The 144,179-nt window shown below is 37.9% G+C and overlaps 4 protein-coding genes across 13 annotated transcripts in view; 1 reads left to right on the top strand and 3 right to left on the bottom strand.

The window, feature by feature from the left end:
* Positions 1-9,082: 9,082 nt before the first annotated feature.
* LOC100758051 (RING-box protein 2) lies at positions 9,083-11,057 on the bottom strand. The gene is given in 4 exon segments (XM_027420501.2): positions 9,083-9,193; positions 9,196-9,292; positions 9,294-9,423; positions 10,934-11,057. Coding segments are annotated over 4 exon segments (429 nt in total). The 3' UTR covers positions 9,083-9,115.
* A 22,813-nt stretch (positions 11,058-33,870) lies between these two features.
* Positions 33,871-54,212, bottom strand: Arl6ip6 (ADP ribosylation factor like GTPase 6 interacting protein 6). Of its 2 annotated transcripts, XR_003486327.2 has the most exons (5): positions 53,387-54,212; positions 51,735-51,788; positions 48,983-49,107; positions 45,869-46,001; positions 33,871-37,723 (listed from the first exon to the last, which is right to left on the bottom strand). XR_003486327.2 is itself a non-coding variant. In XM_027420430.2 (4 exons), the coding sequence occupies exons 1-4, from the start codon at positions 53,790-53,792 to the stop codon at positions 37,630-37,632; spliced, it is 687 nt and encodes a 228-aa protein (XP_027276231.1). In that variant the 5' UTR covers positions 53,793-54,200; the 3' UTR covers positions 33,871-37,629. The 2 variants fall into 2 exon arrangements, 1 of the variants encoding a protein (XP_027276231.1); XM_027420430.2 differs by lacking the exon at positions 48,983-49,107 and having other exon boundaries at positions 53,387-54,200.
* Positions 54,213-54,348: 136 nt separating this feature from the next.
* On the top strand, positions 54,349-95,749 carry Prpf40a (pre-mRNA processing factor 40 homolog A). Of its 9 annotated transcripts, none has more exons than XM_027420422.2 (26): positions 54,354-54,914; positions 55,919-56,050; positions 67,536-67,616; positions 68,513-68,543; positions 70,240-70,256; positions 75,563-75,673; positions 76,728-76,848; positions 77,101-77,154; positions 78,706-78,730; positions 79,831-80,193; positions 82,062-82,170; positions 82,627-82,691; positions 83,043-83,207; positions 83,661-83,769; positions 84,300-84,450; positions 85,268-85,401; positions 86,620-86,734; positions 86,907-86,998; positions 87,089-87,205; positions 87,454-87,591; positions 87,989-88,084; positions 90,473-90,559; positions 90,641-90,737; positions 90,824-90,885; positions 92,152-92,283; positions 93,709-93,801. In XM_027420422.2, the coding sequence occupies exons 1-26, from the start codon at positions 54,513-54,515 to the stop codon at positions 93,799-93,801; spliced, it is 3,099 nt and encodes a 1,032-aa protein (XP_027276223.1). In that variant the 5' UTR covers positions 54,354-54,512. The 9 variants fall into 9 exon arrangements, with proteins under 9 accessions (XP_027276224.1, XP_027276225.1, XP_027276228.1 ...); XM_027420425.2 differs by having other exon boundaries at positions 54,355-54,788; positions 86,895-86,998; XM_027420426.2 differs by having other exon boundaries at positions 54,358-54,788.
* Positions 95,750-101,155: 5,406 nt separating this feature from the next.
* Positions 101,156-144,179, bottom strand: part of Fmnl2 (formin like 2) — a gene marked incomplete at its 5' end in the record, with an annotated part of 268,668 nt that continues 225,644 nt past the window's right edge. The window contains 17 exon segments of the mRNA XM_027420415.2: positions 101,156-101,265; positions 106,459-106,582; positions 107,398-107,496; positions 109,591-109,692; positions 110,585-110,748; positions 112,719-112,848; positions 114,092-114,172; positions 114,281-114,349; positions 115,231-115,465; positions 117,085-117,287; positions 117,915-118,039; positions 123,949-124,152; positions 124,622-124,934; positions 126,642-126,743; positions 128,657-128,806; positions 130,727-130,837; positions 134,880-134,954. Coding sequence (XP_027276216.1) covers positions 101,156-101,265; positions 106,459-106,582; positions 107,398-107,496; positions 109,591-109,692; positions 110,585-110,748; positions 112,719-112,848; positions 114,092-114,172; positions 114,281-114,349; positions 115,231-115,465; positions 117,085-117,287; positions 117,915-118,039; positions 123,949-124,152; positions 124,622-124,934; positions 126,642-126,743; positions 128,657-128,806; positions 130,727-130,837; positions 134,880-134,954 — 2,397 coding nt within the window.

A 144,179-nucleotide genomic window follows, 5' to 3' on the forward strand; every position in this document is an offset into this window, starting at 1 on the left:
ACAGAAATATGGCCATTCCAGAATTGTTGGAATGCTGTTTGAATCCCAAGCCAAAATTCTTTTATTTCTTTTTAATGAATGGAAGTCAACAACTCAAATGGCTGTTGGTCTGTTTTTTAAATCAAACATCCCAACACAACAAAATCCAAAGATAGATTAATTCAGTATTTAATTGTTGAGAAATGACACTAGGAAAGTAAAACTTAAGTCTTTATTTTCCACAATTAAGCCAACATCTCTGGAGCAGTAGAAAGTGTATACAGTAAAAACTCTGCAATTTGTAATATACAACATAGTCCTAAATTTGAGCCAAGAGGTGTGCTGTGCATTCAGGGCAGAAGTTGTGAAATTGCTTGATGCAACATGAGGGAGATCCAGAAGATCCTTAGACTTGTCACACATCTTATTTTAATTAATTTGGGATTGTTAGGTGTTCAGAAACTTGTTCCCAGATTTTTTGTGACCCCTGCAGTTTACTTATGGGGCAGTGACCTATAGTTTGAGATGTTTTGTTTTATGTCACTTCTTTATGATGCATCCAAAGAAGTGGAATTAGAAGGTCAACACACTGGCATTCCATTAGAGACTTACTGAAGTGGCATCCGCTGGCCCAGATGCTGGGCCAAGAAACTCCATAGTCTAAACTCTAATCTTAAAACTTGTGGTGCTTTAGTTTGACAACAGTAATGCCAAATTACTATAGATTTTTTTCTTTTCATTTATTACCAGAAATTTTTTCTTTTCTTTTTATTTTTTTATTTTCCTGACAGAATCTCACTATGTAGCTTAGGCTGTGCTAGGTTGCACTATGTAGATCAGTGTGATAGCTATTTTTGGTTGTCAACTTGACCATATCTGGAATAAACTATAATCCAGAAATGGAGGACACACTTGTGATCTAGATCTTGAGTCAAGAAGACAACATGCCTTTGGTCTAGATCTTGAGGCTGGGTGACACAAGCGTTTAATCCAGACCTTCAGTTGGGCACACACATCTTTGCTCTGGGCCATACCTTCCGCTGAAAGGACAATGGAAGAAGGAAGGGGGTATGTTCATCCTTTACCTGCTTGCCCTCACCTTTTCGGCACATCCATTTCCTCACTGGCATTAGAGCCTACTTCTTCAGGATTCCAGTACATACAGAAGACCAGCTGAGACACCCAGCCTCGAGTGACTGAGCAACTATTGGATTCTTGAACTTTCTATTCACAGTTAACCATTGTTGGTGTCTTAGTTAGGGTTTCTATTGCTATGACAAAACACCTTGATGAAAAAGCAAGTTAGGGAGGAAGAGGTTTATTAGGCTTACACTTCAGCATTACTGTTGGTCACTGAAGGAAGTCAAGACAGGAGTTCAAACAGGGCAAGATCCCAGAGGCAGGAGCAGATGCAGAGGCCTTGGATGGGAGTTGTTTACTGGCTTGCTTCCTGTGGCTTGCTCAATCTATGTTCTCATAGAACCCAGGACCACCAGCCCAGGGATGGCACCACCCACCATGGGCTGGGCCCTGCCCCATTGATCACTAAATGAGAAAATGCTTTATAGCTGGATCTCATGGAGGCATTTCCTCAGCTGAGGCTCCTTCCTCCAATGATTCTGTAGCTTGTGTCAAGTTGACACACAAAACCACCCAGTACAGTTGGACTGCAGCCTGTAAGTCATTCTAGTAAATCCATTATATATGGAGAGAGAGGGAGGGGGGAAGAGAGATTCACTCTATAAGTTCTGTGACTCCAGAGAACCCTGACTAATACAACCAGGTTGGCTGTGAACTCAGAGATCTACCTGCCTCTGAGTGCCAGTATTAAGCTGTGGCAGTGGTGACTCAAGCCTATAATCCCAGTATTTGGGAGGCAGAGGCAGGCAGAACTCTGAGTTCAGATTGGCTTAGTCTACAAAGCAAGTTCCAGGACAGCCAGTTTTTCCTGACAGAAAAACTCTGTCTCAAAACAAACAAACAAACAAACAAGCAAGCAAACTTGTATCACTACACCTGGGCTCAGAGAATTTTTCTTCAGACAGGTCTATAGGCCTAGCTCCCTGCCACTGCCCTTGGTCGCAGGGGCGTGCTTGGTACCTGCCTGTAATCAGGATAACCTTACTTCAGCTTGTAGGTGACTACTGGATTCATAGACTTGTTCCTTTGGGTTTTGTCATTGGATGCTATTCAGACAGGAGGGATAATGAACAGCTAACTGCCCTCTGGAATAAGACTATATCTTTCAAAGGGAACTGAGGCCCAAGAAAGAAGTTACTTGCAAGTAAAGAATGTTGACATGTAAAAAGTTATTGGAAAATAAAATCATGTTTATTTTTTTAAAAGACAGAACTATATAAATAAACACAACAATTATAGCAAAACTTTGTTATAATTACTTTTAAATTGCCCTTTTGTTTTTCTGCTCTTATTCTGTTGGGAGAATATTATAAGGTAAATTAATGTGTATCATTAGTATAACATTATGGAAATGATAAGTTAACATATAAACTTATTCTATTAATTCATTACATATTATAAGAGTTATAAAGGAGTACAACTTGCCTACAAAGTGAATATATGTATGTGTATGTAGATTTAAATGCATATAAAATGGAAATCCAGTTCTTCCTGGCAAACAGATAAATAGGAACTATTTATTATTTTGATTTACAAAATGCACTTCCAAAGCTGACTTTCAGTCCTTTGCCATGACATGGAATATAAAACTTTGTTTCTCAATAAAAGTTTAAAAAAAAAAAAACTGCTTTTAAAAAACCTTTCTGACATTCACCCTAGATCCTTGAATTTAAAGAAATTTCTTGTATCAATTATATAAAATGTTTCTCTCTCTTTTTTTTTCTGGTTTTTCGAGACAGCCTATCCTGGCACTCGCTCTAGAGACCAGGCTGGCCTTGAACTCACAGAGATCCACCTGCCTCTGCCTCCTGAGTGCTGGGATTAAAGGCGTGTGCCACCAACACCTGGCTAAAATGTTTCTTATTGTTTGCCTTTATGATGCTTAAAAGAAAAGCCCTCACTTTGTCTCTACCAACTTGAATACAAATGGAAATTTGCTTGACTGAAAGAACAATTTCATATAAAATTGATGGAGAATAAATGCCATGCTCTATATATTTTATATCAATATGAAACTTATAAAATCCAACAATTCAGGCATTAGCTATATTTAATGCAAAATGGAAAATGATACTGTCATTACAGTTTTAAATTCTGAATATTGACTTTCACCTTAGGCAGATTTATTCAGCAATAAGAATTACCATGGGCTATAGCTTGCCAAAAGGCAGCAATTACTTTCTCAGTATCTAACTAATACAAGTATGTAGTTTTGGTTGTGAGCCTACCCTTTAAAGGCTGAGCTATCTCTCCAGCCCTAACACAAGTATATAAAGTCCTACATTTTTACAGTATAAGTTGTGCTGGCAGATTTTTAATGTCGTAGGTTTTTTTTTTGTTAGTCTGTTTGTTTGTTTGTTTTTTGAGACAGGGTTTCTCTGTGGCTTTGGAGGCTGTCCTGGAACTAGCTCTTGCAGATCAGGCTGGTCTCAAACTATAGAGATCTGCCTGCCTCTGCCTCCCAAGTTCTGGGATTAAAGGCGTGTGTCATCACCCCCAGGCTAATGTTGTAGTTTTTAAGAGGTTAAAATTCTATCAGCAAAGACAACACCTACAAAAGACTCCAGTTAGTCAGAATCTTGTTTTTTTTTTTTATTAAATTATTAATATTTTCACATATACTTTCCCTCTCCCTCTCCCTCCCCCACCCCCATTCCTTCTCCCCCACCTCCAACCTACCCCCCACCCCATCCACCCGCCACTCCCCAGGCAGGGTAGGGCCCCCAACCAGGGTTCCACCAAGTCCACCAAATCTTCCTGTGCTGGGCCTAGGCCCCTCCCCATGTGTTCAGAGACAGAGCGAATCCCTTCAAGTGGGATGGGCTCTCGAAGTCCCTCCCACCCACCAGGGCAAAACGCCAGTCCACCTCCCTCTGGAGTCATTCATGATTTCTAGTTTCCTTGGGGTAGAGGATTATAGGCTGGTAAACCTTTGCTCTATGTCTAAAAATCCCAGGAGTGCAGGGGCCTCCCCATTGGCATCCATGATCAGGGGGCTGGATTAGTCCTGTACTGTCCTCCCAAAGAGCATCTGGGGTCGATATGCTTTCCCTTTTTCAGGCCAACTGTTTCTGTGGGTTTCTCCAACCAGGTACAGACCCCTTCGTTCTTCATTCCTCCCTCTCTTCAACTGAGTTCCAGATTTCAGCTCAGTGTATTTCTGTGGATGTCTGTCTCTGCTCTCATCAGCCACTGGATGAGGACTCTGGTCTGCGGTGAGTCCACGGAAAGGGCCAGAATCTTGTTTTTAATTTCAAAGTATTTTTAGAAATTCCCCTCTTTCTACTGAGAGCATGATAAATATGGTTGATAACAATATGCTATATTTTAAATGTTGTGAGATAGTATACTTTAAGTGTTCTCAAAACAAAAATGATGAATATGTGTGATATAACATGTTAATTGGTTTAATTTAGCCATGCCATTGTGAACATACTGTATTGTGTATCATAATTGTGCATGACTTTATTTATGAGCTAAATAAATGAATGGAAGAAAAAAAAAAGAAATTCCCCTCTTCTCCAGATATTACAGGAGATTGACTATCAGGTCTTCTTTGAAGCTCACCCCAAGCCACCAACTTCTGGGTTTGAGTCTACAGTGGGACCCTCTCAACACTTACATTTACATTAACAAGTATAAAACAAAGATGCTTTCCAGAACCGGGGCTAAAGGAGTGCTGTGCTGGCAGAGGTGCCAAGGAAACAGTGTTATTAAATTTCTTTGGAAAGAAAAAGCTGCCAGGGAAAAACACTAAAAGATAAATAGTTCATCGAGTTCCATACTCCTTTACCAGTAATGCAAAACAAATCTTCATTACTTTCCACAGTTCTGTCTTCCTGGGATTAATGATCTCTGAAGAATCACCCCATAAGACTACAGCATCTGTCTGGTGATACAAATGTTCATCAATGCTGTAGACTTTTTAATACATAGTAGCTTCAGGTAGAAGCCCTATCTCATAAATTTGCAACATACTGAGAAAGTTTTTAAAGTCTAAGCCCACCACTTAACTAAAGGAGCCTTTATTATTCTTATGATGGACACTTACACAAGGCATTTTAATCATTTCCTTTGCTACTTTTTAAACCAATAATGACTACCCTTCCCATATCTGATGCATACTCTTTTCGATATAATATTTTTATTACTTCCCTGAGGACTTCACACTCTATGCTCTCCCTTAAATTTTCAAACCAAGAACTTGTACTCAATACAAGTCTAACTTTCCAGCATGAGTTGGAAATGTTTCTTTTTTTTTCGAAGGAGTAGCCAGGTGGTTCATATATATTTATGAACATATATACAGAAGTACATTCCCCATTATCTCCTCTTTTCTGTCTAAATAAAAAGAAGGATTTTAACTTTAACATAGTAAAATTATATACAACAAAACAGTTATCAAGTAAGAACTATAGTTAACAATATTTAACCCTTAAACATTTGGCAAAATTTAAAGAAAATATTCTATCTTCTAACCTATCTTTATGAATCTAAAGTTTTATATGTAACTTATCTTTTATCATAACTAAGAAAGCCATAACCATAACTATTTGTCTTTAACTCCATCAAAGACCTCAGAAGGATAGTATATAAACTCTAGAATTGGCAGAGACATCTCACTGCCTGAACAGTCACCTGAAGTTCTTCTATAATGTTGGGGCATCCATATTCAGCCTACAGGCCTAGTGTATCTGGCAGACTTCTTAGTGAACCAAGAAATTTGAAACTGTCCCACCTGTATTGTTTGTCAGTTTGTCAGTCATTTTTCTCTGTGTCCTGCAGAATGTCTAGCAGACTTTTCCATGAAGCAGGAACCCTGTAGGATTGTTCCATTTTGTTTTCCAAGTTCAGCAGTAACTTTCCTGTGGGTCCTGTATGTCCAGTTTATACAGCATACAGCCAATCCAGGCAAGAGCAGTTTCTTGCCCAAATGGCTAGTCTTGACATATTGAAAGCAACTCCATATCATGTTTCTTTGATGCCCATCCTCCTTTTTGATGTAATTGGTGTTGCTAGGAGCAGTTGTGTCTCTTTGCCATGAAAAACCCTAACCATATTAAATGTCATATTCTGAAGGTCTTTCAAAGGTTTGAAGACTCTCTATCCATCTCAAATATATCTCTGTATATCTAGAAAACCTAACTAACATAAGTTTTGACTATTTTAGGTGATTATATGTAATCTGCATTTAATTATATATTACATTTTAAAATAAGCTGCATAAACACAATATCTAAATAAGAGAAGAAATATACATACAACAAAATTGAACTTAAATTTGTATCAATAAACCAAAACCCATACCAACACAAAGTATTCATTTCTATATCATATTCTCCTTTTTTTCTTTTAAAAAGAGATTGACTGTGATCATTAACCATTTATAACCATCCTAATTTAAATGAAAACAAACATTTATAAACAATATTTGGGAATTTGGGCATTGTTCTCTCCAAACTGCTTCCTGCTGTTTGGGGGTGCTGTCAATACCATGGGGATCCTTAGAAAACACAGAAATATGTCCAAATTCTGGCTGTAGTAGTCTGTGGCTGTGTCCTCTCAGCTGCTTTAGATGTTGGATCACCTAGGCCACTGCTTCAGGTGGGCTTACTTAATCAAACACATTAGTCTGGAAGGAATCCACAGCTTTTCATTTTCTGTGGAAACACAAACAAAATCTCTTTTCCAAAGTAACATGTCCTTAGACTTAAATTTAGAATTCAAGGCATTTTAAAAATATATAAGTTGGATTAATCCAGCAGCATTTATAATCAAATGTCTTTTAGCAGTTGTTGCTCCTTCCTCAGCAATCAAATAATTCAAAGACAATGCAATAACATACAGTATCCAGACTCTCTGTGTATTTTCCATCTTTATGTGGCTTCTTTATTATTCTATTTCTTTTACTTTTATTTTTCTATTTTTGAGACATGCTTTGCCTGTCATGGAATTCACTCTGTAGACTAGACTGGTCTTGAAATCACAGAGATCTGCTGGCCTCTGCCTCCCAAGTGCTGGGATTAAAGGTGTGTGCCACCACACCCAGATGACTAGGGCTTCTTATTAGCTAGTTCTTTCTTAATTATTAACCCATAACTACTAGTCTATGTATTTCTACATGGCCTTATCTTACCAGAGAATGTGTGGCACATCCTATCTTCCTGACCCCCACATGGCGACTCCTTCCGGCATTCTCTGCCTACCTTTCCCAGAATTCTCCTCATCTCCTAGTCCTGCCTATATTCCTGTCTCACTGGCCAAACAGTGTTTTACTCATCAACCAATAAGAGAAACGTATATACAGAAGGTCATCCCCCATCATATTCACATATATTGAGTAAATAAAATTTTAAAAACTAAGGTGGATAATGATTGAGAAAAACACCCAACATTAAATTTTGATTTCCATACATGTATACACCTGTACATACATGAGCATACACAAATACACACAAATACAAAAGACACAAAAAAACGTGAAAAAGTACTGTTGGAGGGTTAACACAAAATGAACATTTTGTTATTGATTTTAAACGTTAAAATCTAGTTTTGTATGCTCTCCTCCAACATCCATGATTTCACTAGGCTCATGTATGTACAGATATATACATGTATGAAGATCAAAATTTAATGTTACCTTGTCTCTCTGGGTCTGTGGAGTGTTGCATAGTTATCCTTTATTTTATAGCTTATGTCCACCTATAAGTGAGTACATATCATGTTGGTCTTTCTCGGTCTTTGTTACCTCACTCAGGACATCTTTTGTTTGTTTGTTTTTTGTTTGTTTGTTTAGTTTTATCCATTTGCCTGATAATTTTCTGGTGTCTTTGTTTTTAACAGTTGAGTAATACTCCATTGTGTAAAGGTATCACATTTTTTTTTTTTACCCATTCCTCAATTGAGAGGCATCTAGGTTGTTTCCAGGCTCTATTACAAATAAAGCTGCTATAAACATAGTTGAGCAAGTGTCTTTGTGGTAATAATTGAGCTACAAGATTGGGATAGCTGGGTCACGTGGTAGGTTGATTCCCAATTTTCTGAGAAACAGCCACACTGACTTCCAAAGTAGCTGTACGAGTTTGCACTCCCACCAGCAATGGTTAATTCCCCTTGCTCTACATCCTTTCCAGCATGAGCTGTGGCTTGTGTTTTTTATCTTAGCCATTCTGACAGATGTAAGATGGAATCTCAGAGTCATTTGATTTGCATTTCCATGATGACTAAGGGTGTTGAACATTCCCTTAAGTGTTGTTCAGCCATTTGAGATTCTTCTGCTGAAAATCGTGCTTTTAAAATTGGATGGATTATTTGGTTTGTTGATATCTAGTTTCTTGAGTTCTTTATATAGTTTAGAAATCAATCCTCTGTTGGAGATGGGGTTGTTGAAGATCTATTCCCATTCTGTAGGCTGCCCTTTTGTCCTTTTTTTTCTGAAAGTTACATTTTATTTATATTCTTCACTGATCTAAATCAAAATCGCCACTTACAGCAAATAAAGATACCATGGGCTGCCCCTCTCCCAACAAAAAGTATTAGAAGCAGAAGGTAGGAGTTGGATTTTCGAAACACATTTTATTTGTTACTATAACAAAACCAATCAGGCATAAACACAGAAATTCTCTTCTGTAAGGTAAATGCAATGCTCTCTCTCACAGACCTTTTTGGCATTCTCTCTTACAGCTCTTCTAAGCAGTATGTATGACACACACCACAGAGGTAGGAAAGGCCATTTTTAATAAATTATCTTTCTTGTAGACAACTTCTCAAAATTAAACTGACAAAATGCTAAGCCATGCCCTGGATGAGTCTCAAAAGACTTCACCCTTTCTATCTGAAGAACTGATCCGCTGGAGTGTTCTAGCCTTCGTCCAGTAACTTGGCAGCAAGATCATCCAGGGTCACAACCACACCAGGAAAGCCTTCTACTACCCTCATTTGCCGATTCTTTGGACTTCCCAGTCCTGCTGGCAGAGAGGACAGCAATTGTTCTGTTTCACCCACAAAGACATGCTGCAGTTGTGAAAGGAATGATTACATTCTCCCGAGACCACAACACGGTCCTGTTGTTTGACATCTGAGGCAGGCATCCATCACCTGGACCCTGCAAAGGGCGCAGGTATCACACTCAACATCCCAGCGCCACATGGCCAACACGTTCCACTTCTTGAGAGAACATCTTGTCGTCCCCCGACTTGGAGCATGCAGTCCCAGTGTGTGAGGACAAGACACAGGTTTCCTCGCCCTCCTCCACTTCGGCCACGGTGGCGAGGATGTGGGGAGCCGAGGCAGGAGGTATGGCGGCTCAGTAGGGCCCAAATGCCCCTTTTGTCCTTTTGACAGTGGTATCTTTTGCTTTACAGAAACTTTTCAATTTCATGAGATCCCATTTATTAACTATCAATCTTAGTGCCTGGTCATTGGTGTTTAGTTCAGGAAGTGTTCTCCTGTAGCAATGCATTCCAGATTATTCCCCACTTTCTCTTCTATCATCTTCAGTGTACCTGAATTTATGTTGAGGTCTTTCATCAACTTGGATTTGAATTTTGTGCTGGGTGATAGATATGGATCTATTTGCATTCTTTTACATGCTGACATCCAATTAGACCAGCAACATTTGTTAAAGATACTTTCTTTTATTCCTTTGTATTAATTTTGGCTTCTTTGTCAAAAAATCAGGTGTACACAGGTGTGTGAGTTTACAAACATTTTGAAACTGTCTATACAACACTAGGTTACAATTTGACTTAATTTACCCAATATCTTTTATAAGGTTTCTGAACTCTGAGCCAGCATTCTAAAATGTGGGATTTTTTTTTGATTTTTTTTTTTTTTAACCCAGCAGGTTACAAAAATCTTTATTTCTAAGGTGTTTGTATCTCTTCTCACATAAAGTCGTAATGTTTGAGTATTGAATACAGTAGGAGACTATACTGTGGAAGCAATTCCTTTTTGTTCATATTGATTCTGACTCCCAGTGTATTGAAATAATTTGTTTCCTCATCTATGGGTCATCACTGAACCAATCAACACTATAATATCAAGTGTTCCTGCTTGCCCAGCAGAACTCAGAATTTGAAATAGCCACAGAAGTCTGAGCTGCCAAACAAGCAAGAGCACTGTTGAATAACTTGAGTAGTGTTTATGCTCTCCCTTCTGGAAGCAAGCAAGCTAAAGGCCCTTGTAAATGCATCTTTGTGTTGATTTTTTGATAAAAGCATATATATTCACTTATTGTGAAAACTTTTAATCTGTAAAATAAAATTATCCTTAGGTGAGAACCACTGTGACAGACACATCCTTTCATTTCCGTTATCCAGAAGTATCTTGAATCAGTCCAGGAGTAAGGAGTATGTGACACAAGTACATTCCCATGCTTTCTTCTATGTCGTGGCCCAGCTTGTCTCAGCTTTAACCCACAACAGCCATGAGGTCCGGCCTGGTTGGGGGTTGTGGACCTGGAAGCTCCCAGCGACCCAACGTCAATAAAGATCAAACACAGGCATCTTGTCATCTTTAGAGAGCTCTCAGTTCCATGTTGTGGAACTAGAGTCATTTCTTTATTAGCCATCTTTTCTGGTGTTTCTTAACCACCCTGCCAACACCACGAGGCAACCATTTCTCTCTTTGTTTTCACAATGCTCTGGCAGTGAGTCTCTTAACTCCTCACTTTCTGTCCTCCCAAGTTACTCATACCTTTCTCCTCTGCCCAGGTGAGGGCCTATTCAAGGCTTAAGCTACAGAGATGCAAATTAGGAGGCATATCACCTTAGGCCAAGGTAAACAGTAACAGCCTAGTGTTAATTAACAATACAATGGTGACCCAGCGCTTCCTGGTACCGCCACTGCTGTTTATGGCAGCCAGAGCCTGGGACCCGAAATATTCCATAACAGAGATATTCGGTCCCCCACACTTCTGCTACCCTGACTTTCTTCATTCAGTACAAATTCAATGTGAATAATAGGTTGATGCTGGAAAACAGTTCAATCTTGCTTTATGAATGGCTGTGTGTAACATGCTAATAACTAGTCAAGACTAGGGGCATTTTGCATCCTGTTTAAATAAGACATCAAAGATCAGAGAAGGAAAATCTTAGGTAAACAAGAGAGCCTAACTGTCAAGCCAGAGCTTACTGGGAACATAAGAGCACCAGGACAGAAGGGGAGAGTGTTCATATGCAACTGGGATTTTAGAGCTGCATATGGCCACTGCTACCACCCAGTTCTCATGTCTGTGCTCCTCTGTGCACACACTCCCTAATAACCCAAATGGAGGGTTATTAGGGTATACATTGGAGGGTATCTTTGGTGAGCAGCCTGACAGACTAATTACTGCATTAGGAAGTTAGCACTGCCACAGTTCTGTCCTCACTAATAGATTATTATGACCTTAGATTTGTTTTCTTTGTCCCTGGCAACGCCAATATCTGCAGATTTGTTGAAAAACCTGAATGTTGTTGTGGATTCCCATAACACTATCCTAGCCAAGCAACTTACTACCCAGAAGAGGAGGCAAGACAATTAACTTAATCCCTATATTGATGATATTCTTCTTAATAGGCACCTTATCATAGTCTATTTATAAACGCTGTAACAATCTACCAAAGACTAAGTTCTAAAACTAACTAAGAGACACTGAAAGCTGGGGTCATGCTGGGCGACATACATATATTTTTCCTTAATCAAAACAATAATATTTGATGCTTTCTCTCATGCATATATCACATAGTCAAGAATCAAGAAGACAATGCTTCTCACTGTTGCATTCAATGACCACTCATGAAGTTTTTATCATGTTCTTTTCCTGACTCTGGTCTATGACAGTTTAAAGATTTTAGCATGCTCGGAAGGAATTAAAAATAAAACTGGTTTGAAAGATTTTTAATTTTTAGATTCAATTAGTTTGAATTTTAGGATTCTACATGGTAATATTAGATTCTTATACCATGTGTAATCAGGCAAAAACATGTTACTGTTTAGTTGGGGTTTTTTGACTTGTATTAGTCCTGTAGTAGACCAAAACTTTTAACAACTCTGGGATATGTTCAAGGGACCAGTCAATGAAAGTAAGGAATCATACAGAGGGGGACCTGAAAATAAGGTGGAGAATGGTCGTATACTACCATATACAATGGCAAAAAATGAACAAGCAAGAGCTCGAAAACTATCAGAAACATTCTGGTCAATAAATCAGTTAATAAGTCTAGCTGACGACTAAAATGGTAGCCAAAGCAAACAGAATTGCTAAATAGTAATGAAGGTCTTATGGCTGGGTACTTAAATTAGAAACTTCTTCCTGAATTTTTTTTGCTGTCATATATAACATGTATTTTAAGTTTCTCATCTTTGCAATCATTTAAGTATTAAAATGGCCATTGAATGTAATTTGTAGTGTTTCAATGAGACAGTGTGTCAAAATAGAACAATAAGTATAATTGGAATGTGAATGTAAATATAGTGGTTTCTCTGTTTATACAGAGTGTTATTGTGCTTAAGTATTAAAGAAGGTTATAATCAAGGAAACTAGTCAACCAAGAGTAAATAAACTAGATATTTAGCATTTTCGATTGATTAACCGTATTTAAAAAGAGTCAGAAATGTGTCATGGTAGCTTGAAATTGAGATTCTCAATGGGGACTCCAGGGATTGTTGCCTGAGAAAACACCACTGATTCCCCTGCCTGGAGAAGCTACTCAATAATTCAGGGAGTGTGCTACAGAATTTGACAGAGTTTCTTGAAGGGTTCACCTGGAAAGAGACCTTCCTGGGGCAAGGAACTATATTATTCTTATATCTGTACTGGGACATAAATGAAGTACATTTGTGTTATACTGAAAGTTAATGCCAGGACTAATATTAAATCATTGTATTTGTCATTACAGAGTTAGTTGACCCCCCTAACTAACACTGGAGAAAATAATCCAAACTGAGACATCATGAAGACTCACAAAAAATAAAACAAAGTAATTTTTAAATTGGAAAAAATGTAAAAATGGGCACATCCATCACAACAGATGTTTGAAATGTGACAGAGAAAAATACATGAGGCAACAAGCCATCCACAACACTTCTACAAGTTCACAACTCCTTAATATAGCAAGCAAATGATAATTAAATAGCTGAAATGCCAGAAAAATATTTCAGAAAAATTCTATTTTTATTTTTATTTTTTATTAATAATATTTTTATTAATTCAAGTAGCGCTTGTTTCACATGTAAGTCCCTTCTCCCTCTCCCTCCCCTCTTCCCCATCCCTCCTCCCCCACCCCCACCCCATCGGCCCACCACTCCCCAGGCAGCATAGGGCCCTCAACAGGGCCTCTGCAAAGTCCACCAAATCTTCCTGTGCTGGGCCTGGGTCCTTTCCCATGTGTCCAGAGCCAGAGTGTATCCCTTCACGTGGGATGGGCTCTCAAAGTCCCTTCTTACACCAGGGAAAAATGCTAATCCACTTCCAGAGGCTCCCTGGAGTGCAGAGGCCTCCTTATTGGCATCCATGTTCAGGGGGCTGGATCAGTCTTGTACTGGCCTCCCAGATAGCATCTGGGGTCGATGTGCTCTCCCTTGTTCAGGCCAACTGTTTCTGTGGGTTTCTCCAACCTGGTACAGACCCCTTTGATCTTCATTCCTCCCTCTCTTCAACTAGATTCCAGATTTCAGCTCAGTGTATTTCTATGGATGTCTGTCTCTACAATCCTATTTTTAAAAGCAGTGTCCAACATGAAGGGCTCAACCTGAAATGAAATAAAGAAACCAATTCAGGACCCAGAAAAGAAACTTAACCAAACTAAATAAAACCTCAGGAACTTGGAAAAGAAAGTAAAAACTTGACCGAAAAATTCAACAAGCAAATTGAGACTCTGAGAAAGAACAAACAGAAATGGCAGAACTGTAAAGGTTAAGCCAACAAAAAGAAAACAATGGAGTGGAGGGAACAGATAAGTGGTGTAATTGGTAAAGTCCCTGCCACACAATCATATGGACTTGAGTTCAGATACCCACCATCTGGGTGTAAAGAAGCATGGTTGCCCACATCTACAATCCTAGGGCTACATGAAGACACTGCCCAAATGTTATGGATTCTATTTCTGTTACAATGCCATCTGCTGCCAAACATGTGTGTATAGCCACATGAGATGTGCACTGTGAAAGGCTAACTGAGAAAGAGAAGACTAAGGCCTAGCTTGCCCATGGTTCTGCTCATCATACAGGCACCATCCAAAATCAGATAGCTGCAGCATTTCAAACCCTTTCTGGGACAAGCCTGAAGGACATTGCTGAAAGGAAATCTTCACAGTGGGCAGAACTTGGGACAGTACACATAGTAATACAATTTGTTTAGAAGGAGAGATTACCAGTGATTCATGGGTTGTAGCAAATGAATTGGCTGGATGGTCAGGGACTTGGAAAGATCATGATTGGAAAAATGGTGAGGAAAAACATCTGAAAAAGAACTATGTGGGTAGATATCCCCAAAACGGGCAAAGGATATGAAAATATGTATGTCTAATGTAAATGCTCATCAAAAGGTTACCTCAACTGAGGAGAAGTTCAATAATCAAATAGATTGGGTGGCACATTCTGTGGATAGTAGTCTCTTTCCCCAGCCATTCCTGTCATTTCCAAATGGGCCCATGAACAAACTGGCCATGGTGACAGAGATGGGGGCTATGCATGGACTTGACAACATGGATTGCCACTCACCTGGTTACAGATAAATGACAGATATGCCAATAGAAGAGACCAATAGAGCCTAGATATGGCACCATTCCCCAGGGGTGATGAGCCAGTGACTTGGTGACAGGTAACTACACTGGACCACTTCCTGTTTTTTGTCTGAAGCACAGTGGCTGCACCTGAATCTACCACTACCTCAGCTGCTGAGGCTGAGGACCAAAGGAGACATACCCCACCACTGCTGCCTCTGCTGCTGCCTCAGCTACCTCCACATAGGGAGGCAACTGTTGCTTTTTGACTAAGTCTCTATCTTTTTATTTTACCAATAAAGAGTAGGGAGTCAGATGCTGGGGTGAAAAAATGCTAGCTCAGAGAGGCAGAAAAAAGCAGATGGCTGACCTTCCTCCTCTGCCAATGTCTCAAAAAGAGACTTTTCTCTTACACTGTCTGACACAAAACTCCTCTGAGTGGATGTCCTCTCTTCTACTTTCTGTGCCCCCCCCTTCTCTCTGACATCCTGGCTTCCCCTCACTCTCTATGGTTACTTCCATTCAACTGGTTGCTTGCTCCACCTCTTGACCTATGGTTGATTTTATTTAAATAATGCAATCTCAGTGTTCACCTTGTGATCAAATATCCCACAGCAACTTCCTTCAGGGAATGGACAACACTTTGTTCTTACTGAAGTAGATACTTATTCTGGTTGTGGATTTGCCTTTCCTGCATGTAATGTTTTGGCCAAAAACACTATACATGGATGTACAGAATGTCTTATCCACAGCATTGATATCCTACACAGTATTGCTTCTAACAAAGGAACTCAATTTGTCACACACTTTGAGGTGTGACAGTGGGTCCAAGATCATGGAACCCAGCGGTTTTACCATGTTTCCCACCTTCCTGAAGCATCTTGCCTACTAGAAAGATAGAATGGCCTTTTGAAGACAAAGTTACAGTGCCAATTAGGTGGCAGCAGTCTGGAGGGCAAGGTTCTCCAGGAAGTTGTATATGCTTTGAGTCAGTATCCATTATATGGTATGGTTTCTCTCATAACCAGGATCCATAGGTACAGGACTCAAGAGTTGGGAACTGGAATAGTTCTACTCACAATCAACACCAGTGATCGACTAAAAAAAAAAAAAAAAAAAAAAAAAAAAAAAAAATTACCTGATGATGACCTTAAGTTCTGGAAGTTTTGGTTCCAGAGGGGGAAGCATTCCTGCCAGGAGATATAAGAAACATTCCATTGAACTAGAAGCTCAGACTTCCCCTGGTCACTCTGGACATCTGATGGCCCTTAAGCCAACAGGCTGAGAAAGGAATAACAGTATTAGGAGGGGCATTGATCCAGATTATCAAGAGGAAATTGGATTGCTTCTCCATAGTGGAGATAAGAAAGATTATGTCTCATTCCGCCGCCCACCAACCCAGGAACTAGATGAGTGAGTCTTTGCCCGCTCACGACTCCAGCCCAAAACATCATACACCCCGACCACCCCCAATCCCCCCACCCCCGCCTGCACCTGCGGGCTTGGGCTAGACACGCCCAGGCAGGGAGGAGCTCCCTGCACCCCGAATCTGCTAGCACCCCACTCTTCCATTCTGCCGACTTATGGGACACCCTGAAAGCAGTGCTAAGAGGGAAGTTCATAGCACTAAGTGCTCACATGAAGAAACTGGAGGAAAGTCACATTAGAGAATTGACAGAACAACTGAAAGCTTTAGAGAAAAAAGAAGCAAACACACCAAGGAGGAGTAGACGCCAGGAAATAATCAACCTGAGAGCCGAAATCAACAAAGTAGAAACTAGGAAAACATTGATTGATTACAAAGAATCAATGAAACAAAGAGTTGGTTCTTTGAGAAGATCAATAAGATAGACAAAACTCTAGCCAAACTAACCAAAAGGCAGAGAGAGAGCATGCTAATTAACAAAATCAGAAATGAAAAGGGGGATATAACAACGGACACTGAGGAAATCCAGAGAATCTTCAGGTCATACTTTGAAAACCTGTATTCCACAAAATTGGAAAATCTAAAGGAAATGGACAGCTTTCTGGATAAATATCACTTACCAAAATTAAATCAAGATCAGATAATCACTTTAAATCGACCTATAAACCTTAATGAGATAGAAGCAGTAATCAAAAGCCTCCCAACCAAAAAAAAGCCCAGGGCCAGATGGCTTCACTGCAGAATTCTACCAGAAATTCAAACAAGAGCTAATTCCAGTACTCCTCAAACTGTTCCGCACAATAGAAGCAGATGGGATATTGCCAAACTCTTTCTACTAGGCTACAATCACTTTTATACCCAAGCCACACAAAGATAGGACTAAGAAAGAGAACTACAGACCAATATCCCTCATGAACATCGATGCTAAAATACTCAATAAAATATTGGCCAACCGAATCCAAGAACATATTGGAAAAATCATCCACCATGATCAAGTAGGCTTCATCCCAAGGATGCAAGGATGGTTTAACATACGAAAATCCATCAATGTAATCCACCATATAAACAAACTGAAAAAGAAAAACCACATGATCATCTCTGAGATTCTGAAAAAGACTTTGACAAAATCCAACATCCCTTCATGATAAAGATCTTGGAGAGAACAGGAATAACAGGAACATATCTAAACATGATAAACGCAATATACACCAAACCAATAGCCAACATCAAAGTAAATGGAGAGAAACTCAAAGTGTTTCCTCTAAAATCAGGAACAAGACAAGGCTGTCCACTCTCTCCATATCTCTTCAATATTGTACTTGAAGTTCTGGCTATAGCAATAAGACAAGAAAAGGGGATCAAAGGGATACAAATTGGAAAGGATGAAGTAAAACTTTCACTATTTGCAGACGACATGATAGTCTACATTAGTGACCTGAAAAACTCTACCAGGGAACTCCTACGGCTGATAAACACCTTCAGCAAGGTAGCAGGATACAAAATTAACTCAAAAAAATCAGTAGCCCTACTATATACAGATGATAAATCCAATGAGAAAGAAATCAGGGAAACATCACCTTTCACAATATCCACAAGCAACATAAAATATCTTGGGGTAACACTAACCAAAAAAGTGAAAGATCTGTACAATAAGAACTTTGAGACTTTAAAGAAAGAAATTAAAGAAGATATCAGAAAATGGAAAGATCTCCCATGCTCTTGGATAGGTAGAATTAACATAATAAAAATGGCTATCCTAACAAAAGCAATCTACAGATTCAATGCAATCCCCATCAAAATCCCAACAGTTTTTCACAGACATTGAAAGAACAATACTCAACTTTATATGGAAAAATAAAAAGCCCAGGATAGCCAAAACAACTCTTTACAATAAAGGATCTTCTGGAGGCATCACCATCCCCGACTTCAAGCTCTACTATAGAGCCATAGTTCTGAAAACAGCTTGGTATTGGCACAAAAATAGACTGATAGACCAATAGAATCTAATTGAAAACCCTGATATTGACCCACGCACCTAAAGATACCTTATTGTTGACAAAGGTGCTAAATCTATACAATGGAAAAAAGATAGCATCTTCAACAAATGGTGCTGGTACAATTGGATTCGAATATGCAGAAAATTTCAGATAGATCCATACCTGTCACCATGCACAAAACTTAAGTGCAAATGGATCAAAGATCTCAGCATAAATCCAGCCACACTGAATCTTCTAGAAGAGAAAGTGGGAATTACCCTTGAACAAATTGGCACAGGAGACCACTTCCTGAACATTACGCCAGTAGCACAGACACTGAGGTCTGCAATTAATAAATGGGATCTCCTGAAACTGAGAAGCTTCTGCAAGGCAAAGGAAACAGTCAGTAGGACAAAACGACCACCCACAGAATGGGAAAAGATCTTCACCGATCCCACATCTGACAGAGGACTGATTTCCAAAATATGCAAGGATCTCAAGAAGCTAGCCACCAAAACACCAAACAATGAAATTAAAAAGTGGGGTGCAGAACTAAATAGAGAATTCTCAACAGAGGAATCTGAAATGGCTGAAAGACACTTAAGAAAGTGCTCAAAATCCTTGGCCATCAGAGAAATGCAACTCAAAACAACTCTGAGATACCACCTCACTCCTGTCAGAATGGCTAAAATCAAAAATACCAATGACAACCTATGCTGGAGAGGATGTGGAGAAAAAGGAACACTCCTCCATTGCTGGTGGGAGTGCGAACTTGTAAGACCACTCTGGAAATCAGTATGGCAGTTGCTTAATCCATCTTTTTTGATGTAGGAAAATCCACCTTAAATCTGACCACACCTTCTCCTGGCAGCCTATATAAAGGACATGGCAAAAGGTTTGATGCTGGTTTGATGTTGTGGGGATATTTGTATACTGTGTGAAAATGTACTGCTGTGATTGGTGTAATAAAAAGCTGAATGGTGGGCTAGAGAGATGGCTCAGAGGTTGAGAACACTGGCTGTTCTTTCAGAGGTCCTGAGTTCAATTCCCAGCAACCACATGGTGGCTCACAGCCATCAGTCATGAGATCTGGTGCCCTATTCTTGGCATGCAGGCATATATGGAGGCAGAATGTTTAATGCATAATAAATAAATACATCTTTTAAAAAAAGCTGAATGGCCTACAGTTAAGTGGGACTAAATTAAGTGGGATTTCAGGGCAGAGTGAGAATTCTGGGAAGAAGGTAGAGTTGCCAGACAGACTAGGCAGAAGCATCATGAGCAGTACAGAGAGATGAGGTAATGAGCCACAAGACAAAATTAAAATAAATGGGTTAGCTGGGTGGTGGTGGCACACGCCTTTGATCCCAGCACTTGGTGGATCTCTGAGTATGAGACCAGCCTGGTCTCCTCCAGGACAGCCTTCCAGGTCAGCCTCCAAAGCCACAGAAAAACCCTGTCTTGGAAAAAAAAATGGTAAAATAAACGGGTTAATTTAAGTTCTAAAAACCAGTAGGACAAGTCCAAGATAAGGCTGTGTTTTCACAATTAATAAGTCTCTGTGTCATTTGGGAGCTGGATAGAGGGACAGAGAAAGATTCACTGTAGCTTGCTATTGCCCTTGCTAGCGAGTCCATTCCTTCACTGGCATTAGAGCCTACTTCTTTAGAAAACCAGTGTGTACTGAAGACCAGCTTGTGTACTGCGTAACTACTAGATTCTTGGAATTTCCATTCATAGGCAGCCATTGTTGATTTAACTGGACCATAGCCTGTAAGTCATTCTAATAAATCTCTTCTATATATATAGATTCATTCTCCAAGTTCTACTACTCAAACAATCCTGAACAATATACACATATAAGAGAAAACATATAATATTTGTCTTTTGGGGTGTGCCAATGTCTTCAAGTCTAGTTCCAACTTTCTCTTCTATCAGATTCAGGGTATCTGGTCTTCTGTTGAGGTTCTTGGTCCTTTGGGGTGCAGGGTTATATATATGGATCTATTTTCATTCTTCAACATGTACCTCTACAGTTTGACCAGAACCAATTTTTGGAGATGCTATTTTTTTCTCAAGTGTGTATTTGATTTTGTTTTGTTTTTTTTTAACTTTTTGCTTCTTGGTCCATAGTGTGGACTTATGTCTAGGTCTTTGACTCCCAAAGTGCCTGTTTTTATGCCAGTTCCATTTTGTTTTTCTTACTATAGCTCTATAGTACAACTTGAAATCTGTGGTAGTGATACCTCCAGCAATTTTCTTATTATTCAAGATTATTTTAGCTCTCCTTGTTTTCTGTTGTTTGTTTACATATGAAGTTGAAGACTGTTTATTTTTTCAAAAGTTGTAAATAGAAATTTTGATCGGTATTGCATTGAATCCATAGATTGCCTTTGGTAGGATGGCCATTTTCATAATTTTGATCCTACTGATACATGAACCCAGGAAATCTTTCCATCTTTAACTTATTTCTTCAATGTCTTAAAGTATACTTTATATGCCTTTTACCTATTTGGTTAGAGTTATCCCAAGATAATTTATATTATTTCATTTGAGGCTATGATAAAGATATTTTTTCCCTGACTTGTTTCTCAATATTTGTCATTGGGATATAGTAAGGCTATTGATTTTTGTATATTAATTTTGTGCTCTCCTTTGCTCAAAATATGAGCTAATGCAAGTTCCCTAGTGGAATTTTAAGGTATTATGTATAAAATCATATTGTCTACACATGTATTTTGACTTCGTCCTTTTCTGCTTATATTCCCTTGATCTCTTGCAGTTCTTTTCGTTTTTTTGAGACAGGGTTTCTCTGTGGCTTTGGAGGCTGCCCTGGAACTAGCTATTGTAGACCAGGCTGGTCTTGATCTCACAGAGATCCACCTGCCTCTGCCTCCCAAGTGCTGGGATTAAAGGTGTGTGCCACCAACGCCCTGCTTTCTCTTGCAGTTCTTATATTCTAGCTATTGAACAGGTCTGGAGAGACTGGACATCCTTGATTTGTTTCTGATTTTAGGGGTAATGCTTTCAATTTCTCTGTATTTAAGTTGATGTTGGCTGTGGGCTTGATCTAAAGTGCCTTTATTATGTTGAGGAATGTCTCTTTTATCCCTAGTTTCTTTAGGACTTTTATCATAGAAGTGTGTTGTATTTTGTCAAAGGCATTTTCTTCAAGTAAGATCACCATGTGTTTTTTGTCTTTCAGTCTATGTGGTGGATTATATTTATTGATTTATGTATGTTGAAGCATTCTTGCATCATAGGATGAAGCCAAGTTGTTTGTGTTGCACACAGACTGACTGTGAAGCTTTCATCAAGGTCAAACCTAAATTCAGGGACTATCTGTAACCCAATTGTCCCCCTTGGTGCTCATATGCCTCTGTGAATGCTGCAGGGCAACCTGATAGCCAGAGGGAAAATTCCTTTAGGTGTGTTTTGGGGGAAGTATATTCAGGAGGTAGCTTTGAGCTCTTATGACCTCTAAAGGTCTAGATAAGGCCTGACACTCCCAGTAACACACACTCTTCCTTTAAATATACCAAACTGTAAAATAAAGTTGCTTATTTTGTTTTTTTCAAGACAGGGTTTCTCTATGTAACAGCCTTAACTGTCCTGGAACTAGTACTGTAGACCAGACTGGCCTCAAACTCACAGAGATCCACTTGCCTTTGCCTCCCGAGTACTGGGATTAAAGATTGTTTGCCAACACCACCACCTGACATAAAGTTGTTTGTTTGGTTTTTTTTCTCCATAAACCCAAGAGAGTCCATGTGAATATTCATGGGTCATTGTTCTTCTCTTTCAGGAACTCCAAGTGTTACCTTTTTCTGTGTTGGACACAGTAATCATGATAATCTTTTTGAAGTGTTCTTGGATTCAGGGTGCAAGTAACTAACTGAGAAATTTCATATCTATGTTCTCAAGGGATATTTATTGAAATTTTCTTTTTTGTTGGGTCTTTGTGTAGTTTTGCAATTAAGGTAATAATGGCTTCATTAAATGAATTAGGAAATGTTCCTAGAGTTTCTATTTTGTGGAATAATTTGAGGAACATTGACATAAATTCTTGTTAAAGGTATAGTGGAATTCTGCACTAAATCAATCTGGCCCTGCAGGTTTTACTTATTTTTTTTTATGCAAACTGCACGAGGCTTTATTAAAGTTGTTTAACGAGCTAACCCCATGTTAGCTCCGGTCTTTCATCCATCCACCAAGGCTAGGAAAGACCCGGGTTTTATTTTTGTATGGAGTTTTGTTGTTTCTATTTGTTTGTTTGTTTTGGTTGGGAAGGTTGGGAAATACTGCTTCTATTTCACTTGGGGTTATCAAGGAAATCATCCATTTCTTTTAGGTTTTCCAGTTTGGTGGAGTATACATTATTTAAAATTAATTTTATTTTCATCACGTTTCCCCTCCCTCCTCTCCCATCCCCCCACTACCTTCTATTTCCACCCTTCCAATCAATTCCTCCATTTCTATTTAAGAAAGGGCAGTTCTACCATGAATATCAACAAAACATAGCGGTAAGACTAGTCACCTTCCCATGTATTAAGGCTGGGCAAGGCAACCCAACATGAAGAGCAGGGTCCTAAAAGCCTGTAAAAGAGTCAGAGACAGCCCCTGTTCTCACTGTTAGGAGTCCCTTGAGAACACCAAGCATACAACGGTATATGCACAGAGTGCCCAGGTCAGTACCATGCAGGCTTACTGGTTGTCAGTTCAGTCTCTGTGAACCCCTACGACCAGGCTAGTTGATTCTGTGAGTTTTCTTGTGATGTCCTTTGTCACCAGTGCCAGTGCCAGCGACTGAAGAACCAGACCAAGCGAGAGTCTGCGGATTAAGAAGGACACAACTTGGGTCATTCGGCAGAAGCAAATGCCATCGGTTTATTGCAGCCAGCAGTTTACATAACAAGAAGAGATGGAAAAACACCAACTGCTAGCAGAACACATTCCCACACCCTATCATAAACAAGGAAACCACAACCCCCATCCACGGCCAATGAAGCAAGAAGGGGATGGGGGCAAGGCATAATGTTTCAAAACAAGAAAGGTTCATAACAGGATGTTGATGCTAGTGGGCGAGGCCAGGAAAACAGGAGGTACTTGTGGCTATGCTGGAAAACAACTCACAGAGACCCCATGGGGGCTGGGTCCCAACAGTCCTTGACCCCTAAGGCTCTTACTATCCTTTTCCCCTCTCTTCTGCAGGATTTCCTGAGCCCCACCTAATGTCTGGCTGAGGGTCTGCATCTGTTTTCAACAGTTTCTGGATGAAGACCCTCGGATGACAATTGGACTAGGCACCAGTCTGTGAGTATAGCAGAATACAGTTAGGCATGATTACATTGACATTTTTTTCCTCCAGTGTGTTTGCTTCAATCCTAGGTCTCTGGGCCGTCCAGCCTGTGGGTCCTGGTATTCCAGAAAGTGTCAGGGGTGGGCTTTAGTCTAGCATGGGTTTTAGTCTAGCAGGCCATTAGTTGACCACTCTCTCAATCTCTAGACCACCCTTACCCCCAGTACATCCCATAGACAGTACAGACTGTAGGTCGAAGGATATGTTGCTGTATTGGTTTCCCACTCCCTCCACTTGAAGTCTTGCCTGGTCACAGTAGATGCCCAGTTCAGACTATGTAGCAGTTACTGCTATGAGGCTTAGCTGGGATCATCCTTGCACATTCCTGGAAGATTTCCTTGCACCAGATTTTTGCCTGTCCCCAAAATGGCCCTCCTTTCCAGTAGTCTCTTTCAGTACTCTCCCCCTTAATATCCCTCACAACCTGACTGCTCATGTTCCCATTCCCACCAGCCCATGGTTGACCCACAAAATCTCTTCTATTTTCCCTTTTCCAGGAGATCTGAGTTTCCTCCCTTGAGAGCTGGGTCTGTGGAGTGTAGCATAGTTATCCGTTATTTCACAACTAATGTCCACCTAAGAGTGGGTACATATCCTGTTTGTCTTTCTTGGCCTGGGTTATCTCACTCAGGATGATTTTTTTTTTCTGGTTCCATCCATTTGCCTGCAAATTGCCTGGTATCCTTGTTTTTGATAGCTGAGTAATACTCTATTACAACGTTTTCTTTATACATTCCTCAGCTGAGGGACATCTAAGTTGTTTCCAGGTTCTGACTATTATAAATAAAGCTTCTATGAACATAGTCGAGCAAGTGTCCTTTTGGTATGATTATTGATAAGATATATATCCAAGAATGGTATAGCTAGGTCTTGCTAACAAGGAATGGAATCAACACACAAGATAAAGAAGTATGATGCATTAACAAAGCTGAAAAGAGTTGGAGATGTAGAGAGTGTTTTGACATCAGACATGGAGATGTAGATTTGGAGCTTTCCTGGCTGGTTTTTTGGTCTTGCTTTGGTCCAGGATTTCCTTACTATGCTCCCTTTCCTGAATTTTAGAATGGTAATGTAAATCTTGTGCCATTATATGTTGGAAGTATGTGATCTTCTATTTGATTTGAGTTTTACAGGTGATTACACTTAAGAGATTGCCATGCACCTCAAAAGAGACTTTGGACTTTGAGATAAGTTTGAGAATGTTATAGACTAAGAGGACTTCTAAAGTTGAAGTGAATGCATTTTTGCATTATGATATGGCTATAAACATTTGGGGGCCAGGGAGTAGAAAGTGGTGATTTGAGAGAAAATTGCCCCAAAGGGAGTGGCACTATTAGGAGATAAGGCCTTGTTGGAGGAAGTGTGTCACTGAGGGTTAGGCTTTGAGGTCCATTTTGTTCAAGCTTCCCACAATGTGACTGTCAGTTGACTTCCTGTTGCCTGCAATATGTCACACTCTCAGCTCCAACACCATGCCTGACTGCATGCTGCCATGCTCCCCATCCTGATGATAATGGACTGAACCTCTGAAACTATAAGCTAGCCACCCCAATTAAATGTATTCTTTATAAGAGTTGCTCTTCTCATGGTGTCTTTTCACAGAAATAAAAACCTTAACTAACTAAGACACATTTATTTCCTTTAGTTGTATTTTGCTCTAGCTAGAACTTCAAGTACTATATTGGATAGGTATGGAGAGAGTGGGCAGCTCTTATTACTAATTTTAGTGGAATTGTTTGAATTTCTCTCCACTTAATTTGATGTTGGTTGCCGGCTTGCTATAAATTACCTTTATGTTTAGATATGTTCCTTGTATCCCTAATCTCTCCAATACCTTTATAATGAAGGGGTGTTGGATTTTGTCAAAGGCTTTCTCAGCATCTAATAAGATGATCATGTGGTTGCTTTTCTTTCGTTTTTTTTTTATATGGTGGATTACATTGACAGATTTTTGTATGTTGAACCTTCACGAATCTGTGGGATGAAGACTACTTGGTCATGGTGGATTTTTTTTTATGTCTTGTTAGATTTAGTTTGCCAGTATTTTATTGAATACTTTTGCATCAATGTTCCTGAGTGAAATTGGTCTGATATTCTCTTTCTTTGTTGAGCCTTTGTGTAGCTTGGGTATCAGAGTAATTGTAGCCTCATAAAAAGTCTGGCAATGTTCCTTCTGTTTCTATTGTGTGGAACAATTTGAGTAGTATTGGTATTAGCTCTTCTTTGAAATTCAGGTAGAATTCTGCACCAAAACCATTTGACCCTAGGCTTTCATTTTATTTTTGGAGACTTTTAATGATTGCTTCTATTTCCTTAGGGGTTATAGGTCTATTGAAGTTATTTATCTGGTCTTGATTTAATTTCAGTATGTGGTACCTATCCAGAAAATAATCCTTTTTTTTTTAATTTCCAATTTTGTTGAGGACAAGTTTTTGAAGTACAAACTGATTATTTTCTGGATTTCTTCAGTGTTTGTTGTTATGTCCCCCTTTTCATTTCTGATTTTGTTAATTTGGATATTCTCTCTGCCTTTTGGTTAGTTTGGATAAGCATTTGATAATTTTGTTACATTTTAATAAAGAACCAACTGTTTGTTTCATTGATTCTTTTTGTTGTTCTGTTTCTATTTTATTGATTTCAGCCCTCAATTTGATTATTTCCTGGCACCCACTCTTCCTGAGTGAGTTTGCTTCTTTTTGTTTTAGAGCTTTTAGGTATGCTGTAAAGTCACTAGTGTGAGATTTCTCCAATTTTTTTTATGTAGGCACTTAGTGCTATGAATTTCCTTAGAACTGATTTCATTGTGTCCCCTAACTTTGGGTATGCTGTGCATTCATTTTCATTGATTTCTAGGAAGTCTTTAATTTATTTCTTCCTTGGTGCAGTGGTGGTTCAGTTGAGCCATATTCAGTTTCCATGAGTTTGTAGGTTTTCTGTAATTTGTGCTGTTGCATTCTAACTTTAAGCCATGGTGATCTTATTAGAGACAGGGTGTTATTCCAATTTTTTATATACATTAAGATTTTCTTTGTGACCAAGTATGTGGTAAAATTTAGAGATGGTCCCAAGAGGTGCTAAGAAGAAGTTATATTCTTTTGTGTTTGGGTGGAATGTTTTATAGATGTCACTTAAGCCTATTTGAGTCATGTTAGTTCCCTTATTTCTCTGTTAATTTTCTGTCTGACAGACCTGTCCATTGGTGAAAGTAGAGTATTGAAGTCTCCCACTATTAGTGTGTTGGGTTTGATGTGTGATTTTAGTAATGTTTCTTTTATATATGTGGGTACCCTTGTATTTGGGGCATAAATGTTCAGAATTGAGACTTCATCTTGATGGATTTTTCCTGAAATTAAGATGAAATGTCCTTCTTCATCTCTTTTGATTAATTTTAGTTTGAAGTCTACTTTGGTAGCTATATTAGGATAGCTACACCAGCTTGTTTCTTGTATCCATTTGACTGGAAAGTCTTTTCCCAACTCTTTACTCTCAGATAATGTCTTTGAAGTTGAGGTGTGTTTCTTGTATGCAGCAGAAGGTTGGCTCCTGTTTTCAAATCCATTCTGCGAGCCTGTGTTATAGGCAAAATGAGTCCATTGATATTAAGGGGTATTAATAACCAGTGGATGTTGATTCTTGATTTTGTTTTTGTTGTTGGTGGTGGTATTTGTGTTTCCCTTCTTTGGGTTTTACTGGAATGGGGTTAACTATTGCCTGTGTTTTTGTGGGTGCAGCTAGCTTTCTTGGTTGGCGTTTTCCTTCTAGTGCCTTCTGTGGGGCTGGATTTGTGGATATTTATTGTTTAAATCTGGTTTTGTCATGAAATGTTTTCTTTGTCTGTGGTGATTGAACATTTTTCTGGGTATAGTAGACTGGGCATGCATCTGTTGTCTCATAACATCTGTCCAGGACCTTCTGGCTTTTAGAGTTTCCATTGAGAAGTCAGGTGTGAATCTGATTGGTCTCCCTATACATGTTATTTGGCTTTTCCTTTGCAGCTCTTAATATTCTTGCTTATTCTGTATGTTTTGTGTTTTGTTTATGTGGCAAGGGGACTTTTTCTTTTTTGAGCCAGTTTACTTGGTATTCTGTGAACTTCCTGTATATTCATAGACATGTCCTTCTTTAGGTTGGGAAAGTTTTCTTCTATGATTTTGTTAAATATTTTCTGTGCCTTTGAGCTGGTATTCTCATACTTGTATCCCTATTATTCTTAGGTTTTTGTCTTTTCATGGTATCCCAAATTTCTTGGATGTTTTGGGTTATGACTTTATTGGCTTCAATGTTTTCTCTAGCATATCTTTAATGCCTGAGATTCTTTCTTTTGCCTCTTTCACTCTGTTGGTTATACTTGCATCTATGTTCATTGAACTAGATTTTCCATTTTCAGAATTCCCTAGGTTTGCATTTTCTTTATTGCCTCTATTTCAATTTTCAAGTATTGAATGGTTTCCTTCGCCTGTTTGTTTTTTTCTTGACTTTCTTGAAGGGATTCATTGATTTTTCCAACTTTTTGTCATTTCTTCCATTTCTTTAAGGCAACTTTTCTTTTTCTCTTTAAGGACCTCTACCATCTTCATATTTTTTTTTTTGAGAAATGGTTTCTCTGTGTAGCTTTGTTGACCAGGCTGGCCTCAAACTCATATAGAGGTCTGACGGCCTCTGCCTCCCAAGTGCTCCACCACCCATCCTCATAAAGTTATTGTTAAGGTCATTTTCTTCTGCTCTATCTGTGCCAGGATGCTCAGCTCTTGCTGTAGTTGAACTACTAGGTTCTGGTGGTACCATATTGCTCTTTATGTTGTTGAATGTATTCTTATACTGCCATCCACCCATCTCTTCCTGCAATTGGTGCAGGCAGTGCCTGTTCCTCCAAGTGCTGCTCTTCCTCCAGTTGGGGCAGGTGGTATCCATGCCTCTGGGGGCCACTTATGCCACAAGGTGTGATTGTGTTTGTGGAGCAAGTAGGACTTAATAGATTACAAGGTTCAATGGGAGGCAGAGGTGGTGGAGCAGCCGGCCTGCAGGAGTCTTACCTGCTGACTGTCTAGTGGGGCTGCAATGGGTAGGGAGGGTCACCTAGGGCCTAGGGCCTAAAGCCTAGAGATGGGGCTGTCCAAGTGGGAGATCAGTCACTCACCTCTTCCTCAAATTGATGCAGGTGTTGTCTGTGCCTCTGGGAGCTGCTGATACCATAGGGTATGGCTGGGTTTGTGGATTGGAGTGGGACTTGTAGATATTACAGTCTAATTAACATGCATTTCTTAATTATCCTAAACAGTTGGTAATAATAGCTTTCAAGGACTAGAATTTTACATTTTAAAGGAGCTGCATAGGTACAATACCTTAAACAAGAGTAGAAACATATATACAGTATGTTGTAATAAAAATAACCTTAAATTTGTGTCAACATACAAAAATCCATACCAATGTAAAATATTTAAGATTAATAGTTGCTTTTTAGTTTAAAAGTAGATTTAATAATTTGTTTTATCATATCATTCCCTTTTTCATTTCAGAAAGAGTTCCTAGAATCCAAGCTCCCTTGCTTAGTTTCCTACTTTACCATGATAAGTAACAATTTGCAACCCACCCCCATAAACAATGACAAACATCCATAATCCACCAAATGACCAAAAACCATCCACTCCACCTCTTTAGAATTTGGGCATTGTGTTCTCAAAATTACTTCCTGCAGTCTTGAGGCAATGGCATCTGTAGGGAACCCTGAAAAAATTGAGAAGGATCAAGTCCTGAGAGAGTTAGATGTTGTCCAGTCTCTGTGTAATGGGAAAATGCAGGGCTTATTTTCAGTCCTGACTAGAGTAGTCTATGAGGCTGGACCTTCTCAACTTCTCAAGCTTTGAAGTTGTTTTGGATTTTGAAGAAACTGCAAGAGGCATTTGGAGAGGCTGGGTCACCTGGGCTACTTGTCTCAATTGGCATCTGGTCCTTTTGTTCTGAGAACACACAAACTTTTAAAGGTAACATAGTATCTATATTCACACAAATATGGAATTCCAGTATGCATAAATCAGTGAAAGATGATTTTGTTTTATGTTTGAACAGATAAATGGCATTTGTCAATTTATAAGTCTGTTTAGACTATATAACCAAACTGTCATGAGGACCCTACAGCCAACAAGATTTATCATGTTTCACCTAGTCTCAGAGTTGTTCCCATGTCAAAGGATCAGCTTATACATCACCTGTCTTGTAGTTTTTCTTGGTTTCTTCCTTCATGTCTGTAGCCAAGATTTTCAGATCTTCCCCAGTCAAATATGATCTTTATTAATTTTGAAGGATTCCAAAGCATAACCTCTTCCCCAATGCAACACCTTTTTCTGATTTCTATCCTATAAAGTTAAGACATCCTTAAAATATATAGGCTGCTTTTATTTAGTAGTTTTTTTTTCTATAATCCAATGTCACTCAGTAGCATTTGCCCTTTGCTCATCAGAATTCAAACATTTTAATAACAACCATACATGATCCAGATGCCCCATTATTTCCATTCTTATATTGCTTATTTTTAAATTACCTTATTCTTTTATTAAAGATTTTGTCATAAATTATTTTTAAGACCATTTATACCCATTTTTCCTTTCTTTAGCATCTAAGCACATTTTTAAGCATACTGTATTTGTTTAGAGGGTTTCTCAGCCTGGACCTGACTCTTTTTGTTGTTGACTGTAGTGTATCTCTGACTGGGGGGGGGGGTTCTTCAGCTTAGCTTGTGGCATTGGTGACTGGTTCCACCCCCTTTGGGTCCAGAGGCAATGGAGGGAGTCACTCCTAATCATCCCAGATATGCCTAATTGTCCTAGGTCTGGGAAACTGTTCTGTCTGTGCTGTGGACGAACATACCTAGTGTCCTTCCCAAATAGTACACAGGCTGTTCAAGTACTCAGCATATTGATGCTGTGCCTCAATATGCAGCAAGCATCAGATGACTCTCTTCAGAATTTTTTTCAGCTTTCTCATGGCTCCACAGTGGACACCAAATGTAGTCAGACTTTCGTTGAGTGCCAGGTCACAAACAATGACATGGAGACTTATTAACTATGAAAGCTTGGCCTTAGCTTAGGCTTTTCCCCAACTCGCTCTTATAACTTAACCTGTCTCTATTAATCCACATTCTGCCACGTTTTGGTTGGAAGTTACTTTGGTAGATATTAGAATAGCTACACCAGCTAGTTTCTTGGGTCCATTAGATTGGAAAATCTTTTCCCAACCCTTTTCTCTTGAGATAATGTCTATCTTTGATGTTGAGGTGTGTTTCTTGTATGCAACAGGACTAATCCTGTTTTCAAGTCCATTCTGTTAGCCTGTGTCTTCTTATTGGCAAATTGAATCCATTGTTATTGAGGGATATTAATGACCAATTGTTGTTAATTCCTGTTGTTTTGTTGTTGGTGATGGCAGTGTGTATGTGTGTGCCTCCTTTGGGTTTCACTGGTGTGAGATTATCTACTGGCTATGTTTTTGTGGGTACAGTTAACTTTCTGGGGTTGGAGTTTTCTTTCTAGAACCTTCTGTGGGGCTGGTTTTGTGGATTCATATGGTTTAAATTTCATTGTATGAAATGTCTTGTTTTCATTATGGTGATTCAGTTTTGTTGGGTATAATAGAATGGCCTAGCATCTGTGGTCTCTTAAGAGCTGCAAGACGTAAGTTCAGGCCCTTGTATAGATTTTAAAGTCTCCATTGAAAAGCTGAGTGTGATTCTAATAGATCTGCCTTTATGTTACTTGGCCTTTTCCCTTGACCACTTTTAATAATTTTGTTTTATATGTTTAGTGTTTTAACTATTATGTTGCAAGGGGATCTTCTTTTCTGATATCTATTTGGTGTTTTGTAAGTTTCTTGTACCTTTATAGATGTATTCTTCTTTAGGTTGTGAAAATTTTTTTCTATGATCTTGTTAAATATATTCTCTAGTTTTTTGAACTGGGTTTCTTTACCTTCTTCTATTCCTATTATGTTTGTCCCAGATTTCCTGGATGTTTGTGTTAGGAATTTTTTAGGTTTAACATTTTCTTTGACTGACAAATCTATTTCCTCTATCTTCAACACCTGAGATTCTCTCTTCCATCTCTTGTGTTGGTAATGTTTGGATCTGTCATCCCTGTTTGCTTACCCAGATTTTCCATTTCCAGGATTCCTTCCATTTGTATTTTCATAGTACTTCTATTTCCATTTTCAGGTCTTATACAGTTTCATTTACCTGTTTCTTTTTTCTAGGCTTTTTTTTTATTGTTTTATTTATTTGCATTCTTCTAGAGATTTATTGGTTTCATGTAATTTTTTTTTGTTTTTTCCTCTATCTTTAATGGAATTTTTCATTTCCTCTTTAAGAACCTATATCATCTTCATAAAGTAGTTTTCTGTGTTTGATTGTTTAGGGCTTCCTGTTGTAGGGTAGCTGAGTTCTGATGGTGCCATATTGCCCTGTTATTGTAGTTACACTGGTGTTTGGCATCTGAATTTGGGATGATTATAGGTCTAAGTGTTGACTCTTATGTTTGTCTTTGTTGAATGGGTGCTTTGTTCTTTGGTTTTTCTTTTCTTTCTGGCATGCTGATTGACCTAAACAGCTAAGGGTTCTGGTGACTGATGAGTGAGTCTTCAGGTCCAGTAGGGTGTCCTCTCTGGGTTTTGGGGTCTAGAGTTCCTAGATCCAACCTGGTAAAGATATACACCAGGATATGGACCCTAGGAAGGGGGTGTGGGGCAGGTTTTAAGGAATATTGGTGGTGGTGGTGGTGGGGATGGGCATCAGGTAAAGCTACTAGGGCTGTGGGCGCTAGTGTGGAGGCCAGGAGAGGATCATTGGAGTATAGATTTTTGTTTTTTGAAACAGGGTTTCAAAGAATTAAGTATTGCAAACCCCTCTCCTGAGGATTTAAAATACAAGTAATTGATCTGATTGGAGAAATGGGAAAAGGGGGAAGGTTCCAGTTGTAGAGGGGAGAGGAAGATAAATACAGTAGGGTAAAATCACAGTAGATGTCTGAAAAAGTCTTAAGAAATCATTCTATTAACTATCTACCACACCCACAAAATCCTGTACTATAAATACCTGTGTATAAATATTCATATAATTTAAATGAAAATTTCTCCCTCAAAGAGCCAAAGATGATCTAACAAATACCCTAATACCAGACATAAGAAGCTCTCCTTCAACTGGTTGGTGAGGGTTGTTCAAGAGACTATTGTTATTTATGTTCACTGACAAGAGGCCCCAGAGCTGGAACTGATCTGTATGTATGCCTCCTTTCTGCATACTTTCATTGTACCAGGTGTCATGCAAGCTTCCAAAGGAAGCAACCAACAGTTCAACCCAGCTATGACACCTATCAACATAAAAATACAGCATAACATAATAACCCTCAGGCTGCAGCAGCAGCACACCTATGTTGACAGCAACTAACAGCTCTCTAATTGGATTTAAGATCTACTCAACAGGAGGAAATCATGTCTGGTACTGGAAACCTAGCCAGAGGTAGTGAAGTCATAGATCTTGAAGAACCTATAGCCATTTTACTAAAACAGCATAACCCCTAACAGTATTTTAATTACTTGTCTTTATAACCAGAAATAAGTGTAGTACTCTTCCCAGACAGATGACTACAGAAAACTACTACCAACCAAAGTGCAAAGCTGTGCAGCTCAGTCCCAATGGATATTTCCACAAAATAATTCCCAGATCTAAGGCTCATGGAACTTTGTGGAAGAGGGGACACAGAACACTGTAAAAGCCAGATCAGAGTTTGTTGTGAGGCTGTATCTCCTAGTAATGTCAGAACTTATACCCACAAAGTCACACCAACGTGACAACCTAAACATGGGGTAAGCATGGACAACAAAAATAAGCATGCAAAAGTGAATGTAGGCCTCAACCCTACAAAAATAACTACAGGCAACTAAGGAATACTAAGCAGAAGAAATAAGTCTCCTGCAGGGAGACCACACCATTGTTTATCCAATACCAAATGTCAGCTCTGAATTCATACACAGAAGTAATAGACTAAGCAGGATATATATATATATATATATATATATATATATATATATATATCTAGTATACTTTGTCTTATATACTTATATTTATAAACTTATAATTTATATGTAATATATAGAGTATGTTCACATATTTCTAAGTTAACCTAAATAGGACCCCTAAGAAAAACTGCACTTCAGACTTGAGTTTTTCCTCTCCAGTGTTCCCTTTGTCCACTGTCTACTCTCATCTCCTACTACTCTGTAATAAACTTTACACTCATGTATCTTGTCTGAATTTATTCAGCAGAGAACACAAGGACCAGGAAGCTCAAGGAAGTTCTGTACAGTAAGGAGATGATCTATGATAGTCAGACTTTGGTTTTGAATGAAAAGTTTAAGTATATTGGCAAGCCAAAGAAAAAGTATAAAATGTAACAGATATATCAAACCACATGCTTAAAACATACAGAAAAAATTGACTGGAGAAGCCTGTTGAGGCAGTCATCTCAAGTTCTGAACAAACTATCATGTTCCCTCCAGTAAGACTTCTGAGTAACAGCAACAACATCAAATTCAGGGCTTCCAAACATACAGCACAAACTGACTGGGGAAGCTGAGACAAACAAAACAAAACAAAACAACCTTAAATGGTTTTTTTTTGTTTTTTTTTTTTTTAAAGGCCTTTGCTTTCCTTTTCAGGAAGATAAGCTTAGTTCATGTTATCTACTGTTTGAGGTTATTAGGCTTGCATCCATGGGTTAGTGAACACATTGTGTTTGGCTATTTGTGTGCTTTTTTCTTTACCTTTGAACATTTTCTTGGGTCCTGGCCAACCACGTCAAGTATTTTATTTTCCTTAAATGTTTTGTTACTTGGGATGTATGATCCTAATTAGTATATCAAGAAAGTTAACAGAAATGTAAAAAGACAAAACAAAAACAAAAACCTGAGAAAACCCTTAAATATGATTAACTAGAATCTTATTTTTCAAAAAACCCATTACTAGATCAAATATATTTTAAGCTATAAATTATACCATCTTATCAAGGTCCTACAAACATTATTGCACTATTTTCAGTTTGAAATGTCTTGGGTATTATTTTTTCCATTCAGCAGGTAAAGAGACTGGGAAACTATGATACTAAATATCAGATTTAAAATTTATATGATGTGTGATGTCTTTCTGTATGCTGCTTTTATTGGTTGATGAATAAAGCTGTTTCAGCCAATGTCCAGGCAGAAAAGAGCCAGGTGGGAAAACCAAACAAATAGGGAAAGAAGGCAGAGTTGGGGAGACACCATCGAGTCACTGGAGAAGCAAAATGTATACAGTAACAAGCCATGGCCCTCATGGTAAAATATAGAATAACAGAAATGGGTTAATTGAGCCATTGTTCAAACAATAATTAATATTAAGCCTCTGAGTGCTTATTTGGAAATTGGCTGGCAGGGGGAAAAAGATCTCCACTTACATAACTAGAAACTAATGTTTTGGTAGTATAAAATTGTGGTAGCATTTAAAGCTGTCTAGCTCAATTTGGGACAAAATTCCTGATAAAACACTAAGTAGCTAACTTTATTCTAAAGCTCCTTTGAAGTCACTGAGACTAATCATTAGCCTTGGGCACAATCATACCCCATGTATACTTGACAAATAAGATGATACTATAACCATCACTTGATGGTCCAACATTACTAATAGAGATGGATGATTCCAACTGCTAGATGACTTCATCTTGACTTTCTGGTGCAAATGACAAAAGCCTTAATGTAAGCAGCAGAAACAAATGTACCAAAACATTGTAACCAACATTCAAAAACAGCAGTTTATCACCAGGTTTCAGGAACCAGGAGAATATCAATAGCAGTATACATTTCACCTTTATCCTTTTCAACTAAGCTTGGTTCACATGACTGCTAGCATTTCCTGGGCTCTTGTTTCAAACTGAAAAATCCTAAAAATTAGCTGATTTGAATCAGATCCCACTCTTCTTATTGTAATCACTGTGGCCAGGAGAGAACTTGGTCTACCATAAATAAGTTTAGGCAGTCACTTTCCTCATACAAGGACATTTTCCCAAAGATTACTAGTGTTCTAAAGAAATAGTGTATTATATGTCCTCTTTATCTACATTATAAATGGTGCTACCTTGTGTATGACTAACTATAATAAGTTTAACTTAGTCATTACACACAAAGAGTTTGTATGGAGCCATTTAAATTGGGGTGGTAATGGGAACAGCATTTTACACAGGTGGAGAAGAGATAAAAGTAATTTCACAATTTGAATGGATCTTTGGAATAAGAGAGTCTCTTTGAAGCAAAGGGTAGAAGAAAGGAGATAAGAAGACTGAGAATAAACAGAATCATTCAAACAATCAAACACACTTATCAAACACACTTCTTTTTTCTCCCAAGATGGAAGGAACATGTTGGATGGATAGGGATGTGGTGAGGTGGTGAGGATCTAGAAAGAGTGGGGGGGGGGGAAGAATAAGGTCAAAAATATAGTGTATGAGAAAGAGTCAATAAAAAAAAACAAACAAAAAAACAGAATTATTCTAACCACCATAACTCATTGAACATGTAAGCCATGGGACTGGTATTTAGTAAGACCATATATATATATCCTATATCCCTCATCTCTCATTTTAAATTAGAACATTATGAGCCATTTCCAATTAAATGGAAATGACATTTTTCTTTTCATTTGGGTAATATAGAGAAAATGGCAGACTTTTAGAACCCAACATTCATCAAAGGACTGCAAATGCACTACACACACTCATTTCCCACTTAGCTAGAATACACAATGGTTTCCTAATCTAAGTTTGTGTAAGCCAGGTAAAAGAGCTGTGTAAATCTTTCAACTTTCTAAAATTGAGGTGACTTTCTAAACTTAGAATGCTGAGCAAGACAGAGAAACAGTTAAGGCATAATTACTATGAAAACAACAAAAAAATCTTGACATGACAAAATATTTAAGCAGAAAAGTTATAAAGCTATATATATTACAACATACATATTAAAGTTCAATTATATATACATTTACAAAATATCAAAATATCTTTTCTACTTTGGCAACTATATTCTTGAGATTAAAAAATCACAAAGTTCAAACATTTCTACATAAAAAAATTCAGGTTTTCATTTGATAAAAACAAAACAGTACAAGTTTTGCTGCCCTGATATATATATATATACACACACATACACATCAAAATAAATATTTTCAATTGTGGAAAATACAAATGGTTAGCCATCTCAAATTTCTTAACATTATAATGACAAATAGCTTACCCTGAATTTTCAGTATCTTTTTGTTAAAAAATATATTTACTTAATCTTAAACTCAAATCAATGAGTTTTAATGGAAAAGTTTACACTGGCTAAGAAATAAAATTTGCAGCCATATAGGTATAAATATAATTTTAAAAACATAAATTCAGCATTATGAATATATAAAACCCCTAGGTATACTCCATAAAAAATATAAGTGCACATTTGCATTCTATTGATTATCAAAAACTCTGATGTAGTTTCTATAAAATGTTACAAAGTAAAAAGCATTGTTTTCTCTCTTCTTTTTCTTTAAATGGTCTCACTGTGTAGCTACAGGCTGGCTTCCAACCCACAGAACCTGGTTCAGCAGGTCAGCATTGTTTTCTTAATGCAATACAGAAAGAAGAAATACTTTTATCTCAAAGCAGTAAGAACAACATTTGTTAGCAAAAAAAATGGGAGTATACATAGAAAGGTAGGCATTATCATGTATTCAAGTTTCCAAGTTTGATTTACATTAAAATATACAGAAAAAGTAAAAAGAGGAGGTAAACATCTTACACTTTTAAGAAAATATTTTAAAGTACTCAAATATTTCCATTGCCTAGTTTCTGAAATGATGCTCTGCAAGGTCTTTCATAATGATGGACGATGGTCTGAATTTAAATCACATTTCATAGTCTTCGGAGTAGGCAACATTTGTTTCTGTTGTTATAAAACAAGCAGGACTTTCACCAACAGTATTTCTCTATTGTGAGTTTACATGAGGCACCACGCCACAGTAAGAGCAGCTACAATGCCATTCAAAATTGCCATACTATAGCCCATGTGGAAAGAATGTCCAGTCAGTTTCCTAGAGAAAAAGGAGAAACACAGATTAAAAAACAAAAACAAAATCAAAGAAACATGTAATTTGGTATGACAAAAGTAGTAAACTCTTACTAAAAATGCACAATGAATTTTTCTAAGGTTAATGTATACGTTAAAAAAATACTGGACACTTGCAGGATTAATACAGGATCATCAATCTTAAAATTCTTTTTCAAAAGGCTTCCTGGGGAATAAAGAAATGATTCAGTGGTTAAGAGTACTTCCTGCACCCTGTCTTGAAAAACTAGGAAAAAAAAAAAAAAAAAAAAAAAAAAGAGTACTTCCTGCTCTTACAGTGAACTGCCCACATTGGGTGGCTCACTATTGCCTGTAACACCAGCTCCAGAGGATCCTATACCCTAGCATCCAAGGGCACCTAACAAAAGGCACAGAAGGCATGTGTGTGTGCACGAGCTCACTCACAGACTCACACACACATATACACACACAAATTTTAAAAACAAACCAACATGCAAAACTGTCTTGGTTTCCTAAACATATATTTTTAATTTCATTAGTACAAAGTGCTGAACTTGAACCCTAGTTTTTTTTTGTTGTTTAAATGGCTTTCCACTGTGCATAGCAATAACAATGTTATATTACAAACAAGTCTTACATAATATAGCACTGTTTTCCCCTGCCCGCATTCTTTCTTAGATCTAATTTAAAACACATTATTCCAAGTATCTTGCTCATATTTTTTTTTTCCAGTTATAGAAAGAAGCTATTCCTTTGAGCCTATGTGAGGGGCTTAGACTTTAACATAAATTTCAGCTTTCAACCAAATAGGGTTATTTAACTGTAATGGTTTCCAACAAGTCTCTAAATGACAGCAAAGAAACATCTCTTATTTATGATTACTTTGAGTTTCAACCACTTCACAAAATTTATGTACCCATAATTTTTCTAGATGTTTCTTTAAGAGTTTTGTTTATATTTTTCTAAATATTCCATTAACTATATTGCAATGATTTTTTTTTTTTTTTGCTTATTCTAATAGGATGACATAATTCTGAAAAAGGGGCTGGCAAGATAACTCAGCAGATAATATCACTTGCTGCACAAGCCTAACTAACACCTGAGTTTAATACTTGGAACCCATGCAACAAAAGTTACATTCTGACTTCTTCACATGATACAACTTTTGACTTGTCAAACTTAAGTCATGGCAAGGTTTACCAGGGGTAAACTGACAAATAACACATTAACAGCACACCAAGTATAATAGCGAACAAGCGCAAAGCAAACAATCAGCTAGATCATGTTATGAAAACAAGGAAGCCAAGAATGAATGCTAATATAATTTCTTAAAGGATTTTGTTTCACTTATACCCATCTTTCACTCACAAGTAAAGGAATATATTTTATAAGACTTGCATGTATTTGAACCCTACTCTTCTAAAAGCACATTATGCTACCACCAATAGTCATTAATATATTAATTGTGACTGACTATGGCTCCAAACAGTCCCTAGTTAATGAATCTTCATGACACTCAAATATGAAAACCAAGTCCATGATTTATTTCTTTTGTCAGATTTTCTCTCCTACCGCAATTAACCATCTGACATCTGTTTCATTAGTTCATGATAATAATGACTCTGATTCAAGACGGAGGCAGCTTTCCAAAATCTGTATCAAAGAAGATAGAGTTAATTCATTGTGATCAAAGTTACATCTAGTGTGCCTGGAAAAGAAACTTCTAATTTAAATATTAAATCAACTTTTCTTGATCTACAAGGTTTATATTACTGCCCAAGATAGCCCATAACACTTTCCTATAATGCTGTATTATACTACTTATTCTGTATTTTCTTAACTACAATGTAAAAAGCAATGAGAAACTACAGAATAATCCTAGTAACATTTAAAACAAACAAGGCTTCAAGGTAATATAGAAAGTACTATAACAAAGTAATGCTAACCCTAAAATTCTGAATTCTCCGGGAAATTTATATTCAATGTTCTATTTTTTTTGTTAGTTCCTATAACAAAAGTTAAAATAACATAGACCTATAAATGCCATGAAAATTCAACTGTCTTAGAATCTACTTTACATATAGAATGCTTTCCAGAGGAGGTAAAACATGTACAAAGAATTATCAAAATAAGTGATTTGAAAAAAATAACTACCATCAAACTTGTACTTTTCAAACTCCCAATTGTAGAGATTATAAATAACATCAACAGCAGTCCTTTTAAAAGAGTGAGGCATGCATAATGTTAAGTTTAATAGAATTTAAAATGTACTGAATTACTGAAATTAAGGTATGTATCACATAACTGTGGTTGAGAGTTCAATACAAAGATCAGTAACTCAATTATTTATGCACCACCACCCCCCCCCCCCGCCACAAAAAGACACTAATGTCAGGAAGGCAGCAGATATTCATTGGGTTGCATCTCAAAACTGAAATACTATGAATTGCCTATCTAATTCTGAAGACTGTATTTTAAGCAGGCTTTTGTGTAAAGATTACACCATTCTTTAATCTTACCATAGTTTTAGAAAATGTTACTCTGGTAATTATGACGTTTGTCTATTAATCCAATATCAAATAGGCAATAAAAACAATCAGTAATATGACTGGAAAGCACCAAATTTCAAACTTCTAATAACATAGGAATGAATTTATGCTGATTTCTATAAAATGAGCATACATGTTCCAATCTGCATAATTCTGTTAAAAGAATATATTCATATTCAAGATGTATCTGAGGCACAAATACTGTGATTTAAAAGTGAGTCAATGACATGTAAAAGAAGCTTGTTTCTAATTTAAAATTGGTCTAATTACAATTATAAAAAAATAAAAGTGAGTCATGTTATAAGAATGCAGTATGTTTTCTTGGTTTATGGTAACTTCAAATGGCTTTCAAAATATGAGGCATGATAAAAGCACAAACTTAGAAAATGATCTAGGAACATTTAAAATAAGCCTTTTCTTTCTTTCATAAAAATAAATTCATTATTTATTTTACACTCCAATCACAGTTTCCCCTTCTTCCTCTCCTCCCAGACCCCCACTAGCCACCCTCTCTTCAAATTGCAGTAAGACCAAGTAAGTACCTCCCCATGTATTAAGGCCAGGCCAGGCCAGGCAATCCAATATGAGTATCATAGGCCAGTAAAAAAAGTTTTTTCTTTTTAAAATAATTTATTTTTATTTCATGTGCACTGGTGTTTTGCCTGCACGTATGTCTATGTGAGGGTGTCAGGCCCCCTGGAACCAGAGTTAAAGACAGTTGTGAGCTGCCAGGTGGGTGCTGGGAATTGAACCCAGGTCATCTGGAAGAACAGTAAATGCTTTTAACCATTGAACTATCTCTCCAGGCCCTGTAATTGTTTTTCTTTTAACAAATGTTCATATTGTAAACAAAGATATTCAAGGTTATTAAACCACATAAGGAGGAAATAATTTGTTTTTAGAGTCAAGATCCCCTAGAACTCACTGCATAACCCAGGCTAACCGAACTCTCATGGCAGGCCTCCTGCCTTAGCCTTGCAAATACTAGATAATTCTTAAAACAAGTTAGCCTCAAATAGGCTCATTGTTAGTTGTGAGACTCAAGTTGAGCTCTTATTGTAGAAGATGGCTAAAGATTTATTTATAAGAACTAAAGTAGTCTCCACACCTGCAATGCTATTGACCACAGCATGTCGTTTCTTCAGTGTTAGTCAACAGAAGCAAGAAATCTATTTAAAATCAGTTTTTTTTAATTATTCAATAAGCTAAGCTTAGTTGCAAATATACAATACACCAGAAAGCTTACATTTTTAATAACATGCTTATTTAGTTGGGGAGAGGTATAAAGTGAAGGTAGAGGACAACCTGTGAGGATCAAACTCAAGTAGCCAGGCTTGGCAACAAGCACCTCCCTTTACCTAATGAGCCATCTTGCTAGCTAAAGCTATATAGTCTTTGACCAGTTTAAACTTGAAATTTATTAATCTCTAGCAGCACTTGATTTCCATGATAGACTTATATTCTTTTTTTTTAAGACAAGGTTTTTCTGAGGCTTTGGAGTCTGCCCTGGAATTCACTCTGTAGATCAGGTTGGCCTTGAACTCCCAGATATACTCCTGCTTCTGCCTCCTCAGTGCTGGGATTAAAGGCATGCACCACCACCCAGCCAGTTCTATTCTTACAAGCATACATGTTCTCTCCTTGAAAATAAATCTTGAGGGCTGGAGAGATGGCTTAGGGGTTAAGAGCACTGACTTCTTCCAGAGGTCCTGAGTTCAATTCCCAGCAACAACATTATGGCTCACAACCATCTATAATGAGATCTGGTGCCCTCTTCTGGCATGCACTGTATACATGATAAATAAATAAATCTTAAAAAAAAAAAAAGAAATCTTGATGTATATTCATAGTATAAAATAATAATTTATTGTTATATTTTAGAAAATACTTCCCTACAGCTGGGAATATAGCTCTAGCCTCAATGTCCAACACTGGAAGAAGAATAAAAAAAGGTTTCTTGGTATAACTTATAACTCCTTTGACAATATTTGAGCTAATTAACTGTGGAAGCCCACCAGACCTATGTTACACAAATTAACTTTAAATGTAAAATACAACACCAATAAAACAGAAATGAGTTACTTTGGAATGCCTAGGGTATTTTGGTTTTACAACCCTACAAAGGTTATAGGAATGTAAACTTCTGACCTAAATGGACAGCAAGATTTTTTTTTTCAAATTTCCACTAAATTTGAACAAAGTAATATTTGTGTTATAGGTGAGATTTTCAGTAGTTAAATGATTTTATCTTTAGCATGTGAAATAATTGCAAGCCCATAGACAGACCATTTACCACTAGATGGTGCCTGTATAGAGGTAATGTAAAATGTGTGCAGTTTAAATTAGAAAGTGTCACTGACTTGGAGAAAACAATGAAGATGAAGATAGATGTTTTAAAAAAAAGTTGTTACTCTATTTAGCAAACTGCAAAGGCAAAACTGCCATACTATAAAAGCTCAGAGTTAGTTGTCAACAAAGTAACAATTAGTAAAACTTCTACTGTTGATTTATTTTATAATGCAGAAGCCAGTGAGTTAATATGGCAAACCATAAGTAGTCAGATGCATTATGCTACAGGTAAATAATCTGATTGTCCAAGTTGCTTCAGTTCTTGAGACTTGGTTTTCTTCATGTTATAAAGTAGAACAACACGGATGATAAAACCTAAGGGTAGCTTAGAAACTTGGCTCCTTTATGATCTTTATTTGGAATCTCTAAAACATCTCTTGTACTACAGTACTAATTTAAAATTTGTACTCTTAGGAAAAATTCAAGTTCAACCTCTCCAATCACAAAGACTTAAATAAAATGGATGGTTCTGCCACTGGCCTATCCTAGAATGAACCTCAAGATACCTTAAAGGTCTAGGTTCTCTTTGTAGATAGGTGCTTTATATAGATACCACAACATGACGTAATCACTATGCATGTATTTTATTTGCCTGCTTAGAACTCACTCATAAAGCCCAATGAATGAGGGAAGTTAGTTGGAGATACTGATGAGACACTGTGGGGAAAAATAATGAATTATACAAGATTGCTGTAGTAAATTATAACCCAATGACAACTAAGGAATACTACAGATACATCAAGAAATCCAAACTTCTGCTTTGGTCTTTAATAATGCAGATTCCAAGTAGTTAAGACATAGTCCTCCATGCAATTATTTTAGTATTCTAAAGCAAAATTTTCACTTTTGCATAAGCACTGTTAAAAAAAGATAAAGGTACATTTTCAAAAAGGTACTTAATGGATATTTGACAGGAAGATAGCTCTATGCATTTGTAAATTTAGCTAAATCACAAAGCTTATAGGTGTAAGGCAAGCTAGTTCAGCAGGTAAACATGCTTTTGGCCAAGCTTGGAAGACCTGAATTCAATCCTAGAACCCATACAGTGGAAGGCCAGAACTGACTCTCCAAGTTGTCCTCTGATCTTCACACTTAAATAAAATGTAATAAAAATGTTGTTAAATAAAAACAGGTAGCCGGGCATTGGTGGCGCACGCCTTTAATCCCAGCACTCCGGAGGCAGAGGTAGGTGGATCTTTGTGAGTTCGAGACCAGCCTGGTCTACAAGAGCTAGTTCCAGGACAGCCTCCAAAGCCACAGAGAAACCCTGCCTCAAAAAAAACAAAAAACAAAAAACAAACAAAAAAAGCAAGAGTGACAAGAAAAGTATTTCATTTTTAGTATCAATCTAAACTAGTTATTCATTCAGATTGTTCATTTCATTAAATGCTTCACCTCTTATTTACTATTAAATAGCAAGAAACATTATTTCATTGAGAATTTTGTTTCAGTAAAATGTAAGTCAAAAAATAGTCTTGAAGCCAGGCAGTGGTAGCACATGCCTTTAATCCCAGCACTCGGGAGGCAGAGGCAGGTGGATCTCTGTGAGTTCAAGACCAGCCTGGTCTCCAGAGCGAGTGCCAGGATAGGCTCCAAAGCTACACAGAGAAACCCTGTCTCGAAAAACAAAAACAAAAAGTCTTGATTTTCTTCCCTTGAAATTGTCTTTTATTATTCTCTTACCAAAATGTATTTTATTCTGTAAAGAGTATCAAGACTAAATAAAACGCCGGGCGTTGGTGGCACATGCCTTTAATCCCAACATTCAGGAGGCAGAGGCAGGCGGATCTCTGTGAGTTTGAGGCCAGCCTGGTCTACAGAGCGAGTACCAGGACAGGCACCAAAGCTACACAGAGAAAACCTGTCTTGAAAAACCAAAAACAAACAGAATGGCCTTGAACTAGCTGGGATTACACACATGTACCACTATACATTGTACAGTGCCAAGACATGAAACCCAGGGCCACATGCACACTAAGCAAGCATGCTAGCTACTGAGGATACATCCATAAGGCCATTTTAGTACCTTTCAACAAAGAATCAAAATTATTTTAAGCAAGTAAGAAACATGCTTATATTAACTTTCTTTTAGGTAGTAAGATAACATATTATAAAGTTATTTTTATTAATCATTATATTATACATTAGGGAAATATATCTGATTTCTAAAAAACTGTCTAAAGATTTCAACATTTTCATTAGAATCTATTTTCCTGTGCAAGGACTCACTCTACTGGATACACAGAGAATAATATATACTTAGACTTTGTGAAGTGATTGTTTATTTTCATGAACACTAGAGGGCGATATTTTCATTTTCAAACAGTATCTGTGTGTTTATGTGTATACTTAAATGTATACCTAAATTTTATTTGAACATAAAATAATTTTGCATTTTAAAATTTCTATTTACTTGTAAAAATTAACATAAACACAGCTATTAAAATACATTCTACAAGTGTTTTGAAACTTTTTAAGATTAAAGTACATGAAGTATGTGATCTGAAGCTATCATTTTAATGACTAATAAACATTTGACAATAGGGGCTCTTATTTATACTTACAATTTAATAAAAAGATTAACTTATTAAAACCTAATACAATTACTTAACAGATCTTTAGGAGAACATTAAAACTCTTTAATCCTCAAAATTCTAATTGCCAAAACAAATGGAAATACAGGGCTAGCAATCAGGGAAGAAGTTGCATATTACACAAGATTTACAGTGTCTAATAAAGATACTAGTGTTAATGGGCAACAAAACAATATAAATTCCATCTCTTTTTATTTCTTAGCCAAATAAGCTTTCTGATTAAATACTAAGTACTATAGTATGATATTCCACTCTTAGGTGTAACTCTTAGAATATTTAATAATGAATTAAATATTCATCCACATCAAATGCAAATCCATAGGCATACAGATATGATTTTCAATATTTTAAAAAATTATATTATTTATATAGGGAATATAAAATATTATCCCCCATTACCTAAAGGTGAGGCCTAGATGCTGAAAAATCTTGTATTATTTTTGTTTTAATACTGAAATCTAGAGCTTCAACATATCCCAGTTTATTGATTCTTCCTTTAGTGTGTTTAAAAGAATTCAGATTCTTTCTCTCAGAACTCTCTCTCTCTCTCTCTCTCTCTCTCTCACACACACACACACACACACACACACACACACACACACACACACACACCCAACTCCTCAAACAAAATAAACAAACAAACCCAGAAGCACTTACTTGAACCTAGCAGGTGAAAGAGGAGTAGGCGGAAACATTCCTGGTTCAAAAGAATCAAAGTAAGTCACTGTCCAAGAGAAGCTACAACAGGAGAATCCAGCAGTTAGAGATAATGTCAGCAGAGACCAGAATCCTTAATGGGAAGAGAGGGAAAAAATTATTAAAATTATTTAAACTAGGCTCATCATGTCTAGATGCTAATATAAATTTCATAAGAGATTTGAGTTTAGTACATGCTAACCCACGTAAAGGAAAATTATGAGAACACAGTTAGAGATTGGATCATTAAATACTTTAATGAAATTATTGTACGTGCAAACAAAGAAAATTCTACCCAAAACCGTAAAAAATTTGGTTTTATGACATTCAACTATAGCAAAAATAGACATAACAACTTAACTTTTAGCATGTCTTTAACAGTTTTCATTTAAACTTCATGAGCAGTAGCTGGATTTGCTATCACTTTGTATTAAGTGCATTTTTCATTCCAAAACAAGTACTTTTTACATAAACCAACTGTGCAATACCCCCTCTTTGTAATTTTCCTATGAAAGTAAAATACTGATTCTACATCCTTGTTCAGTATATAAACTAAAGTTGACTTCCATCCAACTTTCCAAGGAGTTGAGAAGTCAAATTTGTCAATTTAGAACTTTTTTCTCACAGGAATCAAATCAAAAGCATGGTATTACAGTGACCCAAGTTGAGGGGTAAGGGTTAGGAAGCACTAGAAAGATATAAACAAAGTGAAAGGACACAGAAATAAAATGATCTGAAGATTTTTGGATACTACTCAACTCATTAAGGATAGTAAAGGGATAAATGAACTGTTAATCTAATTCTTTTTAGGAGTACAGTTAACATTTCTTAAAATATATTAATTTTCATTTCACGTGTATGAATGTCTAACTGCATATATTCTCGTGTACCGTATGTATGTCTGGTGTCTGCAAAGGTCAAAAAAGGGTTCCTCTGGAACTGGAGTGACAAAACAGTTGTAAACTGCCACATGAGTGTTGAGAAACAAACCTGGCCCTTTTGCAAGAGCAGCACAGAATGTGCTCCTAACTGCTGAGCCATCTCTCCAGTCCCCAGGTTTTTTATTTTAACTTCAAGTTTTTAAAAAGTCTTTCATAAGTTTAATTCATTACATCTACCCGGCAGGATACACTGAGGATACACCCTGTATTTGGTATGGTGCTATGTCATGGGAACAAAACAACACACATTGTCTTCACTGAGTAATTTTGGTGAGAAGAAAACAAGAGCATAAATAAATTAGTAGCTACAGATTGAGAAAACATTTTATTTTGAATAAATTTTAAATACCCTACAGTTTCTGAGGAGATAACATCAGCATTCAGATGCAGGCTGTGATTCTTGAAAAAAGTTAATTCTAAGATTTATATACTACACAATAATATTCAACAACACACTACTACCAAATACCAAATGCTACAGGACCTTGTATTTAACAATTAGTATAAGCACATGGATCCAGAGGAGCAAAATACAACATTTAGAAGAAAAGCCAAGTTAGCAACTCTCCTAAGCTACAATCTAGAAAAAGGAAAACTGGCTGAATTCATATCCCTCACTATGCACATAAATTCTAAAACATATCAATGAACAAGGCATAAAATGGCATGTTGATATAGACCTGTGTCTTCAGGCCTCCAGAGACTGACACAGTAGGATCATGAGCCTGAAGCAATCTTTACCTGAGTAAATCATCTGTGTATCATGGGTCCATCCCCAATGGTGGGGTTGCCTGTAATGCTAGCATTAGGATGTGAAAACCGAAGAATCTGAAGTTCAAGGTCATGTTCCCATACACAGGGAGTTCAGAATCAGCCTGGGCTATATGAAACCCTATCTCAAAAATGTAAAAGCAAACCCAGGTTCTAAGGTTGTTTCTCTAATAAGATAGTCCTTTCTGAACAGAAGAGGGGCCAGGAAGTTGTACCATAATGTATATATCATCATAATCTGACTGCTTATTTTTTTGTATGTTCTTTTTGAGGCAGGATTTCTCTGCGTAACCCTGGCTGTCCTGGAACCCTCTCTATAGATCAGGCTGGCCTCAAACTCACAGGGATCCACTTGTAGGGATTAAAGTGCTGCCCAGCTCTGTCTGCTTGATAAGGAAAATTTATCAGGGTATACTCTTACTAAAAAGTTTATATGAGATATTTTCAGAGTCCCAGAAAGAAAGGGATGAAAAGAATTAGCAATTTCCTGGCTACCCAAAAATGGTGTATACTCTGTAGTATTTTATCAAAAAGGTAAGAAATACGTGTACTATGCTGTTTTAAATCATATGACACTTAATAACAATGACAACAACGCTGACATGTAAAAAGCAAAGTAATTAAACAATAATAAAGTATAGAAATGTTTTTAAAATGTTTTAAAAGACTGACCTAAAGCCTGGCAGTGGTGGCACATGCCTTTAATCCCAGCACTCAGGAGGCAGAGACAAGAGGCCCTCAGTGAGTTCAAGGCCAGCCTGTTCTACAGAGTGAATTACAGAACAGCCAAACTATACAAACAAACCCTGTCACAAAAACAAAACAAAAAAAGAAGGAAAAGACTGACCTAAAAGCTGATAGTTCCCTTTTCCCTGCACCCCCCCCACCCTTTAAAGGTGGGTCACCCTTAAAGGGTACCACAAGAAGTATGTGGCAAGGCAGAAAGGAGACATACCTTGTCTCTGGCTTTTATGTTGTAAAATTACAAAGCTAGTATACAGATTTAATCAGAGAGAGAAAGGTAAACCCAAAACTTCTAAAAGAGAGAAAAATAATGAACTGTGTGGAATATAGATAAATTGTTTTATGTGGAACATGTAAAGATAAAGCTGTTCCAACTTGGAATAAATGTACTGGTGTTTGCACTGAACCTCTGGGATATAAAGACAGAAGAGTGCTGTTGTGCTTCCAGAAAAAGCTATACCCTAGATAGGAATGTGGTTTTGTTCATCTTGGCAGATGGCCCAGAGATCATTCTGCAGACACCTCTAAGTGGGGTACAGAAATAGCAATGCTCCTATGATTTAAGTGCTACATATAAAAGGACATGCAAAACAGAATGCAAGTTTCAACAGTAACTCACTTCAGCAAATGTCCTCAGAATGCACCTCAATTTCAAAACTCTGGCACAGTACCCAGGCTCTAAGATTTTAGCCCAACCTAGGACCAAGAATCTTAGTAAAGGTTGAGATTCAACCTTCTTGTTACCTAATGAGAACACGGCAGAAATCACAAAATTTATGAGCTTCAATTTAGCAATATTTCTATTGGCAAATAAGTTATTTGCTATTTAAAATTTATCTCCCAAAAGAGGTAAACATTATAAGAAAGTTTACTGCAAGATTAGTATAATTTATATAAAATATCTGAAACAAATATTAATCAAGAAAAATCAAGATTACAAACTGTTATGAAATGATGAAACTTCTAGATGCCTAAGAAGGTAAAAAGGGAAATATCATTTAAAACTAACTCAGTATCTTGCTACTTAAATCAACCAGGCCTTTCAGAGCACACTGTCAAATTTACTAATACTATTCATGTGAGTAGCCATCCCATTTTTCTCTAGCTACTATTTATATAAGTGAACTTTTTTCATAAAGAAAAAGAGCTGATATTCACACACACACACACACACACACACACACACTATTCTTGAGATTGCCCATCCTGATTATTACTGTACAATCGCAAGGACATTTGAAGTATTTTTATATTCCTTCTTGAAGTAATAAAAAGCTGCATGACTAGGAAGTCATGTCACAACAATAAGACTACGGCTGCACTGCAATTGTTGTCTGAAAATTATAAAACTCATCTACAAATGAGCAAAGAAAAAAACCCCATAAAACTCCAACAACTTTGTCAGGATAGCTCCAAAATGAAAGCTCAGGTAACATTTTATTATTACTATGCCATCTCAGATAACAACTCGGAGCTTGCTGGCATCTTTGTAAGAGCTAGCAGATACTGGGAACATAACAAAGTACTCAGCTGAAGTTATTTTCTCAGTGTATTGCCCAGAAATAAGATTGTCACTTGGCTTTCTTCATGGAGCAGTCTTTGTTAAAGGCCCTTCTTATCAGTACATAGTTACAGTATTATCGTATTTTTCACTATTACAAAAAAAAAAAATGTTGCAAGTAACAATCTGGACTCAGCACATTCTATAGACATATGTTACAGATTTTCAATGTGAACTGCTATCAAAGGTACAGACCTTGAACTAAATATGCACATCTGTCTTCTCTTTAGTTCAATTTACTAATTGGTAATAACGATGAAACTTCACCTTTCCCACCAACTGAAACTTATTGAACTCAATGTTTTCAACTAATGCAAGGACAGGGGAGAGTGCATATAAATTTTTTTGTTAGTGCATTTTTCAAAATACTTTAGTTTCAGGGTATGGTTGCTTTAAAGAAAAATGTTGCCAACTGTCTGTATTTCTATAAACTTTTTGTATTAAAAAGTTAGAAGGAAAGTATGGTGAACTCATATGTATATTATCACTCAGCTTCAACTAACTAATGGCCAACTCTGTTCACTCTATGTTCTTCCTGCTTCTTCAACATACAAGAAAAAACAATCTCATCCATTTTTTTGGGAACTAGCATATTGATGGACATAAAGAAGAGGTTTAAATAAGTTGATATTTTTGGCATATTTACAGCATGAATGTTAAGTTAAAACTTAAAAATGCATTTTTTTTTTCGAGACAGTATTTGTCAATTATTTCTTCCCTGAACATGGGCAAAGTCATGGAAACTTGTCAGGTATATAAATTACACAGCAGCTCAAAAACAAGAATAACTTGTTACTGAAAAATAAAATCTGGTCTTGGCCACACACCCAACCCAAAAGCTTCTTCAGTCACTAAAAGCTGCCCATCATATCTCACAATATAATTTTTGTATGGTATAAACTATGACATGCACATAAAATACTAGCCCTAAGCTGGGCATTGGTGGCACACACCTTTAATCCCAGCACTCGGGAAGCAGAGGCAGGTGGAGCTCTGTAAGGCCAGCCTGATCTCCAGAGCGAGTGCCAGGATAGGCTCCAAACCTACAGAGAAACCCTGTCTCAAAAAAAAAAAGAAAAAAAAAAAAAGAAAAAAAAATACTAGCCCTACATATTTTAGATTGACTCACCCGGACATTAATGGCAAATAATTCTTTTTTTTTTTTTTTTTTTAAGATTTTATTTATTATGAATACAGTCTATACAGTCTTCTGCCTGCAGGCCAGCAGAGGGCACCGGATCTCATTCAAGGTGGTTGTGAGCCACCATGTGTTTGCTGGGAATTGAACTCAGGACCTTTGGAAGAATAGTCAGTGCTCTTAACCGCTGAGCCATCTCTCCAGCCCCGGAAAATAATTCTTACTTTAAAATTTTTATCTCACATTTTTATCTCAAGAGAAACTGCTTACAAAAAAATGTGAACATTAAATTCTTTTGAAATTTCAGAAACTATTTATGTTGGCTAAATTTGTGAGCAAGTTTGTAGTTCTAAATTCCTGAAGGAGCATAGGAAGCTTCTTCCAAAACATAATTAGAAACTAAGTATTCGATGGACTCAAGTAATGCATAGTTATATTGAATTCTGAACACACACCTTAGTGACCCATTAGAAAATTATGGAAAAAGTCTAAATATCTATCCAAAAAGTAAGTCTAATAACATTTACCACAAACATATACACATGAAAAAGACGCTAATGAGTCAACTACACATGGTATATATAAAATATTTTATCCCAAACCTGTATAACTTAAATATAATTTGGAAAAACAAAAATAAGTGATTAGATGAATAAAATGATCAGTTCATACCTAACAGCCCAGTATCTGCATCTTCTTCATTTTTCAAATTTTCTGCATGCAATTCTGTAAATACAAAGAGGTTTAGGTAGAAGAGTAGTATTTCTTCTTGACATGAATATGTAAAGGCTCTGAAGACACTGTTCAGCTGTCAAAAGCACCCTGAAGTCAGAGACAGATTCGACTTCTGATTTCCTACCTCTCTCTCTACACACACACACACACACACACACACACACACACACACACACACCTTCAGCAAGCAAATACCTTTACAAGGTTCATAAACATGGGAAAAGTGTTTATCCCCTGGGTTGTGCTGAAGACAGTTTGTACAAAAGAAACTTAATAGCATACTAGATTTTGACTTCAGTTCCTTGTACCAGTCTGCAATGAACTTCTACTTATGGGCATATAACTTTATATTACAAAAGAAAAAAACTGTGTGCACGACAAAACTATCTGGGTTGAAGTGAAAAAATGGCCAAGGGTGTGACAGATTTGAAGCAAGGGAACTCAAACTTATTTTTTTTCTTCTTTCCTTTTTGGTTTTTTGACACAGGGATTCTCTGTAACAGCCCTTGCTGTCCTGGAACTCACTGAGATCCACCTGTCTCTACCTCCCAAGTGCTGGGGTTAAAGGTGTGTGTGTAACTCACTGAGATCTACCTGCCTCTGCTTCCCAAGTGTTGGGATTAAAGGTGTGCATGGAACTCATTGAGATCCACCTGCCTCTGCCTAGAACATCCTGGGATTAAAGGCGTGAGCCACCATCTCCCTCCTGGTGGCAGTCAAACTTTTAAGGCCCACAGTTAACAGCCGATAGTATACTGTGAAGAAGTAATCTGTCTTCTCTACAAAAGTCAATCTAACCATGGTAACTTGTTCAAGGGCAACCTGGATCCCGTTAGGGGCTGGGAGAAAATAAAGCAAAACTGGGGTTAAATAGATTTAATTTTCATTAGTCAACACTAGAGTGACTTGAAGTGTTCAATCCTTTTAATACAAGATGCTGTTCTGAGGTTTCTATTTCTCGATAAACTGGCAAAAGTCAACACTATTAGCTCTAAAGTCAAATCTCTTTCCACTATAATGAATACTAAAAACCACACAACAAATCCGAATGGGAAAAGGGCTTAAGAGTGTCTTTCGAGGCATTCATGTTTGGCCAGTATGTGGATTCCCGACACAGCAAAACAGACTCTGTCTAGCAAAAACTATACCTCGTTAAAAACACAAAATAGACAAGCTAATATGCCTATAAAAGTAGAAATTTGGGATGCGAGGAAGAAATCCTTATTCTTCAATTTCTCTTTGCTCATTTGTGAACTAGCCTTAGAACATATACAGCCTATAGTTACATGAACTTTTTCATGACCCTTTTAAAGGTAGGGATTCTGATTAAATAGCCGTGCTAATGTTTCAACTCGTGTTCAAAGCCTTTACGGCATTTCTTTAGTGTGGATTTAGTCAAATCCTTTCTAAATGGTTCTCACTATGGGGCAGGGACCTCCATCTAGGGAGAGAAGACAAAGGGAGGGAGAACGAAGAAAGGTACTGTTTCGAAGGAACGCTTTGGGGAGGAAAGTGTGAACGGGGGCGAGTGATGTACTGGCTCGTCTTTACTGTGCACAGACTCACAAGGCCTGGGCTTCAGTCAGTACCTTTAACGATCAGGTAGGCGATGGCCAGGAGGAAAGCAAGGAGGCCGGCGAAGAGCAGCGAACAGAGAATGGAAAGGACCTGGACAGACCACCGCCGAGTCTGGCTTCTGGTGGCCGCAGTCGCCGGGAAGATGCCGTTGCGCTTCTCGGGCAGGACGGGTGACCCATCCCCGACCGGCGGGAGTAGCGGGGCCCTCTTGGGCTCCCACGACGCCCCGGCTGAGAACTCCGCCCGCAAATCGCGGGCTACTTGGTCGCATCCCTCGTCTTCGTCGATTTCGCCCGCACCCCAGCCATCGCCATCCCCGAGAGTGAAGTCGGAATACACAGGCCGAGTCACCGGGCCTGGGGTGACCTGGCGGCGCCGTCGCGCGGCCACAGACCTCGCACTCTCTACGAAGGACATGGCGGGAAAAGACTGAGAGCCCCGCGCGGGTCGAGCGTCCGCCGCCGCCGCCCTACTCCAGCAACAGCCAATCAGCGGCGGCTGTCGGCGGCCCGACCAACGCTCGCGGAACTGCAGGGGCGCTGGAGCGGCGGACTGACAATTGCGGGTTCCCCTTCGGGATGCGCTGTGGAGGGGCGCGCGCCCGTGACCCCACTGCCGCACACAGCCCCAACTTCTTGGGCCCTTTCAGGTCCCGTCGGCGCGCACCGCCGGTCCCTCGTTAACAGCAGCTCCCCGCTCAGCCCCGCTGTTTCCTAACTGCCAATCGCTTCCTCCCTCCGGCGTGGAATCTCCGCCTCCACAGATTCCCCGCCCGCTACGGTGCGCGCCTCCTCCCTCGGCTCGGGCGCGCGCAGAGCTGGAGCACACCCCCCTCCCCCGCACAGGACCCCTCCCGGCGCGCGCGCGCGCGCGCGCGCACTAGGCCGATAACGCTGGGGGCCGCTTACCCCGCCCCCACCCCACCCTTGGTGGCCTCAGGTTTGTGGGGCGAACGTAGTTCGGGTGGGGGGGGTGGCGAGAGTGGCAGCGCGCCACTGCCCCACCCCCGGCGGGGTGAGGTGGTTCAAGGCCGGGAAGCTGGGTCCCGGCCGCGTCCGCCTTCCTGGGGGAAGTTGGTGGAGTTGTCCCGGCTGAGCGCTCGACGCAGAAACTTCCTCCGTCCCCCTCCCCCTCTCCATGCAGGCGACGCCGAGCGAGGCTGAGGCGGGGGGCGAATCGCCGCAGAGCTGCGCTTCCGTAGCGCGCTCTGATTGGACAGCCGGGAAGCCTGTCAGTTTATTGGCCCCGCTGATCCCGCCCCGTAGCTCAGGGCAGCCTTTACCCTTTGGCCCCAGCGGGCGCCAGCCACTCAGATCGCTTCTTGTTGGTATGTGTAGCGGCAGTGGCCGCCGACGGAGCAGTCTGAGCCCGACGATGAGGCCGGGGACTGGAGCCGAGCGTGGAGGCCTCATGGTGAGTGAAATGGAGAGCCAACCTCCCTCGCGGGGTCCCGGGGACGGGGAGCGGAGATTGTCCGGCTCAAACCTGTGCTCCAGTTCTTGGGTCTCTGCTGACGGCTTCCTGAGGAGACGGCCCTCGGTAAGGGATCGGCTGGGTAGGGAAAAGCGGCACAATGAAAAACCGAGTCAGAGAAACAGGAAGCTTTCTCCAAAAGGAGAAGAGTGTACCAGGAAGAGCTCCAGATGGTGGGCTGCGTCCCAAGGGAGAGGGATGGAGGGCGGGAATGCACAAAGACGGATGTGGGACCTTGGACGTTCCAGCGGTCTTGGCCTAGACAGAGATACCTTAGGAAGGTGCTGGGCCCCGGGCGCGCTGTGCATCCGAGAGCCCTAGGCCTCTTTTATAGTGGGGAACCGTAAGTCTGCAGGACTTCATAGAGAAGCTGCCATAGTTTGTTTTCTCCGGAGAGTGGTGGCGGTGGGTTTGTTTGCAGGGGTGGGGATTCTGTTGGGAGAATTGGCAGCAGATACTTAGTTTCAGGCCAGGAACAATGAACATATATATATGTGTATGTACACGTATAGATATGTAATATTTTAAGTTCTCTTAAACGGGTCAATTTGTTATTTGCATTTAGTTTCTGGGACAGAATGACAGTCTGATACTTTAACTATATTAGAATATTTGACTTAGGAACTAGTATATTTGTTTCTTAATGAAGTACTCTTGGGTACCCACATTCTGTTTTATGACAAAACCTCATCCAAATTAATGTATTTTTAAGTAACATAAGCTGGTTATATGTATAAAGGGGACAAAGTTGTGTTCACAGTAACAATTTTTAAGTTGGAATTCAATACATAGCCACCAAGTGTAGACAGTCATTTAGCAGTTGATTAAATCACCGGGGAGGGTGCTGTAATCCTATAATGGATTTAACTTTTCCCTGTTTTGTTAATTTTCAGGCTCTTTAAAATAATCACTAGTGTATTTTAAGGTTACTATTGGTATATGCTAGTCTAATAATTTAATCACACTTTGAAATAATATTGTGCCTTACAGGTTGATTTTTTTTTTTTAAGTCACATTTTTAAGAAACAATCCTGTGTCTTCCTCACTTTTCATTTTTCATTGTTTTTCAGATGGGGCATCCTGGCATGCATTATGCACCAATGGGAATGCACCCTATGGGTCAGAGAGCAAACATGCCTCCTGTACCTCATGGAATGATGCCACAGATGATGCCCCCTATGGGAGGGCCTCCAATGGGACAAGTAAGAATATGTTTTGTACTTTGTTTATTTTTGTTTTATTGTGTCCAGATTTTTAAATGTAGGCCAGTGCTGTACTTCTAGCTGTTTAAGGGTTAGTTTATATCCATATGTTTTCAAACAAGACAAAATGTTGATCATGACTGTAACCAAATTTTGAATATAGTAAGACTTTTATAAAAAATTTACTCATTTCCTCAACAAAATTAATATTTAAAGTGTCTTTAAGCTGGGCGTAGTGGCACACACCTCTAATTCCAGCACTCAGGAGGCAGAGGGAGATATCTGAATTCCTGACCAGCATAGTCTACAGTGGAAGTTCCAGGGCAGCCAAGATGACACAGAAACACTATCTCAAAAAAAGTCTTTAAAGTGACATTATACATCTAGGCTCTTTAACTTAGTGACTTTTTCCAGGCATGTTGATTGTTAATGATTGAGGGGTAATATATAATATATGTATGTATGTATGTATGTATGTGTATATACACGTATATATATTATATATATATATATATATATTACTGTGTAAATGCTTAGTAGCATCAGAAAAATAGTAATTACTTGGGATTTTCATTTAGAATGAATTTTGTTCTTGGAATATCTTCCTCTTGTTGGGTGTGGAGGGATTTTATGCTCTATTACTAATTCTTCCCTGGACAGTGCCAAATAGGTAGCTCATTTCCTACTTAATCTTTAAAACGATTATTGCTTCCACACTCCTACTTGTGAGTTGCCCCTTGCATCTCTAACACAAACTGTAAATGGACATTTTGTGGAAGTGATGTGGATGAAAAGATTTTAGCTGACTCTGATTCTGGTAGGCAAAATTTCTATTTGTAAGTTAGAAGTGTTCAAGAAAGGCAAGAGCTTCAGTTTCATGAACAGTTGTGTCCTATGGAAGGTTTTATAATACAGAGATCCTTGGGCGGGTTGGGTTATTCCATTTGAATGTCTTAGTAAGTCATGAAAACCGGGTAACAAAATAATTTTGAAAACCAGTTGTATGTTTTCTTTTGCTAATGAGTGCTGTTGACTTTGATAATGGCTTAAGCAATGAAGACTAAAGTTATTGGTGAAATTGCAGTGGAAACAGGAGCTTGTCGTGTTTCTCTTCTTTTACTTTAAGAGTAGAATGGCTTGAGTGGTTTTCTTTTATATTTGGAATACAGCCCTTAATTTTGTATAAATTTTTTTTTCAAAGGCACCAGACTGAAAAGATTCTGCCTACAGGAGTTCCTTATATAAAAGATTCTTTTGCTCTGTTACTCTAGAATAACAGTACTTTAAGCTCCCTAGGAGATGCAGAGACAACTCTAATTCCCCTTCTGTACCTTTCATCTCAAAGCAGCACAAAGCCCTTCTTGTTTTCTTGGTAGAGCTGCTCTAACTAGATAATGAGCTTTAAAAAAAATATTTATTCTTTAAATGCTCTGGTTCTTATTTAAAATTAGTTTCTTTCCACAGAAAGATAAAATAAAACAATTTGCTACTGCCAGATGCTTCTCTCTTTTCTGGGGCCTTCTGTTTCCATTGGGCCAGTCAAGGTAAGTTTTGCAAGGGGTTGACCTGCTTACCCTTGCTGTAATGGTGCTGTTGCACTAGCAAACCCGAGATACCAGCTAGTCATTTTCAGAACAAGGCAGATTTTATTTTTGAAGTAATTGGCATAAGCTGGTCACAGTTTGTTTTATGGCCCCTTCTCTTTAGCTGTGCCAGTGACTGCCTTCCTAATAAGTTTACTTGCTACTCATATACTTCAGATATTCTGAATTTTGCTTCATGGTTTTCTACTACTTTTTTTTTTCTGGTCTAATATGTTTATGCACCTTTAAGTATACCTGACTATTTAAATGTTTAGAATTCTTTCTCCCTCTGTTGGTCCCTTGAGGATTATGAATGAATACTTTAGGGTACTAGCTCTGAAAGTCTCAAGGAATAGTCATTGTTTTCTCAAGATCATTTTCTAGTACCTGCCCCCGTCCTACCTAACAAATATGGGCCCTAACATTTGATAAAACTAGTTAACCTTTTTTCAGCTTTATGAAACTGGGAAAGCATGATAAGCTGAATCCTTAAGGACTCTAGGGTTCTTTCTTAAAGCTCTGTGAACTTTCTCTTAAAGGTGAACCAATCATTTTCCTACATTTCCTGTTAGCATGTGCTCAGAATTATTAATAAACAGTAATTGTAATGAAGATAATTGAGGTGCCTGTATCATTCATGGCAGTGGATATTTGTTTTTGCCATCCATCTTTTTAAAAGTTTATTAACTTTTTAGATTTTGGGACTGAAAACTATATAATCTTCCGCGTTCATTGTTTCAACTAACTGTAGTACGTGAAAAATAAATTATATTTTTCTAGAATACAGACTTTGCCTTGTTGTATTCCCTATTCAACACATGAAAAACAACTGTATATTTACCTATGTATAGAGCATGTATTAGGTATTATAAGTAATCTAGAGATGATTTAAATTACATAGGATGTCCATAGGTTATATGCATATATTATGACATTTTGTTATATTACCATCTGGATTTTGACGTGTACCAAGGTCCTGGAACAGATCAGACTTTTGTCAGGTATCTGCTATGTTGACCATGTCTAAGTTATCTTGCTTAGACCAGCTGAAGACTAAAATAGGAAGCAGTCTGCACTTGCTGAATGACTGTTGTCTTTGAAATGTTATTGAATATGACAAGAAATTTCAGTGCTTGTTTATAAAACAACATGAAGACTAGACAGTATTGATCCAGGGTAAACTGCAGCTAGTCACTTCAAGAAGTGATATGTTCAGGGCTTTCTCCCCTCAGTCTATAAGATAAACTAGAATTTCATTTTCTCCAGTTCAGACTGAGTCTATTAATAAATACCTAGAAATAGCAAATGTAACTTAATCATAATATCTTTCAAATTTATCTCAGTTACCTATAATGTAGATTAAAGAATCTCCTGATGCACCCAACTTTTTGGGAAAGTCATCCTTGTCAATTACAGAATTAGATTACATTGCTGGAAGGGACCTAACTAATGAATAAACTTTAGTTTATTTAAGTTTTTGGAGGGGGGGGTTCTCTTTTTTTTTTTTTTAAGAATTTACTGAATTTTTTTCTGCTTAGTAACAAATACTTTCCAGCAGAAATTTCTGTCAAAATATGATCATGTATAAGGCTGTCTTCCTCCATATCCATTCAGAATGAAACATGTTTTGACTTCAAAGTGTTTTCTTGTCCTTTTTCTTTTTTCTCTTGTCCCTTTTCTTTTTTCCTTTTGTATGTGCTTTCTAGTCACCAAGAACATTAAATTCTGCTATCTTTATAGGCTGAGTTTTGCCTTTGCCCAACAAGAGTCCTCTTAGCTGACTCACTCTTCCTTGGGTGTTTATTTTTCTCCTCTTTTATGAAAAGAATAAAATTAAGTCTTGAGCTTCCTTCCTTGTGGTATCAACTTTCTCGGATTGATACAGAAATAAAATTCCTTCGAATTAATTGTTTAGGTTGTGGTGTGAATTTTTGATAGTATATCAGTGAGTAATTACATTTTACAAATGAATTTGATTTTATTTTAATGCTGAGAAAGACAGACTAGACTAACAAATCTGTAACAGCACAGGTTGTTCCATTCCCATCCCTGGGATACTCAACTGTTTTTGAGCTGGTTTGCTTACTTCATGGCTGCTATCTCCTATCAAAAAATATAAAGTAAAATGCATTTCTTTGCTCAGTAGTCTCCAGTGTTTTTCTGTATCTGTGACCTAATAAGTTAAATCCCACAGCTTAAATTTGAAAAATCTTCTGTAATACATACCAAAGCAACGAGTGATGCATGTTTTTGTGCTAATCTTTTCATGGTGCCTTAAATGATTGATTATATTAGCTCTTGACTTTAAGCTTATGCTGCTGTCTTTGCCCTCTTGCTTTCAAGATCACTGTCACCATGACATCTTTGCTTGCCTAAATTATTTCCTCAGAAATAATTTTGCACAATGTTTACTTCCTAAGTTATTTAACACCTATTTGATATGCTTGGAGTTTTTACTATTTTATTTTGGTACTTAGTAACATTTTCCGCCTTTATTTTTTTTTTCCTTAGTGTTTTGTGATTTGCTATTTTCCTAACAAGTAATAGATTATAAACTCTTGCAGAGCAAGAACCAAGTTACTCTTGTTAATAATTCTGTAGGTGCTGGGCACAGTTCTTGGTGCATTGTAGATGCTCAGTAATACTTGTTGAATGAATGAAACAAATAGATACTATTTCCTACAATGTAAGCTAGAAAGTAACTGATCCATATGTGCCTAGAGGTTACTGTGACTTCACATTGTCCGTGTGTTTAGTATCTGAATCATTATTGCTGTTTCATTTAGCAAAAACAGATGAAATGAAGTAAATAAGGGATTTCCCCCCCACCTAATGTTGAGTAAAGAAACCTAAATATTTCACTTAATGATAGGCACATGTATTTCTAGCTGTGTCATGTCATTGAGAATAGAATCTTGACATATACATCTTTATAACATAAAAGGTGATTTGTAATAGAAGTTTCCAGAGATAGCCAGTGTGTTAGTATATTAAATTTACCTTACTGATGAATTACTTGTTTTTATTTTTTATATTAGCCAGTCCATAAAAAGGCACACAAATTCTTGAATCTAGGTCATTTCTGTGCATTTATATTTCTGAAGCAAATACATTTCTTTATAAAGAATATTAGCCTAGAACAAATATTGTCTTCACTTTTATACTGTGGTTAGATTTTGACAGTTTTTAACTAAGGCTACAGATGTACTTATTTCAGATGATAACTTACTTAAATATGAAATCATTTTAAACTTGATAGAGTAGTATTTTTAAAGTGTTTAATATATGGAGTGATCTAAGAAGACTATCTCAGAAACCATGAATCTCTCTCTCTCTTTGAGATGTACAAAATACTGTTATTGGGAAGTCTTGAAGGAACCTTTTAAAACAGATGGTGTTTATCTTCATCACCACCTTTCCCTAGGAGCATCTTATTCATAAGAAATACTAACATGTAATAAACATTCTATAATACACGTGTGTACTAGAGGATCTCTCCCCGCCCCATTTTCTTAGTGTTTACCTGGGAAAATGGACCTGTTTTGAAGGTTTATAAGTAAGAAGGATAGATTGTGTTCTCTTGTTGAGCTTGTTTATTTGCTTATCTTACACCTTCATGTTTCTTTTTGTCAGACATCTACGTCCCTTATGAACATTCTTAGTATAAATGTGCAATGTGCAGCTTGCTCGTAAAAGCCTCCCATCATGTGTGGAGTGGCTGGCAATACTGAGTGTGGGAGTATTTCTGGGCACTTGCAAATGTTATAGATGTGAGGGGTTTTTTGTGTTTTTTTTTTTTTTTTCTTTCCTTCTCTAGTTAACTTAGCATCTGTTACTTTTCATCTATTTTAAGCAATGGTTAATTCTAATTAGCAGTTAATAAACATATGATTATTTACATGGGCTTAAATCCATTTTTTTCTTAGTGTGCTCAAAGTGGAAACTGACTTCTCTAAGTGGGTTTGGTGCTCTGTATTTAGATATACAAATACTTTGTATTATAGTTTCCTATATTATTCAGTGCAATAATGGCCTAGTGACATAGCTGTCTTGTGATCATAGCAAAAAATCTTGCCCATATGTTTATGGTAATGTACCAGTCATATTAAAAACTATCTCACACAAGTCATGTATAATGCATAATACCTGAGTTAGTAATGATACTAATAGATTATTGCTGATTTGTGTACTAATAGACTATATTGCTGATTTATTTGTTTACTATGCTATTTTTATGGGTTTACAATGTACTTCACTTACAGAAACAAATTCGCTGTAATAAAATAGTGTCATGTTACATCTAGTTTACTAGACCTCTTGATAAATCAAAAGGTTACATTCAGTGATTGATCTGTATCATCTAGGGTTGTGTATGTACACCTTGCATAATAACAAAATCATGTGTTGTAGTTATCAGTGAGTATGTCTCTGCATGCTGTATTTAATGTTGTAAATTAACCTTTTCATTACTAACAAAGTATAAAGACTTAGATGTAACATTGAATCTAGCTTGAAAAAACATGAAAAGGGGATATAATAATAGTCATATGTCCCAAAGGTTTTAGATGATGTTTTTGGTATAAAATTTTTAAAGCCCTTAATTTTATAAAACTTGAAGAAGCAGTATTTTATGTGTTTCTCTCACTGAATTTAGAACTTTTTTTAAAGAAAGATTTAGTGGTGCTCATTTTCATTCAACTGCATTTCCAAATTTATGTTGCCTGTTGTAAAGGATTATAATTCTGTATAAGCTTTGAAAAATTCATATACCTTACTGAACTTAATCCCCTTTTCTGAAAATTGAGTTGGCTGTATTAGTTTAGGTTATATTTGGTAACTGGATTGTCTTCAGAGTTGTACACTAACATTGCAGAGCTAGCATTAAGTTTGATACTAAAGCTGGGATTGACTTCTTACTACATGTATTATTGATTTCTATTGAAGGTAAAAAGTTTTTGCTGTTCATGAGATACCTTTAATGAAGAAAACAAAACACAGCAACAACAAACACCTGAGAAATAAACAAGGAATGACTGAGGGAAAGGGTTACATAGAAGGTTCTTATATTGTAAAAGGTTAAAAACAGTGGTAATAAAATACTGTTGGTTGATCTTTCATGTTTTCAGGTGCTGCACATAGATTCATCCATTGATCATTCAAAAATAAATATGTCTATACTGAATATGTTCAGACATTTTTGCAATATAAAAACTGTAGCATTTGGTAGTTATTAGGTAATATAAGAATTCCAAATATTTAGAATTTACCAGGATTATGCATAGATTATATATAAATATGTTGCCATTTTATATGAGATAAACATTTGGAGAATTTTGTTACCCTTTAGGTGGTACTAGAACCATGAGTACTGTGAGACAACTAATTCTAGTAGCCATTATATCTTTGGTTGAGCAATATTTTTAATTGCTTTACATTCATTTTTGGATTTGATTGCTTGCAATAAGTACTATCAGGTAATATTTTGCTGTTGATGAGAAATTGAGATCTAGAGAGGTCAATATCATAGCAGTCCCAAGTTCCCAAAGCCTGTTAAGTTAGGCTAGGATAGAAATTCTGCTAGTCTGATTTATTAGCTGTGCTGGGCTGCATCTCTATATAAAATCCAAAGATACAATTGAGTTAACCTCCTCAGAGCATGAAGGGTGGCTATAAAGTGCTCCTGTTATTGGGTATGTATGTTCCAAGATTTCCTGTGGATTCCTGAAACTGAACTATATACATTTGTTTACTGTTTTTTTTTGTTTTGTTTTGTTTTTCTTAAATTCCCTGCTGTGTTAAAATATATTACTAGAGTTTTTCTGTCCTTAGAAATTTTGGGTCCTGATAACTCCTTTGCATTCTCACTGTACTGGTTTGGGAGCATTACTAAGTAAAGTGAGAGTTACTTGAAGTTGTGCACACACAATGTGGCTAAAGTTTTCATGTAATATTTTCAGACCTACATTGACAATCAGTTACTGAATATGGGATGTGAAACACAGATAAGAGGTAGAAGGGATTACTTACTTTAGAATTTCTAAATTCTGTAGGTTTTATTTGGCAAACTAAAGCAGGCACAGGGAGTGGTCTTAGCAAATGTTTTCTAACAAATTATAAAAATACTGTTTACCTTATATATAGATACTTAACAAAATATATTGATTTCATATTACTGTTGTATTCTTTAATTTGTTTTTTGTTATTTTGAGATAAGGATATCTGATCCCTTGTGCCTGGACTTACAGATGATTGTGAGCCTCCATGTAGGTGCTGGGAATTAAACAAGGGTTCTAGAAGAGCATTCAGTGCTCTTAACTGCTAAGCCATCTCTCCAGCCCCTTGTTCAACTTCTGTAGCATCCATTCTACTTTTATTACTGTTATTTTTTATTTTTAAAGTACACAAAGTGGTAAATAAAACACGCATTTATACCTAACATTAGAAATTATTTGGGATGGTAAGAATAATTAAATGGGTTGTGTGGTAGGCATTTGTTTTTACTCATTGATTTATTGTCCTCAAAATTTTGCTTCTTCTAAATGTCTACCCAGTACTGGGCACTGAATACAAGTCCTCATGCATAACAGACAAGTGCTCTACTATTGGTCTTATATCTGCAGTTGTATTATAATTATTTTTAGGCAAGATCTTGTTGGGTAGATTGGTCCATTACTGATTTATGAACTTTTGGTTTTTCTTCCTTGGCTAGTAGGGACTTATTAAAAGGATTATCCACAATACCTTGTCTGAATACATCCTGATAACTGGCTTTAAAACTGCCCCTACTCAAGCTAGCTGGGCGGTGGTGGAGAATGCCTTTAATCCCAGCACTCAGTAGGCAGAGGCAGGTGGATCTCTAGCCTGGTCTACAGAGTGAGTTCCAGGACAGGCTCTAAAATCTACACAGAGAAACCCTGTCTTGAAAAACCAAAAAAAAAAAAAGAAAAAAAAAAAAAGAAAAAGAAAAAAAGGACAAAAACATACAAACAAACCCTTCTCTTTAAAAGCATTGGCTCTTACTCCTTGGTGTTTGCTTTTCCCCAAACCCTCTGTCTCTGGTTTTAATATCTAGAAGTTTTATTTATTATATAGTACTTTATATATTGGCCAAAATAGTATTAATGGGAAAAGTAACACATTTTGATTTTATAGTACATTTCACATTAAAATAATATGAATGGCCATTTGTGCTTAGAAAATAATGTGTTTCATGAAATCGTTGTGGCACTATCATAGCAACTAAGATAAGAATTTTTCCTTTTTAGCAAACATTTCATTGAAATTAAAGGTTTATTAACAATGGTGGGTGACTCCAAATAGGAAATCTAAAAGACTATACAGTTAGAGCTGGCTAAACCCTCCATGTGATGAAAGAAACTTTAACTTAATATGCTAAAGACAATGAAGAAACTTGGCTGTCTCAGTTTTGGTTTTTGAAGAGAAGATAAACCAATACTAAGGTTTTAAAATACAGGCCACTGTTCTTTAAGTTTTCAGCCTAGGTTACTTTGATTAACACTGTGATGTTAAAACAGCCAAGGGGATATATAATAGATATTTCATTAGTCTCAAATTGGGGTGCTTTCAAGAAACTAGTATAGCTGAATCCAACTCCTTGAATTTAACTTCAGAGACAGCAAATGTAAAAATGTATCTCTATGTTCTGTTTAAAATTATAGAAACAGCAATCATTGCAAGATCTTCTAATAATGGAGGCTTAAGAAAATAGGTCTTTCTATCATGCTCAAAACTCTTGAGAGGTCTACATAGAGCAAATTTTTATAGTAGTTTTATATGAAATACAGTATCTTGAATATTGATCTTTAGTTTCATACATCATCAGTTTTATTTTTAGAATTTAGTTACATAAAATTTTAAAAGCTCACGGGTAACCTTGTCAGGTAAAACAAGTGTAACTAGGCTCTGCCTGCCAGGACTTTCTGAAAATGCTGAAGAAAACTGTAGCTCTGTATTTCCTATCTCATTTTCTAACAGTAACTGAAATCCACACTCATGAACAATTTCAAAGTGTTTTAAAATGTAAAAAATCGGAAAGACAGTGAAAGAAACAACTCTTGTCAAAGTCTTTGTTTTTTATTTATATGATTTGAATATTTGCTGTCTCTTTGGTCTGACTGAAATTTTGCACCTCTATTATGGGAATTTTGTGGCTTTGTTGTTTGTTTGTTTTTTTCTTAATGCGATTTTTCTAAGTTATATACTCAATAATTCAACTGAAGTTATAGTAGTCTACTCAGTCTATTGATACTATGAATGGTTTCATAAGTTAATGCAGATTTTTCTTATTCTACAATTTTACTTTTTAAAGTACTTTTTGTTCCTCAGGAGAAACTAATTACTTTTATGTTTTTAAACTTCAACTTCACAAATTATCTTTGGATTCTAGTTTGGAATGTAGTACCAGGTAGATAGATAGATAGATAGGTAGGTAGGTATGTCATTTTAGATTTTCCTACTGTGTTTTTGAAGTGCTTTCTCATGACAAGTCACCTGTTCAATTTACTGTTGTTTTCTAAAGCACAGGTGTGCCATGAATCTCTGAAGGGTAGATGGTTTTGGAAGCAAGCATAATTCTTCCTTGTTTGCTGTTGCTTTTTTCCTAAGATGTATGCTATTTCTTTAATCTCCTAGTTAGGTTTTGGAGGTGTTCCTGCTTTTCAAATTCTGTGCTTTTTATGAAAATATTGTTTTGACCTTATGTTTCCAAGTGGTCCACCACATCCTTCTAATCAAAATTTTTGTCCAGTATTTTAAATAATTTTAGCTCTTTTTAAAAATGAGTTAACTCCATGAAAGTCTACAGGTGTTACAGCCTGTTTTACCTTGAGTTTTAACAAGTAATAAAACTGCACATGGAACCTGGCAGTGGTGGCCCACACCTTTAATCCCAGCACTCTGGAGGCAGTGACAGTTGGATCTCTGTGAGTTTGAGGTCAGCCTGTCTACAGAGTGCGTTCCAAGACAGCCTTCAAAGCTGGACAGGCTCCAAATCTACAGAGAAACCCTGTCTCGAAAAACAAACAAAAAAACCTGCACATATATAATTCTGCCTAATTTTATATTTTCATATTGACCAATGTACTTACATTTTCTTTTCCTGTTTTTTAACTTACTAGTTTATTTAGTTTGAAACTTGAATAACCAGTTTCCTTGTCCAGTGCCTGTGGTTATTACAATTTTTGTTACCCAACAAGTTTCTTAGTTAACTTTTGATACTCTTAATATATTAAAGTCAGAATTCTAATATGGGTCTACATATTTTATGTAATATAGATGAATATTGGATCAAATCCTTTAGAAAATCTGCTTAGTATATATTCAGATTTTAATTGCAATCATTAGTAGACTAAATTAAATTCTCAAACTAGTATGTTCAGTTATTTATGTAATTTTTTATATATAACTTACGATTAAAGGGGTTTTATTTATATATATTTTAAGTCAGTGTTTAGATTTTAAGCATCACAGATCTAAGATTGTGAAAAGGGCTGTATTACTATAAAGTTTATTCAGTACAGATTAAGAATAAAAAGTGAAAATACTGAAAATTTTTGTCTTAAATTCTCTTGTTCCAAAGAAAGAAGAAACAATGTTCAATTAAAAATAAAAGGAAACAAATAGTCTCGTTTACGTTAGACTAGTATAGTCTGTTCTTCTGAATTTATTTAATTAAAATATTTTTTACCATAGAAATGAGTTGTGGCGTAAGTATTGGAACAGGATCATTATAGAATACTTCATTCATTCAACAAGCACTTACTAAGCATATTATTCATATAAAACAGTAGCATAGTTGTGGTTTGTATTCTCAAATTATATCTACAGTCCTATCAAGTTTCTTGCTCTTTCATGCTGACCATTTTTTTTAACTTTTATTTTAGATGCCTGGAATGATGTCTTCAGTAATGTCAGGGATGATGATGTCTCATATGTCTCAGGCTTCCATGCAACCTTCCTTACCGGTTGGTAATCTTGTGAAAATAATGTTGAGTTTTGATTGCTTTCATATATATGAATACTGTGTACTTTATAGGCCACCCCAAAACTAAAATGTAACATGAAAATCGTAATTGAGCATTACATTGCAACATACATACATGTTCAGTGATTAAATTAATTCTATAGTTAGTAAACAAGGCATTTAAACAGGTTGCTAGAGAAAACCAGTGTGGTAGTATTGCAATATTTTCAAAGCTGACATTTATTAAATGCTAGTAAAAATTGATATTCAGCTTAAAATGAGAAGACTTAATTTGAAATCCTCATTTTATTGAAACCTTACCTATTGCAAATTAACCTAGAATGTTTTTGAATAGACTTACTGTCATACTTAGGTAGTAGTTGGGTGATATATAAATAACTATGATATTAATGTTAAAGTGTGTTTATTTTTCCTGAGAGTGTTGGTTTTAATCAACGGGTATGACATACTTTGGAATAGTAAGATTTTAGTGTTTTAATCAAACTAGTATATTTACTAATGTTTGCATTTACTACACTACAAAAATACCCTGTGGAGTCCGAGGCCCTATTTCTAATATATTAGTATTGGTAAGTTTTGTTGATTAATTAATAAGACTTGGTTTTCAGTGCTTTGTAGATTTTTGGAATTGACAGGAAAGGGTTGTAATTCTGCATACAGTTGATAACCATATCTTAATAATATCTTAAAATGCTAAAGTTACATCAACTTGATTGATCTCTTGAAATGTATAGCAATCCTGAGAATTGAAACCTCTAGAAATTTTACAGTTGTTGAGCTTATAGATTATACACGGAACTGATTCATTGTGCCTTTTTACTCTAAAATGTAGTTTAAATGATTTAAATGGTAGTAATTTAATTTCTCTTTTTGCAGCCTGGAGTAAATAGTATGGATGTAGCAGCAGGTATGTCTACAGTGTATGGTGAGCTTCATTATAACAAGGAATGAAATTGGTTATCTGGGGCTGAAGAGAGGGTTCAGTAGTTAAGAGCACTTGCTATTTTTTCAGAGGACCTGGCATCCATTCCCCATTCTCACATAGTTAACAGCCTTTTGTAATTCCAGTTCCACAGGGATCTGATGCCTTCTTCTGGCCTCCTCCAGCATCAGGCATGCATGTGCTGTACATACATATATTCTGACAAACCACTCATGCACATAAAATTGATAGTTTTTTTAAACTGATCTTTATGATTGGTTAATATTTTCTCAAAATCTGACAAGAGACAGCATTATAATTGCTCTTTTTGGTTTTCCAGACAGGGTTTCTTTGTGGCTTTGGAGGCTATCCTGGAACTAGCTCTTGTAGACCAGGCTGGTCTCGAACTCACAGAGATATTCCTGCCTCTGCCTCCCAAGTGCTGGTATTAAGGGCATGAGCCACCACTGCCTGGCTATAATTGTATTCTTAAATCAGATTTATTATGCACAAAGTCTTTGGTTATCATAATTTTTTATATTTTGCAATTATTATTAAATACTTAGAATTTATATTGAAACATTTGATCTGAATTTCAGTGTTTAACAATCTGTCAACATTACATAGTTAGGGCTCAGAGAATATTTGCTCTACTCTACTGAGTCCATATTTCGACTTAGGGAACATGGGAAGAGATAGTAGCTCCACTTGTTAGATGTAAAGTATCTTCTTTTCATGGACTTCTGGGCTACTTCAAGTCCAACACTTTAACCACTCGACCATTGCTGCTACCTTCTGGGCTACTTCACAGTCATTTTTGTTGTTACCCCTTAGTCTTTGTAGTCAACTTCCTTTTCAAATGTTTTGGTTCTATTGTTGATACTCATAGCCAATTGAATGCTTTCCATATATGTGAACCTTTGTTTTGTTTTTGTCTTTGGTTTCTCTTTTATTTAAAATTTTAAGTTGACTAGTTTCTAAAGTTAGACATTATTTATGAGTTTTGTCACTGACAAATACCTGAAAATCCCTTACATTATAAAAGGTTTCATGTGTGTGTGTGTGTGTGTGTACACACATATATATATATATATATGTATGTATGTATGTATGTACCATATATATATATGGTAGTGTATAACACTAACAAAACTTTGTGCAATGGTGGAAATGTTCTGTAATGTAACCTATACTTACTGTCATACAGTTTCTACTAGCTACATATAGTTAAGTTGAGTATGAAATGTGGCTAATACAATTGAGGAACCACTTTTATAAAAAAATTATTTATAATTTAAATTTTAAGCAGAAGTGTGTTGTCTCAAGGGTACTGTGATACAAATAGCACATGCATAGGATCAAAGTAAATGAGTTTGCAGAAATTAGGGAATAGAGGAATTATTGTACTTTAGTAGCATATATAAGAAAGAAAGGAATTTTAGTGAGATTGACAGAATACCCAGAAAGCAAGATGAATGTTTCTCATTTTGGCAGCTGGCAGTTAACTTTGGAGATTGAAACTGCTTTATGCTATTGGTGTTTTGTCTGTGAAATGGTAAGCAAGTAAATAGGTAATATGGGACTGCTCAATAAGCTTAATAAGACTAGAAAGAAAGAAATAATAATAAATATTGGAACTGCTAAGGAACACTTAACTTACTGTAAATATTTTGTCTTTTAGGTGCAGCATCTGGTGCAGTAAGTACTGTTTAAACCCATTACTTGCTTTCTTATATTTTGTTTTTTAACATGCTGCATTGATCCTTGTTTTCTAAAGATTATGTGCTAAACCCGTCCTTAGTTTTCCATGCCAATGTTGAAGCTTTATTTTAAAATCTAATTTTGATGATAGTTAGGAATGATTTTTTTCTACTTTATTTAACTGTTTCAAAATACCAAGGCCTTTTAGAAAGAAAACATGTTTTTGGCTTTCCAATTGACTATGGTGGAACATCCAGATTTTCATAAAGACCCTTATGGGGAGGAGCATCACACTTGAGGTCAAACCTTCAGATGCTATAGAAAATGAAAAAACCAAGATCCAGTTTTTCCTGATTAGCAAACATTCAAAAGGAGTCTCCCTTTCATCCTGTGTTGAGACTTGAGGATTGTGCCAAGAAAAGGAAGAAGTCTCCCAGCATTCCCAAAAGGACTAAGCAGAAGAGAAAGGTGAAGTGACCATGCTGGAATTCTGTAAGGTGGAAGAAAATGCAAAAAGAGTTGCCCTTGTTAAGAGTGTCCTGAAGAATTCGATGCTGGAGATGTCATGCTCAGTCACTTTCACAGACATTACTGTGGCAAGTGTAGTCTAACTTAACCTCTTCAACAAACCAGAAGACAAGGAGTTGTACATGAGTTAATAAAAGATAGGAATTGGGGCCTGTGGGGACACTAATATAGTAAATATTAGTAACTTCTTGCTTTATCTTGTGAAGAAAGCTTTCCACTGTTAAGAGAATTTGACTTACACACTAATAATTTAAACTTTTTTTATAGTAAACAGATAATTAAAACTTCCTTCTTAAAATACTAGTTTGGACAAAATCAAGAAAATATAGGATAATGGGTATAGCTGAGAAGTGGGATAGCAAATTCTAGTTTAGTATTTTGAAGAACCTCATATTTCTGAAGTGTCTATACTAATTTTCATTCCCAGCAACAGTGTATGAGAGTTCCCATTTCCCATACAACCTTGACAATAGTTGTAGTTTATTTTTTTCATTTCTTAATAATTCCAATTGTGACTGCCAGGAGTTAGAACTTCTTTGCATTTCCCTCTTAGCTAAGGATATTGAGTTATTCTCATATATTTATGGGTCTTTTGTACTTCTTAAGTATTGCTTGCTTTCTGAGTGTGGTGGTACATGCATTTAATCTAAGCACCTAGCAGGCCAAGGCAGGTGGACTCTGTGGTGGAAGCTAGCCTGATCTACATAGCAAGTTCTGGCATAGCCAGTACTACACAGAAAGACCTGTTTTTACAAAAAGCAACAGAAATGTCTGCTCAGTTCATGTGTTCACTTATTGATGGTACCATTCTTTTGGTGTTTAATTTTGAGTTCTTTATGTATTCTAGATCCCTGCCTGCCTCTGCCTCCTGAGTGCTGGGACTAAAGGTGTACACCACCACACTCCCCTCCCTCAGCAGAATTAGAATTAGGAAATGGCTTGAACGCAATCCCCACCATAATCTGAAAAACTTCAAAATTCTTCAAAGAATTCTACAATTCATAGAATACCAAAGAAATCTTCAACAATACCAGCACTCTGGAGTTAGAAGAAGGCAATCTCTTGAGTACCAGGACAGCCTGGTCTACAAAGCTAGTTCCAGGACAGATTCCAACCCTATCTTGAAAAAAATTCAAAAACAAACAAACAAAAATTTAAAAGCCCGGCAGTGGTAGCACATGCCTTTAATCCCAGGATTGGGAGGCAGAGGCAGGTGGATCTCTGTGAGTTCGAGACCAGCCTAGTCAACGAGCTATTTCCAGGACAGGCTCCAAAGCTACACAGGGAAACCTTGTCTCGAATAAACCAAAAACAAAACAGCAAATTCTGCTGAATGAGGAATCTAGGTCTTTCTGTCTTTAATATCTACTGCTTCTTCAGTGTTACACAGTTTTCATTGTAACGGTATTTCACTTACTTAATTGGATTCCTATTTTATTTTGAGGCTATGGTTTATAGGATTGTTTTCCTAAATTATTTCTCACTTGTGCTCACTGTATATGCAAAATTACTATGTACTGCTTAGTATATATAAAAGCTACTAAGATTTGCATATTCATTTTGCACTCTGCTGAAAATGTTTGTTGTGTCTAAGTTTTCTGGTGGAATCTTTGGAATCATTTAAATATAGGGTTGTTTTCAAATAGGGATTATTTGATATTGTTTCTTTATTGTACTTGTTTTAGCTTACTCTACTACTAAGAATCCAAGCATTTTATTGAATAAAGGTGGAAAAATTTGACACCTTTTTTAGAAGAAATACTTTGAGATTTTCTTTTTATTGAACACAGGCTTTATATTTGCCATATATACATTGTGTTTATGTTGAGGTATGGTCCTTTTTTCCACATTTCTTCAGGGTAGGATTGTTTTCCTCTCTCACCCTCCCCATCTTCCTTACTTCCTCCCTCCCTCCGTTTGTTTGTTTTGCTTTTTAGAGACGGGGTCTAGAATTCTTTGCAGCCCAAACTGCTCTTGAGCTCTCTCTCTCATCCTGACTCTACATCCCAAATGTTGGTGTTCCATGGGAACATCATGGTACTTAGGTTATGTAGGACTGGGGAAGCACTTGGGAGGCAAAGCCAGGTAGATCTCTGTGAGTTTGAGACCAGCCTGGTCTATAAGAGCTACTTCCAGGACAGCCTCCAAAGCCACAGAGAAACCCTATCTTGAAAAACAAACAAATAAATAAATATTAGGATACAATGAAAATTTCAAGATAAAAAAGGGAAAAGTACAAAAATTCATACCTTACCCAGTCAAAATGGGTACCATTAATAAGTGACAGTGTAGGAGAGTGTGTAATAAAAACTTATTGACTGTTGATGACGGTGCAAATTAAGACAGCTGTGTGAAATTAGCTTGAAGATTGCTCAAAAATTAAAAATAGGGGCTAAAGCAGTTAAGAGTCTACTTTTCTGGAGGACCCAGCATTGATTCCCAGCATTCATAGTGATCCTCAACCATCTCTATCCCCAATTTTAGGCGATCCTGTGTCCACTGTGAGCACAAGGCACACATGTAGTGCACAGACTTAAATACAGGCAAAACACCCATACACATAAAATAATTAAAATAGACAGACCTTCAAAATGACCTAGCTGTTTCACTCATGTTCATATACCCAGAGAACTCCATATCTTACCATAGAGATAACTGCACCCAGTGTTTACTGCTCCTCTACTCAGTGTAGCAGTGAATGGAGCCAATCTAGTTGTCCATTAGTTAATGGATACAATTTATGTATGTATGCAAGCAAGTGTACAGTATACTATACAAGAAATAGCAATTATTAAGGGATAAAGAAGGACTGAATACAAGTTAATGGGTCCAGTTATGAAAGAGGACATAAATTGTCTTTTTCAAGCTCTGACTTTGCCTTGGATTTGATGGGGAGTTGGTGGTGAATACATGGATTAAAAAAATGATATTGAAAGTATAAAATCCAGAATGTATGTCTACCAGAGTGCATCTCTACGACTTCAGAGTCTGGTTGATTTTGATGTGCAAGTTCACAATAAAGCTTTTAAGAAAATATATTTCATTATCAAGTGGCAAATTTCAACAAAGCAAAAACCATCATTTTGTAACAGCCTAATATTTGTCTTGAATCCAAGCATTTTGCATGTATGTTGAAGGTAAATTAGTGTATTGTTTTCTTCTTTTGGGGGGGGGTATGGTTTCTTTGTGTAGCGTTGGCTGGACAAATTAGTTTTGTAGACAAGGCTGGCCTTAAACTCACAGACATGCTCCTGCCTCTGCCTCCCAAGTGCTGGGATTAAATGCATACACCACCAGATCCCAGCTATTGCTTTCTCTTATGTTTTATCTTTATATAATTTTGGAGTTGGAGCAGTACTGGCTTTGTAAGATAAATTTGGAAACATTTCTTTGTGGAATAGTTTTAGGAGTGTTAGTATTAGTTCTTTAAAGTCCTGGTGGAATTCAGCAGTGAAATGTTCCACTGGATTTTACTTCTGATTAGAATTTGGGTATTCTTCTTGGTTTTGTATTGTCACTCTTTAAAGATCTAGCTATTTACTTCATTGATTGATAACTACTGTTATAGCATCAGTCTCTGAATTTTAACCTCCTTTTCATTTCGTTACATGAACTTGAGGTTTGTATTATTGGATTTCCAACGTGGGGTCAAAAGGTTGTTTTTTGTTTTGTTGTTTTCTCTCGTGCAAGCTCCCAGAGTGTATGTACTGGTTTTATTTTCAGTATATTCTACGTCTGCTATTATTCAGATGGATTTGCTTTTCTTACATACCTTTATTACTGCTTTTTAAGAATTTTCTTGTTCTGTACTGTTGGCATTTTATCTGATGTGATTTGAAGACGTTATTGTCTGGTAAATCTTTTCCTTGTATATCCATTTCTTTGCCTAAATTTTCTGCTATAAGTAATTTGGTTCAGATTTTTTCTGTACCACAGATTGCTAGTTTTGGTGTCTCAGGTCTTGAAGGTTGTAACAATTATCTTTGAGTTTTGTTGTTATTTATTGATGTCTGAATTTAATAATTTCTGAACCTTTATTCTCTGGTAGTCCTTCTTTGGTCTGCTGTAGCTTTCCATTAACTTTTCATTTGACTTATAAGTCTTTCCAAGATTTCCATTTGTCTTTTTGTTTTTTTCAGAATCTCTCTTTGTTGAAATTGACTTCTTTATCTGTTTCTTTAATTTCTCTCTCTCTCTCTCTCTTTTTTTTTTGTTTTGTTTTGTTTTGTTTGTTCGTTTTTTCGAGACAGGGTTTCTATGTGGCTTTGGAGGCTGTCCTGGAACAAGCTCCTGCCTCTGCCTCCCAAGTACTGGGATAAAAGGTGTGGGCCACCACCACCTAGCCTTTAATTTCTCTTTAAGGTCATTGATTAATCTTACTTGGGGGGTAAGCTCCAGTAGCCTACAACTCACCATGTAGATTAGGCTGGCTTTGAACTAGTATGATCCTTTTCCTCCCACATACTAGGATTACAGGTAAAAGGCTATGTACATTGAACCTTTTAATAATTAGTATTGAGTTGTTGTTTAGCATCTCAGTCATTGGATTCTGGTATTAAAATGTCATAAAGTTGGGGATGTCACATTGCATTATATTTTTGTATTTTGTATTTCTTGTGTTTCTTTGTATCTAGTAAAATGGATCTCTGTTTAGATTTTATATTTCTTCCCACTCTTATTTAAATCTGGTGTTTCATATGCTTGCTGCCTTGTAATTCATCAAATGAATATTCACTGTTAGATAGTTTACACTTCAGTAATTTTTTTTTATTTAGAAATCAATGTGGACAGAACATAAATCACCGGATGGAAGGACTTATTATTACAATACTGAAACAAAACAGTCTACCTGGGAAAAACCAGATGATCTCAAAACACCTGCTGAGGTAATGAAGGCTAAGAATCAGGACAGTTAAGTAGCATGGATATACTCCTTAGAATTTTATATTAAGATGTCAAAAGGCAGTTCTTACATCACAGAAAAGTTAATAAAGATTTTCGATTTACTATTGTCCTGTATTCAAAGGTGTCTTAAAGAAATAAATTGAAGGGCAAACTACAATTTTCCTCAATGTGGTTGTTTTAACTTCTTTTAAGTAAAGAACTTAAGACAGTAAGTGTATTTTCTATGTACCCCCCAAGTAATTTAATATGTATACAGTAAGAAGGAAGATTAATAGATAACAGTTGTTTATTTCTTTTTCATATGCACACATGCTCACACAGATACTGAGGGTTTTGTTTTTGTTTTTTTAGGATTTATTATGTGTACAGTCTTTTGCCTGCACAGCAGAAGAAGGCACCAGATCTTATTATAGTTGGTTGTGAGCCACCATATGGTTGCTGAGAATTGAACTCAGAATCCCTGGAAGAGCAACCAGTGTGCTTAACCTCTGGCTTAACCTCTGAGCCATCTCTCTTGCCCCAGACACTGAGATATAAAGACACTTAAGATTGCTCTCCTATACATTAGCTTTATGTACTGGTTTTGTCATAAATTTTATTTCTTCACATTCCTCACCTATATAGTTCATATAAGTTGTAGATAATTATTGGCCTCGAAACTAAAACATTAACATGGATGAATCAGATTACAATTTTACCCAAATTTTCTGTTTGTCTTATTTGTATTACTATATGGCAGTTTTTACCTGTGGTGAAGTGGGAAAGCACATACATTGCAATTTCTGGTAGATCTGCCTGGATTTGAAGCATCCCTATGAATGTCTTACCTTTGACAAGTTACTTTTTCTTCAAGTAATATTGGTTAATGGAGAAGATTCTAAATTCTGTAGTGTTATTATAAAGGTTAAATGGTATATTCAGAAATTGATAACCTTGGTATTTAGAGTTACACAGGGAGACAATATCTAGTAAAAATGGGTGTGGATGGTCAGCAATGCTGAATGTTACTGTTTACTGAATGTTTTTCCTTTTTAGCAACTCTTATCTAAATGCCCATGGAAAGAGTACAAATCTGATTCTGGGAAGCCTTATTACTATAATTCTCAAACAAAAGAGTCCCGCTGGGCCAAACCCAAGGAACTTGAGGATCTTGAAGGTAAGACAGGAAAACAATTCTACTGGGAATTTGTTGCCAATATGCAACACTTGGAAACAGTCCTCCCTAAATAGGGTGATTTCAAATTAAGGCCTTATTCTTTTTGTTTGTTTGTTTGTTTGTTTTAATTAAATTGTCTGCACATTTTAAATGATGTAACAGTTTTATGGGCTTTTTATTTTCTTGTTGCTCTAGATCTCAGTTCTATAGATTTTAAATAGACTTTATTTGATTTGATTCCATTGAAACTAGGATACCAGAATACCATTGTTGCTGGAGGTCTTATTACAAAATCAAACCTGCATGGTGAGCTGCTTTGATAATTCATTTTCTGTTATATTTAACATTTAGAGTATGTCACTAATTTTCACTAACCTTGAACGGATAAATCTGCAGTGAAAGTCATTAATTCAAAGAATCACTTTTACTTAAGAGTTATATTATAAATGAGCTTATAGTTTTTAAAGTTTACTTTGGTATTTTAAATAAATATGAATGTTGAACAAGTTCAAAAACTCCTGAATGTTGGTGCATACGTGGGATATGTGATTAAGCTTAATGGTAGTGAGTGGTAGTTGATCTTTTTGTTTATTTATTTGTTTGGGGTTTTTTTGTTTGTTTGTTTGTTTTTTCTTTTTTTGAGACAGGGTTTCTTTGTATTGCTTTGGAGCCTGGCCTGGAACTCACTGTAGACCAAGCTGGCCTCGAAATCACAGAGATCTCCCTGCCTCTGTCTTCCCCTCCTGAGTGCTGGGATTAAAGACTTGCGATACCAACACCTGTCGGTAGTTGATCTTTAATGCCAATTATTTTGTTCATATATTATCAGACTACTTAATACTGATTTTGTTTTACTTATCATGAAAATTAATATTAATATGTTTTTTCATCTAAAAGTTAATGAAAATAAGTATTTCATTTAGGAAAGGATAGTTTTTCAACATCGTCAACTACTTAGTACCTTTGAAAATTTAGAAAAGGTTGTTATCGAGCATAATACTCAGGGCATAAAATAGCAGACATTGTGAATAAGAATTGAGTTACTTACTCTCCTTAAGTATAAATCTTAAATATAACGTTTTATCAGTAACTGTTCTAGATTAGCTAGGCAAAAGGTTATGTGGGTTTTCCCTCACATTTTAATAGATTTTTAGAAATATTTTTCTTTAAAGGGTGATAAGTTTTTAAAATACATTCATAAACTTAAGCTTATATCATTGCTTACATGGAGCACCTCATTCCCTAGTGTTAAGAAATTAAAGATACCTATCTTATAACCAGATTTAAAGTTTACCTGAGCCTAGAATGCAATCCAAATATTGAGTGCTCAAATCTTCAAAAGCTCTATCTAAAGTGTCTGAGCATAAGCTAATAATAATAATGTTATCAGTAGAATCCCAAATTGCTCACTTATAGAGGGCAAAGCTCATTTCTGATATGACTACAAATTATAGGTTTGCATAGTTGCTTATCTGCTTGTCTCAGTGCTAGTGTGGAAAATGGGCTGGAATTTCATGAGTTTAATACCAAGTTAAATTTTTACCTTTTAAAAAATAATCTCATTCCTGGAGATGATACTATTGTATTCCAAAATTATGAATATTTTCAAGGCCATTAACCCTTGGAAAAAGCAGCATTGGAAAAGATTGCTAAACAATCTGTTGTCAAATTTTTCATTGTTGTAATGAGGCTTTGATGAAACTAAGGCAGACACTTGCTCTTTAAATTGAGTTTTAAATTATTTTTCAGATGGTAAATTAAATCCTATGAAATTATGGTACTTTCATTTCCTTTTAGAGTTTGTATTCATTGTTATATTTAAAAACTACTTGGTGACTTTTCTGTTTTCTTTAACAGCTATGATTAAAGCTGAAGAAAGCAGGTAAGCAATTTTAAAAATTAGTAGTGTTTACAAATTTGGCCATTTCCATAGCATTCTTGTTTTAGTTGTTCACATTTTTTTAAAAAATGAATGCTATTTAATAGGATTAGGCTAATGTCTTTGGAAGATCTTGGAGGGGTTTGGGAGTAGATTTAACTCTAGTATATTTATTCTAGTATGCTTTGCTTGACAAGTAAGTGCTTTAATATGGAATGCATTGTTTGTGAAGTAAGTTTCATGGCTTGAGAATGGCTGATATATATATTATTTATATATATATATATTTTTCACTAAATTCTTTTTTTGTGTTAAGGAATAGACCCAAGGTTTTGCACTTGTTAGCACACAACTACTGAGCTATATGCCCCAGCCCAAGTTTTCCTTTAATTATTAAAATGTAGATTTAAAGTTCCTTATAAAAGAAATAATTAATTTTATTTCATATGCGTTGGTGTTTTGCTTGCATGTATGTATGTCAGTGTGAGGGTGTCAGGTCCCTTGGAATTGGAGTTACAGTTGTGAGCTGCCATGTGGGTGCTGGGAAATGAATCCAGGTCTTTTTGAAGAACAGCCAGCACTCCCAACCACTGAGCCATCTCTCCAGCCCCGATTTAAAGTTCTTAAGAGAATTTTTGATACATGTCAAATAAGATGTTATGCACAGTAACAGATTGGGATTTTTCTTGAAATAATTGGACATTAGGAAATTAGTCATTTATATTAGTGTTTATTCCATGTTATTGTGTGGGTTTGCTAAATCAAATAATGGTAGAAGCTGGAAGTGATAACATAATGGTAATCCCAGTTCTCCTCAAAGATGCTAAGACCACACTATGGCCTGAGCTTCATGAATGTGAGCCCAGCATAGGCAATATGGCAAGATATTCTCTAAAACAAACATAAAATTAATATCTTATTCTGTGATCTTTTTGTGTAATTTTGTTTAGCCCTTTGATTATTCCATTAGTGTTACCATTTTAAAATTTAATTTAGTTTCACTGTTACAGTATTGAAATAACCAGTTCTTTCTTTCTCCCTCCCCACTTCTATCCCTCTTATTCCTTCTCTTCTTCCCTCTGTCTCTCTCTTTTACTGTATAGCAAGCAAGAAGAATGTACTACAACATCAACAGCCCCAGTTCCTGCAACAGAAATTCCTACCACTATGAGCACCATGGCTGCTGCAGAAGCAGCAGCTGCTGTTGTTGCAGCTGCTGCAGCTGCTGCAGCAGCTGCTAACGCCAATACTTCCACCACTCCTACTAATACTGTGGGAAGTGTTCCAGTTGCTCCTGAGCCTGAAGTTACTTCCATTGTTGCTACTGCTGTAGATAGTGAAAATACAGTAACTATATCCAATGAAGAACAAGCACAGATTGCTAATACCACAGCTATTCAAGATCTAAGTGGTGACATATCCAGTAATACTGGAGAGGAACCAACTAAACAAGAAACTGTAACTGAGTAAGTTTAGTAATTCAAGACTTCTGAAAGTTAATGCCTGACTTAAACTATAAGAACTTGTTAATTTAGTCAATGAAATCAAAATCAAGGCAAAAAGGAAAAAAAAAATCAGTTTACAAACTTCCAGTATTTTAAATAAAGGCTTGGTGTCACCCCTGGTTGGTTTACTCTTTGGAAGGGTGTGTCTGTTTTCCTTCTCTGTTCTATGTGCTCAGTCAGAACTTCCAAGAAGTACTGTAGATTGCTGTTGAACACAGATGTGTTTTGGAAGGTGACAAGCTCTGCCAAATGGGATAGAATTAAACTTGATTTCATCCCTTTTTGGTTATTGGTGGTATCTGGCTTTCAGCTTGTTGTAAATAAATTGAAAAATATGAACAGTTTTTTTTGAAATATGCTTCAGTTAAGAGAAGGCACTTTATAGAGGAGTCACAAAAAGAAGCTCAGTGACAGTTGCAAGACTTCCTTTTTCTACCATATGAGCCAAGATACACAAAAAAGGCACAAATGGATGAATAGTCTGACCAAACACTATTATCTAGTTAATATTTAGTCTTGCTGCCTCCGTCTCTACTCCTTACCATCAGTGTTCTATGTCTCATATTAATTTCACAAATAGCTATATAATGTGTTCATGTTGAGATATTTTAAAAGAAACAAAATGGTACATTTGGAGGCAATTAAGAGTTAAGGTCACATTTTCTTTTACTCTTCTGACCTTAGCTATGCATATATTAAGGCATTTTCTGAGTGTATGTGTACATGTGTGCATATGCATATATATGTATCAGATATATTTTTCTGTATCCATAAAGGTCAAATGATGATATCATATGATGTAAGCTTTGGGAATGTCATTCTACATTTTATGCTTTAACATTGAACACCAAAATACTGAGATGCTCAAAATAACTTCTGTAACTTGGTATGATAGTTACATGTAATTTGTGCCAAGCCTCGTATATATTACTATTACTTTTAATGTTTAATCCAATATAATTTGTTACAGAATCAAATTCACAAATTGTGATGAGAGGTTTTTGTTTGTTACAGATATGTTTTATGATTATTTTAATTCTTTTGTATGAATGTGGAGGGCCAATTTTTTTTTCATAGTTTTAGAAAGATTTTTTTCCTAAAGAGTCCCAGTATAACTCATGAGTTATAATTTTTAATAATTTCAATTAAGTTTTATGTAAAGGCACTTATAAGAACAATATATGTTACTACATATTACATTCTTATGTCAGTATCTATTGCTGTTCCATTTCCATCCATTGAACTAAATTTTTTTCAATTCAGTGGACCTCAAACAAGTAGTTGTTTCTATATTATATTCTTTTTGAAATCAGAATTTATCAAGTCTGTTCTACAACTTGTCAAATAATATTTATTTGAGGTTAAACAGTGACTTGGTGTCCGTGCCATAGTATAAAATCATCCAAAAAGAATATATGGAATTAGCTGATTGCTATTAATGTTTATAAAATTAACTAAACTGGATTTTGCTAATCAATCATTTGATTGTTCTATACATCTTTTTTAGCTTTTTGTATACACTAAGGTATACACATTAGATCACTAATATGAAACAGCTGGATAAATATAATAAGCTATTTATTAGCCTCTAGACTAGTCTGATACTATAGATCAACTTAGTGTGATTTCCCCCTTATATTTGGCCTTTTTACAGGGCCTTATATCTGTAAATTTATTTCCTGTCTTCAGATAGTTTTATTTTCAGGGTTCATATAAGAAAATTTCTCTCAAAATTGTCAAGTTTTAGGTCAGCATCAGTTAAATGATTTCCTAAGCAGAAATTAGTTCCTGAAATTATGAATAGCATGTTTAAATTTCTCTCTCTCTAGTTTTACTCCTAAAAAAGAAGAGGAAGAGAGCCAACCAGCAAAAAAAACATATACTTGGAATACAAAGGAGGAGGCAAAGCAAGCATTTAAAGAATTATTGAAAGAAAAGGTATTATAATCTTTTTAAGTAACACATAATAATTTCCTAATAAATGTTCGCTTTGGTGCCTTTATTTAAAATACTAATTACTTGAACTGTTTTAACTGAAAACAAAGTAAATTTGTTGTGTTTTTATTGAAGAATGCTTTTGGAAACTCAACAAGGTATTATTTCACAATCATATTTTTGCCTTGATGTATAAGATTTTTTATTTAAATTATTGCTTGTCTTTTAGTTGGTGATCTAATGCGGAAAAAATACTGTTTCAATTTCAGTGTGAATTTTCTTTTTAGTCAATAAGTGTGTATCATAAATTTGCTTCATTGAAAATGGTTTTAGATTGTAAAAAAAAATCTGCAAAGGGGGAGGTGCTTGATATTTGCAATGAGTGTTAAACTTGCTTTCCTATGATAACCATTGTCTCTGTTGTATAAAATTTTAATTTTCCCTTTAAATAATTTTCAGCGGGTACCTTCCAATGCTTCATGGGAACAAGCTATGAAAATGATCATTAATGATCCTCGGTACAGGTAATACAATGACTTTAGAATTAACTTTACATTAATCTTAGGGCATTTAAAGTTATGTTCAACAGTTTAACTTTATAATACACAGCTGTTCATAGGTATATAATTATTTTAAATAGAGGTATTTTATGTGTTCTATAGCCAGAAATCCAAAAGGGTTGTCCTACAATTTGAGCACCTTGCTCCAAATGAAATTATAATCACTGAACACTAGAATTTGCTGTTTAAAATAATTGTATATCTTCAGTAAATTAGATATTTTCTTAATGTATGCGTCAAACATTTTTCTAAAGCAGTAACATTTTATTCTCCAGCCTTTATATTTATTCTTGTCTGATATTTTCTGTTATTTAGTGCTTTAGCAAAGCTGAGTGAGAAAAAGCAGGCCTTTAATGCCTATAAAGTCCAGACCGAGAAAGAGGAAAAAGAAGAAGCAAGATCAAAATACAAGGAAGCTAAGGAATCCTTTCAGCGTTTTCTTGAAAATCATGAGAAAATGACTTCCACAACCAGATACAAGTAAGATTTTTAATGATGGAGGCAATGTTCCCCCTGTTGTTTGTGTCGTACTTCTTGCTAACTCATCCAAAATGGATGGTCATGAAACAGCTGGGTAAATGAGCATGTGGCAGTTTTATAAGATAGCCAAAAAAATCAGTAACTTATAGGCTCACTTGAGGTGTTAGGGAATAGACATAATACATTAACTGTTACTGTTTTATAGTCTGCAGAAGGTGACTTGGGGGAAAGGGGCTATTTACATTGCAAAGCATTACCTAATGTGAATTGTCCTAAGAGAAAATAGAGACTTTGCTCTTCTGTTAATATTTTATTGATTTTCATAAAAGTTTTCCGAGTTAATGCATTTGTAAACTTGAAATGGAGAGTGTGTTAATTGAGTGCCTTTAAAAAAAAAAGTCTAAAATTGTACTGATGCATTAATCAAGTAACCCTTGATTTCATAATCACTAGAAAAGCCGAACAGATGTTTGGGGAGATGGAGGTTTGGAATGCTATATCAGAGCGTGATCGTCTTGAAATCTATGAAGATGTTTTGTTCTTCCTCTCAAAAAAAGAAAAGGTACTTTTTAAATTGTTGTTATTTCAACATTCTGAATAAGATTTTCTTTATTATAAATGAGTAAAAATTATAATGTCAGTTTCTTTGCTTAACTCCGTTAGTGTGTATATATCATATCTGTTCATTGGAAGCTGTGTTAAAAGATATAATGAGTAACTCATTTTTTCTCCTGTTTGTCAGTAAATTGTTTTGCATCTAGTATTGAAAATATTACTAAAAATTTGAATATCAGGGAATGCCTTTGTGTTTATATACTGACTGTACACAGTAGCCCTCATTATTAGTTATATCTGTAATGAATACTGGTAAGGCATAGGTTTATGAAATGAGGATACAAAACAATATAATTTTTTTGGATTTTGAATTCAAAGAGAGATGAAAAACTGAAGGTTTGGAAAACAGTAACAAAATGAAGGGTCTTGGTATATAATAACATTTGGACATTTATCAGAATATAAAGGAATCTTAAGTAATTATAATTTAGATATCTTGTTTGAATATTAAAAGCATTATTCAAATGTTTGTTGTAGGAACAAGCTAAGCAGTTACGAAAGAGAAACTGGGAAGCCTTAAAAAACATACTTGACAATATGGCTAATGTTACATACTCTACTACTTGGTCTGAAGCCCAACAATATCTGATGGATAATCCAACATTTGCAGAGGATGAAGAGTTACAGAGTAAGAACAATCACTACATAAGAAAAATGATAAGTAGTACCCCTTGAGTTATTCTTTACTTTCTGTATGAAATTCGAGGAATTGCTATTTTATGCAGTTGCTAGCTCAAATTTTACAAAATGATTACTATTTCTGAAAAAATACTTTATTTTCAAATGGGTTGTTTCTAATTGAATTTTGATTTAGAAAAATACTTTTCTAGAGATCTCAGTTAACATTTAACAGAAAATTCTTGAAATATGTAATAAATCAACTATTTATAGCTCACTGGTATCCAATCCCAGCATGGAGATGGAGTTGACCACAAAATCTTACTCTTAGCTGTAGAGCTTTAGCAACTGATGGCTGCTGGAAAGGAGACAGTTTTCTCAATCATAGCTCCTGATATATCAACTACTCTCAAGAGTAAGATCGTATATCCAACAAATTCTTCTTGGTGGATTTAAAATAAGTTTAGGGAGGTAGGGATGACAAAGTTAGCTGGCTAAGTGGTGTGTATATCTGTGAAGAAGTCAGTGGTGAATATGAGCAAAATGCACACAAAACTCACAGAACTAATAAAATTTTTTATCAATAAAATAATCTGTTTGGAATTAAGCATAACATTGCTCTGTTAGCCCGTTAATTTTGTCATGTGCATGTGCTCTTGCCTTTATTCTCTAGGATTTGAAGTCTTTCAAAACTTGTGTCATTACAAGATCATGTTTAAATTCAAATACAAACACTTTTAAACACTGAATTTGAAGTTTGTAAAGACTTTAATTAAACTGCTTTCTTTGTTAATATTTCAATTTTTTTAATCTGAAAAATACTTCAGACATGGATAAAGAAGATGCATTAATATGCTTTGAGGAACACATCCGGGCTTTAGAAAAGGAAGAGGAAGAAGAAAAACAGAAGACTTTGTTGAGAGAGAGGAGGCGGCAGCGTAAAAATAGGGAATCTTTTCAGGTAATAGAAAAATGCTTTTTCTAGTGTAGTTCAGTAACATAGTCATTGAACGTCAACAAGTATCAAAACAGTTTTGAGATGCTTGTTTCCAGTTCACTACATAGGCTTTGTTTTGGACCATATATATTGAACTTCTTAATTTCTATATTTTCAATTTTGTTCTTAGATATTTGAGGCAAGGGACTATAGCAGGCTGCAACAAACATTATTTAACTTGAGCATAAGGGTTTAGCTTACAAAAATAGCATGAGGACTGAGTGGAAACAAGATATAGGATATACTTTTTAGGAGTTGATATATGGTTCTCAAAGAACATGCTGTAGTACAGTTTAGGTGTGTAACATAATTAAGCACCTATGTGGGAGTTTAAATACTTTGAGAAAAGTAATTTATTCTTTATGGCTATTTTAGATTTATTTTATATGTATGAGTGTATTTCCTGCATGTGTGTGTGCAGCATCTGCTTGCCTGATGTCTAGATCCCCTGGAACTGGAGTTAGCGGTGATTTTGAGTCACCATATGGGTGTTAGGAACAGAACCTGGGCCTCTGCATGTGTTACAACTGCCTCTAACCACAAAGCCATTTCTTTAGTTGCCACATTTTTTTTGTTTTTAATTAATCAAATTTGAAATATCTAATTCTATTTAAAAACAAAAGCTATATTTTACAGCACAAACACATTTATTCTTTAGCCACATCATTTGAGAATAGATAATTCCAGTCATTTAGTATATATAGCTACATATATATATATACAATATTTTATGTACTTTTTGTTTTTTTAACTGGAAATAGTGTTCTATCTTAAGGGACAGGCAACTGAAGGCTAGAAGGGTACTGTAGTGTTTAAAGATCCCTTTCAGCTGGGCGATGGTGGCACACGCCTTTAATCCCAGCACTTGGGAGGCAGAGGAAGGTGGGTCTCTGTGAGTTAGAGACCAACCTGGTCTACAAGAGCTAGTTCCAGGACAGCCTCCAAAGCCACAGAAACCCTGTCTCAAAAAAAAAAAAAGATGCCTTTCTTTTGATGTTTTGTTTATAATTAATTGTGGTCTAAAAACATTTTTATTCCCATCAAATAGCAAATATTCTTTGTACCTAAACATACTGGATAACACTGTGAGAAAAACTTTTGATATTGCTAACAGTTCTTTATATGGATTTCTATGTTATCATTCTAATGAGTTTTCAAATATATTTGTTTCCTTTCTTACAGATATTTTTAGATGAATTGCATGAGCATGGACAACTGCATTCTATGTCCTCTTGGATGGAACTGTATCCAACTATTAGTTCTGATATTAGGTTCACTAATATGCTTGGTCAGCCGGGTGAGATTCTTTTCTTTCCAAACCTAAGATGGTAGTTGGAATGGATTGGTGGGTGGTAGGTGGTGGGTGGGAGGGGAGGTGTGTGCTTTATTTTATGTTTGTTTTACAAACAAAAAGTAATTGCAGCTCTTGGTTAGAGCTAGCTTTTTGACTTCTTTAGTTTTTTCATTAGGATCAACTGCACTTGATCTTTTCAAGTTTTATGTTGAAGATCTTAAAGCACGTTATCATGATGAAAAGAAGATAATAAAAGACATTCTGAAGGTAAATAAGACATATGTTCTTTCCTATTTGAAAACATCAATCTATTCCTTAGAGTTATGTGTTACTTATAACAAAATTTCTGGTTTTTAGGATAAAGGATTTGTAGTTGAAGTAAATACTACCTTTGAAGACTTTGTGGCAATAATCAGTTCAACAAAAAGATCAACTACTTTGGATGCTGGAAATATCAAGTTGGCTTTCAATAGTGTAAGTTTGATTATTACTGATAACTAGCCTATTATTCATCTAACAATTACTTACAGTTGTAGGTGAGTGGAATAAAGTACTATGAATAGAACTTATGTAAAGTGTATGCGGATGATTCACTGTACCTTTTATTGTTTTAGGTCAAATTAAAACATTTATAAATGATGCACTACTATATTTGAGAACAATAAATTATTTGAAACAGGGTTTATACTATCATAACTTATTACATATGATATTTTTGTTAGTTACTAGAAAAGGCAGAAGCTCGGGAACGTGAAAGAGAAAAGGAGGAAGCTCGGAAAATGAAAAGAAAAGAGTCTGCATTTAAGAGTATGTTGAAACAAGCTGCTCCTCCAATAGAACTGGATGCTGTCTGGGAAGACGTAAGTATACTTGAAAATTATCCATAATGGGCACTGTGCTTCACAGTTGATAATAACACTAATTTGTTTCTTGGGGACGTAAATACACATTAGTAAGCCACACTATATCTATATGTCAAAACTCAGCTGTTTGAATTTAGGAATAGTTAAAAGTCCACCACCACCACCCGGGGAAAGGGTTTGTTGTATAGCACCTGTGTCTTGGAACTCTGTATAGGCCAGAATGGCCTTGAACTCAAAGGTCTACCTGTCTGCCCTGCTAGAATTTTTTGAAAAAAAGAAAAGAAATGCAGTTTAGGGCTTATCACATCTTTATCTATTGGTCAGATTCCTTTTAGTAATGATGATACGGTTTTCTTGGTGTTGATATAGTCACTTTTTTACCATTGCTTTTCAGATCCGGGAGAGATTTGTAAAAGAACCAGCATTTGAGGACATAACTCTAGAATCTGAAAGAAAAAGAATATTTAAAGATTTCATGCATGTGCTTGAGGTAATTCTTAGTTTGTTGTGACATAAAAGGTGAAACTTTGAATTCTAAGTGGTCAAGTATATTTCTTAATATGCACTGCTGTTTTACAATTCTGATGAAGGAGTGTGAGTATCTTCTGTATAATTGCTTTAAGTGAAAAACACACTTGCATGGGCTATTAAAACTAGTGTCAGGTATGTTGTTTATTCATAGCTGTAGAAGTTCAGCCATTTGTCAGCCACATAAATCAGCTGGTAGCTAATAATGAACCTTGGAATATCCTTAAGTTTTCTTGGAAAATGAACTAAAAAAAAAAATCATACTACATTAGATGTATGAACTAAATTCTCATGGTAAGTCATTGATGTGACAAATAAGCAAAATGACAATATCAAATAACTTTTGCAGAAAAGGGATTACTGCCTGTACTATTTGACTCAGTGCTTTTAAAAAGTTCAGCATGGAGCTAAGGAGATGATTTAATGAGCAAACTCCTTGCCCTGCAAGCATGAGGACTGGAGTTCATATGTCCCCAGTGTTCCTAAGTGCAGGGAGGATATGGTAGAATGACAGTTATCCCAGTGGTATGGCTAGCTGTAATAACAGAATCTGCTATTTCTGGGTTCCAGTGAGCTAGACTCTGCCTCTATAAGTTGGAAAACAGCAGTGTAACCATGTTGTTTCCTCAAGTACACATATAGTTGCATGTGTGTTAGCACACACATGTGCACCCACACCACTTAAGACTACACCACATAGTGAATTATAAAAATTTCACTATGGAGTCAGTTCTAGGCAGCTAATAATTTGTAATAAGCCAGAAGATACCACTTTTTTATTGTACTATTGGCATGATAATTATGCACATGAGTACTATAATTATTATCTATTTCTTTGGTTTTGTTGTTTTTGATTAATACCAATGTTAAAATTATTTTCTCTGTCATCATGAACTCATGTAGGCCTCCATAGTGATTCCCAACTGCCTCTATGACTGGTCCTTGTTGGCTTTTAGTTGTTTATCCTACTCTGTTCCTTAGATGTTACCTAGGAGTCTCACAGAAATGTAGAACCTCAAGCTCCATCCACAGAAATTTTGGATCAGAATTTTAATTATACCCATATTCTGAACCATTTGAATGTATTTGGAATTTTGAGATAATGTACAGTAGAGAGCATATTACCTGTCTTAATTCAAAAATCTGCTGAAGAGATGGTTCACTGGGTATGAATGCTTGCTGTGGAAGCATTAAAAACGGTTTAAATCCCCAGCACCCACATAAATATCTAAGAATGGCTGTGGATGCCTGTAACCATTGCACAGGCAATGGCCAAAAGTCAATCTTAGGTGCTTAACAGCCAGTCAGATTAGCCAAAATAGAGAATTTCTGATATAGTGAAAGACCTGTTTCGGGAGAAAGGTTGAGGGCAATAGAAGAAGATACCTATGTCCTCATCTGGCCTCTGCATGGGCATACACCTCCTCACACTCTACAGCTGTGTGGTTTTGATGATTTTGAACTAAAGCTAATGTAGTAAGGTGGTAAATGAAGCTAAAGATAACATAAAAAGGAGCTAAACACGTCCAGATTTTGAGGCTGGATAAATTAGGCCTTGAGGCAGCATTCAGTGAGATAAGGATGGATTACTTCTTAGTCGGATTTTCCATTTTTATTTATTTGATCAAATCTGTGTGTTTTCTGGGTCATGTGTATAAGGAGATTTTACTGTAGCACCTCTCCTTTCAAAGTAATCACATAAATATTTTATGATTGTGTGTGCACATTGTAAGTCACAGTGTGCATGTGGAATTCAGAAGAAAACATCCAGGAGTTCTCTCCTGCTACTATCAGGTACTAGGGCTAGAATTTAGGTCTTATCCTTGGTGGCAGGCACCTTCATATACTGGGCCATTTCGTAACTATCCCCATGTCCACAATAAATTGTTCAATGTTATGGACACAACCTGTGATTATATAAGCTTCTTGGGATAAAGGAAAGAGGAGTAGGCTTTGTAAATTTTAGTTTAAGGTTGCCTGTGAGGTTTTACTTTATCTTGATGCTTGCCTTAGCTTATTAACCAAAGCGTCAGATTAGCCAGCAAATGCTTAGATGATGTACTGTATCTAATACCTTTCTAAAATACAATACTTTATCCTAACAACCTTTGCCTTTGTCATTTTGACAAAAAGTACCTCATTTTGTAAAATGTTTAAATACCTAAATGAGTAGGTATAAAGTAGCTAATAATAAAAATAGAAAAAAATCATTTCTTACATAATCACTGGGCATCTTATCCTAAATAAGATTTTATTCTTAAGATCTCATGTGTTGAACTTGTAAAATTTCCTTGTGATTGCCTATGTAAAACAAGGGCAATTCTTTAAAGTTTTTGTTTTACCACTCTAGCATGAATGTCAACATCATCATTCAAAGAACAAGAAACATTCTAAGAAATCTAAAAAACACCATAGGAAACGTTCCCGCTCTCGATCGGTAAGGAAGTAAATTGACTGGCACACTATACCAAAAACATTTGTGAGCATTGTCATGAATGAATCTATGTGTATTATTTAGGGGTCAGATTCAGATGATGATGACAGCCATTCGAAGAAAAAAAGACAGCGATCAGAGTCGCATTCTGCTTCAGAACATTCTTCTAGTGCTGAATCTGGTGAGTATTTCTTTTTTTTTTTAACTAAACCATGACATTTTGATTTCCTCAAGCTGACTTTTTTTTTTTTTTTCTGTGTGCTACAGAGAGAAGTTATAAGAAATCAAAAAAACATAAGAAGAAAAGCAAAAAGAGGAGACATAAATCTGTAAGAAAAAAAATTTTTTTAACCGCTCCAAGGTTTTGATCTAGAAAAGATTCATAGGGCCATCTCTTAATCTAATTCTGTGTAGTCTTTTAGCTTGGCAACAAAATATAGAATGTATAGGACTTTTAGCTGGGCATTGTTGGCGCACACCTTTAATCCCAGCACTTGGGAAGCAGGCAGATAGATCTCTGAATTTGAGACCAGCCTGGTCTACAAGAGCTAGTTCGAGGATAGCCTCCAAAGCCACAGAGAAACCCTGTCTTGAAAAACCAGGAAGAAGGAAGGGAGGGAGGGAGGGCGGGAGGGTGGGTGGGTATAGGACTTTTGCCTTTTGCCTTAATCTTCCAATAAAATCACATGGAGCTTCAAACACAAAACATACACCAGTGTGTTAGGATTCCTACCTTGGTCTTTAATTTTTAAGACAGACAGACAGACAGACAGACAGACAGACAGAGAGAGAGAGAGAGAGAGAGAGAGAGAGAGAGAGAGAGAGAGAGAGAGAGAGCGCAAATGTTCGAACAGCTTTCTCTTCTGCTGTTGTAGATACATAATAGGTTTACACAGGAGTTTTTCAAAAATGTAGGTGCCTGAGTCTTTCCACAGTTATATTGAATTAGTTTTTTTTTTTTTTCATGCTGCTCACTAATATTTGCATCAGTCTAACTCAGAGGTATTTTATTTAAGCAATAACATTTTAAATAACTTGTTTCTCAGTAATAATTTTGAGGAAGAATTATGCCCCTGTCAACTTTGTTGAGCAGCTTAGTCAGCAGCATCCTTATAGATCTAATATACCATAGTTACATTTGCTTGATGAAAAATGTATATGAGCTAAGGGTGTAGCTTATTGAAGGTATATAATTAATATATATACACACATACATACGGGGCCCTGGATTCTAAAGAATAAGTAATATCTCTATAGTTATGCAATAGATGTAATCTGGTAGTAAGGCTTTTAATGGTGATTTACCCTATTCAGATGTATCCTTCTTATGAGAAACACTGCTTCTGTCTCTCTCATGAACATTGGAGAATTTCTACCAAATTCTGTGATTCAAAGTGGGATGTGGTGGCACACACCTTTAATCCCAGCACTCCAGGAGGCAGATGTAGGCAGATCTCTCTTAAGTTTGAGGCCAGACTTTCTAAATACAATGAACCTAATAAATGTGATGTTCTTAAATACCACCTGCATAAGTAATTTATTTTTAACAGAATATTATTATCAGAATTCTGATATGTTAGTTTTTATTTACATAGGACTCTCCAGAATCAGATCCTGAAAGAGAGAAGGATAAAAAAGATAAAGATCGGGAAAGTGAAAAAGACAGAAGTAGACAGAGATCAGAGTCAAAACACAAATCACCTAAGAAAAAGACTGGAAAGGACTCTGTAAGTACTTACAATTGTGTCTTTCTTGCATTTATAAAAATAAAATGATTGCCCTGATTAAAACCAGATGATGTTTAAAGAATAGGCTTTTTATTTGGGGTCTCCTAACATTGAAGGAAAGATGAAATTCTCTTTAGTGCTCCTCATGAGTGACCATCTGTTTGTGTCTCTTAGATTTATTTTCCCTAACAACAAAAAAAAGTTAACAACACAAAATATTTGTCACTTTAACTTGGAAAGAAAATTATGGTCTGAATGGTGCAGTACCACTAAAAAGTACATTGGCATTCTCTTTGATTTTTAAATTATTAGGGTTTTTTTAAGATTCATTTATTTGTTTGTTTGTTTATTATGTATATAGTGTTCTGACTGTAGGCCAGAAGAGGGCACCAGTTACAAATGGTTGTGAGCCACCATGTGGTTGCTGGGATTTGAACTCAGGACCTTTAGAAGAGAAGGCAGTGTGCTCTTAACTGCTGAGGAAGTGTGTTTTTTAATAACAAGTTACACTAGTGTTAATCCCTCACCTATACAGTGATGGCTAGGCATACTAGTAGCATTAACTTCCTTGGTTTCGACAGTTCCTTGAGTAATAAGTACGGGTTTGCCTGTGAGTCATCAGTGAAGAGATGTCCTGCATCTTGTATCAGGATATTCTGATCCATTAGCATAGTGTTATGTGTACTTCTTGGTTATTAATTATTGTTGTTTTCTTGCTTTCTTTGTTTTTTATTGTTAAATAGTTTTCTACAATGTAATTTGATTATATTCAACCCCTTTCATCAACTCTTGTATATCTACCCCATTTTTTTAAAATTCATGAATCAATCTAATCCACAATTTCCATGAAGAGTGAATCATCCTCTGTACTTACTTCTTTTCTAGCAGTGGTTTAAACAAAACATTTTAAAGATGTATTCTGCTTTTCAAAGGTTGTTTCTCATAGATGATACAGTATTATATTTTGTTTTAGTTAAAATCTTGTCTGCTTGAGAATACAATTGAGAACTTAAGTTTAAAATTCAAATAGTTTTACAGGATTATCCAAAATCTCCACAAAATTAGCAAAGAACATACTGTCTAGGAAGTGAGCACCTGGCTTTCATTAAGTAGGAATGTTTCATATTTGTGTATAAGGAAAGGAACCAGTATGTACAGTTTTTCCTCGATTACGTATTTTAATATAAACTGAAGTTGTAATGCCATATAAAATACTAGTCTTGGTCTTTTTTTTTTTTTTCTATTACCATCCAAGGAATGTTTAATGACCCATTGTTGTGCTTTGAGCAAAGCATCGGTTTCAAAGCCCTGTGAAATGTGTTTCTGTGAATGAAACTCTTGTCTACTTAGAAATCTTTAGAGTTAAGTTTTTCTTAACATTTTCAGGATTAACTTTAACTGTAATTATGCTGAATGTCTTTTCAGGGTAACTGGGATACTTCTGGCAGTGAACTGAGTGAAGGGGAATTAGAAAAGCGCAGAAGAACCCTTTTGGAGCAACTGGATGATGATCAATAAATTATACCAAATATATGTTTATAGTATGATTTAAAGTCTAATTCAGACCAGGGATTATTTTAAGTTCATTTTACATAATAACACTGGGTTTTAATTGTGTCACAGGAGAAAAGTACATTTATGTATTGTTATTGTGGACTTTATAAAAGCAAAGGAAATTGACAATAACTTGATTCTGTATCAAGAATCATATTTTCCTACGGTCATAACTGTCTTTCTGTGACCCTTTCCTAGGGCACTGCAGGATGGATTAAAAGTGGCAATTAACTGATAGCTGCAGACGTCTCTACTTTGTTCTAAGTCATGAGGTGATATGATTTACTTTATAGAAGTTGGATTTTGAAGATATAATGAAAATTTTTTTTGATAATGTAGTACAAAAAAAAGCACCAGCAACCCATGATAAGACTGCTTTTTTGTGCACTACTGAACTGGTTAAAGCCAATGTAATCTTTTATGGTGAGCTCTTAAGGAATAGGTGTTTTTGATGGAAACTTGGTAGACCTTTAACTATTGGGGACCTTTAACTAGCGGTGCTAATGAGCACTGCTGTAATAAAGCCACCATTATTTTTTATGAAACATCTGAATACATTTTAAAAAGGCTTATGAGGGCATTATTTTGAGCATCTATTTTGAGGTGATGTTTTAAAATAGCTAACATCAAATCAAATTGTAAATTACTTTAAATATATTGCCTTAAGGACCTACTAAAGAATGTGCCACCAAACTTTTGGGTGATAGTTGAAATATCCTTGTGGGGGGGAAAGAAATCAATGTTGACTTAAACATTTTCTTTGAATTTTTAATCCAATCTTTCTCTTTCACTTTTTTTGTTTTGTTTTTAATTCCATTGAGGAGGTTGTAAATTGCCTTCCTTACTCACTGAGAAGTATTGACTCCATGGTACACAGTCTAAAGCATTTCTGATTTCAATATTTTTGTACATTTTTATCTATTATTAAACCTTCTCTTGTAGTGTGCATTAGTGTTTATTTCTACATAAACTACTCAGCTCTAAGGAAATTGTATGATCATTTGCAATATAATAAATCCCTGAAATTTTGTTTCATCCTACCCATGATAGCTACATTACTCTTCTTTTTTAATATTTATGAACATAAATCAGTGCATCTGAGGTCCTTAAATGTGTTTTCACCTATAAATTTCCTATGGAATGTTTTAGAAAGCAATGGCTTAAAGATAGAATACTCTTTACATGCTAACTTTTGAAGGTTAGTAATGTGATTTATACTATTTTCCTTCAGTGCAGGAGGGTTTTTTTTTTTTAAGTGTGTTTTTGTTTAACTATAATTTAGCACTTAATTTTCAGTATCATCTTAGGTATTATCTTGTTCTTTTAATTTGGACTTGCTGAGGATTGTCTCTTTCAAGTTGAGATTTAGAGTATAAATTGTTTCATTGCCCTTTAAATGAGTTGGAACAGTTTAGTACAGCTGTTTTTCCATCCTGTCCAGTGTATTAAATCTAGTGGCCACTGTTTAAAAACTCTGAAAAGGGAGATATTTTGTTCCTAAACTTCTCATTGCCATGTCATTTTCTGTTGTGAAATAAGACATGACTTTGTGGAAAAGATCCTTATCTTTGAGAAAATGTTAAGTAATCAAATTGCTTGTTTGAGATTAGTCCACCATTGTATGTTACTTAAAATACCTAGCAACTTTGGCAACAGAATTTCATTGAATTTAATTTTCAGAGGTCCCAATTTAGCAATAGTCGGATTGCCAATGAGTCTGAGCACTTGACACTTGACATAGAGGTCAGAGATAGTCTTTAAATCATGCATATGATATTGGGAGCTAAACCAGTAATGTTTCCTAAGAGAAATTAGAGTCTGTAAAACATGTTTTAGTCCATGAATGATGATTTTTTAAAGTACAACTTTAAATTTTTGATATATTTGAATAAAAAGATATTGATGTGTTCTAGCATGTCCTCAAAATAGATTTCTGTATTTCTTATAATTTCTTCATATCTTCAGATCCCTACAAAACATTACAACTTATAAAATCCCTGCAGTTAACCTATGCAAATCAGACATAGCAAAAAACATAACTAATTATCTTGATTAAACTGATTTTTAAAGGCAGTTCTTGTGAATGTTACTGTGAACAGATCAGTATCATAACAGAACCCTATTGATTTAAATAGTTTTATATCAGTGTATTGAATTTTTACTTTAGGAAACTGGAAATGTAATATCCTTGCTATAAAACATGTAAGTCAAATCTATTCCATTGTCTCCTCTTGATTATCCCATCAAACTAACTTTAGCTGTTACAAAAATTTAGTGTGAAGGCACTAAATCTTTGAATATTTTAAATCCAGTAGATCATGTTTCTAAATCTTCAGTTGGCAAAAGTTGTTCTTCTAGAGTTGAATCTGATATATTCAAATGGGAAAGCATTTACTGTTTATATATTTCAGTTAGAAGTATACTACTATGGAAATCTTTTTCTTAGCATCACTATTATGTAGCTTGATAATGTATCTAATGTCAGGCAAAATCATGGCCTCAGGCATTTGATATTCTTATTTTCTCCTATTCCATCACTTTTATGTTGGGAAAATTTGTAAGAGAAGTTAGTATAATCAATTCAGCATGAAGTTTATTTGCAATCTTCCCAAATGAATTTAAATGTGATAGGACCATTGATTTCATTTTTTAAAGTTACTACTATTTTTTCAACATGTAAAACTTTTTTCTGTGCCTTCTGGTGGTAAGTTTGATAATTGTCCAGTCACAATTATTTCATCTTTTGGATTTTTCTTAAGTGAGGCCTGATATTGAATACCTATGAAATGAAAAAGGATCTTCCTAGAGTAAGACAATCCATTTAGAGTGATGATAATAGAGCAAAGAAGTCTGTATATGTCTTTCTGTAAACTATATGTAGTTTCAGATTGTAGTGTACTGCTTTCATTCATTTAAATACTTTACTAAGCATTTGCTAAATGCTCCTGGTTTTACTCCAGTTCTAAAAGTTGACTAAGTGCTCTTTAGACATTTTGCATCCAGAAGAGAAAAAATAGATTTACATTTTATGTAAGCATTCTAATCAGATACTTAGGGAAAAATTATGAAGACTGGCTCTAAGACTATAGAATTTTAACATAAAATGATATAAACTTGAATAAAAGTTTTTAAGTTCTTAAAACAATCTAATAGAAATGACGACACTAGACCAATTCCTTAAATGCATTTTCCTTTGAGGAATCTCTCAGTATCAGAGTTTTAATTGAACCCACCTTCTTCTAGGTTAAACTACACTTGATTTATTTTAAAAATGTAAAAAAATGCTGTGATTTTTTTTCATGGAACTATGAGAAGCTTATGTTTTCTGATGATGACATATGTCAGACTAACAATGACTATTCTCTGTTTAAGTCCTCCATTTATTTTGGTGTCACTAGTAGGCATGGAAATTCCTCATCTGGGATTTATCTCTTTCACTACTATGTATGCACATATAATCTGTTAATTAGGATTGTACCTGACACATATTAGACACTTAAAAAAGTAGGTATAAGCTGGGCGTTGGTGGCGCACGCCTTTAATCTCAGCACTCAGGAGGCAGAGGCAGGCGGATCTCTGTGAGTCCAAGGCCAGCCTGGTCTCCAGAGCGAGTGCCAGGATAGGCTCCAAAGCTACACAGAGAAACCTGTCTTGGAAAAAAAAAAAAAAAGTAGGTATAAATTTTGTAAACTATCATTTGACACATGGACTCATCTAGCCTCCCATTCTCCCTATTACAGGGCTTAAACAGGCATCATTGCAGTTAAACTGATGCCACATTGAAAAGTTACCAAAAAAGAAAAAAACACTAGTGACTATAACTTAGGAAGTGTCCAAAGCTTAATGAGAACATAAAATTCAAACTTATAAGAAGCAAACATTTTAGGCTTTTTAAAAAGGTGATGAGTCATGGTGACATAGCATATTCCATTACTTCAGAGTGAGAATGAAAGATGCCATATTATTTGCTTAGCTGTCCTCCATTTAATTTATTTTCCTTGTCTAAAGTTCCTTAATAAGATGCTATCCCTAAACCTGCTGTACTCAAAGCTACAATTGAGATTAAGTGGATTGTAATTCAAAACCATCTCATGTAATTGAACTTGGACAGTGATTACCCTAGTGCAATTAATGTTTACATTTCAGAGACACAGGCTAGCCCTGCTCTTCCATCTAAGCTATGGAGCAGATCACAGCTAAGCCATTTTTTGTTTGACACTGCTGTGATTGTTGCTACATTATCTACTTGTTACTGATACCTTTTGTTTTTTGGTCCTGACTATTAAAATTTTGGGTAGGTATTAGTCTTCTTGCCTTGCTCTACACCTGCACAGAGGACTTATTCCAAAAGGTGAGTAATTGGGAAAAGGTTTCTCTTTTCTATGTAATCACCAGACATTTTACTTCTGTTCATATATTTTCTTGATTGTAAAGAACCTCGTAGCTTTAACAGTAGACTTTTTGTAAATAGAAAAATGGCATATTTTATTAAATAAGTTGGATTTGTGTCCGACGTTTTTCTTTTAAGTCTCTGCTTAAAAGAACTGCTGTGGGTTCAAGTGCTCACAACCCTGTTTCTCAGTGCAGTACTTGACTTAAAAAGACTTTTCTGGAGAGTAAGGTCTAACTTATCAACACAACCTCATGCTTGTGTTCTTTCTTCAAATCTTTTCGTGAAAATGGATGCCAACAATTTTAAAGAGTTGGAAAAATGAATCTTTGTGTTGATGAATTATATTTGTATATCTAATAAAAAGTAGAGTAAAAGCCAGGTGTAGTGGCATACACCTTTAATACTAGCTAGCACTTAGGCTGAAGTAGGCAGCTGTCAGAGTTTGAGGCCAGCCTGGTCCTAGGACAGCCAGGGCTATACAGAGAATCCCTGAGGGGTGGGGGGCACAGAATTTTAGCATATACTGAATAGACTAGTATTCTAAAAGTATTCATCTGCTATTGTAAATTTTGGCAATTCAGCAGAAATTACCCAATTTTACAAACTGCTTGTTGAACACCAAAGCAGAGTCAGAGATATTAGGTTATATTCTGTGCCCCGTAGAAATTGACTCAGAAGGGTCATGGGGCATTGCATTGACTTGTGTGTATTTGAGCAAGAGCACTGGGTTAAAGCACACACAATTCTGAGTTAGTTGGTAGTAGAACCTAGCATATGCAAGGGTCTGGGTTGGATCCCAGCAAAACAACAAAAACCACTAATAACAAAAAGCTCTAATTCTAACCAAATTTCCTTTGAACTTTACTGCTATACTTAAGGTCATAAAATAATCTAAATGTGTTGAATGGTTAAGCCAGGTTCCTTTGACCACAGCATATGGGAAACTGGGGCAAGAAAGGCTTGTGTTCTTAGCTTGGACATACGTACAACCTCTTTTGTTTGTTTGTTTGTTTTGTAATAAAGCACATGGGGAGCAACTTTTCTATCTTTGGATTCTCAACTAAAATAACAAGCTTTTCTTTAAAAGCCATAAAATACACAATTCAAGGATTACAGCATATGACAGAATAGTAGTGTAAATAGTTTATTTGCTCAAATGGCATGAAAAGACCAGAAAAGTAACATGAATTGCTTTTATAAAACATTTCTAATATTGCTAAGAAGCAGGACCATTAATAGACAGACAAAAGAATATGCCAACATTACTGTTCTTTTGTGTATTGGGAAATGAGAAAATTTGAGCAAATACACACCTTTGGAAATAGCTGAATTTTTTGATTAAATGTCTGATGCTAGCTCAAAAAAAGACAGCAGGAATCTTGGCATGTTCTTTTTAAACGATACATTTATGAATGTAACAGCGGTGGCAGTTTAAAAGGGATCTGTAAATAGGTCTACTATTGTGAAATGTGGTAACTGACTCTTAAACTGTCCTTGTAGTTAAATATATATATTTAAAAAAAAACTATAAGTTAAAGTAACATTCAGATTGTGTAGCATAGGCTGTAGCATTTTTAAACAATATTTACAGGATTACCCAGGGACTTAGGTAGGAATTAAAGAAGTGTAAAAACCATAAAAAAACTGCACCAATCTTATAGCAAAATATCTGTACATTTTAAAAGGTCATATAACTACACATCCATGAAAAAAGGGGACCTTCACCAAGGGGTTCACATGAACACAAATTCAGTGGTTAAATACTATACATAATTTTTACAATTAATATACTGATGTACCAACAAGGTAAGCCAGAAGCAGAATATGTATTATGAGAAGTGAAAATTTAGCTTTAGTCCAGTCTTTGACTTTGAAATGGATCAAAATGCCTTGTCAGTGAGGAAGTAAAAATAAATGATTTAACCATTTAACCCTATCAATATAATTTAAACTTAACATTAATTTTCTAATTGGAAATTCTCATAAGTGAGAAATGCAAAAGCAATTCAGCCTTGATAACTTAATGTCAGCTGTATCAGTATACTTCAGTTTACAGAAGGAAAGAAAAAGACCCTTCGATTGTCAGAAGAGAATAAGGCCAAGTTCCAACATTACACTACCACATGTAATCTTGAATGCTTATCTGATAGAGCTTGTGGTAAATTCTCCCTGACTAACAAGGCACCAATTTCTATTTTAACTATTGACCCATAATGGAAATTAATTCTAGTGCTAATTAATAAATATATTTGTGTTATTAAAAGCTGCCTCTAGCTTAAAAAGTTTCTGCAATTAAGTTTTATATAATGTTTTATGCCATCTTGCAGTCATACAAGTGAATGCCTTTGTGCGTGGTACCCTTACACAGAAACAACATGAGACAAGACAGACTTCTAGTGGCACTGCAGTTGCATCTTGTATTTTGCTGGGGCTTAATTATAGAAAGAAATTATCCTGTGCCAGTTTCCTTCTCCCTTGTTACAAGTCCTTAAAAATACAGTTGAAGAATATGGCTCGAACAAACAATTTCTTAGAAGACTTCTCAGCAAAGGAAGCCCATAGCAGATACATCCCAGTTATTTACAAATTGCCAGGAAACCAGGGTGGGCCATAAGGAACAATCACAATGGCAAATAATGAATTTAATATGAAATTTACATTTTGGTTAAAAAACTGAATAACATATGGATGTAAAAAGATTTAAGTCAAATTCTATTGCTTTGATTAATCTGAGCAAGTTACTTCCAATTTTAGGCACTTGTTAACAGGGGTTAAAAGGAGAACCCATTTTTAAATCCCTATGTATTTACTAAATCTGAGCCCTTAAGGTAATTTTATCTGTATCCAAGGCTGCAGTTAAATGGTAGCACAAAAGGTTCACAGGGCAGTTTCATATGCACCCTCTCATGAAGGCTGGTCTCTGGGTCACATTGTTATTTCTGCACCATTAACAGAACGCAAGTTCTGATCATCAAAGCGCCGCCTCACACTTCGTCTCACCGCATCGGCTCGTCTATATGGTTGGTTTCTAAGATCTGTAAAGAGGAAAATGCCATTTAAAAAACAGTAACCTCAAGTGTGTCTTAGCAAGACAAAGGCCAGTTGGCAGCCAGTCAAAGCAGCTTGTGTAAAGTCAACTAATGGGTCCTTCAAACCCAGTGAGCAAACCCAAAGACATTTGCCTTTAGTATTTACAATTAAAATAAGATGTAATACTGGTAGGATTCTGAGATTTAGAGATTTTCTGTCATGGTCAGTATCTTAGCTGGTTGAAATATTTTGAAATGTTTCTAAATTCTTCCTGAGAATCTCAAATGCTAAAAATGATTACAGTGATTTTACTGCAAAACACACAAAGCAAACTTTTAATTTTGTAGTTTTAAGAATAAGCCAGGAAGAACTGCAGGAACAGGTTCTGTTGTTTGCACCTCTTTAGGTAGCTGCAGACAGCTTTTTATGAATTAGAAGTAATACCTCATTCTTTCACTAAGTCTTTCCTGCCGTCTATTATGTTTGTGCTCCAATCTATGGGGAAAATGGGCCCTAGACCCAGTCTATTGCTAATGCAAGGCAGAATGCTTGACACTTAAAAAGAAAGCTGTGAAGGAGTAAGTCAAACTAGTGCATTCTGGTTGAAGGAGACATTACTTTAGTGGGATGAAATGAAGTAACATGAATTTTAGGTAAGTACTCTTAGTATGAAGGCATGCTTTCATGAATAAGTTGGAGTCTAGTGTGTACAGCCTTTTGATGGAGTTAAGATGTTACAAAAAGCAGGTTTTGTAATAAATACTAATTAAAGGGCAAATTGATAGTATTGTAGACTTACACTAGGCAACATTCAAAAAATGTAAATTCAATCTTTTAAAATAGGCACCTAATATTTAAGTTGATAATTTATACAGAAACCAATACTTGGTGAACATTACTACAAGGCAAAATCAAACTGGAGTTCATTCGGTCAGACAGACTTTATCTATCCTCTTGGGTTTGGCCCAACAGGCTTGTTGACTTCTGACTCTTAAATCACTGCAAATGTGGCCCTTCCCCTATTCTTTTCAGTCTAACTAAAATATAGGCACATAGTTACTCCAAGACCCTGTAGTTTGGAGATCCTCAAATCAATTATTTGCAAAATTCTGAGTCTTTCAAAATCTGTAGATCATCTTCCCTGGCCAATACCCACTGTACCCATCCAGATAAAACCAGAGTTAACTAACTTGACCAAAAAAAGGATTAAGAGAAGCAAATACAATCAACTATTTTGCCAAGCCATCATAAAAGAATGGGAAAGCCATCTGAAAAAGCCACACATTAACATGAGGCACAAAAACTGGTCAGATTCTCACCAGTATTACCCTTCACCATAAATAAAAACCATCGAACTGCATATAGAAAGGAGGAAGCTAAGTAAAAAGTGATGCTTGCCAGCTCTGTGTATCCTCCACCACCGGTGTGCTAGAAGAAATCCTTACCCTCGAGTGAACATTTGGAAATTTAGTGATATTATTCTTCTTTAAGGCTAAACAGAAAACAAAACAAAAAAAAACACAAAATGATGGTTAAGTAAAAATGGGATGAAAACAGAAAGCAACTCAACTTAGTGCTCAACATTGCTGGGCATGTTAGCTAACAGAGGCCATGGGCTTTACTACAGGTTGTGTTAGGTAAAACAAGGGTAGGATGAGTGTCTTCCCACCCAGCCCTGATCACCCAGTTTCAAGCTGCTTTGAAGATTGGCTCCAGAAGGATAGACAGTCCAGCAGCAAACAGCCAAGCAGATGATGACAGTTTTCAGCCTGTTAATGAGCACTGGTGGGTAAGTACACTGCAGAGCAGGCAATGACAGTGACATCTTTTGATTCAAAGACAAGCACGCCTAGCAAATACAATTCACGGAATAGTTGCACTACAAAACACATAACCCAGTTCCATGTCAATCTCAGCACAGGAGCCAGTCAATGGCTATTGACAATTGGTAGTATGTTGTCTTTTTTGTAAGCAACTATGCACAGGCACATATTTATTCCATTTTAAACATAAACACTAAGCTCAGGAAATCTTACATCCCTCTCCAGTTTTTGAGTGCTATGAGAAATGCTTTTCCAATGGTGAATGTACTATGCTGCCACTCTCCTAACAAGCAGAACTAGCTGTGACCTCATCACAAAGTAATACTCCGATTTGACATGGAACAGAGTTACCAATGAAAGATATGAGAAAGACAGTGAGGAGCTCTTTAGTCTTAATTGCTGCAGATAGCTGAAATAGGGCATGACAGTGAATAGAGGTCACCTGCCCAGGGCAGAGTTGCAGGGTCATGAATTGCTGATGTCAGTGTTTTCAAGACTATATGCTGAAAGGGTCCCCAGTGTAAAGCTCGCATTGAGTTCTGGCACACCTAGGACTATATAAGACACCTGAGAGAGGCCTAATTGGCAGTTGTGTTTACTACAGGACCTTGTGTAAATGCCGCTTTAGAACTTTTCTCATTTTCATACATAGTATGGATGATTTTAGTAAGTTGGGGGTGGGGGCAATACGTGCCTTGGTTCAGGTGCCAGAATTTGTTCTTTCCTTTTATCATGTGGGTACTGGGGCTCAACCTTACTTGTCAGGCTTTGTGGCAGGCACTATAACCCATGGAGCCACCTCATTGTTCCCTGCCCCTTTCATTTGCTGAGCACTTTACAGAACATTGTTTTAGTGCCAAGTTAGCTCAGCATAAGGGTTGTGGAGAAAGGTGTTATCTGTAAACTTGTTAGACATTGGCCTTAGTAGTTACTGCTCATCATTTTGCACCCAAAGATATTAGCCCCAGAAAGTGGTTCTATTAACTGTCACCCACATCCATGTCATTGCAGGAATGTGGTTACACACGTGCTGAAAGTGGTAGTGAGTATACAGTAATGATTGAAATACAAAACCATGCAACATGAAGACAACACAAAATGTAAAATGAAGCAGATGGCATTCCATGCTAACATAGTTGGTCCTAAGACACAGGGGTTTGGGGTAGAATAAGAGGTTTTTAAAAAAAAAAAAAACCTACAGCAACCTTTTAATATCAGGTGACAAAGAGCAATAGTTTAGTAATGGTATTCCTCAGTGAGAACAGGTTCGCAGAAAAACCGAGACCCACGCTTGGCGGTGCGAGCAGTAAAGGGCACAGTCTTCAGCACTGCATTGAGAATAGCCAGACAACAAATGAGAGTAAAATGCCAGGATCTTTTGCATTAGTACATGGTTAGTGTAAGAGGAAAGAAGAGAGAAGGCAATATGTATTCCAGTACACTAAAGTCTAGAAGAAAATCTGGGACTTGGTGGGGAGTAGGAAGTTAAAAATGGTCCAAGGAAAAACTATTCTGAAGTAATGGACAAATGTCAGATATGTCATCTATTTTTCAAGTAAGGTGGAGGACATTTTGGTTCTTTTGGTTTTTGAGGCAGGTTGACCTTGGTCTCCTCATCTTCCTTCCTGCAACCCCCTAAGTACTAGGATTACAGGTGTGTGGCAGTAAAGCCAGCCTATGTCTTGAGTTCTTACTGTGCAAATTTGGATGCTTCCCTAATCTGGATTAAACTTGCTGTGGCACTCAGTTGTTTGCCTCAATGGACATCCATTGCTAGTCTTGCATAGAGTAGAGCTTTCCCCATTGCAGAGGAGGCAGAGAAATGCCCCACAAAGGGCATTCTGCAAGCTACTGCATAGTGCATACTGACACAAGTACATGTGCACACCGAGAAGAGATTGCTATTTCTACTAGTCATTTATGCTGCTTTAATAACAGGCAAGGAATTCCTTATTGACTTAAAGTCTAATCGACATGTCTACTTCCCTGATGGTCAAAAAATTCGGTGGTTTAAAAAACCTGACATCCCTATTCTCAATGCTTAATAAGCTATGAGAAAATTCAGGCAGTTACATTTTTAAAAAACTAGAGTTTGGGCCAGGCATTGATGGCACACGCCTTGAATCCCAGGACTCAGGAGGCAGAGGCAGGAGGATCTCTGTGAGAGTTCGAAACTCCAGCCAGGTCGACAGAGCAAGTCCCAGGACAAGCTCCAAAGCAATACAGAGAAAACCTATCTCGGAAAACCACAAAAAACAAAACAAACAAAAAACTAGAGTTTGGGAATAATAACTACACATTTACTATTAAGGAATTGTTTAGTTTTTGAGTGTGTGATAAAAAGCAATGTGGTTATTTTTGCTTTATTTTATGAGCATAATATTTCCAAATGAAGTTATAGTTTATGGGAATGCCTGAAAAAGACTCAGGGATTGGATCCTAAGGAGGAGAATAGGGGCACTAACATATACAAGTAACAAGAGTGACCATGGTTTACTGTTGAGATTCGTGAGGAACACCTAGACCTATGACTGTCTATACTTTAACATATTTTTAAACCTTACCATATATGAGCAAAATGCTTTAAGTAGCTTAGCTGATAAACAGCATTCATTGTGCAAATGACATTGAAGAAAAGTCACTTACTGCCACTGCTAAACAGGCCCGTGGCGTAAGTATCTTAGTCAGTAAGAGGCAGTATAAAAACCTGGAGAGAGCCGGGCGGTGGTGGCACACGCCTTTAATCCCAGCACTCGGGAGGTAGAGGCAGGCAGGTCTCTGTGAGTTTGAGACCAGCCTGGTCTACAAGAGCTAGTTCCAGGACAGCCTCCAAAGCCACAGAGAAACCTTGTCTTGAAAACAAAAAAAAAAAAAAAAAAAAAAAAAAAAAAAAAAAAAAAAAAACCCTGGAGAATTGGTTCAAGCAGAAAACATGAAACTAGCTGATATCAGTCCCCAGTTCTGAGCTAGAACCCTATGGATTCATCCAAATGAGAATATAACTTCCTGTTGGCTTTGCTACTTTGAATGAGTAAACAGGTTTTTAAAAAGCATGTCAGAGAAGCCTGCATTGGCTGTTAGTACAGCCACAGGTGGAAAATGGCAAAGTATGACAAAGCCAAGGAGAAACTGTTAGGAAGAAGACTTAGGGTCCCACAGGTGCAGAAGGGTCAAGATTGTTCAGGGTGTTGGACAGCAAACAATAAAAATGTACTTCAAGCCCTAGTTTAAATATTGCCTCATAATTCTAAATCTCATTAACCCAACTAACGAGCTTGCCAACTGTTGACAAAAGGAACTGCAATATCTGTATGTGGTCCCACTCCTGTGAGGCAGTATGATCACTACAGACCACAAAGACAAAATACCCTTTACCTGTGATAATATCTTCAATGGCGCCATCTTTTCCCTCATATACGTGTCTGTTATCCTTAACTTGTCGCCTTCTTAATTCTGCAATTAACTCTTGCTGCTGCCTCTTTGATTTATGGGAAGGAGACTGAGAAGAAAAGGAGAGACTGATGACACCAATACCCTTCTGGACTTTAAGAAAACTTTAAGAAAAGTGTGCCTAAGCTTTATATTGAACAGCCAGAGTCAATACTACAGATAACCACCATCCCAACATTCTGCTTCAATACCAAAAATTTAGGAAACTTCTGGGAAGACAATAAAAACTTAAAGCTATGAACACACAAAACCCGACTAGACAGCAATGTAAAGGGTGTGCATGTGTGTCTAAGGGTGATACCTACCTTGCTTTTTGAGACAAGAGTTTCACTGACCTGGAACTCACCAAGTAGGATAGTCTAGCTGGCCAACCAGCTCTATCCATTTGTCTTTACCTCCAAAGCTTTGGAATTACAAGCATCCACCTTCATGCCCAGCATGTATGTATGTATGTATGTATGTTGGAGATAAAACTTAGGTCCTGATGCTTGCAAGGCAAGTTTTTATTGACTGAGCCCTCTCTTCAATTTGATAAAGGCTGGGTTCTGTGGCCACAGAATAACTGGTAATAGTAACAGAATTCTCACCTTGCAGCAAAAGCCTGCCTCCCTTTATGAAATGCTTCCTTCCAAAACTCCTAGCAAAGATGCCATTGGTGAAAGTCAGTACCCATGGACACCATGGAAAACTTTGAGGTATTTTACAAGCACCCTTTGATTCTAGAAGTAATTGAACAAAGTAATGGAAGGGGAAAAATTTCCACATGCCAACGGAAGGTTGTGGTCAGGATCTCGAGAGTGCAAGTCAGCTCTTACCCCTTCTACTTAGGTTTCATTCAGGCTCATCTCAGAAGCAGACACTTACTTTTGGGTCCTGCTGCTCCATCAATGCTTCTTGCTCCAACAGTTTTTCCATGAGAGCTTGTTCCTGTTTTTTCCTCAGCTCATTTTCCTCTTCTGCTTGCTAGGGAAATGCAATTTTAAAATAAAGATTGAAAATTACATAAATGGAAATGTTGACAGTTAAGATTCTTTGAAGTCATTTGAAAAATCCATAATGGTTTGGGAACCGAAGTGAAAGAGAAAATCCTTCGTGACCACATTCTACTCCAATTCTGTGCTGCACTGTCTGGATATGACAAGGCTTCATGTTTTCAGCTGATCTACACCTTAACTAAAAGAACTTCCCTGATCTTCCTCGACCTGTACAAATTAATGATTTTCAAGTGAGTCTCAATTTCTTCAAGAATCTGCCCACCTAATAACAGCTTCTCTGAGAGAAGGATCCAAGATTCCCTCCCATCTTTGCTGGAGAAAACTTCCATTTTCCAGGACTTACACTCCCAAAAGGGCCATCCCACAATAGGATTCTTGGCTTCTCCCGACAACTCTCCAAATGAGTCAGAATGACTGATCTGATAACTTAGAAAGAATGGATTCTGCTCTCTGGGTACTCTCTTGATGTCATTCCTGCCCAAGAGACTTCTGTTGAGCCATATGCTGATGGAAAGGTCATCTGTTTGGTTTAGGGATTGAGTATAAGTGACAAGTTCCATTCTATCAGTAGATTTGCATTTTGATGTCTATTTCCCTTCTTTAAAACAAAATCTTATTTACTCTTTGAGTTTTATATGTGTGTATATATGTCTTGCTTTTGTTACATTTCCTTTTGGCTCATAGGAAGGAAAAAAAGGTCAGTGTATTAACTTCCCAATATCACTTAAATTCTCATATTGCACCATGGTCAGCACCAGGCAAGCATGTTGTTCACTGTATGTAGGACAAAGTATTCCATAGCATCACTATCCATTACATTGATTGCAAGGAGAAATGGTAAGGCAGAGGGGCATACTTGTAAACGAGCTTGACCACAACATCCCAAAGATCACTGAGGACAGAGCAGCTTTTCTTTGCCTCTGTTCCATACATGTCCCAAGTGAAGCTCTGGAAAGCAATCCCAGAACTTCCCAGGTAATTTTTACATACAATTTCTCCTCTGACCTTAGGCATAGAAATTTTCATGTGAAGAAATATGATTATAGCACTGCACAGGAGCCTCCTGGGATATCTCTGCAGCTCATCAGCATGGCAAGGCCCCAAGGGGACTACAGAGTACCAGTTAACATCATCTGGAAGGCAGTGGCCTTCTCCCATCCCATGCCTTGTGCACCCTTTTCTAAGCCTAATTTCCTTAAGCTCTCAGCTTATGATAGGACCACCATATTGGCTAAAGGAAGTAACTAAATACTTTAATCTTAGAGTAATAGGCCCAGAATTAATTAGCCTCTACTCATTTTACAAAAATACTTCTTATATCTTCCATGGGTTTTTTTTTTTTTTTTTACAAAGGTGTGTATAAACTGCTCAAATTCTCTTCTTAAAATATTTTTCTTAGCCAGGCAGTGGTGACACATGCTTTTAATCCCAAAACTTGGGAGGCAGAGGCAGGCAGATCTCTGTGAGTTCGATGCCAGCCTTGTCTACAGAATGAGTTCCAGGACAGGCTCCAATGCTACATAGAGAAACTCTGTCTCCAAAAAACAAAACAAAACAAACTTCTTAACTCTACCAACATGACCAGTGTTAAACACAGAGAACTCCAGGGTTGATTTTCAGTATCTGTGGGTTCCACATCTGGTCTATAAACAACACCTAGGATCTCCCTGACTTCAGTGCTACTGACACGTCCTGGATCACTTGGCCCATCAAACAACTCCATATAGGTGTGGATTTTCTATGCCCTTCACCTTGCTTGCATGGGTCAACATTCAACAATGGGCAGCAGGGCTAATGGAGCATCTCCCTTGCCCCAAGCAGGTAGCCAACTGCCTTGTCTTTCTTGCTGAGGCCCAGGCATGGCTCCATGGAAAAATGAACCATCACAATCTGAGAGCCCTAAAAAAGCTCTCAGCATCAGCAGGGCTATAGAGTGATCACTCGGATCTGCTGCCCAAGGCCAAAGAGGCCTCTGCAGAGGAGCCAGGCCACAGACATTTCTGGAGAAGGGCACCTGTAGGGCAAGTGGACAAGAAGGCTATATAGGTGCTCTCCTACTTACCTTGTAGGCTTTCACAAACCGAACAAATACAGGGAAGAACACAGATGGTGGTGTTGTCTTGGGGTTTTCACCAAAATACTTCACCACATCATCAAAGGCATCCTGAAAAGAAGAAAATTTTTCTTGAATCACATTAGTACCATTACCAGGACTGGATGCTCTGGGGCAGATAACTAAAACAAAGATTGTTGTTTGCCTTGATGTTTCTGTGCCCCATGGGATTCTCTATAATACTTCCAATACCTCACTAAAGTACAATGGTTAGACAAAGAAATTTATCTCTAAGACCTATTTCTTCCCTAACTCCACCAACACCCCTATACACATACACCCCTACACACACACACACACACACACACACACACACACACACACACACGAGCTACTTCTTCCATGAGTTTCCTATGGTCAAGACCCCTCTCCTTAAACCACAAAGTCAGGAAGGTTCTTGGAAGCAACCCTGACTCTAAATCCCAACACCCTGATTCATACTCCTTGCAATATCGTCCCCCACCCCCAAAAGGTCTCGTCTATGATCACCACAGCCCAAGCCAGAGCTATCACATCTGCCTCCAGTTCCCCAGCACGACACCTCCCACTCTATGATAATATGATCCGTACTCTGTTCAGGTTTGTTTGTATATCAGAGGTCCCTGGGGTGATAGAGCAGTAAGAAGTCTAAGACCTACAGAAACCTTATACTCCAGAGACAATGCTTTGGAGCCAAGGCCTGACATGTTGCAGAACTGACTACAAACAGACCTGTACTAGAAGAAATTCAGGAACAAAAGAGAAGGGACAGAGAGAGCTTCTACAGAATAGCACAAAAGGCCCCACTTGGAAAAGGCATTTTCAGGGACAAAGGGGGGGGCGGGGACTAAACATTAACTACATTAGCAATTGACACCGGAAATGGTAGAAAAGTGCAGCATCACTCTCCCAGCCCAGAGCCTGTGCCTCAGGTAACGTGAAGGTGTTCACTCTCTCAGGCTACCTGAGCAATCTTAGCATCATCCTGCAGCTTCTTCAGCTTGCCCTCGTTGTGAAGGATGAACTCTTTGAGCAGTGTGTTGTGGTCATGCATGGTATACTCCCTCTTGGTTAAATCCATTCCCCTCTGCAGCTCTCTGACATCCAACAGAACATTTTCAAGGGAGACTGATGGAGAGAAAACAACACATCAGGAAACTTCTAGTGAGAGGAAGTCTAGCTGCTAAGCCAAGTTTTCAGTACTTTGTAAGGTTTGCTCAGGACCCTTTTGGTAGTTCCCAGCTTTAGTCACACATAGCCTTTAGTCACTGAAGGGACCAGACCGTCACCCAAGCCCCCTGCTTTGGCAGCCATGACAGTCTGCAGAAACGACCCAGCAAGACAAAGGCCGCTGACTCAGCAACATGTGCTGGGCTCCCAACCTTGCCTCACCTTCTAGTCACTAGAAAGCTAGATACCCTCCACGTGGCAAGGAACCAATCCAATCAGAAGTTAGCTGGAGGGCTCTGGAACGCAGAACATAGGAGGGGCTCTAGGTATAATGACCTTGCTGCAGCTGCTGCTGGCCAATCAACTCAGGACAGGTTGTCCAAACCCTGAAGTGCACCAATCCTGAGGCTTTCACAGACCCCAGACACGCCCCTTGCTCTACCCCAATATATTCCTGCCCCAGTGCTGCTCATGGTCGCTCCTGGTCCTGCCTGCTTCACAGGCTGTGTAGGATGGACTGGACTGGACAGGACGGGACAGGACGCAGGTGGGGGTGGGGTGGGGTGGGGGTGTTAACTCGTAAAATTAAAGACTCTTTGCTTTTCCATCAGATCAGGTCTCTTGGTGAATTTGGGGTTCAGAGTTTGGGCACAACATGAATAATTCATGAAATGCCACTATCAAATACTACACTAAATTCTTCATATCCTACTGTTCTCGTAGCATAGTTTACCAATGCGGAAACCAACATAAAGAGGTTCTGTGCTGTGCCATGATGAGTCACATGGCTCAAAGACAGCAGAGAGGATAGGAAAACAATTCCAGTGTCCACTTCTTGCACTTCAGACTAAGGTTCTCTCCGCATCCAGCCTATCAGTTTAGTTGTAGGTTCAAATAGGCACAAGACTTTTTTTCCTGTCCTTACTCTGTATGTTTTTGCACCCCTGTAACTTTCCAGCAGAGGGCAGAATTTTACCTGCTAATCTTTAGTTGTATAGCCCACTAGGCAACCTTAGCTTTTGTTAAGCCTTTCTTGCTTCAAAGAATTTGGGGCAAAGCTTGTAATAGTGCCACCACCCAGAGCAGGCACTCTCCTTAAGTCTTAGGAGCCCAGATCATACGAGTTGGTCCCAGTTCTGCTTTGCTTGTTATTCAGCTCTGCCCATGGTCAGATTTCAGATCCATGTAGTATGTTCTCCCCTTACTAGACCTGAAATGTTTCATTCTCAAGGGCATCCCCCAGCTTTGACCCCATAATATTTCTGACAGTGCCACGTGCAGAGAAAGTGCTCAAAAGTGCTGCTAAGCAACGGGCAGTCCTACCTGACTACATTAATAGCATATGTCAATCAGCCTGGGTACCAGTTCAACCAGTGAGCATATCAGTCTCTGTATTTTTCTCACAGGCTTTTATCAAAGGAAAATGTCCAGGCCAGAACATCTGTGCTACTACTTAGGAAGGAAGTCTTGCTATTTGATCTTCTTAATCGGAAGGAATTATACTTAAGAACCTTAATTTACACAAAGGAAAACCATTCCACTCTGCTAGCTGCATAAGCAAGCCCATGGTGTGTCTGTTCCAGCCTGTTGTAGTCACAAAATCATTTCTACCTGCAGTTCAGACTCTACCACTCATCCTCTTATCTTACCCAATAGCAAGAGGACATAAAGAGTGATGGTGGGCAATCAGGAGGCACATCTCAAAGACCTGGATCTTTAGAGAGAAGATGCTGACAGAAATCACCTACCAGCCTACATTCAGCTCCTCAGGAGGGTGGCACCATTGTAACATATTTCAGCCTGTGGGGGCTGAAGTACTGGCCCTGCTTTCTGCAGTGGGTTCTCATGAGTGTTTCAGCCAGGAATGGCTCCCTCATAGCTATGATATTAACTATCCCAAGGTAACACTGACAGCTGAAAGGAAGTACCTGCAGCAGCTTTTTCCACATAATGAAGCTCATTATAAAAGAGAGTAACTTGTTGATATTTTTCTTTTACCACATTTGATATATAGTGCAACAGTGTTTGTTTTCGGTCTGTTGACTTGGTGTCTAAGAGCTGAAAACAAAAGGAGACAAGGGTTAGGTGCAAGAGCAAGGTGCAAGTGCCCAGAGTAAATAACAGTAGAACTGCAGAAAAGATTGGCAAAAACCATCCCCAGAGGAGCCTCAAGGTTCAATGTATCCAGTGGAGAACCAGCCCTTTGGTGCTTAAAGAGCCTGAGGCTGTCTTGACAGAGTATGTTCTGAGTGCTAGGGTAGACTGACTAGGGAGCTTCAGGTCCTCATCTTCCTTACAAGAACTCTCCCTACGCCTGCATCCGCCATCCAGCCACCCCCCTTAGCCCAGTGTGAAAAGAGCCCAGGTGTTACTGCTCTTCAGGAAGACCCAGAACAGATGTGGAAGGTGGAGCCAGCAGGTGTGCTTGGTGTGGTAGAGGCAGCAGGTTCTCCCTTATTCTCTAGCTCTGATGATCTAAAAGATACAGCTGGCTCCCTGTCTGGGTACTCTGAATCCATGGACTTCACCAACCTCAGAGAGGAAATGCTGAGGAAGAAACTACTTTTGTGCTGACTTTTTCTTGTGATTATTTCATACATTATGCCATGAAGCAATTGATTTAAAAAGTTGGGGGGACATGTTTAGGTTAAATCCATACATTACACAATTTTATAGAAAGGACTGAACTATCTGAAATGCCTGGTATCCTTGAAGGTCCTAGGACAAACCCTACACAGATACTATTCATCAGCTTATGACTGGGGGAGGGTGTGTGTGTGACACTATCAATTAACCATGTCTTCCTTGACTTGGAAGCCACGACAGATCTGCACAGCCCGAAGAGGATGTGGAAGATGGCTTTGCAAAGGACTGCACTTTGTACATGCAAAACAAAGAAATGAAATATAGCACAACCACATTCTAATTTTCTAAACAAAATTATTTGTCTGAAAAGTCTTCCCAAATGTTTAAAAAAACTAAATCGTTCACTGTGTTAAATGTTATTCTAGTTATTTTCCATTATACTGGAACTTGAAATTATTGCTATAAAATGCAGTATTCATAATTCAGCTTCTGAGGGAACATTGATGGAAATGGCAATACTGGGTGAAAGGCCTGAAGTATCTGGTCCTTCCTGTCAAATAGTGTTTCAGAAAATTTACACCAACTCACCCTCCTGCATTAAGAACCATCCTCCTCCAATACTGCACCCTACCACCCGAAAGAGACCCCCTCCACAACTTAAATCTCTGCAGCTGTATGTCCTTTGAGGAGCCTGTATTTCTTTTAGTTCACACACCAGATCTAAACTCTGAAGTTTAAATCCATAAACTGCTCCTCGTTTGCTGCTATTCATGTAGTTTCCAAGGGCCAAGATGATCTGGAAAAGCAAGAGAGAAAAGTAGGATTCATCAGGAGAGCGTCCCAGGTGCTGGAATGTAGCTGGCAAGTCAGCTGTCCATGAACGTAACAAGAAAAGTGCACTTGCCTCCAGAATTTTCTTGAGCTTTTGAGATGACTTGATAGAAACAGATGCTGCTATAATTGCATGAAGTTGCTGGATTCCAAACAGAAGAAGGAAAGATGGGAAAGACTGTTAAAAATGGCAAACTATTGGGAACTGAGAACTAACTGTGCCTTAGGTAACCCTAGCGTTATATTATGTTCTCGCAAACTACTTACTCACAGTATCAAGTAATACAGGAAATTGTTTATCTGTAGCCAATCCAAAACTGGTAAGATTGCAAGGTAGGAGCTAACAGCCCCTTCTGGCATAGTTCAACTTCCAGTGCACCACCTCTAATCATACACAATTCATACTTTTAAATCACTAGAGATGTCCAAGAATGCAAAGGGTAGGGGGCGGTGGAAGGGCAGCAATATAAGATTGGATAAAAGTGTTCAAACATGCTTCAAACAAATACTGTGAGCAGTAACTACAGAACCAAGGACAAACTGATGTTTCTGACATGGCTAAGTTTCAGCCACACTAACTTGGGGAATGAGACAGCTGACTATTATTTATTTGTGCATCACCACACTCTACTTCAGCAAAGTCCCAAAGAAGAAACATCGTCGGGTAGTGCAGTCAGTGCTCCCAGAAATCTCTGGAGCCTGCTGCTCACTAAAGACACGGAGCTGTTTTTAGAAATGAGAGTCACATTTCTAGTCTTGCCAATAAGGAACTGGTTTTTAGTGTCCTCTGTACTTATGTAATTTGAGAGGATACTTACAAACACAGAAAACAATATTCTTTTGGGAGAACAGTCATGTATAGAGATTTGGATTCACACTGTGGAAATGAGAGCTTAAACCCAAATGTAATCTCTAAAGTTCTGGAAGGACTCTTTAGAACCCATATTAGATTGAGTGTAATTCAGAGAGATGCACAACAATAAATGGCTCCATCTTTTTGTAGGCCTGCCCTGGTCAACTCACAGGAGTCAGCATCTGAATGCTCTCTGCAAAGTTCCCAATGAAGGCCATGATGGTCATCTTCTGCATGAGCCGCTCGATCTTACTGAACTGCATCATGAAGCGGTCTTCATCCGATAAGTTCTCCAAGGGCTTTCTCTCTCTCTCATAGACCCGCAGCACTTTCACCTCGTTCTCAGTTGGCAAGAACCTCATCAAACATTCAACAAAGTCAACTGGTAGTGTCTTCAAGTCAAACCTGAAATCAGCGCCAACAGGTCAGTGTTCTATCCCCATCGGATAGAACATCCAGCTCATCTACCACCAAGTCAACAGGCCTTGGTTTCAGACAGCTGGACTGCTGAAGCTCCATCCTGCTGTTGGTCCCCACTGGGCACCAGTTACCCTAACTGATAGCCCAGACCATGCTCAGGTTTAAGTGATATTATCTTAGGGCTCCAGGTAGCTAAGGCTGTTAGAAATCAATCAAGAGTAGAAAGCAGCAAGCAGTATTAAGGCTGGAGCACAAGCTAATAATGCAGTCCAAGGGCCAGGCTTTGGAATTTGTGAACATCTGGTGAATTTTGTAAGATGTTTCTGTCATTACTTTGCTATCTCTGGAAACAAAACTCAAATTCCCATTCTACACATATAATTTGATGTAGGTGTATTAATCCCTGGAAGGAATCTTAGTTCTTGGTAGCTCTTTGCTCAGCTTGGACAAGTATTTGCTTAGTTCCTATTTTATTCTCCAGATAAACTTGGTTCAGCAAAACAATGTAATTACCCACACATTAGTATAGCAAACAAGACATGTGAGATTAAAACCGAGATTGCACACCACGTTTCAATATTGGAAATCAGAAAAGATTGCAGAAGACTGTATTAAATTATGACCCTGGGCAAAGACACAAAATCAGAGCAAATGATCCCTCAGGGTTAGGTAAGCTTACCAGTCAGGAATTATAAAATATCAAATTCTAAAAAAATAATTTTGGAAACATCAATAATACCACTGGCTACAAGAAGATTTTTCTAGAAGATAAACAAACCCATTACCTTCTGTGCAATTTATAAATTAAAAAAAAATGAAAAGGCCTTATTTATGATGTCCAGGAAGTGCTAAAAGCAAAAGAATCCCCATTCCTGTGGTCATGAATTAAAACATGCATCTGTATCATATTTGCAGCTGGCACTGAACTATATGATTCCACAGATACCATCAAATTTGGATTCAGCATATCTGGATACTATCCAGATCCTCCAGAGAAAATCACCATCTCTCCCTTTCCTCAAGCTTTCCCACTCAGCTCTACTTCCCTTTTATGGAAGCACTACTGTGGATCTCTATAGAAAAACAGAGCTGAGAAAACAAATGCTATCCCAAGACAGATGTTCTTCTAAACCAGTGGTTTTCAACCTTTCTGATGCTTCGACCCTTTAATACAGTTCCTCTTGTTGTGGTGACCCCCAACCATCAAATTATTTTTATTGCTACTTCATAACTGTAATTTTGATGCTGTAATGAATCATTATGTAAATAAATGATATCGGGGTATCTAGTAAGTGACCTCTGTGAAACGGTGGTCTGACCCCCAAAGGGGTCGCGACCCATATGTTGAGAACTTCTAAACTGCCAAATGGCATGCGGATATGGCACTTCCCTGAGTACCTTCTGATGAAATGCTTTGGTGTTACCATCTCCATTCTGAAGCAATAGCTGACCAGGAACAAGGGGAGCTGTGAAGTGTGGGTACCAAATTCCTCCATCTTAGCACTTACACCATGCCCCACTCTTTCCATCATCTGCTGATTTGAACTCTTATTTTCTCCCTTAGGCTGAGCTCCCTAGGATCTACTCTGCCAGTAGAAACTTACACGTGAATAGCTTTACATATCTCATCAGCAGTCTTCCCAGCTTTCCTCAAAGTTATGGCAAGGTTTTTGGCTCTATTTGCTTCTAACAATGTTACTTTACTTGATCCCTTCTGTGTTATTTTCTGCTTGCTTGAAGAAAGATCAATGGCAGGACCTTGGGCTTTTGTTTTGAATATTTCCTCAAATTCGTCCACATTTAAATCCTAGGGTGGAGAAGAATGACATTGGCAAATTGGATCATACGTTAAAATTAAGTCATTCCTATTAGCAAATACCTTATCATTTAGACACTCTCTTAAGCATAGGCCTTCCATTCTCTTGAGTGCTTCTCCCTGCATGGCTTGCTGTACTTCTCCTGTTTATGGTGGGTTACCCCATCACATAGCCAGAAGTGAACGTCCAGAGAATCCTGATTTCAACAATCCAATTCAGTTCCTTCTATAGATAATTGGTTTACACAGACATCTGCCACAAGCTAAATCCATGAAACCTGACAGTCAGTACAATTACTGAGTCCTTACCCAGCATAATTCAAGAAAAGCTGTCTATGTTCTTATAAGTTCCAGCACAGGGCTGTGTCAGACATATATTTTGTGGCCAAACACTCAAAACTCTTATTTTCACTTCACATTTTAGACATAGTTTTAGAACCCTCTTATAAAATCATGTTTAAATTAAACAAAAAATAATTAATTTTGACAGTACAAGTCTATTTCTTCTTCACATTAGAGTACAGAAACATTACATCTCTGCCAGTGATGCTTGCAGGCAAACAGGACAGCCTCCTTCACTCTGCAGCACTTCTGGTTTATAACCAAGGAGAAAGATACCTCTAAGATCCGCTCGTCATCGATTTCATTGAAGACCGTGCCATTGATCTGATTGGGCTTGAGAGCAACCCAGTTAAATACTGGCATTCTGAACTTCGTCTTGATCGGCTTCTTAATTTTCACAGCTGGAGATGTCAGAGATAATGAAATTAAGTCCCATCTAGAACCTCATAAGCTTCAGGTACAATCAGACAACAGTCCTTGCAGATGACGCTTTGACACTGGAGGAAAATGGCGAGAGGTACCCAGTTGATGCTAAATATAGAAAGCACCTGGCATTGGCCAGAGCCATTCAAGGTCCCCATTTGGCTGCCTGACACTGGACTATTATAAAGGCTACCTAGGAGTTAGGGACTGAGTTTATTTGGTTTTATTGGGGCCATTAGACTATTGCTTTCTTTTGTTGTTTGTTTGTTTTTTTAGAGACAGGGTTTCTGTGTGTATCAGTCCTGGCTGTCCTGAAACTCACTTTGTAGCCCAAGCTGGCCTCGAACTCACTGAGATCTGCCTGCCTCTGCCTTCCAAGTGCTGGGACTAAAGGTATGTGCCACTACCTGCTGGGTGAACTATTGCTTTCTAGTTACAATATTAGATAATGTGATTATATAGCAGAGGGAAAATACTATCCTAAATTCTGATGTCTTCAACTCTTGTTCCTAGAACATATGTCAACAAATAAGCCTTAGGGATGACCAGGGACTGCAGAGAGGACTGCCTAACGCCAACAGGAAGATCCCATCAACAAGGATGATCTTCAGCCAGGAAAATACATTCCTGTGGGTGACTGTGAAATGAGATTGCACTGGTTGCTGAGGCATTTCCAATAGACTAGGGACTGTCAATAGCCTATATTAGAAACAGCAAAGAGAAGGCAGAAGGGGTATGCAGAAACCATAGGCTCTCAGGAATGCTGAGGTCCCTTTTCCCCTTTTAAAGATTTATTTATTTCCGAATTGCATGTTTATGGATATTTTGTATGTACATCTGCATACCAGAAGAGGGCATCAGACAATTGTGAGCTGCCATGTGGGTTCTGGGAACCAAACTCAGAACCTTTGAAAGATCAGTGAGTGTCTTAACCTCTGAACCATCTCTCCAACTCCCCTAACCCCTTTAAAGTAGTGAGCTATCTTTATCTAAACATTGTCAGTGAAATGATTAAATGTACTGAAACAGAGAGGATGGATCTAATATTTATGGACTAAGGGGAATAAATGCAAAAACTTCTCATTTTTGAGAAAAATAAAACGAGCCTAAAAAGATAACCGCCTACAATTCTATGTATTAGTTATACATCATAAGCAAGACTTTCCAAACCACTTCTCTCTCTCTCTCTCTCTCTCTCTCTCTCTCTCTCTCTCTCTCTCTCTCTCTCTCTCTCTCTCTGTGTGTGTGTGTGTGTGTGTGTGTCCTTACCCCTACCCCTACCCCTGTCCCTATCCCTACCCCTACCCCTAACCTAACCCTAACATACATACAGATATACATCAAGTTATTCTGGGCTCCCCACCTGCCCAATGGGAGCCTCACTATTCACCATTATAATCAGGAAAGGGGAGAGAAAGTCAATGTTTCAGGATAGAAGAAAACAAAGGTGCCCAGTACCCAAGCTTTTATTTGGCAGGCTATCTGCCTCCATTGATGTTTACTGAAAAGGGAGATGGATGGTGCCTCTCATTCCTCCAGAGTTACAAAGGTCATAGAAAGAGAAGAAATGTCATCAGATAAATCCACACAGAAGCATGCAGCAACACAGAGACACGGTTTTTGCCAAAACAGGCTTTCTATCATTAAACATAGCACCCATGTCCCTATTATTAACAGTGTTTGATTCCTGGTCATACTTTTTGTCTATACTACCCAGGAGAACCAATGTCCTCTACAGACAAAGGCTTTCTCTAATTGACCCTTCATCTCATCCACAACAGGTGTGTGTGTATGGGGAGTGCGGGGGGGGGGGGGGGGGGGACTGGGGATGGCACTAGGGGAGAGAAATGGTAGGGGAGGTAGTTCTTCAATCGAAGTAAGGAAATTTTTTTTCCTAACTTTAGCTAGGCACAGGGTGTAGTAGACAGCAGGGGTCTACAGGTGACGATGACATACACTGTGACCCCAGGACTCAAACTAAAAAAAGTGACTTTAAATGGGTAGTTGTTCCACACAATGAGCCACAGACAGTGGGAGGGTCCTGGAAAGGTACAACCAACGTTTTTCCTTTCTTCTCCTTATTTCCTTAGGGTGCAATCCTCTTAGAGTGGGAAGGTTAATACAGACTATGTAAAGTGAATTAGAAAAGAAACATTCCTTCTCTCAAAGGGAAGGAATGGAACACGGCCTGTGAATCTAGGCCCTGCCTAAAGGAGGAGCTACAGATTCAGCCGAAGTTTGTGGGCAAACCTGGAGTCACAGTCCGACTACCTAGAGACACAATGTCAAATGCAATGGCTCAAGGTTGGATGGAGTGAAGAGATGTCAAAGCACAGGGTGACCAACAGAACACACAGCAAACACCCAACACACTTGGTGATGAGAAACCTACAGAAAAGCTTGATTGGCCCATCTTTTGTGGAAGCAGAAAGAACAGAAAATACAAAATACATATAGATTAGATACGGTTAGAGTCAAGTGGCCCAGCAGTTCACACACTCGGTACAATTTCATGCTTCGTGGACACACTTCAGCAGCACAAAGCCAAAAGTTCGTTTCCCTGCCTTTGATGACTCACTTTGTGGTTTTGTTTATGTTTCTGTATTCTCCCCCACTCTGGGAGATAGAAAAAAAACAAAACAAAACAAAGTATGTCTTGAAATGGTTCCAACCAGCCCTAGAGAACTGGCTACTCCACAGGCTGTAAACAAGTTCTTAACATAGATAGCATCAGCCTCAGCTGGACAGTGTGAGGACTGATGCCTGTCAGGGAGCAAAGGCCACCTGCCCAGGTGGCCTGCTTCAGGTGGCCTGCCTTAGGAAAGGCAGTCGGGCTGCTCTGTCAGACTTGAAGATGTGTGTTTCACTTCAAGGGAGTATTTCACACTACTAAAATGTTCCTTATAAAACCCAAAGAGTTTTCTCAACTACAGATGCTCTCCAGTGACTTGCTCCTGATTCCCTGCTGTGATTGCTTTTCCCCTAGTATCCTGCCACTGTAGACCTACTGGCTCAGGGATTTTTCCACAAGTACTGGGCATATCGGCTCAGCTCCACCTCTTAGTTCTCCTGAGACACCCTGACTCTGTCAGGCCTCTGGATTCCAGAGAGAAAAATCATTGACCAAACAAGAGTATTTTAGAAAATTAGCCTCAATTACTGTGCACTGAAAGCCAAATTAAGGATAAATATTAGGGAGATGAGAGGCCCTGAAGAAAATGCCTAATCCCAAGTTACTAAACCCTTAGGAGGGTTTTATAATCTTATAAAACAAGATCTATCCTGTAGCCATTAACAGACACAATGAGATAAAGAGGACTTCTTCAATCCCGCCTATAGAACTATACTTGGCATAAGAACAATGGAGACATCTGGGGGGTGGGGGCATCCTTTGAGCAGCAGTTATAAACTGAGCACAGAGCTCTGCACCATAAATTTAAGACACTCCCGAGTCAATAAAGTTTAAAAATAGTGGCAAAGGCTTAAGACAAAACAAAATTGGGGGGGGGGGGGGAGGCACGGCCCTATAGAAGCAAGCTACCTGGGATTTGCAGCCCCGGCCTACAACACATTTCCCTGCCACAGTGTCTGAACTCTGCTTCAGCTCGTGGGAATAATGCAAGCAGATGCTGAAGCACATGTTAGCTTTTGCAATGGAGGAAGCGGCAGCTCCAGGTGAGGGATGGTAGACACATCTCCCAGGGAATACTCATCCAGGGCTACAAAGAAAGCTTAATGAGCGGCCCGGGTGCACAGGACAACAGTGGCATCCACATTCAGTCACCAAGAACAGCCTGGTAACAGAACAGACACCCAGAGATGGTGTGAGGGTTGTCATTTACATTCACAATCCAACAGTTGCACGGTGACCGTCCTCCACCTCTCCTCTTCAGAGGCACTAAAAACTCTAGAAGAAAGTATTAACAGGGAAGACCTTGAAGAGGAAGAATAAGCCACAAGTTTACCATGAAACTGAAAAGGCATCTTCTTTGTATCTTTGATAATTTTATAGATGTCAGGGTGGCAGTAGAATCACAGAGCTGAGGTGGGCAAATCTGCTTCAAGAAACTTACAGAAGGCTGAAAGGGTTGCAGTCACTTGGAAGAATTATCACGGTGGGGTAGAGGGGGGCAGATAAAGCTGCTGACAAAATCCTTGGATGGATTGAAAAGAATAAATCTTTATGCTAACTAAAGACTGTTATTTAAACGTCAATACTTCTGAGACCATCATAGCGTTGGAACTAGAGACTGTCAGGGTAGTGGCTCACAGTAACTGAGAGAGTTCAAGAATGGATGGGTGGAAGTGGACCAGTATCCCAGGGACAGCCATCCACCTCAGAACAAGGTGCCCAGTATCACAGGGACAGTCACCTCAGAGCAAAGTGCCCAGTATCACAGCGACAGCCACCTGAGAGCAGCACTATCTAGTGTCACAGAGACAGCTAGCCACCCTAAAATACAGCTACCTAGTAAACCAAAGTGGCAACTTCAGGGCTGTGTTAGTACATTGGTCCAGTTTTTGTCAACTTGACACAAGTTAAGAGCCATCTTGGAAGAAGGAGCATCAATTGAGAAACTGTCTCCATTAGATTGACCTGTGGGCAAGATGTGGGGTATTTTGCTGATTAATGATTGATGTAAGAGAGCCCAGCCCACTGTAAGCTGTGGCACCCCTACATCCTTATATAAGAAAGCAGACTGAGCAAGACATGAGGAGCAAGCCAATAAGAATCATTTCACCATAGCCTCTGCATCAGTTCCTGCTCCAGCTTCCTTCCTTGAGTATCTACCCCAATTTAGCTCTATGATAAAACTGGAAGCTAAAAATAAACCCTTTCCTCCCCAAGTTGGATTGGTGATGTTGTTTATCACAGCAATAACCAAAAGCAAACTAAGACAGTTATACAGTCCACCTAAGAGGAGAGCTGCCTGGAACCAGCAGGTGGCAACCTCAGAGCAGGTACTCAACAAGGACAGCCACTTCCAAGGGAAATTACTTAGTATCACGGGGATAGCCACCTTCAAGAACGGTTACTCATTATTACAGAGAAAGCTACCCAGTAGCAAAGGATGACAACCTCAAAGTAGTTCTCAGTGTCACAGGACAGCCAGCTCAGAGCGGAGAGCTCCATGGCACAGGGTGGCAACCTCAGCACACTGCTGCCCCCTGTCACAGGTACAGCCATCTCAGAACAACTCCACACTCAGTAACACTTTAACTGAAACAGCTTCATATTAAAGTGTAAAATTCCATTTCCAAGGGTCCAAAACAGTCACTTATCTCAGGGCTTTGGAGCAATTCTCTTCCCCTCTCTCACCTCTGTCTCTTTTATTTCCGGTACAGCAGGCACACCCACCTTTAGGTCCTGGTGTACAGGAGGACATGGGTTACTTGGAAGCTTTTTCAAATCATAAAGAAACTGCTGATAGTACCACCTCCCTTTGAAGCTTAAAACTACAGGCAAATACTGACACCTACAAATGTTTACAAGGCATGCCTGCAAGCCTGTATGGAGCATTTACTTATAATGACACGTTCTCCTTTACAGACGGCACTCCAAATACCTCCAAAAAAGAGTAACACTCACTATTAGCACCTAACTCAGAGCTCTGGTCACTGTAGGTAAAGAAAGTGGAAGGCTGGATGACAAGGTCAAAACTTCCTCTAGGAAGAATGTGACCAAGGCTACTCATGGGCCAGTGCCTCTCATGTCTGACAATCTCCCCTATACTGGTTATAATAGCAGGAAAGCCCTATAAGGGATGTGTGCAGATGAGAAGGATCTAATTGCTGCTGAAAAAGCAGTTTTAGCTCTCCAGAGGGAGAGAAATCAGGATTTCTCTCTCACACACACAGTACCAATGTTTTCATCCCAAGCTCTTACCTGCTAATCCTGAGTTGAAAACTACTGTGGGTGAAGAAGTCCCAGGCAGTGGGGGTGCAGAGGGAGGTGGGGGTGGTAGAGGAGGAGCTGGCACAGTCTCAGCTGCAGGACCTGGGAGTGGTGGGGGTGGGGGCGGGGGAGGAGGGGGTGGAGGCGGTGGGGGAGGAGGGGGTGACATAGGTGGTGATGCTGGTCCATTTTGTGCTACAGAAAAGAAGAAAATGTCATGTGCACATAAAGCATGAGAAATTGCACTGGCCACATGGTTCATCAGGTAATGCTAGCTAGATCCTGGGACCCCACGTAAAAGTGGAAGACTACTGACTACACAACATAGGTGGCCTCTGAGCTCTACAAGCATCCTGTGGCATACACCCGCACGTAGACCTCACTTATATATAACAACAATAAGCAATATTGTATCTTCATTATGTGTGTGAATATGTGCACACCTGCAGAGGCCAGAGGCGACAACAGATCCTCTGGAGTTGGGAGTTATGGGTAGTTGTAAGCCACACTTCATGGGTGCTCAGGCAAACTCAGTTGTTTAGAAGAGCAGTACATACTCTTAACCACTAAGCCATTTATCCAGCTCCTCAAAACGTAATGTTTCTTAAGATAAGTAAAAGGGCATAAGACGGTAAATCTCTACCTCCCCGGCAAGGTATCTTACCTGCTTCAGGCATATCTGATGATGGAGGTAGTGGTGGGGGAGGAGGGAGTGAAGGTCCTGAGGAGGTGGCCCCTGTAACTGGTCCTACATAGTTACCCCCTGCTAGTTCTGACCCCCCGGACAATGTGCCAGAGGCCACAACTGGCAGTATGGCAATGTCCCCATCCCCCTTCTTCTGAATTTTAATGGTCCCTTGTTTCTCCAGTTCATGAATCTTTTTTTCCAGGGTAGACTGTCTCTGAATGGCTTCTTCCTTTTCTTTGACCATTTTCCTTAATGTGTGAACTTGGGTATTTGCATCTTTGTAGATTTCCTGCAAAAGAGGTCCTGGTTAGGTTTTTTACTTCATAGGACAGTCCCAGTTATGCCAACTGGGTACACCAACTGAGGAGAAAGGGTGGAGCGAAAGAAAGCACTCTGACGTTTGGGGAAATCTTTGGAATTCAGACAGAACTTACGGAGTCGCAGTAATTACCAATTGAACTGATAATACATGCAATGTATTCTAGCATTTGCTATTGTTAATGAAGTCATTTCAATTTTATAAGCGGAAATTAACTCCATTTTCTCCATAGGCAGAAAAGGACAGAGCAGAGATGACTTTATCCCCCAAACTGGATTTGGAACATCCCACAGGTATCCTGGTGGTTCGGGATGCTCTCCTTCACTAATTATAAAATTTATTTATAACCCCTAGATATGCATTAACTAACAAGAGACAAAGGGCCCTAAATCAGACTAGGATTAAAACCTCTGCAAAGGTTGGATATAGTGGCACAGCCTTTAATCCAAGCACCGTGGAGGCAGAGGCAGGCCAATCTCCGTGAGTTTGAGGCCAGCCTGGTCTACACAGTGATTTATCAGGTCAGCCAGAGCTATATAGTGAGACCCTGTCCCAAGAAGATACATAATTAATAGGCAAGCAAACAAACTCTGCAAAGCCTGGGGTGACCCATTCATGAGTGACCAAAAGCTAGGGACATGGCTCCATTTCTCTGGCCCTTGACTGAGCTCAGGACAGCCACTGCTGGAATATTTTTCCTTCAGTGATGCATTTAACAAAACAACCCAAAGCTTCCCACCACTAATTACTTATCTTTCTCGTAGTTTAGAGGATAAAACAAAATTAAAATTCAATTCAAAGGCTGTCTTGACTGTTTCTATTAAGAGAGTCCATGGATATTCTAGTGTAAGTGGCTTTGTGGAACTGAACTTTCTGGCTGGGCCTTGCATGTGTTATCTGTCACCACAGACCTCCAGCAGACATGGAAACATTCTTCACATGCTATCATTAATAATCTAAGTGTCTGAACTTGAATAGGACCCATATGCCACAACTTAGCCTTGATGGTATGCCAGAAAATAAATATGCAAAGGTGTCTGTCAGAATAACCATCACATAAAATGTGCCATCACATTAACCATTGTGTGAAGGCAAGCCATGTGCCTAAAAGCCCTCCATTTGTGTCTACTTTCTGTTCTACACAGTTCCAAACACATGGATGGTACTCCCTAAGTGCCTGACACTTAAAGTATAATGACAGTAAGGCAAAATCAAATAGCTAGAATGCACTGGATTTTGGTCTGGGGTAAATACCTTTAGGTCTACCCTGTGTGGTGAATTGTTTCCATAGCAACCAAAAATATCTGGTTTTGAGTAAAAGCAAAGTAAATAAATACAATGGAGTCCAAGTCCTAATAAAAATAAATATGTGGCATGAATCAAATCCATGCCTTGTTTTTATTTACAACCACATGGAGGATCCCAAGATGGGAAGACAATGTTGCTCCCAAAATTTGAAATAAGGGAATACTGAAGCTGGAGTTTTTGATTTCGCACACATGGTGTACACATACCTTATGTGTACTTTTGAGTACCACCCTTGAAATGGTTTCAATAAACACACTGCATGGGCACACACCTCTGCAATGAACATGCTCCACACTGGACCAGCCTAAAGCTGGAGCACACTGAATTCCCTGCCATGCCTGCCTGGGTAGCTGCTGCTGGCACACTTACCCGAACAACATCCAGTTCCTTATTCCTCTGCATGAGTTGCTTTTCCAGTTCCACAATCTTGGACATGGCTTCATTCTCCGTGTCCTGTAGCTTTTCAGACAGCTGTGAAATTGTGACAAAGAAACAGTGTCATAACACACATCATTCTGACCAGATCCTTGGGTCCTCAGAAGTATAAGTCACAGAAAAACAGGGGCCCACTAGAATTTTGCATATATTCTATGTGTTATTTTTTGGAAACATTAAATGTTACATTGTGCTTCTGAAGACATATTTGTGTTTCTACCGTAATTAATAATATATATGTAGCCTCCATAACCCATACAATAGCCTCTCCATGTTTGAACATGCACAGCCATGTCTCCTTCCATGTCCTGGGGCTAACAAGAATAGAAAAAAATAATATTAGGGAAGAGTGGAGGGCCACCTTATCCACCCCCCCCCAAAAAAAGGGATCATCATGCAAAAGCTGCTATAAAATGATGAACCAGAAAACATGGCCACATTATTTTAGTCTGCTAAACAAAGTGCTATGGTTTGCTTTAACCCAAACTACCCAAATAATGGCAGTTATTTCTATAAAAGACAATATAGGAAGGCTGGCTTGGGAGGCATGAGTGGAGGAGGGAAGCTGGGTGCTAAGTAGTTCCTTGTCACATAAAGTTCTATAACCAAGTAACTTCTGATTTCCCTCTGGACAGAATCACAGGTAACAATAACCATGGAGGCAAGACATTTCGAAGCTAAGACTGTAATTTCAAAGAAAGGGCAAGAAGTAAAGAGAAAAAGAAAGAAAACAAATCTTTTAAGGGAAATAATTGGACCTGTAAATTCTCTTACTAAGCAGACACCAATCACATCAATGCAGTTATGAAAGTAGGGAACCTTGCTTTAACTATAAGCCACAGGGAGACCAGCTTCTCAGTGATGGTAAGGGATAAAATAAACTCATATAAATTTTAAGACTGTAAAATAAAGTGGTGGAAAACAAAAGCATTCTTCAGAGACAAAAATTACATATTTTTAATTTTTTTCTTTTGTTTTTTCAAGACAGGGTTTCTCTGTGTAGCCTCATCTGTCCTAGAACTTGCTCTCTAGACCATGCTGGCCTAGAACTCACAGAGATCCACCTTCTTTTGCCTCCCAAATTCTGGGATTAAAGGAGTGTGCTACCACCACCCAGTGAAAAATAATATCCTTACAAAGAGAAACAATTCACTTCCTAATAAAGAAAAATTCCAATCAAATCATGACAAGAATTTTGTTTTCAAGAGCTCCATGGTACAGTACTTCCTCTCATATATGAGGCCCAAGGTGCACTGCTGGGCAGGGGGGACAAGAATTTAGCCTTCACAATGTTTGGGATTTTTGAGAACTAATTTATTCTCAATATTAAATTTGTTAACATCTCAAAGCTTTTGGGTTCATATTAACTTGTTTGCAGTTAATAAATAATCCCTTAAAGAAAATCAGAACCCTGTCCCCTGTATAGTTGACATTATACCAGGAGGACCTGCTTCTTCAGAGAAGCCCACAGATGACCAAGCCAGTGATTTCCGGTAAAATCTCTACAAAATGAACCTGATTAGCATCTGAGGCATTGCTGAGGAAGGAATGTGGAGATCGTATCAGAGACATGAGACAGTCCTGAACCTTGGGCTTTGATGGCACTTTGAGAAAGTGGGTCATCTTGAGACTCCTTCATCAGGCCAGATGCCCTCTTTTCACTTCCCTCTCTAACCCTTCCACTGTCAACCATCCTACTCCTCTGTGCTGGCAACTAGGATTGCTAGTGCATGTGACTTGGGAGAAATGGAACAGGATTTAAGTGGAAACAAAGCAAAGGTCTCTCCTGAGACATACCTTCCTTCTTTAAAGACCCAGAGGGAATTGGAGGGCTCACTGGCCCAGAAGCTGATTATCCCTCCACTGTAAACTCTTCCACTTCCTACCATCCAAGGTAGCATTAGCTCATCCTGGATGCCAGTGCACTTTCCTCTCTGAGATGCACTTACATGAGAGATGTTTTCTTCCAGTTCTTCCACCCGCTCCAAGGCGGCATTCTTGGTTTCCGCATCTTCCAGCAGAGCCCCCACGTCAAACACGTTGTCTAGGTAAGCCTGAATCTGTACTTGCAGCTTGTCACTCTCTGTGTGTTTCAGCTTCTAAACACCAAAATTCCAGAGAAGATAGTATTCATTTATCTGTGGACACAGACTGTAATTATCCAACCCTCTACTCATTCTGTTGCAAGTATCCTACTTTTCCCCACCTGAGTTTAACACATCATCCTCAAGAGAATTACAGCACATCCCTATGAAGAAGGTATGGCCAGACCATATCCCAGATACACATACACATGCATTCATGCAACATTTACACGTATGTACGTCCCTCAAATCCTTCCTACTCTAGCCTAAAATATATATATGTAAAATCAAGACCACAGAGGCATTAAAGGAGGATTTGAAATGGAATAGCTACAAGCCCTGTGAAAATCTTCATAACCCCTAAGGGTGTTATGAAGAAGAGTAAAGTGGGGGACATCTTACCAGGGCTGTGATTGGTGGCTGGGGACAGAGTACAGCTAGGAGCTACCAGTTGTATTCATATCTAACGTTGGGTTATTTCAGTCCACAGTGCTAGAAGACCCCATGCAGGATTCAATTCCTAAGATGGTGCCTTAGGAACAGCTCAGGGATCCCCAAAGCATGAATCAGAAAGTGTCTTCCAGTTCAAGGGTCCCAGAACAAGGGACCTAAAGCAACCCAGCTAGCTATTTCTCAGGGGACATTAGAGGCTGAAAAAAATCAGACAATCCGCCCATGGGGCACATTATGACTTTCTCTGGGGAAATATCAGACCAGAATAATATCCAGCACATAGATGATGCCAGTAAGTTAACAAGAATATCAATGACCACTTGCAAAGAAGGCTGCCTTTGAAAACAAATAAAATATTTATATGTTAGATGCATAGAATATTTTTCTTCTAATGATCTCTGTCCATCAGGGTCCAGCAAGAATATAACACAATTAAAGAAGTACAGGGTTAGGGGGTTGGTATTTTATTTATTTATTTATTTATTTATTTATTTATTTATTTATTTATTGCACAGTGTTCTGTCTGCATGTATGCCTGTAGGCCAGAAGAGGGCACCAGATCTCATTACAGATGGTTGTGAGCCACCATGTGGTTGCTGGGAATTGAACTTAACCTCTGGTTAAGAGCACCAGCTAGTGCTCTTAACCTCTGAGCCATCTCTCCAGCCCCAGGGGGTTGGTATTTTTAAGAGAAATTTCGGATAACATAATTTCTGAAGGAAAATGAGTTTTCTCTTAGGCTTAAGTTGAAATTCTACAGTCTAACTTGTTTTAAAGAGAGTACATTCACATGGGAAAGGGAAAATAAAAGCTTCCTGACAAAGAGGGGCATATATCTAGTGGACACAAAGGTCCTGGAGTACATCTATGACTACCACTTATACTTTCTGTTCCTTTATTGAAGAACTTCAGGGAAATGGCCTGGCACTTCCGTGAGGCAGCAAGAAAAGAAACTAAACTCCTTTCTCCCAAGAAGTGAAAGCAAGGGTTCTAGAGCAGCAAACATGTTTAGCAGAATTAACAGCTGCAGGAGGAAGTCTACAGTGTCCATTTCCTCACTTCATTTTTGTGCTCTAAGCATTAATGCATTCTACACCATACTTGGCTTGATCATGCCTGCTCAGATGGGGTCTCAATAGTGCCCCAAAATAAGTTTTTTTTCCAGTTTTGATGAAGGATGCAATGAGACTTGATCTAGACAGAGCTCAGAAATGAAGTAAAGTTGTAACAATGCTCCCAGAGGCTGTCTGACTCCAGTACTAAAGGGCTGCAGGCCGTGGACCCACAGATGTCCCAGGAATTCTGTATTGAATCCAACTTTGCTGGCAAACTGTATCATTCAAATTGGTTCCCTTTAACAAGCACGACAATCGTTAACCTCACAGTGCTTCAGACATTCTGATGTTACTATGAAGTGAACCTCAGAGAACAGGAGATAAACCCATTCTTAAAAAAGGCCCCCCAAAAGATTGTGATACTCACGTCCAGGTATTCATCCAGGCCCAACTTGGTAAATTCATATTGGAGGTGAACTCTGAAGTTCATATCTTCTACTGAATGGACTACAATATTAATAAATTGCATAGAAGCCACCTGAAATGAAATTTCCAAGGGGTTAAATTGGCTCCAAGTGCTTTCTCCCAATTTAAGCATTTCAAGAACACACACTTCATTTCATGAGTCTCAATTTACACTAATTCCTTTTTCTTTGACGTCACTAAATCTTCAAAGAAAAAATCTTGTAAGTTTTAATAAAAGGAATCAAAGAGGCACCACAAGACACTACTTCACAGTCACTTAGAATGGCTATAATTTTTAAAACGTAAATGATATTGGCAAAGATGTAGGGGAAAAAAAAAAACAACCTTCTCACTTTGCTAGTGAGAATGTAAAATGATACAGCCACTTTGAAAACATGAGTTACTCAAAATGTTAAGCACCATGTTTGTCATATGGCTTAACAATTCAATTGCCTAAGAGAAATAAAGAAACTTGTTCACATAAAAAAGAACATAAATATTCTAATAGCAAATATACCAACTGACTGTGGAAAAACACCCAATGTCTATCATGAATGATAATAAATGATGAATAAATAAAATGAAATACAATCATAGGATGGAATATTCTAAGACAATAAAGTAGAATGAAGCTCTGATACATGTTATGACATGGATGAACTTGGGGATGTCATGGTAAATGAAACAATGCCAATGAAAAAGGACCACCCATTGTATGATTTCATTCATATCAAATGTGCAGAGTATCCCAAACTACATCGATAAAAAGCAGATTAGCAGATACTTAAGGTTGAAATGTAGAGCACATGGGAAGCAATTTTAATGGCATAGGGATTCTTAAAGGGATGAAGGTGGTTATAATTGGACTGTGAATGGTTAACACACATTAATCATACACTTTCCAAGGTGCTATGTTAATCTAATTTCAAGAAAGCTGTTCTTAAAAAGTTATATAGGTATACAGAGCAAAGTACAAATTACTTCAGAGATATAGATCATATAAAATGTGAAATTAATACAAAGAGTAACATTCAAACCATGTTGAACCTACTTCAGAAAATTCAGTTTGAGCTCTATCCTACCAAAAGTTAGTAACTAATCCTGTTCACATCTTTCTAAAAGCTAGATCATAAACACTTTGGTTGCAGTGCTTCCTCAAAAAGACTGGCCCTAAGACCTGTCTCAGAAAAAAAAAAAAAATCAGTCCTCAGTTTAATAAATAAGGAACAGATTTCAACAGACCCATACTGTTTTCAACAATGACAATCTATTGATGGAAACAATGCCTTACTCATGTTTGCCTCTACAGCATAACCCACCAGAGGCTTTGGGAAGAAGGGAAAACAATCACGGACCAGATTCACAAGCATTTGGAAAACCATTTACTGACCCCCTCCCTTGTTCCCAGGAACTGGAAATCAAACTCAGTCCCATGCACATTAAGCAAGTCCTTGACTTTGGGCTTTATTGCCAACCCTCCCCCTCTGCATTTATTTTATCTTTTATTTTTGTTATCTTTACTGAACTAATTCTTTTTTAAATATATGTTACTGAGATAGTTAATGGTAATTTTCAACTTCATACATTCTAGACTAACCTGGGAATCAATTTTTTTTAAGATTTATTTATTATGTATACAGTGTTCTGCCTGAACACCAGAAGAGGACACCAGATCTCATTATAGATGTTTGAGAGCTACCATGGGGTTGCTGGGAATTGAACTCAAAACCTCTGGAAAGGCAGTCAGTGCTCTTAAACTCTGAGCCATGTCTCCAGCCCAGGAAGAAGGTCTTGATGAAGGTCTACGTACTTTACATCAGTCTTTGGGCATGTATGTCTGCAGGGGGTGGGGAGTGGGGAAATGTCTTGATTAACTGTTATGAAAAGATCCAGCCTACACTAGGTGGTACCATTCCCTAGACAGTGGTCTTGAATTGTACATGAGTAGACAAATGAATCTGAAAACAAACAAGCAAATATGAAAACAGGCATTCATTCCTACTCGGCTACTTCTGTGATGTGTTGGCCAGCAGGCTCACGATCCTGCTGTGGTGAATTTTCATTATAATGATTTGAACCTGGAATTGCAAGTCAGATAAACCACTTTCTTCCCTAGTTGCTTTTTATTGGGTCATCTCATCACAGCAACACATGGAACCAGAACAGTTATATACTGGATAGCTTAGAAGATACATAAATTCTCTTAGTGGAAAAGGGACCCTCTTGAAATTGTGAAAAAGTAGTTTAGGTTCTCCAGTTAAAAAAAAAAAATCTTGTTTGTTTTTTTCTCTCCAGTTTTCGGTTATTAAAAAAAAAAAAAAAACCAACAGGCAAAAAGTCTCATAGTACATTAAAGGGATTTATACCATTTAATATGGGGACTATATTGTTTGGGAAGCTGGGAAATTCAATGGAATTTCCAAGGAAGTTTATCAAAGGCCTCATTTTCTGGAGAGAAATCGAGTTAGACTCTCCCGTCTTTCCTTGTTGCTTCTGAAAGCAAATCTAAATGACGTGCTGACTTTCATGACGGCCTATGAGCCAAGTAAAGGATGATACCCTGAATCCAGCAGCATCCTGCACACTGTGCCTTGTGAACCTGGACACAGACGAAGTAAAATGACAGGAAATGGGTCCCAGTCTGTATGCAAATGGCACAAGTGCTTTAAGGAACTTAGGATAATTCCAGCAGAAGCTCAAATGACCACGTCAGCAGGCATTATAAATGAGTAAGGCGGGCAATACATAACACAACAAATTGCAGAGAGAGCAAATTTTGTTTTTTATATCAAAGAGGCAGGAGCTCCTTGGCTATAGTAGCTAATACTCCAATAGCCAACAGGGAAGGCCTAAATATAGTAAATATAGTTGGGTACTTTGAATTAAAAAAAAAAAGATCAGACATCCATTTTGATGCACCATACCCAAAGCTTTTCACAGAAGAAATGACTGTGTGAACAAGTGCACATGCTTTGAGTACATAGGCTGACCTCAGCCATGGCTCTACCAGAACAAGAAAGGTCCTCTTGAGAAGCCATGGGAGAGAAGCTGGCAATGAGCCAATGTCCAGGGCTCATCATACACCTATCAACCACTTCAGCATCACATAAAATCCCAATAACAAGAACTAAAAGGTCATTGTAAAAGTGACACTTGTTTTACCATTTCACATTTTTAAAAATAATTTAAAAAGCAAATATCAGCTCTAATGGAACAGAAAAGTTCTATAAAGGATTTTGCCTTCCTGATTTTAAAGAGCTGAAACTAAAATGCACATAAATCTGAGGTCCAAGGAACGAGTTCTCACACAATAGACCTAATGTGTTTCATGCCTTACAGTCACTGCAGTGATTCAGATGAATACAGGATTCCAAAGCACAGGCTTTGCCTGCAAGAACTGTTAGGATACCTGTTCTAGAGGCCAAGAGATCCAGAGAAGGAGCCCCTGGGAAGACTAAAGCAGGTCAAAGTCTGCAGAAAGAGGTACACTTCTCACTGCAGGAGAAGTGAGGTCTTGGGCCCGGAATGAAGACTGAGGTGGAATTCAGAAGTGCTGAAACACCCTGTGGTGGCTTCCTAAGGACTACAGGGCTCCTGCAGAGCCACATACTCCTGCCTGTGCTGCAGCCAGAGCAGGAAGGAAGAGCCATCAGCACTGTGTCCATCTAGGACAAGCCAATGGTTCAGTCAGCAAGGCCAAGCACTTTAGGCTCTGAGCATTCGGTCTAGAGAAGGTACTGACAGAGGTCAAAAGTAAAACATCAAGGTTCCACCTAGCTTAGGACTCTACAGCACAACTGGCAAACTCAGCTTGGTGGCTGTGGGCATTCACAACAGGTCCTGACTCCCTTTACCCAAGTGCATGACTTGCCCTTTTATTTGGTGTACATTATTAGTATTTTGCCCTTTAATCAAATGAGTAAAACTTGAAAGAGCACCAAAAAGGGAACATACAGATAAAGGACAACATCCTATAAAAGACTACTGAACTCATTTTCCTATTCTTTGTAGTGTGTCGACTTGAGTGCGGCATGTGTTGTGTGTGTGTGTGTGTGGGGGGGGAGTGGTACTGAAATTGAGTTTGCATTGTTGAATGTAGTCCCAAGATAACTCACCATAAAATCTATGTTATTATCTTCATTTCTGAAATGTTCCATCAACTTCTCAAAGCGTTGCTTTTCTCCGCAGACCTGAAACACACATTGTTATCATGCATATGACATAATACACATAAGCATTCCAAAATTAGCTACAGAAATTTTAGTACTAACAATTATTTTCAGAATATCTTTTTTCTATCTCCCTTATACACTCCTTATTTTTCCTCAAAGCTAATTAGCCACAGATTGGAGGCATGAAGCTGACCAGATGCGGGTCCTTGGTTCCTATGGTTTTGATGTTATCAAATGTGTTCTTCCTTCAGTGCCTTTGCTCTTCCCCAAAGTTTTTAGCACATATCCACAATACAGTTCACAGCCAACTGGCTATAGATTTCCTGTATTACGGTACACTTCAGACAGAGATACTAAAGGTTCTAAATAAGCTGGTATTTAAACTCCTTGCAAGGAAGACTGACCATCTTCTTATGTCGTCTCAAATATTTTGAGCACATAACAACAGCACATAATTACAACACAGTGATTACAATACAAAAGGGACACACTGGGAATGGTTCTTATTCATCCATTGAAGGTGTATATAGAAATCTGCAGTGATTTATGAAGTTGCACCCAGCAGTCTGAATTACACACATTTTAGCTCAAATTATTATTTCCATTGATTATGTGAAAGAAATAGGCAAAGAATTCCAAACTCCAGGGTCCCAGGGTATGCTGTAATACATGAAAGTTACAAGCATATAGTTAAAAAAAAGAAAGAGAAAACAGTCAAATATTTATATCAAAATGATACTTCTCTGAAGACACACTCACAAAATCAAGGAAGAATCTTAATTCTGACCTTGTCCTTGGGTAGTTTTGCTAGAACCAAACCCTACACCCACTAGTTAGTTCACTCTGACTTTCAAGAGTATTTACTTGAACTATATGCAGGCTAAATCAGGCTACACATGCTAAAGACCACATACTCAGATTTCTTTTGTGATCCCAGAGGCATCTAGACCAATCTTCAAGAATCCTCCTAAAAGTTGCATTTCATAAAATGTAATAATGCAGCCATTTAATTCAGTCATGCTAAATCCTATATGGACATATATACAACTGAAAATGAAAAGTCCAACAAAGATAGGAATGCCATGTTTTACTTCTCTTACGTCTTCAGCATCTAGAATGATACCTAGCATATTATAAGGACTTAATATTTATTGAATCACACTGAATAGAAGATAATTAAACCAATTGTATCAAATACTCTTCACAAAGGATGACAACACTTCTATTTGCCATCACATTTTACATGGAAAGAAGCATCAGATGACAGCAGACAAGGGTTTGAAGACAGTCTTTAGTAAAGGCTCCGGGGCCTGCCGTGATGCTGGGAAGTGAAGATGAAGACCTTCTAGGACCTTCAAATCTTAACATGACTAATGTTCACAAAGCTTCAGACCAGAGGTGCCAGGATTCTGATCACTCCTCACCATTTACTTGTAAATGGTGGTTTGAAAGAAAATGGCCCCAAAGGGAGTGGCAGTATTAGGAGGTGTGGCCTTGTTGGAGTAGGTTTGGCCTTATTGGAGGAAGTGTGTCACTGTGGAGATGGGCTGAGGTCTCATATATATGCAAAACACCACCCAGTGTATGAGAGTACTTTCTGTAGCCAGAGGAACCATCAGCTACCATGTACCATGGTAGAGAGCCATCTCTCCAGCACCATGTCTGCCTGCACACTGCCATGCCCGACCATGATGCTAATGGACTGAACCTCTGACCTGTAAGCCACCACCTCAATTAAATGCTTTCCTTTTTAAGAGTTTCCATGATCATGGTGTCTCTTCACAGCAACAGAAACCATAATTAAGATACTGAAGAGAACAGGCAAAAGCACCTTGGCCTAAGTACTGCCATATTGACTTCAGCCTCCAGTTTACCTGTAGGGTGAAATAAAATTCAGGTTCCCAAGCTGTAGGGGAGCAGAAAACTTTCCACTGGCTGCCCAATCTTCTCTCTAGATCATAGAAATAGTCACTTTGCATCTTTAGTTTTCTAGAAACATGATGGCTGTTCCTAACAATAGAAAGATTGACTGGACTAAGAGGCTTGCATTGTATGTCAGGTGACAGTGATGAAACACATAAGTCCCTAATCTTTAATTCCTGATAGGTGAAAGTTGTAACTGTAACTTAGCAACAAATGTTGGTGATTTTTGTGCTAATAAACCCCACTTCTGCCCCTGCGTAGGGCTGACAGGAGAAACAAGGTTCCTGAGTCCTTGTCCTGCAGCCCTGATCAATCAATGACTCACTTATGTGGGGGTTTATTAAAATCTTTGGAATCCATAAGTGTTATCTCTCCCCTTCTCCATAGCACACAACAGACAGGGTGTAACAACACTGCCTTAAAAAAAGTTGCTGAAGACAGATGGACACTGTGGCTACACTGGAGGAAAGAGAGGAGTCTCCAGTTGGGAATAACCTGTAGTAAATTATGTTGAAAAACACTTGTCCCTGGAGAGTCTATTCAACAGTCCCACTGAGGTGGAGGTGACACTGGCAAGCATGATTTTAAAAGCGCATGAAGGCTGGGGCAGTGGCTCAGTGGTTAAGAACCCTCGCTGCTTCCATTCCCAGCAACCACATGGAAGCTGACAACCATGTGTGACGCTGGTTCCGTGGGTCCCAATGCTCTCTCCTGTCCTTTGTGGGCATTGCACAAAATTGCACACACAGGAGCATACTGATATGGCACATAAAGAGACAAGAATAATGAAAAAAAATGTCATTAAAGGCACAATGGTTCTTTTTGATGCCTCAGAAAGGCTGAGGACCAGAGATCAAGGCACATCATGGTCTGCCCTACATCCAGATGACCCCTAGAGGAGGTCAAGGTCCCTGGAAACAAAAGCTGTGAAATACAGGCAGTATAGCTGTTGCTCCCCCAACTGTGCCATTAGCATATCTTCCCAAAGGAACAAGTGTCACTCACTTGCATAGTTATGAAAATACCCCCAGTCTTGCCATGTAAAGGGAGTTATAGCCTACATATTCCATATCAGATTCCCTAACATCAGAATTTTATTCTCGGGAGAATGCTTTGCCTAGCTCTTTGTTGGGAGGATGGTAACATGAGGCATTCTTAGACTGGGAACAGCTTCACATCTCCTAAGAAGTAGACAGAGATCAATGCTTTGTTGAGGAAATAGGCATGCAGCAAATTAGAAGAAGCAACAGCCACAGGGACAATGAGAATACAATTCCAGGAGGGCGAAGTCTTTCAAATCAAAGAATGTTAGGAAGCTGACAGCGAGATTTGGCAATCTGATTCCTTTAATGTATTAAAGAGTCTGACCAAATAGTCCTAGGAAAGGTCAATAGAGTAGCAAACCGAGTTCCTAAAGGATGACTGAGCACTCACTCCCACAGATCTCAGAGTGCCCAGATAGACACATTCCACTAAAGATAACACTTACAGGCTAGAGAGAGGTCTCAGTGCTTAGGAGAGCTTGCTGCTCTTACAGAGGACCCAAGTTCTATTTCCAGTACCTATATTGTGTGGCTCACAAACACCTGTAACTCCAGCTCCAAGGAATCTCATCCCCTTTTTATGATCTCTACAGTCATATACATGCATACATCTCTGTCTCTGTCTGTCTGTCTGTCTGTCTGTCTCTCTCTCTCTCTCTCTCTCTCTCTCTCTCTCTCTCTCTCTCTCTCTCACACACACACACACTTTTTTAAAGTCTTAAAATATATTTTGAAAGACAATACTGAAATCTCTCCAGAACTATGACAGTAGTTAAAAACACAATTATTAACTATTGCAGGATGGCACTCATTGTCTAACACTTGACACATATACACCAGTGTGCTGGCTAGTGTTTTGTCAACTTGAGACTAGCTAGAGTCATTTGGGAAGAGAGAACCTCAAATGAGGAACCACCTCCATCAGATTGCCTGTGGGGCATTTTCCTGATTAATAATTGATGTGGTGTCCATTAGTGGTGGTGCTACCCATGGGCAGGTAGTCTTGAGTTGTGTAAGAGAGCAGGTTGAGCAACCCAGTCAGTGGTGTTCCCATGACCTTGGCTTCAGTTTCTAGCTCCAGGACCCTCCCTAGTAATCTTGTTCTGCCTCCCTCCACAATGGACTGTGTTGACCTGAGAATACTAAACTGAAACAAATCCTTCCCTCTCCAGGTTGCTTTTGGTCATGGTGTTTTATCAGAACAATAACAATCCTAACTAAGACTACCAATATCTCTGATAGTCCTTCTAAACAGAGCAGGGTCCTGGCTTCTGAATCAAGACTTGCCCGAGGACTTCCACTGAGAAGACTAGGAATCTGGGCCTCTGAAAGCAATAAAGCTTCTTGCCTGTGTATTCATACACTGATTAAATCCCCAGCTCTTTGACTGTCAGAAGTTAAATAGCTAAACCATCTACTCAATTCATCCAACTTGCATTTGAGCAATACCAAGAAGCCTGAGTTACTGTTTCTGGGCATCATGAGGAACTAGGATATAGTTGAGCAGGAATTAGCCCATGGAATTAGCCACAGGTGCCAGGCATCTTTGCACTGTGGTAACTCACAGATATTCATGGATTCCATCTGGGGTATTAGAGCGAATGGATTTTTACATGGCAGAAGAAAGGGCAAATGGACAGCAACTAGACAAACTACACATGAGTAATTAATGAAAAGTTTCTCATAGTCATTGTTCTATAGCTGTGAAGAGACACCATGACCAACTCAACTTCTGTAAAACCATTCATTTGGGGCTTGCTTACAGTTTTACTTAGTCCATTATCATCATGGTGGGAGCACAGCAGCAGGCAGGCAGGCACTGGAGCAGTAGCTGAGAGCTACATTCTGATCCACAGGCAGAGAAGAGTGACTCTAGGCTTGACAGGATCTTTTGAAACTTCAAAGCTTCCCCCCAGTGACACACTTTTTCCAAAAATGCCACTCCTACTAAACCTTGTAATCCCTTCAAAGAGTTCCATTCAAAGATGCACCTGCCCTACCTCTTGAGTGCTGGGATTAAAGACATGTGGCTTTGGGGCCATTCTTATTCAAACCACCACAGAAACAATAGTAGATTCCTGACAAGCAATAATTGATTGTGGTAAAGATGCCCCCAAAGCATTTGTGGTGCCTGGTATACACAACAGAAATAGGCACTAAAAAGAACATTCAATGTCTTTTCTTTAGAATACTTCATTCTGTCAACAAAGAAATCCAGGTCAAAAACATGTGTGCTATGAAACAGATAAACATGTCAAAAAACTAATGAATTAGATATCTACCTTTTTATAGCTCCTTGGTGAAAATGCACGATGACATGCTACTGACATGGGTAGGAAACCATGAAAGGGTATGAGTGACTGCTCCTGGCTCTCTCAAACTCCTGCATACTCAGATTCAGACTACTCCACTACCACTCCTCAGTAATGAATTCAGGTGATTTTCTCTGACATGTTTCTGTAGGAATGGCTGGGGATCCTGAGCCCCCTTCATGTCTGCTGAGGGAGAGGCGGATGCAACCCAGATGCACATTTGTGTCTATGTGACATGAGCAATCATTAAACAAGTGTAGTCTACAATCCCACAGGAAATGGGAAGGTGTGTGTGGGAAGGGAGGTAAATGCTGTACCCCACATCAAAGTGATGCTGTATTCCTTAGCCCATGCTGCTCACATCTGGACCACCACCCTACATACTTGGTCAAAACAGGACCAACATGGTTGAAAGAACATACCTCTTCTCTCCTTTCAACTGGCCTAGTTTTAGAAAATTGGTGAAAGAAGACGACATTGGTTTTCCACTGTTCTCAGAATTTACACATGGGACATCATGAGAATGCTATGAGTCATCAACACATATGGCTAATGGCCAGTGGGATGGTTGAGCAATAAAGCATTTGCCACACAAGCCGGACAACTTGAGATCGAATGCCAGAAACCACATAAAGGTGGAAGGAGAGAACTGCCTCCATAAAGTTGTCCTCGAACTTCCACGTGTGCTGTAACACATGTGCCTACACACAGTCATACACATGCAGTAATAAGAAGTGTAAAAAGCATATGCATAAACCAGAAGCATATTTGCACACAGATATGACTGCATGCTATATATCACAGCGTGTAATTTCCATCTGTCAACAAGATGCATATAATGTAAGATGCAAAAACACTTTAAAAAGTTATACCAGGGGCCGGCAAGATGGCTCAGCAGGAAAAGGCACTTGCTGCCAAACCTAACAATCTGAGTTCAATCCCTAGACTGCACATGGTAGAAAGAGGATGGTTCTCTGACCTCCAGATATATGCTATGGCATGCATATCCATAATCATGTGGAGACACACACACACACACACACACACACACACACACACACACACACACACACACACACACACACACACATATAAATAAATGTAATTTTAAAGGATTTCTTTATTTATTCTTTTTATGAGTGCTCTATCTGCATGTATGCCTTTATGCCAGAAGAGGGTACCAGATTCAAGTATAGATGGTTGTGAGCCACCATGTGGATGCTGGGAATTGAACTCAGATCCTCTGGAATAGCAGCCGGTGCTCTTAACCACTGAACCATCTTTCCAGCCCCAAATAATAAATGTAATTTTTGTTTGTTTGATTTTAAAGTACATTGTTGCAGCTAAAATTTGCTATTCCTGACTTTTTTTTTTTTTTTGAGGTCTCTCTACATAGCCCTGAATAAACTGAAACTCACTATGTAGACTAGCCTGGCCTACAATGCACAGAGATCCACCTGCCTCTGCCTATTGGGTGCTGGGATTAAAGGTGGGCGCCATTAATGCCTGGCACCGTTCCTGACTTTTACATTCCCTAGTATTGCTCGTTCCTGCACTGGCTCTGCCCTCATTTCCCCACATCTACAGGAAGGCTCTAGGGAGTTGGTATTGGATGGAGAGACTCGAGGAGTTTCAGAAAGACCCAGCCAAACAGAATGCAAAGGAGCCCTCTGTGCACTGTACTACCCCACCAGGAATATTAGAGTATCCTTAGGAGTAGGACTACCAGGAATCAAGTAAATAAGCAGACAAACTACAGCCTATACACCAGAGAAGCAAGAGCTATGCTATAAACCAAAGGGCATTTTCATTACAAATCACTGTGTGGTGGTTTCAATGAGAATGGCCCCCACAGGCTCATAAATTTGAATGTTTGGTTCCCAGTTGGTGGACTGTTTAGGAAGGATTAAGAGGTGGGTCTTATTGAAGAAGGTGTGTCGCTGGGAGTAAAGTTTCAAATGTCCACTCCACATTTCCCTCTCCCTCTCTCTCCATTTGCAGGATGATATAAGCTCTCAGCTAATGCTCCAGCACCAGGCCTGTCTACTTGCAGCTATGCTCCATGGACTAAATGATGCTCCATGATGCTCATGGACTAAACCTCTGAAAATGTAAACAAGTCCCCAATTAAATGCTTTTTTCCATAAGCTGCCTTGGCCATGGCGTCTCTTCACAGCAATAGAACAATAACCAAGACACTGATAAATCAAGCCCACGTAAATAAATTCATCAATCTTGATTAACAGAGTGATATGAACATGCTTATCCTCCATCTTCAGGCCATAGACTTCAATCTGATAATGCAGCCACTGGCCACCCATACGTGTGGGGTTCTGCCCAATACAGCTGCCCCTCTTTGTATCTTTAAACTCTGCCACTGCTGGAAGTGAGGTGCTATGAGGACAGAGATGGTGCACCTTTGTCACATTAAGTGAGATCTTTCAACCTGGGCTGTACAGCTACAGCTCTGTCACAACCAAGCTGTTAGTTCAGGGAATGCAGGGAACACTGTGGACTTTCACATTTTTGAAGCTGTTTGGCTTTCAGGCCATACTTTATGAAGATATATGGAGGGAGAGGCAGGAAGATGATTCAGTGGAAATAGGCGCTTGTTGCCAAGGCTGACTACCTGAGTTCAATTCCCAAAACCTACAATGTGGAGAAAACCAACTCCTACAAGTTGTCTTCCAACCTACACACACACACACACACACACACACACACACACACACGAGGCCTGACTGTAAATGTGTCTGAGTTAGTTATATAAATTTAAGGGCCCCTTGCTTAAGTGTTTCCTTCTTGCCCTGTTGCCTGGCATCTGCCTCAATACTTTCTTTTTCTCCTGCCACAGTAAGGCCCTGTGATCTGCAGGGCTCCCTGCAGGAAAGCATCAGTGAGAGGCAAACTCTGTTAAGCCTTACTGGACTCCCCTTGGGGCCTGCTGGAGAACAAAAGTTCCATTTTCTTTTTCAAGCCCTCATAAAGAAAATAATTATTTTATAGTTATTTTTATTTGAAAAGCACCTTTCACCTTCTCTTGCAAACACCCACAGTCTGATAGTTACTAACCCTTAGTGCCCAACAAAACCACTGTTCTAGTGTGTTCCACAACTGCCAGGATCTTTTACTTCATACACAGAGTCCAAACGGCTATTGTGATAGAAGCAGACCCCACAATGGACCTGCTGGAGGCTCCTTAGAATTTAAGAAAGAAATGTTCATCATGGAATACTTTAAAATGGAACCACTTCACTCCAAAAAAATAAAAATGGAGTCTACAGTGTCATCAGCCTTCTTAATGAACCATAGATCTGTCTTGGCTGCAGAGACACTGGACTCACAGAATCTGATGTTTCACTAATACTAAGCATTCCTGTGAAAACTTCAGTCATTTCCAGATGTTTCCAAACATCCAGATGTTCAGAGACAGACACCTAAAGCAAAAGGAGAGTTAATTTCTATGTGTATATTTTACTGTGCTACATAAAATTATCTCAGCAGAAGGAGGGCTAGTGACATCTCTAAAGACTGATGCACACAACTTAGATGAGAGAGGTGTGATAACACCCCCCTACACAGAATGCACAAGGGTCCAAAGATAAATAACACATCATATGTGATTTAGCTTAGAAGTATTCCCAGTGTCCAACTTGGATCTCTTTGGTTTCAATGAGGCCTAAATGTTCTCTTTTAATTTAGACATGCTCTCATCAGGCGCATCCTCCGAGTACACCCCAGTCAAGACGGTGGGCAGGGTTGGGAGGGAACACACAACAACGATTCTTTAGTTGTTGCTGCATGCCCTCTCAACCACAGCAACAGCAAGTCATGGGTCTGGAGCAGCACTTTTGAGCACAGACTCTGGGACCTGCTAGGGGGACAGCTGTCAATGCATGCTCTCCCCACACTCAGTTCCCCACAAATTAAATCCAACAAGCGTCCACCATGGATGGATTCAGAGC

This window comes from Cricetulus griseus, chromosome 6 (genome assembly GCF_003668045.3).
Source record: "Cricetulus griseus strain 17A/GY chromosome 6, alternate assembly CriGri-PICRH-1.0, whole genome shotgun sequence".
Classification (NCBI taxonomy): Eukaryota; Metazoa; Chordata; class Mammalia; order Rodentia; family Cricetidae; genus Cricetulus; species Cricetulus griseus.

Bases quoted from the DNA above. Each gene is read 5' to 3' on its own strand.
- Arl6ip6 (XM_027420430.2), bottom strand. From the start codon at position 53,792: ATGTCCTTCGTAGAGAGTGCGAGGTCTGTGGCCGCGCGACGGCGCCGC. The intron at 51,789-53,386 runs GTACTGACTGAA...TTGTATTTACAG, and splicing joins CGCCTACCTGATCGTTAAAG to AATTGCATGCAGAAAATTTG. The intron at 37,724-45,868 runs GTAAGTGCTTCT...CTTTTTCTCTAG, and splicing joins CTTTCACCTGCTAGGTTCAA to GAAACTGACTGGACATTCTT.
- Prpf40a (XM_027420421.2), top strand. From the start codon at position 54,513: ATGCAGGCGACGCCGAGCGAGGCTGAGGCGGGGGGCGAATCGCCGCAG. The intron at 54,915-55,918 runs GTAAGGGATCGG...ATTGTTTTTCAG, and splicing joins TCCTGAGGAGACGGCCCTCG to ATGGGGCATCCTGGCATGCA. The intron at 87,206-87,453 runs GTAAGTTTGATT...TATTTTTGTTAG, and splicing joins TCAAGTTGGCTTTCAATAGT to TTACTAGAAAAGGCAGAAGC.